This window comes from Pan paniscus, chromosome 12, assembly GCF_029289425.2.
Source record: "Pan paniscus chromosome 12, NHGRI_mPanPan1-v2.0_pri, whole genome shotgun sequence".
Lineage (NCBI taxonomy): Eukaryota > Metazoa > Chordata > Mammalia > Primates > Hominidae > Pan > Pan paniscus.
This window is the reverse complement of record NC_073261.2, coordinates 116,381,331-116,503,226: the sequence shown is the minus strand read 5'-3', so window position 1 is coordinate 116,503,226 and position 121,896 is coordinate 116,381,331. Positions and strand designations below refer to the sequence as shown.

General features: G+C 50.1%; 3 protein-coding genes, 1 long non-coding RNA gene and 1 pseudogene across 9 annotated transcripts; 2 read left to right on the top strand and 3 right to left on the bottom strand.

The window, feature by feature from the left end:
- The first annotated feature begins 13,879 nt into the window (after positions 1 to 13,879).
- Positions 13,880 to 38,234, top strand: KLF11 (KLF transcription factor 11). 6 transcript variants are annotated; one of them, XM_008952303.4, is made up of 4 exons: positions 13,880 to 14,074; positions 29,563 to 29,832; positions 31,063 to 32,008; positions 35,625 to 38,234. In XM_008952303.4, exons 1-4 carry the CDS (start codon positions 14,030 to 14,032, stop codon positions 35,903 to 35,905), a joined length of 1,542 nt encoding a protein of 513 aa, XP_008950551.2. In that variant the 5' UTR covers positions 13,880 to 14,029; the 3' UTR covers positions 35,906 to 38,234. The 6 variants fall into 6 exon arrangements, with proteins under 6 accessions (XP_008950551.2, XP_034808487.1, XP_054964230.1 ...); XM_034952596.4 differs by lacking the exon at positions 13,880 to 14,074 and adding an exon at positions 26,962 to 27,177; XM_055108255.3 differs by lacking the exon at positions 13,880 to 14,074 and adding an exon at positions 27,247 to 27,306.
- Positions 22,494 to 26,884, bottom strand: LOC134728626 (uncharacterized). The gene is made up of 2 exons (XR_010109230.1): positions 26,721 to 26,884; positions 22,494 to 26,398 (listed from the first exon to the last, which is right to left on the bottom strand). It is a non-coding gene; the product is annotated as an uncharacterized LOC134728626 (long non-coding RNA).
- Positions 38,235 to 40,561: 2,327 nt separating the features above from the next.
- Positions 40,562 to 67,212, bottom strand: CYS1 (cystin 1). The gene is made up of 3 exons (XM_034952597.4): positions 63,362 to 67,212; positions 49,266 to 49,318; positions 40,562 to 42,333 (listed from the first exon to the last, which is right to left on the bottom strand). Exons 1-3 carry the CDS (start codon positions 63,677 to 63,679, stop codon positions 42,228 to 42,230), a joined length of 477 nt encoding a protein of 158 aa, XP_034808488.1. The 5' UTR covers positions 63,680 to 67,212; the 3' UTR covers positions 40,562 to 42,227.
- A 6,446-nt stretch (positions 67,213 to 73,658) lies between these two features.
- LOC112438989 (small nucleolar RNA SNORA26) lies at positions 73,659 to 73,773 on the bottom strand (annotated as a pseudogene).
- A 32,512-nt stretch (positions 73,774 to 106,285) lies between these two features.
- Positions 106,286 to 115,103, top strand: RRM2 (ribonucleotide reductase regulatory subunit M2). Its single transcript, XM_003826953.5, has 10 exons — positions 106,286 to 106,616; positions 106,700 to 106,774; positions 107,104 to 107,247; positions 107,438 to 107,554; positions 108,419 to 108,552; positions 110,575 to 110,669; positions 110,787 to 110,920; positions 112,536 to 112,640; positions 112,729 to 112,842; positions 112,922 to 115,103. The coding sequence occupies exons 1-10, from the start codon at positions 106,338 to 106,340 to the stop codon at positions 113,072 to 113,074; spliced, it is 1,350 nt and encodes a 449-aa protein (XP_003827001.1). The 5' UTR covers positions 106,286 to 106,337; the 3' UTR covers positions 113,075 to 115,103.
- The last annotated feature ends 6,793 nt before the right edge of the window (positions 115,104 to 121,896 follow it).

Below are 121,896 nucleotides of genomic sequence, written 5' to 3'. Positions count from 1 at the left end.
GGAGGGTGGGTGTCAATGTTCTAGGAGTCAGGGGCGCACAGAGTCCAGAGCAGGCACTCCAAGCATGGGATGGCTACTCTGGGGATCGCTCGAGCCGCTTGAGCATAGAGCTTATGGAGATGAGGTGGGAGGAGTGAAACCAACTTTAAATTCCCACAGCTCTGCTGGGACTGCTGGGTCCGGCCATAAGACGGTGACAGATAGCAGACTTACCTTTCCCCCATAAACAACTAGAAAACTAGACAAATTATATGAAGCAACTGTTTTTAAGCATAGGTGCCATGGCAGGGCTGTGACCCTAGAGAAGGACACACATGAGGGAGTTCCAGCTTCACCCTGGCTCTCTGCCCGGAGGTGTTTGGGGCATTTTCTGAACACAGCACAGGGAAGTAGAGCTCAGAGAGTGGTGATGGCATGGGCCGGAGCAGGCAGAGACTGGAGTTCAGGACCACCGAGGGGACTGGAACTTGTGGGGTTCCAGAGAGGAGCGGGTTGAGCAGGGAAGGAGCTTCAGACATTTGCAGAGGAGCTCTCTTGAGTCTTTGAGTGAATACTAAACTGCACGCGCACAGGATGAGACGGCAAAGTCTGGCAGAGGAGAGCTGCTGGGAGCTGGGAGCAGAAGGGGGTGCCAGAGGATGCACGGGCACAGAGACCTTGGAGTTCTGGGCAGCCAGAGTGAAGAGACCACACCGAATATGCCAGACATTCAGCCAAGACCTCAGAAAAACCACCCTTTTTTAAAAAAGTTAGATTTATTCAGATATCATTTACATACAGTGAAATTCTCCATTTTTAGGTGTACAACTCTATGACACATGCATACAGTCATGTAATCACCACCACAATCAAGATAGAAAACATTTCTACTGCCCAGTGTTCCCTGTGCCCTTTGGTCATCCTTTCCTCCCTCCACTCCAGCCCCTGGTAACCACTGCCCTGATCTCTGTCCTTTTGAAAAGCACATGCCTCAGGTGTACTACACTAACCCTGGGGTAACGGCTGCTCTAGACCTGTCCCAACGAGCCCACAAACAAGCCTTGAGGAGCAAAACATCTACCAATAATTTAACTCGTTGCCAAAACAAAATTCACTAATCTTTGAAAGAAAACAACAAAATTCAGATTCCCAACAATGTTGTATCATAATGTCCAGCATCCAATCAAAAATTATTAGACATGTAATAAAGCAAGAAAATTTGAGTCGTAACTGGAGAAAAACTAGCCCATAAGAAACCCTGTTGAAGCCGGGCATGGTGGTTCACCCTTGTAATCCCAGCACTTTGGGAGACCGAGGTGGGTGGATCACCTGATGTTAGGAGTTCAAGAACAGCCTGGCCAACATTGTAATACCCCATCTCTACTAAAAATACAAAAATTACCCGGGCATGGTGGTGTGTGCCTATAATCCCAGCTACTCGGGAGGCTGAGGCATGAGAATCGCTTGAACCAGGGAGGCAGAGGTTGCAGTGAGCTGAGATTGCGCCACTGCACTCCAGCCTGGGTGACAGAGTGACTCTCCTTCTCAAAAAAAGAAGCCCTGTTGAATTCATGGGACAAAGACAAGGTGTCTTTTGTCATTGAGTATTTTCCACTGATAGGTGGTATAGCTACCACGAAAAAATATTAACATTAAAAGGAGTCTTCAAAAGCAAAAGAGAACCACGGGTATAGGAGCCAGCCAGAACCCAAGTGCACATCTAGATGGCCAACAGGTGCACAGTGTGGGCAGGCCTGGAATTAAACACTAGGACCCAGACATGTGCACAGCCATATCACTAAGGGGTTCAGCTGGGTGAAGACACAGACATATGAGCACAGCACAGAGGGTAGATGCCACAAGAGAGGCACAAATGTCCCAGGCATCAAAGAGTGACAGATCACTTCTGCCTAGAGGAACTGTAAAAGACTTCATGAAGGAAAAATTTTTTTGAGACAGTCTCACTCTGTCACTCAGGCTGGAGTGCAGTGGTGTGATCTTGGCTCACTGCAACCTCCACCTCCCGGGTTCAAGCAATTCTCCTGTTTATAAGTAACTTAACTGCACCCCAAAACAAACTAAGATTCATAGGAGTACGAAAGCCTCCCAAGTAGTTGGGACTAAAGACACGTGCCATCACACCTGACTAATTTTTGTATTTTTGGTAGAGACAGGGTTTTACCATGTTGGCCAGGCTGGTCTCAAACTCCTGACCTCAGATGATCTGCCCGCCTCGACCTCCCAAAGTGCTGGGATTACAGGCATGAGCCACTGCACCTGGCCAGCAAATTTCTTTGCACTGGGCTTTTAAAGATGATTGAGAAACAAAGAAAATAATTTAAAAATCACCTCTAAAGTCATTTATTACCCAAATGTGATCGCTGTTGGTATTCTGGTAAATTCCTTCTCTCTGAATTATCTTATTTTTTCCCAAGTGGAGCTCCATCTCCTCAATTCTGTTTTGCATTTTTCAGTTAATGTTATTTCAAAAACCATTTTATGAAAATTCTTTGTAGCAGCTATTTTTAACAGCTGTGAAATATTAACTGTCTGTGACATAATCCAATTAACTGATTCTCTGTTGTTGGGCATTTAGGTTATTTTCAAGTTCTAACTAATCCTGCAATAAGCATCTTGTTCTCCCTTGTTCTGGTTACTCTCTTAAGTTAGATTCCCAGAAATGGGATAATTGTTTCCAAAGATATTTGGGAACATCTGGGGAGTTCCTGATCTGTATTGCCAAATGACTTTTCTAGAAGGTTGTACAAATTTACATTCCCACTACACGTACTCTCTTATGTTGTAATACATGTTTACATGCCTTTTTCCCCACAAATTATGCCCTATCCACCTTCCTGTCCCCGGTGCCTGCACAGGCAGCTGCCCAGCAGCATCCCTTGCATCACACATGCCCATACTTGCACCATACGTGACCGTACTTTCACAGAGGAGAAGGAATATCCAGGGTCAGGGGGAACATCCCTGACAGACACTCCTGGAACCAAGACGTGGACAAGTGTGGATGGACACGTGGGTCTCTGAACTCTTTCTAGAACACCTGGCATGGAGATGAGATGGCCGTCAGAGACCTGTCAGTTCTGTTTTCTCGCTTGGCGGCAGGGAAGCTGAGATCTAGGTGGGGCAAGTGGGTTCCACACGGCACAGTTCGTCCATGTCAGTGCAGTGGCTGCTTCTCGGGGTACGGCCAAGCCGGGGTCTTGCAGCCTCAGCTCCCAGCAGGACCCGCCCAGCCAGGGTCCTCAACCCTAGGCTGACATCTTGGCCTCACTGGCGTCACAGCTCAGCCCTCACCCTGCGACTCTGTGCACGTGGGGAGTGGGAGATAAGAGCTGGAGGCAGACCTCCTAAGAGGAAGGAAAACAATGTGGACTTGGAGGAGGAAGGATCTGCCTTCCCTTTCTTCAGCGAGAGTTCCCTCTTCTCATAATACAGGGAGGACCTCAAGATGGCTGTCTCCCCCTTTAGAGACGCTGTGTCCCAGCAAAGGGGCACCTAGAACAGGAATTCTCAACCTCCCAGGACAACGGGTGGCCGCTGAGAAGCCAGGAGACCTGGGGCAAGCGTCTCGGGCTTTCCTCAGCTGCTCCACCTGGAAACCAGGACGGGCAGGACCGCCTCTCGAGGCTGCTGTGAGTGTCCAGTTAGACCACGTGGGTGGGCGAGGGGCTTGTGCCTTGCCCCAAGGGGGAGCTCAACACACACCTTTATATAGGACACATTCAAGGAGGCCAAGTTCACCAGGCCACACTGCGAGGCCTATTTTTTCGGGGGGCGGGGGTGTTGGGGGACAGGGTCTCACTCTGTCACTCAAGCTGGAGTGCAGCGGTGCAATCATAGCTCACTACAGCCCCAACCTCCTGGGCTCAAGCAATCCTCCCACCTCCCGAGTAGCTGGGACTGCAGGCATGCGCCACCATGCTTGGCTAATTTTTTAATTTTTTGTAGAGACAGGCTGTCATCGCTATGTTGCCAGGCTGGTCTCAAACTCCTGGCCTCGAGTGGTCCTCCAACCTTGGCCTCCTTAAATCCTGGGATTCCAGGGATGAGCCAGCCCACCCAGCTGGAAGACTGCTGCCTTGATGGGCCCCAGTGAATCCCCCGCTATTGATGATCTTCTGTAGTTCCCTCCCACACCAGATCTGGACAGGCCTTGAGACCCATTTGGCGGATAGAATGTGGGGGAGGCCTGGCAGCTTCCTGGTCTCTGGGAAGCTGCCACGCTGTGGAGAGGTCGGGCCATCCTACTGGAGGGAAAAGCCATGCACGCAGCTCAAGAGTGACCTTCCTCAATACCACATGCAGCAGCAGAACCACCCCAGTGACACGCACACTCGTGAGGAGGAATCAATCACCGTCATCTTAAGCCACTAAGTTTTTTTTTTTTTGAGACAGAGTCTCGCTCTGTCACCCAGGCTGGAGTGCAGTGGCGCGATCTCGGCTCACTGCAACCTCCGCCTCCTGGGTTCAAACCATTCTTCTGCCTCAGCCTCCCAGGTAGCTGGGATTACAGGCACCCACCACCACACACCTGGCTAATTTTTGTATTTTTGGTAGAGATGGAGTTTCACCATGTTGGCCAGGCTAGTCTCCAACTCCTGACCTCAGGCCATCCACCCGCCTCAGCTTCCCAAAGTGCTGGGATTATAGGTGTGAGCCACTGCACCCGGCTAAGCCACTAAGTTTTGAGGTGGGCTGTTACTTAGTAATGGATACCTGAACCTGGCTGGGTGCGGTGGCTCACACCTGTAATCCCAGCACTTTGGGAGGCCAAGGCAGGTGGATCATGAGGTCAGAAGATCAAGACCATCCTGGCTAACCCTGTCTCTACTAAAACGACAGAAAATTAGCTGGGCGTGGTGGCGGACGCCTGTAGTCCCAGCTACTTGTGAGGCTGAGGCAGGAGAATGGTGTGAACCCAGGAGGCAGAGCTTGTAGTGAGCCGAGATCGTGCCACTGCAGTCCAGCCTGGGGACAGAGCGAGACTCTGTCTCAAAAAAAAAAAAAAATAGATACCTGAACTTCCCTCCTCCCCATCCCAGCTTTATCCTCTGGGTCTTCTCCTGTGGTGTGCTGGTAAATGTTTAACAAGCAGCTCTCGCAGGGGATTGAGGGGAGCTCATGTGAAGTGTTTGTCAACATCTGTGGTGTAAATATTCTCATCATGGCTGATTTCAAGCTACCAACATGACATGGCTGAACACGAGATTGAGAAGAAATGTGCACCATCTGTCCAGGAGCGGGCGAGCTGGATCCAGCACACCTGGGTTCTCCTCCCCTGACACGTGACAACCCTGCAGACACTTGAGATCAGCAGCTCAGATTAGGTGATCAGAAGCATTTTGTCACAGAGACACAGAGTTCTGGGCTGGCTCTTATCTTCAGGGCATCTGGTAGGGTGGAAAGCACTTCAAGTCATGCGCCAAGCCCACGTCCTATTCCCTGGGCCCATTCCCTTCCATTGAAGTGCTGGAGGCAGAGCTCGCAGCTGAAGACCTGCAGGCGGCTCTCCCTCGTGTCTGGGCATGAGCGGTCTGTGGAGGCAGCAGCCAGGCTGTGTCCAGGTAGCCCTGACGGCCACTGCACAAGAGCAGTGTCGGGTAGAGTCCGAGCACCCATCAGCTCAGCCCCAGGCTCCATCAGAGGCGGTGGAACGGGCCCTGAGGATGCCTCAGTCCTGGGCCTTAGTGGGAGGCCTTCCAGGTGAAGCCCTGGGGACCAGGTAGCCCTGCTCAGCAAGCAGCCCTGGACCCTACCTCAGCAGCCCCGGACCCCACCTCGGCCGCCCCGGGAAGCCAAGGGGATGAGGGACCAACTCAGGAAATGGTGGGTGAGGCTGGTGGCTCCTGGAAACGCCGGTCACCAGGGCGGCAGCACCGGTCCTCACCCCTCCCTGCCAGGACTTCAGCAGCTCTCAGCCCCTAAGCATGATAGTTTCTTGGGTCAACCAAATAGTCATCTAGGGGTTGCTGTGAAGGTGTTCTGTAAGTATGTCACATCTGCAGTCAGCTGACTGGAGTGAAAGGCCATTACTCTCAATCATGTGGCGGGGGTAGGGGTGGGAAGCCTTGTGCAACCAGTGAAATGCCTTGAGAGCAGAGCTGGGGTTTCCCTGAGGACAGAGAGATTTTACCTGTGGACTATAGCATCGCCTACTGCCCGCGAGGCCCAGGTGCCGCCTGCCCTATGGATTTCCACCTTGCTCAGCCCCCACCTTGTCTGAGCCAATTGTTCACACTAAATCTCTCCCTCCCTCCCTTCCTTTCTCTATCTCATCCCCTCCATGTATATGTAATATCTCTTATGTGTCTCATAGAGAGATTTATTGCAAGGAATTGGCTATACAACACACGTACATGCATATCCACGTGTAAACATGTGCACACACACATACACACACACCACACACACCACACCCCTATCCTGCAGGTTCCTTTCTCTGCTGGGGCCCTGCTTGCTTCACCAGGGGTGCTGAGCCCCTGTGTCACCAGTGGAGGTCTCAGCAGCACAAGTCCCCAGGCACAGCCCCTCAGCGCCCTGCCCTCAGCCGTGGCTCCAGGGGTGAAGTAGGACCTCAGGGTGTAAAGGCCAGTGCCACGGTTGTTATGGGGTGTGCTGCGGGAACCCTTATCTTCACGAACATGTGAACTGTGCCCCCAGTCCTTTCTGTTTCCTTGAGGGAGGCCTTGGCTTCTGGAGCCCAGAGTTGGAAAGTGCCCGGACCTCCTGTGCAGGCTGCCCCACCTGGCTCTCCCTGGCTGTGGGTCCAGGACCTCCATCCTGAGTTGGGGCAGGGAGGCTTGAGACTTGGGGAGGAGAGGGGAGATGCTGGGAGCTGGAAGAGCGTGTGCCCCCAAAACCAGCTCCTGGGGCCTGTGGGCTGTGGCCCGGGAGGAAGGGCAGAGGGCTCGAGAAGGCTGGAGTGGTCCTGCAGCAGAGTTATGGGGACACCAACTGGCTGGTTTTGGGGCAGATAGATGGGACATAGGGGTGAAGTGGCAGCAAGGGGTACCTCTTTCCGTCCTGACATCTCGGCGGATGCTGAGAGGGTGTGGCTTTGAATTTCAAGAGCCCTGATGGTGAGACCCCAGCAAAGCTCTCATTGGGATCGGGGTTCTAAGGCTTAGACACTCGGGCTTCTACAGACTTTGTGACCTTGGTTGCCTGGTTCCAGGGTCCCCCACCATGAAAGGGAGGACTCTTCCAGGCCCAGCTCTGTCCCTGGGTATCGAGACACAGGGTCTGGGCGAGGACCTCAGAGCCAGGCACTCAGTGTAGTCACAGTGTGGGGCTGCTGCTGCTGTTGCTCTATTCTTAAACATATATTTTTATTGTAGTTCTGATCCCAGGGTGCTGTTGGGCAGTGAACAAACGGCACTGGATTCAGAGTCGGACAAACCTGGGTTCAAGTCCAATCTGCCTCTCAAGCTGTGTAGCCTTTAGCAAGTCACTTCTTCCCCTTGGGCCTCAGTTTCCTCATTTGCCATCTCACCCTTCACAGCACTGATGTTTGGATTAATGGGATGAGGCAGGTGAAAGCACTGTAAATGCCACCCAGGCACGGAGCTTTCATGGGACAGTTGAAACGCAGGTGAAATCAAAGTCAGTGTCCTGTTGTCCTCCGACCTTACATTATTAAAGAGAATTGGGCTGGATGCGGTGGCTCACAGCTATAATCCTAGCACTTTGGGAGGCCGAGGTGGGCAGATCACTTGAGGTCAGGAGTTCGAGACCAGTCTGGCCAATGTGGTGAAACCCTGTCTCTACTACAAATAAAAAATTAGTCGGACGTGATGGTGCATGGCTGTAATCTCAGCTATTCAGAGGCTGAGGCAGGAGAATCCCTTGAACCCGGGAGGCGGAGGTTGCAGTGAGCTGAGAATGAGCCACTGCACTCTAGACTGGGTGACAGAGCGAGACTCCATCTTCAAAAAAACAACAAAAAAAAGAGAATTGGTATGTGGGTGCATGCACGTGCGCTTGAGTGCACGCAAAAACATGACAGGGGTGTCATGGGAACACATATGGGCTGGCTTTGACGTTTGCCATTAAAAACATGATCCTGATGAACAACCCAACAAAAACAAATTGGCAAAAGAATCCATCAGACACTTCACAGAGGAAGATACTGCATACAGAAGGCCAAATCAGCATGCGAAAAGCATCACACTTCATTAGTCATCAGGGAAATACAAATGAAACCCACAATCATAAGCCACTTCGGCCCCCCTAGGACAGTGAAAATGACACCCTGGTGCAGCAACGTCATGTGCTGGGGAGGAGTGGGGCAGCCGAGGCTCTTGCACGCCGCCATCGGGAGTGCAAGATGGTGGAGCTGCTGTGAAACAACAGTGTGGTGGCTTCTTCTAAAATTAAGAATGGCCCAGCAATTCCACTCCTACGTTTTACCCAAGAGAAATGAAAGCACATGTCCACACAAAAACTTGAACGTGAATCTTCATGGCAGCTTTATTCCTAAACATCAAAAACTGGAAGCAACCCAAGTGTGCACAAACAGATGAATGGATAAACAAATGCAGCATCAGGCAGGTAACAATGAGGGTGGCTCATGGGCCCATGGGAGTGTTAGAGGAGCCCCTGCTTACCAGGCCCCTGGTTTAACAAAACAGCCCTAGAGTGAATGCATTGGGCACAGTGGGTGACGCCTGTAACCCCAGCACATTGGGAGGCCGAGGCAGGAGGATTGCTTGAGCCCAGGAGTTTGAGACCAGCCCTGACAACATAGTGAGACCCCATCTCTATGCACACACAAAAATTAGCCGGGCATGGTGGCGTGCACCTGTAGTCCCAGCTACTTGAGAGGCTGAGGTGGGAGGATCGCTTGAGCCTGGACGTTGTGTGCCACTGCAATCAAGCCTGGGTGACAGAGCAAGACCCTGATTCAAAAAAAACCCAAAAAACAAAAAAAAACTGTGGTACATCCCTACAGTACTATTCAGCAAAACCACATAAACATAAAACAAGAAAGACAGAATTACTGGTACATCCATCAACATGGATTCATCTCAAAAACATGATGCTGGGCAACGCCCCCCCCCAAAAAAAATAAACAGACACAGAAGAGTACAAATTGTATAATTCCATTTCTATGAGCTTCTATAATGACAAAAGAGCAGATCTGTGGTTGCCAGTAATTCCAGGGGAGAATTCACTGCAAAGGGGCACAAGAAACAGGATGAAAATGTTCTGGGCCACGTTGGGCGCCGTGGCTCACGCCTGTAATCCCAGCACTTTGGGAGGCCGAGTGGGCGGATCACAAGGTCAGGAGATCGAATCCATCCTGGCTAACACGGTGAAACCCCGTCTCTACTAAAAATACAAAAACAAAATTAGCCAGGCATGGTGGTGGGCGCCTGTAGTCCCAGCTACTCGGGAGGCTGAGGCAGGAGAATGGTGTGAACCCAGGAGGTGGAGCTTGCAGTGAGCCGAGATTGCACCACTGCACTCCAACCTGGGCAACAGAGCAAGACCCCGTCTCAAAAAAAAAAGAAAAAGGAAAGTGTTCTGGGCCATGAATATGGTGGCAGCGTCACAGGTGAGGACAGCTGTCAACACTCATTGAATTGTCCACTCTAATTGAATGTAGCCTCTTGAGCATAAGTTGTATCTTCGTAAAGCTGGTTTTCTAAGCATGATAGCTGAAAGGATGGTGCCAGCCTCCACTCCCTTTCCCAGTGGGAACCATAGCCTTTCCCAAGATGTGCTTATGGTTTCCCAGGGGGGTGCTCCTGTTGCTGGAAAAGAGGTTCCTGATCCAGACCCCAAGAGAGGATTCTTGGATCTTGCATAGGAAAGAATTCAAGGCAAATCACAGAGCACAGTGAAAGAAGCGAGTTTACTGGAGACGACTCTGTTACAGAGTGGGGCATCCTCGGGAAGAAGGAGGAGGAATGCACCGTCCTGTGTTAGTGTCGCTGCTTATAAGGAACTCTAAGGAGGCCGGGCACGGTGGCTCACGCCTGTAATCCCAACACTTTGGGAGGCTGAGGCGGGTGGATCACCTGAGGTCAGGAGTTGAAGACCAGCCTGACCAACACGGTGAAACCCTCTCTCTACTAAAAAAAAAAAAAAAAAAAATTAGCCGGGCATTGTGGTGTGTGCCTGTAATCCCAGCTACTCGTGAGGCTGAGGCGGGAGAATCACCTGAACCCAGGAGGTGGAGGTTGTGGTGAGCCAAGATTGCACCACTGCACTCCAGCCTGGGCGACAAGAGTGAAAATCTGTCTCAAAAAAAAAAAAAAAAAAAAAAGAAAGAAAGAAAAAGAAACTCTAAGGAGTGGTAATGAAACTTGGAATGTGCAGATGTGCTCACTAGAGGCGGGGCTATCGGTGTTATTGATGACCATTAATCCTTCAGCCTAAGCTTGCTCATCGATGTTATCTTGAAGTAAAGAGGGCTGTATTCTCCAGACATGTGGGCATTCTGCAGGCGTGGTGGCAGATGATATTTTGTTGTTTTAATTGGTGGTCGGCTTAGAATGTGGCTATTTTCAGACCTTGAATATTCTTGTGAGTGCCTAGCTACTCACCTCAAGATGGACTCACTCTAGTGATGTTTTATTAAACCAGGGGCCTGGTAAGCAGGGGTTCCTCTAACACCCCCATGAGCCCATGAGCCACCCTCATTGTCACCTACCTGATGCTGCCTTTGGGGAAGGCCACAGAGAAGCCTCCAAACCCAATGAGGGAGTCCGCTGCGGATTTCAGACCTGGCCATATCCAGGGGCTCAGGCGAGCCATTAGGTCACTGTCTCTGCTTCTCCGTGGTTTTGGCTTCAATCTCTCCTGCTGCTGAGAGACTCTGGCCATGTCTGCTAGACCTACAGCCCTGGCAGGCCCAGGAACATCTTGCAGCCAGGGAAGGAAGAGGCTGTGACTCCTGCCAGCCCTAGCAGCAGTCCTGGGAGAGTCCCTGTGGGTCTGGCTATATCCCATGCCCACCCTTCAGCCACACTGTGTCCTGAGGAATGCAGAATTAGGACTGACCCACTTGGGCCACTGGTGGGAGACAGGAGTGGTCAGAGCTCAGTCCCATTTTTCCTATGAGGCCTTTCAGCCCTCAGATGAATTCGTGGATAGAAACAGATACGTGAGGGGAAGAGCTCCGTGCAACTTCCCTGCAGCCTCCAAACCCCGAGGACCCGTGGGGAAGGGAGGAGAGCTCCAGACGCTTCCCAGCCAAGAGAGCCAGCCTTGTGTGTGGGTCTGTGTATAACGTCTTCTCAGGACTCCGTGGATATGAAGGGCTGTGTACACAAATAAACGGGAGGAGGCCCCTGTCGTAGGCAGAATTCCAAGATAATCTCATGATCTTGGACCCTGTGTAAGCCCCTCCACTTGAGCATGGGTGGGACTTGTGCCCTGCTTCTAGCCAACAAGATATGGCACAGGGATGTCACTCAGTGGCCACACTGCTTAGCTGGAGCGCGTCTCCTGTGGCCTGGAAGAAGTGAGCTGAGGTTGCACTGCCCACGGAGAGGGCCATGTGGCAGACCTAGGGGTGGCCTCCAGCCCACAGCCACAGGGAAAGGACAGGTTCCTCCCAGGGGAGCTTCCAGATGAGAACACAGGCAGCGAATGGATCCACAGCCGGCTATGAGGCTTCCAGCAGCAGGCTCTAGGCCAGGCCCAGGCTCCTGCCCCGCAGAAGCTGTGAGATCAGAAATGGGTGTTGTTTTAAGCCACAGAGTTTATGACTATTTGTTACACAGCACAGAAAACCAGTGTACCTCCACTTTTCCTTGTGGAATAGCTGCCATAGGCCCAAACTGGCCCCCAACCCCAGTGTGGTGCCTGCTCAGCCCCTCGCCATGGTCCACTTCAGAAGTAGTGTCCTAAAATGCAAAGGGATTGCCTCGTTCTCTAGCTAAAGCCCACGAGTGCCTCCTCTTGGTTCTCTGAATAAAATGCAAACTCTTTAGCAAGGCCATAGGAATGGGCCTTTGCCCTACTCGCTGTCTGTGTAGGGCTGGGGTGGGAGAGGTCAACTCCCCCCAGGCCCTCATGCTCCAGGCCCTCCTGATCCTTGCATTTTTCCTCTGGATCTCTGTTCCCTCCTCGCCTCCAACACACATGCAAACACACGCCTTCTCCCCTCCCTTTCCCCTCCCTCTTTAATGCTCAGCTCAAGTGTGGCCGGGAGGCAGGGTTCCGGCCCTAGGGGCTGGATGAGGTTCCGGCCAGGGCCTGGCCCCATTGCCTGGTCACATGACTGCCCACCCACGGATGGTATATTGGGGGTGGCAGCAAATCCTCAGCGTCTCCCAGGACCAGCTCGGCCCGGGGCCCTCAGTGAGGGTCTGTTGAAATGAAATCGTGAAAAGCGTAGGGGGTAGGGGTCATTTCACCCTTTCCTGTCCTCTGAATGAGGAGCAGGCGTGAAACATACGCAGGGCAGTCTTGGGAACAGATGCTCCCCAGCCCTCTGGTCTGGACCACCTGGGCACCTGGAACCCAGCTGCCATTTGCTGGAACCCAGGGAGGTGGGTTGATGCCTACATGGGCTGTTTTATCTGTGCTTGCCACCCCCTTGCCAGCATACTGACAACACCCTGTCATTCCAGAGAGGGAACCAAGGCTGGGGCCAACCCCCACACACACACTGGCTGCTGAGACAATCGGCCTGGGTGTGTCCCTCTGCAGGGGAAGTGGTGGCCTGGCCCACCCTGAGGGCCAGGGAGGGATTTTCCCCAGGGCGGGAGCTTCTTGCTCCCTGGATACTAGACAAAGCCCTCAGTGAGCCCCCGTGAAACAAGGGGCGTCCGGCAGTCCCTTTCCACCTGTCTCCACCCAGAGGAAAACGCAGGGACTGAGACACCCTCATCCCCTCCCTTCCTGCCCCGCCGCTGGACCTTTGTAAGCTGGAGCCAGGAAGCCGGAGTGTGGGGAACTTGAAAGGTCTGTAGCCCCCGCTGTGACACCGCTGAGCAGGAAACCGCGTGCGTCCACAAGCAGCCCCAAGGCCTTGTTGTAGGACAGTGGACAGTTTGCTCTCCCGGCTGAGGCTGCCCACCCCAGGGTTCCTGCAGTGCCTCACCTGCCCCCGGAGACGCCAGCCCCCGTCCCTGCCAAGCTTTCCAGGGTCCCCCCATGCTGGGGCGACAGAGGCAGTCCCCCAAGAATGAGGTACCCCAGCTGTCCCGTCCTCCTATAGGCATAAAACAACCCCCACTCCCGCCACACACACACACACAAGCTGTTTCTGCTTTTGGCCCAGTCAAGCCAAAAACTCCCCTGCTCTGGGTGGGGATTGTTGACTGACTGTAAGTGCCATGTTTGTGGAGCATAATCTCTAATTCTTGAAACAACTCAGCCTGGAGCATTTTATTATTATTATTCCCATTTTATCTTTTTTTTTTCAATTTCTCCTAGCCTTGTAATTATTACTCCCATTTTATAGTTGAGGAAACTGAGGCCTCACAATGTTGCGTGGCTCCTGGAGAGCTCATAAAGCCAATGAGCTAGGGCTGCAAGTGTGGGCTGGGCAATGACTCCCAGGACGCAAAAAGCCAGGCACAGTGGAATAGGTTGCCACGGAATACACTTGTGAGCAGAAAACATTCCAAACCCAAACCAAAGAGAGTGCGTGTGCATGTGTGTGTACTTTACACACCCAAGAAAGCCCAGCCCTGATTGCCTGCCTTAGGAGGTAGGAGGATGCGAGAGACTGAGTGTCCATGTCCCCCTAGACGCATATGTTGAAAACTTCATCCCAGTGTTATGGTATTAGGAGGTGGGGCCTTTGGGAGGTAATTAGGTTGTGCCGGGGGAGCCCTCATGATGGAATCAGTGCCCTTACCAGAGGCCAGAGGGCTGGTGCCTCCCTGCTGTCACGTGAGGACATGATGAGAAGGCAGCCATCTGCAAGCCGGAAGACGGCCCCTGCCTGAATCCGAACATGCTGGCACCTGATCTTGGATTTCCAGCCTCCGGAACCGGGAGAAATCAATGTCGGTTGTTGAGAAGCACCCAGTTTATGGTGTTTTGAGACAGCTGACTGGACTAAGGCAGAATGAAAGAGGGGAGGACTCACTTGTTTCTTCACAGGATTAAACAGGTGAGCAGATGGATGAAAAGAAGAAGGGGGAGGAGGGAAAAGGGGGAAGGGGAGACGGACAGGGCAAAGGAGAGGAGAAAAATGGACTTTCTTTTTACATACTTTTCTGTATTTCTGCTTTCTGTAATAAGGATGAGCTGCTTTTGCAATAATAATATTACAATTTATGTAAAGCACTACATAAAAATATTAAACAAATCTTCCACTGTGCTCGTCACAAAAGCATTAGTTAAAGATCTAACTAGGGAGGCCAGGCGCAGTGGCTCACGCCTGTAATCCCAGCACTTTGGGAGGCCAAGGTGTGTGGATCACCAGAGGTCAGGAGTTTGGGACCAGCCGGCCAACATCATGAAACCCCACCTCTACTAAAAATACAAAAACTACCCAGGCATGGTGGCACGTACCTGTAATCCCAGCTGCTCAGGAGGCTGAGGCAGGAGAATCGCTTGAATATGAGAGGCAGAGGTTGCAGTGAGCTGACACGGTGCCATTGTACTCCAGCCTGGGTGACAGTGAGACTCTGTCTCAAAAAAAAAGATCTAAATAGAGGATTCCCTCCTCCCCCCACCACAGTCCACCAACACACGACGATGCAGGCCACACACTCACTGGGAGGGCAAGGCTTGGGGCAGGGGCGGCAGGGACAGCGGGCAGAGAGGTCTTTAACTGGGCCAGCTGTGTGAGCAAGACTTGGGCAAGCCCTTTAGCCCCACCCCCCACACTCAACCCCCTCTGTAAAATAGGCTGAGAATACCTACAAGTCTGTGTGAAAATTAAATGAGAGACTGGGTACGTGTGTATGCAACAGCGTCTGGCACACCGTGTTTGATAAATAGCGGCTAACATGATTAACTGTGTGTTCACATTATGTGAATATTCTTAATATTGCTCCTGGTCCTAATACTAAGAATGATAAATTAGGAGCATTTTGTTAATCAAGCCCCAAGCTTTGTTAGCCTTCACAAGCAAATTGATCCTTTACACAGTTTTTTAAGCCCCAAATTTCCAAGTATTGTTTATCGTCTTGCTGCCCCTCCCTGCCAGCTCTTGTTTTTGGTTTTTTTTTGAGAAGGAGTCTCGCTCTATCGCCCAGGGTGGAGTGCAGTGGCACGATATTGGCTCACTGAAACCTCCACCTCCCAGGTTCAAGCGATTCTCCTGCCTCGGCTAGGATTATAGGTGCCCGCCACCATGCCAAGCTAATTTTTGTATTTTTAGTAGAGACGGGGTTTCACCATGTTGGCCAGGCTGGTCTTAAACTCCTGACCTCAAGTGATCTGCCTGCCTCAGCCTCCCAAAGTGCTGGGATTACAGCCGTGAGCCACCAAGCCCAGCTCCCCAACTCTTGTATTTTAATGAGCAGTTAGCAGGTGTTCCACCCAAGGGGGCCTCACCCAGGTGCCAGAGGGAGCACAAGGCCTAGGTTTGTGCAGGCACCGGCTGCAGACTGGCCACAGGGCTTTCCCATCCTAGGCCCCTCTGGGATATGCTGGGCACCCCCCGAAGGTTAGCCTGCCATGAATGGCCCAGTGAGCTGGGTTTTGGAGTTCATTTTTAAGGAGCTGTTTATACTCGGTGAGACAGGAGCAGCCTGACATGCGCCCAGAACCTCCTGCCCTTGGCCCCACACCGCCCTCCCCACTCTCTCTGCCCTCTCCACACTGTGCTGGTCCCGCTGCCCACTCTTCAGAGACTCACTCCCAGCTGTCTTTTTGTGTCTGGCCAGGTGCATTAGAGGTCCACCCTTCAGGATGCACCCCTCTACCCCCTACGCCATGTGCTGACCCCAAAATCCTGGGGTGCAGAGCCAGACAGTGGTGAAGACACGCTGGCAGCCCAGATGTATGCAGCCCCAGAGCTCTTCCCATCCCCCCGCATGCGCGTGGATAGCATGGCTGGGACAGATGCTGGCCTCCAGCCCCACGGTGTGAGGCTCTCTCAGAATACCTGGGTCCTGGGGAGGCCTCAGCCACCATTGCCTGTGGGACTGGCCAAGCCGCTCAGCCTCTCTTAAGCCTGCACTTACCTACAGATAATGATCCCTGCCGGGTGATCATGAGGGGATGGCAAAAGAGAAAGTGCCTGGTAAATGTGTGTGTAAAAGACTGGTATAGCAGCCCAGTGTGTGCCAGGCTCCTAACCCAGGCAGCCTTAGACAGGGGAGGCCAGGCTCTGAGAGCAGATGAAACTAGGGTTCAGAGATTCCACCTGGGAGCAGGGTCAAGCTGCCCTCTGGTGCCCCATGTTCGCTGCCCGGGTCAGAGACACCCCACCTTCCCCCTCGAAAGCGCTTTCTCCCGCAGGGCAAATGCTTCCGCAGCCCCAGTGGTCATGCTACCCTGCAGCCACTGCAGCCCCTCAGGCCTCCTCCTTTTTACTTTTTTAAAAAATTGTATGATTTTTAAATTTTTTGTAGAGACAGGGTCTTGTTATATTGTCCAGACTGCTCTTGAACTCCTGGGCTCAATTGATCCTTCAGCCTTGGCCTCCCAAAGTGCTGGGATTACAAGCGTTAAGTCACCACGCCCAGCCCCAGGCCTCCTCCTGAGCCAAGAGGCTGGGGCCTCCAGGTACCAGCAGGGCCGGAGGCCTCAGGAAGCCCCTGGTAAAGGAGCTCCCAGAGCAAACAAGGTGACCAGCGTGCAGCACACAGGTGGGGAGTGGGGCTGTGGGGCAGCCCCTGGGGAGGCTGCACAGAGGAGCTGTTTCCCGCTGCCCCTTCCCAATGCCAGAGCCCATCAGGGCCAACACTGCTGCTGCCTGTGGGCAGGACAAGGTGAGGGGCACTTCCTGAGGAAGAGGGGCTTAGAGGCCCTCTCCCCGGACCCTGGGCCAGCCTCTGGGGCTGCCATCTCACAGACCCTTGATGTGGGGGCATGAGCTTCAGCGTGACTCCCTGGCAGGCGCCACGTGCTCAATGAGCTGATCTACGTACTGAAAGGGAGATAGCAAGCCGGGCCTGAGCCCTAGCTTGAGGACTTCTGGGGCATGGCTTGGGGCAGATAACACAGGCAACTTTGGCAAGAAGTAAAGAGGGACTTCCTGGACATGGGGGCTGTTGCTCTGTACTAGAATGGGCTGCCAGGTGATGTGTTCCAGTCGGGTGGCACTGATTCTGAAGGAGAATCGCTTGAACCCAGGAGGTGGAGGCTGCAGTGAGCTGAGATTGCACTATTGCACTCTAGTCTGGGTGACAGAGTGAGACTGTGTCTCAAAAAACAAACAGGCCAGACTCGGCGTCTCATGCCTGTAATCCCAGCACTTTGGGAGGCTGAGGCGGGCGGATCACCTGAGGTTGGAAGTTCAAGACCAGCCTGACCAACAGGGTGAAACCCCGTCTCTACTAAAAATACAAAATTAGCTGGGCATGGTGGCACATGCCTGTAATCCCAGCTACTCGGGAGGCTGAGGCAGGAGAATCGCTTGAACCCGGGAGGCGGAGATTGTGGTGAGCCAAGATCGCGCCATTGCACTCCAGCCTGGGCAACAAAAGCAAAACTGCATCTCAAAAACAAACAAACAAAAATTGCAAAAATAGTACACAGCACCATGTACCCTCCACCCATTTCCCCCGAATGTTAACGTCTCGCGTACGTAACCGTGGTACATTTGTCAAAACTATGAGATTAACATTGATTCAATACTATCACCAACTGCAGACTTTCGTTGGATTTCACCAGTTTTCCGCTAATGCACTTTTACTATTTCCGGATCCAGTCCAGGGCGACCAGGGTGCATTTAGCCATCGTGCCTCCTCCGATGTGAGATGGTTTCTCAGTTCTTTCTCGGTTTTCATGACCTTGGCCCTTTTGAGAAGCAGTGACGAGGCATTTTGTGGGTGTTCCTCCATTTGGGTTTGTCAGATGTTTTTTTCATGATTAAACTGGAGTTCTGCGTTTTTGGAAAGAATAACATGGCGATGAAGGGCCCTTCCAATCATGTCATATCAGGAGTAGGTAATTTCAACACAATTTATCACTGGTGATATTAACCTTGTTTCTTGATTGAAATGATGACTGCAAGGTTTCTCCACCGCAAAGCTGCTATCTCCCTTTCCATACTTTATTTGTTAGAAATGTGTCACTAAGTCCAGCCCACACTCAAGGGGAGGAAAATTAAGCTCCATTTCCTGGAGGGGAGTTCTCTCCATATATTATTTGCAATTCTTCTGTACAGAACTGTACCTTTGCTTCCATTTGCTTATTTACAATGCATTTTCGTTATCTCCTGTCCCCTCCCTCTAAGCTGAGTGGCTAGGTGAGCCCCTCCCCTGGGGCATGTGCCAAGGGAGAGCTCCATCCCTGTGCTTTCTCCTTGCATTTCGTGAACTATACCATAATCATTACTTTCCTTGTGAGCTTCCTTACCAAGGGACAGTTTTTAAAAAGTCATTTATTTAGTAGTCATTGGCAGGCACCTTTGTCAAGTATTTTTCTGAGCATGATCTCATTTTACTCCCATGATGTCCTGTGGTTATAGTTTCCATCCCCATTTTACAGATGAGAAAACAGGCTCAGAGAGGTTAAGCTACTGGCCCAAGGTCACACAGGAACTGTGTCACACCCCTCTCTCCCCAGTGCCCAGCCCAGTGGCTGGCAGCATATCCGGCTTCAACAGGAACTTGCTTACTGAAGAGCAGCCCACACGTGAATGGGCATAAAAAAGCAAAACAGCGAACTCCCAGGTGGTTGTCCATCACTGCCTCTGGGAGTTGAGCCTATAGTCAGGGAGTTCAGTGAGTTCAGTCCAGGGTCTTGCCCCCTCCTGCCATGGCCCAACACCATCAAACAGTAAGAGGGGTCCTTCTTGTAGTAGAGCGACGGCTCCCACTTTTTCTTTTTCTTTTTTTCTTTTTTATTTTTTTTAAGATGGAGTCTCACTCTGTTGTCCAGGCTGGAGTGCGGTGGCACGATCTCGGCTCACTGCAGCCTCCACCTCCTGGGTTCAAGCGATTCTCCCACCTCAGCCTCCCAAGTAGCTAGGATTACAAGTGCACACTACCACGCCTGGCTAATTTTACCCACTTTTTCAAGTTCCCACACAGCAGTGGTAAACTGGGGAGAGGGCAGCTAGGGTTAGTGAAAGGAATGACGATTCCGTCCAAACTGTGAGTGCCAGATGATTGCAGACAGGCGGACTGTGCTTCTCTCAGCTCCCCATGCCATGCAGAGTGACCTAGAGTGACCCAAGGAGACCCAGCATGGATCTATGAGTGACACTGAGCCAGGAAGGTGTCCAGGGAGGGGCTGCAGACCAACCTGGGCACGAGGCCTCTTTCTAAGCCCACCCTGGTTAAGTGCTTTGCCAGTTTTTAGGTAAGGATCAGCCTCAGCCTGCACTGGGCCTACTCAGTAAAGGTTTCCACGGTCTTTGGATTTGGAGCCCCCAGTTTAGGGCAGAGACAAGTATAAACTGACCAAGCAATAGAAGAGATGCCCACATGAGGACTCCTGGGAGGGGCACTGACTGCAGCCTGGGTGGCGGCTCCTGGGCAGAGGGGGAGCTGCTGTGGCTACGGAACAGGCCAGCAGGAGGAGCCAGTGGTGATGAGTGCCCTGGTGCCAGGAAAGCCCCTGGCAGAGGGCCTGGCCTGTCTGGGGGATGCTGGTGACTCCTGGTTCCAATGTGCTCAGCTCTGAGCCAGAGGCTGGCCTGCCTCAGACGGGGCATTTCCTTCAAGTGGTTAAAATTCGTTTTTGTGCTGAGTCAGGAAGCTAGCCGGCTTGGGCCTCCCCACCTCCAACGCTGAGTGGCACACAGTACCAGTCATCAGCCTAAGCAGAGACCTGGGTAAGTGCCCCCTGGCTCTGCCCAGGGGACAGGAATGACAGCAGCGTCCCAACAGATTCCTGCTCAGGCCCCGCAGGGATCCACACCAAGTCACCCTGTGAGATGTTTCTCCACTGGTCACTCTGTCAGTGCCTTGAGCTCCTGGCCTGGCTGGCCCTGCTGCCCTGTCTGCACTGGTGCCGGCACTACGCTGGGTCACTGGGGAAGTCGGGCTGGCAACATACCCAGATGCAAGCAGTTGGCTGAGCAGATGGGCTGGGTAGCCACGAGGACCCTTGGAAGGCTGCCCTCCCAGGCCAGTCGGCGGTTTGTTCTGTTGCCCAGAGACATGCTGGCCTCCTGAGGCTTTCTTCTGGGGCTGCTCCTGGGGCACTCTGTCCAAGAGGTGGCAGGGTGGCACTGCAGTGTGGTTCGGGGCGGGACTCAGCGTGAGTCTGGAGGCAGGGCATCTAGTCATTCCTCTGCCCACACTTTCTGTAAGATGCAGAGATTGGACTAAATCAGTGGTTCTCACTGCCGCGATTCCTGGACCAGTGGTGTCAACAACATCTGGGAACTTATTAGACATGCATATTTGGCCAGGAGCAGTGGCTCACGCCTATAATTTCAGCACTTAGGGAAGCCGAGGCCAGCAGATCACCTGAGGTCGGGAGTTCGAGACCAGCCTGGCCAACATGGCGAAATCCCGTCTCTACTAAAAATACAAAAATTAGCCGGGCATGGTGGTGGGCATTTGTAATCTCAGCTACTCAGGAGGCTGAGGCGAGAAAATTGCTTGAGTCCAGGCGGTGGAGGTTGCAGTGAACTGAGATGATGGCAGTGAACTGAGATGATGCCATTGCATTCCAGCTTGGGTAACAGAGCAAGACTCCATCTCAAAAAAAAAAAAAAAAAAAAAGACATGCAGATTCACAGACCCCAGGGAGACCTGCTCAGTCAGCAGCCAGTGGGTAGGCCCGGCAATCTGTGTTTTAACGCGCCTTCTGGGCTCATGGTGGAGAACCACTGGCCTGGACAAAGGCCTAAGCTTCTTCCTAGGCTTATTTCAATTCACTGGGCACCCACCGCATAGGAGGGGCTTGTGCCAAGAGCTGGAGAATGCAAAGGCGGACGAGGTATGACGCTGGTACCAAAAGGGCACCTCTGTTTCCTGGGTGGCTACCTCCTATCTGTCCTTAGCACCCAGCTCAAATGATGTCTTCTTTGGGCACTGTCCCAGACCAGCCCTCCCACCAGTTCCTCAGACACGAGTAATCGGGTCCCACCTCTTCCCCCGACGCCTGTGCCAGCACGGCTCTTGGTATATAGGATGTACCATTGTTCGTGAGTCAGTTTCCTGCTGAACAGTAGGGATGGGAAGGACCGAGGGTGGTTCCTGTTCCTCCACGGTCCCACAGCCCTGAGCACCAAGGGGTCCCGTTCCCCAACACAGACTGTACTAGCCCAGCCTCTGCAAGGCCCCTGCCAAGTGCCCATGTCCTCAAAGAAGCTTTCAGGGCCCACTACACCCATAGCCCTATTCTGGGGCTTTCCTTTGGCAAAAGTTGCAGATTGGGCCATGTGGCCCCTCTACTCTGAGCCTAAAAGCCTAAGCCAACCTGGTTCTCCCTCTCGGGAGGTTTGAAGACGTATCGCACAGTGAGGTTGTAGCCCAGCCTAGAGAAACAGAAAGAAGGCCGAGTGCAGCCACTGAGGCAGCCAGAACCACGCAGCAGGAGGTGTGTCCAGTGTGGGGAGGGGTATGGCAGCCACAGCAGGAACAAACTGCACTGGCCTCCTCACCCTCCCTGGAGTGATGGGACTGAGCACCCCCTTTTGTGCCTGGTGGGAGCTGCCCACAGCCCCTGACTCTGGGCCAGCTTACAAGGACTCAGCACGTGCTCTTAGCAGCCCCTTTTCCAGGGGCAGGCAGTTGGGACAAAGCAGCACTGGACCCGAGCTGGAGGGATGGATCCTGGGCCCTCCACTCACTGGCCGACAATGACGGGCAAGTGGCTTCACCTCTCGTCCCTCAGTGACTTCATCTATAAATGGGGCTGAAATCAGGGGATCAAAAGGCATGAAGAGCTAGCCCCTAGCATGATACTTGGCCTACTTTTGGTATTTAATAAACGTCTTCTGACCTGGTCCTCCTTCGTACCTCAACCACATCAGACACAGCGTCATGATGATTTTTCCCCTGAGCAAAGTGGCTTTGTGTGAAGTTGCTAGGCCTGAGTTTCCCCATCTAAAATACACAGGTTGACCTGGATGATCTGGGCCTCAGCTACCCCTACAGACCTCTCTGCTCACCATCATGAGTGCCCCTAGCAAAGGGAGACAGGGGCCCTGGGGTGTTGGGAGGAATGGACACTCAATTTCCAGTCAGGCATTGAACAGGTCAGTGGATTAGTGGGTCTGTGATTCATTCATCCATCCATTTTGTCAACCATTTGTTAGGTCATTTGTCAACCAGCCACCCAGCCCAGTGGCTGGTCAGCTCACAGCATATTCTGGTCCTTGTACGGCTTCCAGCCCAGTAAGCTCAACCAAAGAGAAAGAGAACAGAAGAATGAGAATAAACAAACTCCAACTGCCCACAACACACGGAGTGAAAGAAGCCAGACCCCAAACTGAACATACTGTATGATTTTCTTTGTATTATAAAAGTGTCACACACACACAAAAAGTGTCAGTACATCCAAAACCAACCGACAGTGTCAGAAGCCATGATAAGGATTATCCTATGCAGGGGATCAGGGAAACGGTAAGTAGTGACTGGACGGCAGCTCAGGGGCTTTTGGGATTCTGGTAATATTCTGTTTCTAAATCTGGGTGCTGGTGACACAGTGTGTTTGCCTAGTGAAAATTCATTGAATTGTACATTTAAGTTTTTACACTTTCCTGTATCTACACTATGCTATAGTTCAATAAAAATTTACCCAAAAAATAATAAAAGAAAGAAAAGAAAAGCAAGAAAAAGCAAGGAAATGCACAGAGCAGTTAACTCAGCAATTCCAGTTCTAAGAGCTGCTTATCCTGTAGTTATCCTTCCAGGTGGGCAAATGATGGAGGGGCATGATGTTCCTGGAAAACTGGAAACCTAAACGTCTTGGTTATTCAACCAGAATGTTAAATAAACAACACATCCATATGATGGAATATTACTTAACCATTACAAAGTATGAGGTTGATCGTTATGTACCAATTGCAATAAGCCCTAAGACTGAAAAGTCAGTAAGTGAGCCCAGGAGGTATAGAGCGCTACCCTCTGTAGCAGCAAGCGTGCATAGCCACAGGCTCTCTCTGGAAGGACACAGGAGAAAGTGGTGGCATTCTGGCCTGCAGGCTCACGCTCTCCCCTTAGGGGATGTTATCTGTGGCCACATCCAGTCTGCCTGCCAGACCATGCTCTTCCCGAGGGTCTACGGAGCCTGGTGCCAGTGGTCTTAGTTCAGTCTCCAAGTGAATGATTCGCAATAGTCTGTAGCTTACAAATTGCCATCCCTCTGACTGCGGGCAGGGCCAGAATCAGGGGTTTGGCAACGACCACAGCCTGTCTGTCCATCTGGAAGATGGGCTAGATGTGCACAGAACAGGGGCTCATGGCTGAAGAGGGCACAGTTCCCACATGCGCCTGCTGTCCAAGGAGCAGAAACAGACCCTGGGGCAAGAGAAGCCAGAGTGCCAGTTCAGGGAGAGCTGCTGCCGCCTTCTGTCCTGCAGGAAAGAAGACTTGGCAAGGTCACACCGGCAAAACAAGGATTTGTATCCAGGTCTGACTCCAAAGCCCAGGCATGCTGCCTTCTTTAGAGGCCAATCAGGGAGGGCTTCACTGGGGAGTCATATGCAGTCTTTTTTTCTTTCTTTTTTTTTCTTTTTTGAGACGGAGTTTCACTCTTGTAGCCCAGGCTGGAGTGCAATGGCATGACCTCGGCTCACCGCAACCTCTGCTTCCTGGGTTCAAGCGATTCTCCTGCCTCAGCCTCCCGAGTAGCTAGGATTACTGGCTAATTTTTTGTATTTTTAGTAGAGACAGGGTTTCACCATGCTGGCCAGGCTGGCCTCAAACTCCTGACCTCAGGTGATCTGTCTGCCTCGGCCTCTTGAAGTGCTGGGATTATAGGCGTGAGCCACCGCGCCCAGCGGTCTCATGCAGTTTTGCAAAGTCAAAGCAGACGAGGGTTGGCATGTTCCACGCAGAAGGAATGCTGTCTAGAAACAGAAGAGAGTGGCGTGACCTTGAGAGTACAGGGTTCTGTATTGGGTCAGTGGGGGCAGGAAGGCAGCAGGGAAAGCAATTTGGGAAACTGGTCAGAAATGATGCAGGAAGTGCTGGCTGGAGCCTGGCTACAAAGACTCATGGGTTCCTGGCCATGGAGCCTGAAGTCAGTCCTATAACTGTTTGGATTCCAACTGACGGCTTGAATACAGGTTCAGCTCCACCTCTGCTTCCAGAAGATCATTCTGGCAGTGAGGTGAGGGCAGATTGTAGGGCGTCTGGCTGGAGGGAGGGAGACCTGTTGGGAGGCAGTGGCAACAATTCAGGCGAGCAGGTGGCGGCCAGGACAAGGGCTGGCGTGGGTGACATAAGAGTTTGAGAGGAACTGAGAAGGAAGAAGGGCATGTAATTGGCGGAAGACAGCAACTGTGCGAAAGGGAGGAGGTAAAGGTGACGCTCAGGTTTCTAGATCAAGGAACAGGGTCTCCAGTTGTACCCTTCACGGAGGTGAGAAATCCAGATTTGGCTGGAATCCGAGTTCAGTTTTTTGTTTGTTTTTTTGAGACTGAGTCTCTGACGCCCAGGCTGGAGTGCAGTGGTGCGATCTCGGCTCACTGCAATCTCTGCCTCCTGGGTTCAAGCGATTCTCCTGCCTTAGCCTCCTGAGTAGCTGGGATTACAGGCGCCTGCCACCGTGCCAGGCTAATTTTTGTATTTTTAGAAGAGACGGGGTTTCATCATGTTGGCCAGGCTGGTCTTCAACTCCTGACCTCAGGTGATCCGCCCGCCTCGGCCTCCCAAAGTGCTGGGATTACAGGCGTGAGCCACCGCGCCCGGCCCTGAGTTCAGTTTTTTTAAGGACACAATTAGAGGTGCTCACGGGATGTTCAAGCAGGGAGGCTGGTAGATACCTTCGATTCGCTCGTTCACCTACGTGTACGAATTAGACAGCCAGGCTCCCTGGCCTTGGGAGAGTCCTTCTGGTGGGGAGACAGATGATAAATAACTGAAGTAATGGAAAAGGGGCAGTTCAAGAAAAGTGTTGTGGAGGAAGAAAACAAGAAGGCCCGCCAGAAGGGGACTGGAGGTCGGCCCCGAGGGTGCGTCCGCTAGAGGGGGCCTCTCCAGGTGGACTGCGGGTGAGAGTAAAGGGGGCATGTGGGGGAAAAGCATTCTAGGGAACAGCAAGTGCGAGGACCTGGAGACGGCAGAGGGGCTGGTGGGACAGGCGCCCAAGAGGAGGCCCAGGCTGTCCCTCCGGGGCGTGGGGAGAGGCATGGGGCTGGGTCCCTGCAGGAGCTCACAAGCCACAGTGGGGAGCAGAAGCGTTACGCTGAGTACAGTGGGAGCCACTGAAAGGGTTAAAGACCCCTGGGGGTGCTGAGTGGGAAGGGGCTCTGGGAACTGGAGTGGACGCAGGGAGACCAGTTATAAGGCGAATGCAGGAGTCCAGGCAAAAGAGAATATTCCAGTGTGTATCTTAAGACTTAACTTTTTACACACAGAACACCCTGCGCCCCTCTCAGAGCCTCCGGGGTCTTCATGCGAGCAGTTTATCACGGTTCTTTCGTCTTAAACCCTCTTACTATTTCAGCAAACACCCTCTCCTCAGCCTGGTCAACCCCTCTGCCCAACCCGAGTGGGCCCCGAAGCAGCAAGTGGGGACCAGAGTCCTGCTCATGTGAGTGGTGGGGCCCGGCCTGTTCCCCTGAGACCAGGCTTCTCTCGCTCAGAGCAAAGCCCCGGGGTGCCGGGATTCTCTCTCTGCTCCCGCTCCCTGGATGGAGCTTTTAAAAAAGGAGGATTCCTCACTGCGGCCTCTGCCCCTTGCACTGAGCGCCAACCCGCATCACAGCTCAGCAAAGGCGCGCGCAGTGAACAGACGGAGGAGGGGTGGCTCCTCGCTGAGCTGAAGGCTGCGGCGACGCAAATAAACAGCATGGTTCCTGCTCTCCACGAACCTGGCGCTGCAGACGTGGGCAAACCACACCAAGAGACGCGAGCAACCGAAATATAGGGAGAAAAAAAAAGGTGCCCTGGACAGCGGGCTAGATGTCTCCTGCAGGCTCGAGGACTTCCCGGAGGGGGCGGCGTTTTCTCAGGGCCTGGGAAGAATGGGCGGGTTTCAGCGGGCGCCTTCTGGGTGACTGCCCGTTTCGGCTTCCCCTGACCCCGTAACAGAGCGGAAGAGGCCCAGAGACGCCAGAGGAGGGGCGTCAGCGGGACACTCAGGCCGAGAAGCTCTGACTCCCGCTGTCTGCAAAAATGACCGGATGCAGGAATGTCACCTAGAACCGGCCAGCTTTCCGACCTCTCCGGTCAAGGACGCATTCCTAAGAGACGAAGGGAGAATGACAGAAGTTAAAAACAACCAAACAAAAGCCGGGTTGAGACCCTCTACCGATGGATTCAGCTGATGGGGCTGCAGGAGGTTCCTATAAGCGTGGTCCCCTCTCCCCGCACCGTCTCCGGCCCCGGCCCTGGGATTTCCCCAGCCGCCGCCGCCCCGCCCCCTCCGCCCCGCCGCCCCGCCCCCTCCGCCCCGCCGCCCCCTCCGCCCCGCCGCCCCCTCCGCCCCGCCGCCCCCTCCGCCCCGCCGCCCCCTCCGCCCCGCCGCCCCCTCCGCCCCGCGCGCCGCTGCGACCTTTCCCTTACTTTCCGGGGCCTCAGGCCCCGCCCCTCGCTCCGACCAAAACACGTGCCGCGTCCCGCCCTGCCCGATCACGCCGCGGCCAGGCTCCGATCACGCGGCCCCCCGCGGCGCTCATTGGCCGGCCGGGCACGGGCCGGGCACGAATTGGCTGGTGGTGGCCGGCCCCGCCCCGGCAGGGGCGCGGTGTATTTTGGTTCGCCTCCGCGCCCCGCCCCGCCGGCCGCTCCCTCCGCGGCCGCCCCGCCCCTCCCGCGCCGCGAGGGCCGCGCCGGGGCAGAGCCGCGCGGGCGGGCGAGGCGCGTGCGGACCGCAGGAGCTCCGGGTAGCTGCCGCCGCCGCCCGCAGCCCACGTGCGGCCGCTGCTGCGCCCGAGCTCACGCCCCGCGGCCGCTTTGTTGCTCCCGGCCGGCCTGCACGATGCACACGCCGGACTTCGCGGGCCCAGACGACGCGCGCGCAGTGAGTGGTGGGGCTGCCGCGGCGGGACTACTCGTCTGAGCGAGGGGCCAGGCGGGGGAAGTGGTGCGGGACTCGCGCGCCTGTGAATGCGGGAGGTGGGGCGTGCGGGGCTTCGCTGCGGCCGCGCCGGTAGGGGCCTGGGCGGGCTCCGGAGCCAGGCGGGGCGGTGGCCGCGAGGGGCGCGCCCGGGTCGGCGGGGGCGAGGAGGGGGCGTGTTCCCCGCGCAGCTTTGTCTTGCGCTTCCTGGGCGGCCCCGCCCCGCTGGCCCCGCGGCTATTTCCAGCCATGACGTCACCCCGGTCCTGTGAGCCGGACGGCCGTTGGGCGGGGGAGCGGCTGGCGGGAACGCGGCACGCGGCCTTGGGGGCGGGGCAAGAGCTGCTGGCGGGAACGCGGCACGGTTTTGGGGGCGGGGCAAGGTTCGGGGGCGGGGCACGCGGCCGTGGGGCGGGGTAAGAGCGGCTAGCCGTAGTGCCGCTCGGCCCTGGGGGCGGGGCAAGGTCTGGGGGCCGGGGCAACGACGGGAGGCGGGGCAACGCTTGGAGGCGGGAACGCGGCACGCGAGCGTTGGGGGCCCTAAGCGTCGCGACCTGGGGGCTTCGGGGAGGTAGCCGTGGACGTGGGCAGAGCGCGGGCCTCGTGGTGTGCGGGCACTGTGGGCCGGGCGAGCCCCTTCCCGCCCGTGTGGTGAGCCGGCCTCGGCGCCCGGTTCTGTGACATCACAGGGGGTTTCGTGGCGCAGCCTGCGGTACAGAGGCCGGGGATTTGAGGTGGCCTCGTCTTGTTTGATCTCGGGGAACCTCGGCAGGCGGAAAACTTTGATGCTTTGGTGCATGGCAGATTGAGAGGAAACGTGTATCTTCGTACACTTAAAGTTTCCTTTCCTTTTTTTTTTTTTGATACGGAGTCTCGCTCTATCGCCCAGGCCGGAGTGCAGTGGGCGCGCGATCTCGGCCCACTGTAACCTCCCTGGGAGGGAGGGATATTACTCTTCTGAGAGTAATATCACCCTCTCGCCCCCGGATTAGTTTTCTTTTGGAAGAGATCAGCTCATTCCAGCCTCTTCCCTCCTCCCCTCCAGATTAAAGAGACGGTGAGGGTCGGGTGCGGTGGCTCACGTCTGTAATCCCAGCACTTTGGGAGACCGAGGTGGGCGGATCACCTGAGGCCGGGCGTTCGAGACCAGCTTGACCAACATGGGGAAAACCGCTCTCTACTGAAAATACAAAAATCAGCTGAGCGTGGTGGTGGGCGCCTGTAATCCCAGCTACTGGGGAGGCTGAGGCAGGAGAGTCGCTTGAACCTGGGAGGCAGAGGTTGTGGTGAGCCGAGATGGTGCCACTGCACTCCAGCCTGGGCAACAGAGCAAGACTCTGTCTCAAAAAAACAAGGCCGGGCGCCTGTAATCCCAGCACTTTGGGAGGTCAAGGCGGGTGGATCGCCTGAGGTCAGGAGTTGGAGACCAGCCTGGCCAACATGGTGAAACCCCGTCTCTACTAAAAATACGAAATTTTCTGGGCCTGGTGGCGGACGCCTCCCAGCTACTCTGGAGGCTGAGGCAGGAGAATCGCTTGAACCCGGGAGGTCAGGAGTTCAAGGCCAGCTTGACCAACATAGCAAAACTCTCTTTCTACTAAAAATACAAAAATTACCCAAGTGTGGTGGCGGGCACTGCAGTGAGCCGAGATTGTGCCACTGCACTCCAGCCTGGGCAACTGAGACTCCATCTCAGAAAGAAGAAAAAAACTGCAAAGAGATCCTCTCCGGGGTCGCGGCAGGTTGGCTTCTTGTCACCACCTGCTAGCCTTGGGACAGTAACAGATGACTTCCACTCCCGAATCTGTGGAGGGAACTGGTGGAATCGCCATGGGCCCTACCTGCGTGGAGTGCTGGAAGCCTAGGCGGAAGGCCCCAGAGTCCCTGAGAGCATCTGTAGGAACACTGCTTTGGCGGCTTTACCGCCTCAGAGAGCCATGGTCAGGTCGCCGCGGCCACTGGCAGACTGACTAGATGGCCTCAGTGTTGGCTCCTCCTCCCTGGGCAGCTGCTTTACCCCAGCCACTGTTTGGCTTGAACCTCAGGAGTTAATTTTATTAATCATTTACCCAAGAAAAATATGAACTTAGTAGCCCTTTTTAAGAGTCAGGATTTTTGGTGGCAACGCTTGCCAGCTTAGTTCTGTCTTTGAAATGTTGGCTTAAAAGCCGAATTGTCATGAGCATTCCTTGAATGTCTTTTACTACAGCTCGGTGTTTGTTGCTATAGACTATTGCATGTGCATTACATGCCTACTGTAGGCTTCTGATATGCATATCCACATGCCCATCATGGGTGGCCTCTGTATTTCCCCTGCACTGAGAAGCCGTTGTGTTCTGTCGCCTTTAGGTTGACATCATGGACATATGTGAGTCCATCCTGGAGAGGAAGCGGCATGACAGCGAAAGGTCTACTTGCAGCATCTTGGAGCAGACAGACATGGAAGCTGTCGAGGCTCTTGTTTGTATGAGCTCCTGGGGTCAAAGATCCCAGAAAGGTGACCTGTTGCGGATAAGACCCCTCACGCCTGTCTCTGACTCTGGGGATGTCACCACCACTGTGCACATGGATGCAGCCACACCTGAACTACCAAAAGACTTCCATTCTTTATCGACTCTGGTAAGAGGAGGTGGGAGGGAGGAGCATTTTTGTGAAATGACTAGAGTAGCTGAACTCAGTGTGTTGAAGAACTTGTGAGAAGATTCCCTGGGATGCTGGCAAATAAGTTGCATATCCTCTCTGTGTGGGTCTGAAGGAGTAGAAACTCTTCCTTTGGCCAGGCATGGTGGCTCAAGCCTGTAATCCCAGCACTTTGGGAGGGCCAGGCAGGCAGATCACGAGGTCAGGAGTTCGAGACCAGCCAGACCAACATGGTGAAACCTCATCTCTACTAAAAATACAAAATTTATCCGGGTGTGGTGGCGGGCGCCTGTAGTCCCAGCTATTCAGGAGTCTGAGGTAGGAGAATCGCTTGAACCTGGGAGGCGGAGGTTGCAGTGAGCCGAGATCGTGCCACTGCACTCCAGCCTGGGCAACAGAGCGCGAGACCCCATCTCAAAAAAAAATAAAAGAACGAAAAAAGAAACTTTTCTTTCATTTCTGAAAAATGTGCTCTTTCTATGGATGGATCATACCTTGCTAGCTACGTGGTTAATGTCCGTGGGATGAAACCTACAGATTAATGTGAGAAAGTGAAATTTACTTCCCCAGGGGAATCTCGGGGTGGAGCTTAGGTTCTCCAGCCTAGTGTCAGAATATATCGGTAGCAGCTGGAGAAAGCATGTACTTTGACATCAGATTGCCTTCGTTGGGTGGCACCTCTGCCCTCCCGTGGCAGCCGACTCCTTAATGTGAGTTCTATGAGTTGGGTGCAGTAAGTCACTCTTGCTTTTTGGTTTTTTAATTTGCTACATCTGTGAAAGTACTTGGAAAAATTGCATCTCAGCTTGGAGAAGCTGAGAACTGTAGGTTGCTAACCGAAGTGGAAATTGTGATTGTCCTGGGCTGGAAGCTTGCTCTGAAAGAAGAGTGTAGAAAGCAGATTTGGAGAGGGATGGGAAGGGCCTGTGGGTTGTCAGGAGGGTTGCAGAAGTGGTGGGCCTGGCGGTCAGGAGCTCCTCTCAGAGTTCCCTGCACTGGGCTCTTGTGTAGGTTTGGGAGAGGTAAGCACTGTGGGAATAAGCTGAGAAAGCAGAGTGCCCCATGCAGCCTTGAAACCCACTGGGATGTTGAAAACAGGGTTAACTGAGTGTCTAGATGATTCTGTGTAAAGGTATTGGGAGCATCGTGATGAATTAAATCCCTTTTAAAATTTAAAGCAACCTTTTCACATGGTACTTTTTTTTTTAGTGCATAACTCCTCCTCAGAGCCCTGATCTCGTGGAGCCATCGACAAGGACACCTGTTTCTCCCCAAGTAACAGATTCCAAAGCATGCACAGCCACGGATGTTCTCCAGTCCTCTGCCGTAGTGGCCAGAGCTCTGAGCGGGGGCGCGGAGAGGGGCTTGCTGGGTTTGGAGCCAGTGCCTAGCTCTCCCTGCAGGGCCAAGGGGACTAGTGTGATCCGACACACTGGGGAGAGCCCTGCTGCCTGCTTTCCCACCACCCAGACTCCAGATTGCCGGCTTTCTGACAGCAGAGGAGGAGAAGAGCAGCTTCTGGGACACTTTGAAACTTTGCAGGACACACACCTCACGGACAGTTTACTCAGCACTAACTTGGTGTCCTGTCAGCCCTGCTTGCACAAGTCTGGTGGCCTGCTGCTCACTGACAAAGGCCAGCAGGCAGGGTGGCCTGTTGCAGTTCAGACTTGCTCACCAAAGAATTATGAAAATGACCTGCCCAGGAAAACCACCCCTCTGATTTCTGTCTCTGTCCCTGCTCCCCCTGTCCTTTGCCAGATGATCCCTGTGACTGGACAAAGTAGCATGTTACCAGCTTTTTTGAAGCCCCCTCCCCAGTTGTCTGTGGGGACTGTGAGACCCATCCTAGCTCAGGCTGCTCCAGCGCCTCAACCTGTGTTCGTGGGACCTCCTGTGCCTCAGGGAGCTGTGATGTTGGTCCTGCCCCAGGGAGCCCTCCCTCCGCCTGCCCCCTGTGCAGCCAATGTCATGGCTGCCGGGAGTACCAAGTTGTTGCCCCTTGCCCCTGCTCCAGTGTTCATCGCCTCTAGCCAAAACTGTGTCCCTCAGGTAGACTTTTCCCGAAGGAGGAACTATGTTTGCAGCTTCCCAGGTTGCCGGAAGACCTACTTCAAAAGTTCCCACCTTAAGGCCCATCTTCGCACTCACACAGGTAAGCGCTGGGGCAGGTGGGGCATTGGGCACACCAGACCCTGTGGTTAGGAAGCACACCTTGAGCCGCCTTTGGCTGGGAGGGGATCATGAGAACCCCTGGCGAAGGTGGAAGTGTGGCTTTTTCTTTGGTTCTGAAAAGCCCGCACAACCTTGTAAGGGTGGGATTGTTTGCACAGCCATCAGGATTTTGCATACAGAGCGCTCGCCCTGGAAGATAAAATGTAGTATAGTTCTGTGATTGCGTCTTTTGGTAGCTTTTAGAGTGACTCACAGTGTCCCCTTCTGTTCACATTGCAGTAGACGTTTCATGCCCTTTTTTTTTTTTTTTTTAAAGAAAACATGCATTCATTCACATTTAGTAAATGTATCTTACCAGTGTGACTTATGTTTATGTGAGAAAAGGTCTGGCCAAACTATAGAAAAGTTCAAATTCTAAAATATTTTTTAAAAGAGTATAGTTTTCTTACCTCTGAGAGTAGTTTTTAATTTAAAGTAAGTCACACAAGAAACTATGCTGACCTAATGATCTCTCTGTTGTCTAACCAGTTCTGTCCAATATAATTTTTTGCAATGGTGGAAATGTTTGTTGTCTGTCCATTAGGGTAGCCACTGGCTGCTCACACTTGAAGTGTGTGGCTAGTGTGCCTGAGGAACTGAATTTTACATTTTTTAGTATTTGAAGTTTAAATAGCTCCATGGGACCTGTGGCTGCCCTGCTGCCCAGCAGTGGTCTGAGTGTTGCTGGATAGACAGTCGCTTCAGTAGGTGAGGGCACCGTTTCTCAGGTGTTCTGTGAGTTTGTGTTCTGTTGCTCTGATCGTGGTAGCCTCCACGTGTAGAATAAAGCGCAGTCTGCTGTTCAGACATTATAAGAGGAACTCTACTACTCCATTCTACTGAGTGGCTGCTTGCTTTGAGGATAAAGCCAAACTTGGCCCATGAGGTGCTCGCCTCTGCCCATTCAGAAACAGCCTCCCCAACATTCTATGTCTGGTTCCATATTTCCACCCTTCCCCCTTGGCCCTCTGCCCATCTCCACTTACTGAAACCCTCTGAGGGCCTTCCTAGGATTAGTTATTAGATTGTTTCTTTATCTTCCTTCTTTGACCCTAGTGGTTTATTGTAGGTCTTACTATAGTCTCCCTTTGTTTTTTAGTTAGTTGTATATCTCACCTGGATATATTCCTGGTGCTTGATAAAAGGGCCTGACACTAGTCAGTAAATGAGGGTTGGTCATTTGCATGGCAGATGGACGTGGGGCTGTGTCAGGGAACGGGTGTTTCTGAGGGGAATTGACCTGCCTGCCTCTTTTAACGGGCGTGTTGACTTGGTGAGCTCTGCATTTCACCGGGACTCTCCAGGGGAACTTTGCATTACACCAGAGCACAACTTCCAAATGTTGGAGGTGACTGAATGAAGTTTTACCGTTTATTTGGTTTACCTTGGTAGAAGTACTGACAGAATGACCTGCAGTGATTGAAACAAGTTGCTTCCATGTTTCCTAAAGTACTTCCAATTCAATAACAGGCCTTGTACAGGGGCTCATGCCTGTCATCCCAGCACTTTGGGAGGCCAAGGTGGGCAGATCACAAGGTCAGGAGTTTGAGACCAGCCTGGCCAACATGGTGAAACCCCGTTTCTACTAAAAATACAAAAATTAGCTGGGCCTGCTGGCGCATGCCTATAATCCTAGCTGCTCAGGAGGCTGAGGCAGGAGAATCACTTGAACCTGGGAGATGGAGGTTGCAGTGAATGGAGATTGCGCCATTACACTCCAACCTGGGCGACAGAGCGAGACTCTTATCTCAAAAAAAAAAAAAATTGGCCAGGCACTGTGGCTCATACCTGTATTCCCAGCACTTTCCGAGGCCAAGGCAGGCAGATCACGAGGGCAAGAAATTGAGACCATCCTGGCCAACATGGTGAAACCCCGTCTCTACTAAAAATACAAAAATAGTTGGGCTTGGTGGCACGCTCCTGTAGTCCCAGCTACTTGGGAGGCTGAGGCAGGAGAATCGCTTGAGCCTGGGAGGCGGAGGTTGCAGTGAGCCGAGATTACGCCACTGCACTCCAGCCTGGTGACAGAGTGAGACTCCGTCTCAAAAAATAAAAATAAATAACTGTAAGAGTTCTGAAGAATCCCCTTGTGCCATTTTGTAAACTTGGAGTTTTCATGAGAAGTAGAAACTGGGCAAGTTTACCTTGGATAAGATTGCTTTTTATATATATTTCTGCCAACCTGAAAAATATTTAAATTGGAGTAAGGTAGAGTGAATAGATGCTACCTTTTTTTTTTTTTTTTTTTTGAGATGGAGTCTTGCTCTGTCGCCCAGGCTGGAGTGCAGTGGCGCGATCTCGGCTCACTGCAAGCTCTGCCTCCCGGGTTCACGCCATTCTCCTCTCCTGCCTCAGCCTCCCGAGTACCTGGGATTACAGGTGCCAGCTACCATGCCTGGCTAATTTTTTTGGTATTTTTAGTAGAGACGGGGTTTCATCATGTTAGTCAGGATGGTCTCCATCTCCTGACCTCATGATCCGTCTGTCTCAGCCTCCCAAAGTGCTGGGATTACAGGTGTGAGCCACCATGCCCGGCCGGTGCTACTTTTTTTTTCTTTTTTGGACAGTCTCATTCTCACCCAGGCTGGAATGCAATGGCGCGATCTCCGCTCATTGCACCCTCCACCTCCCAGGTTCAAGCGATTGTCCTGCCTCAGTCTCCGGAATAGTTGAGATTACAGGCACCCACCACCACACCCAGCTAATTTGTGTATTTTTAGTAGAGACAGTTTTCGCCATGTTGGTCAGGCTGGTCTCGAACTTCTGACCTCAGGTGGTCTGCCCGCCTCGGCCTCCCAAAATGCTGGGATTACAGGCGTGAGCCACCGTGCCCAGCTGGATGCTACATTTTTTATTTTTATTTTTTTGAGATGGAGTCTCCCTGTGTCGCCCAGGCTGGAGTGCAGTGGCGCAATCTCGGCTCACTGCAAGCTCTGCCTCCCGGGTTCACACCATTCTCCTGCCTTAGCCTCCCAAGTAGCTGGGACTACAGGTGCCCGCCACCACACCCGGCTAATTTTTTGTATTTTTAGTAGAGATGGGGTTTCACTGTGTTAGCCAGGATGGTCTCGGTCTTCTGACTTTGTGATCCGCCTGCCTCGGCCTCCCAAAGTGCTTGGATTACAGGCATGAGCCACTGCGCCTGGCTGGATGCTACATTTTTAATTAATTTATTTTTGTTTTTTGGTAAAGATTGGGTTTTACTTTGTTGCCCAGGCTAGTCTGGAACTCCTGTGCTCTACTGATCGTCTCCAGGCTCCCAAAGTGCTGCGATTATAGGTTTGAGCTGCTGTACTTGTACTTCGCCTGATTTATTTTTAAATATATTTTGAAAGATTAGCTTGAAATCTTTGGGTGCTAACATACTGCATCTTAAGTGTGGGAGGAATAAATGCCTTTTGGAGGATTTCTTGACCCAAATCATCCAATTCCAGAGTAACAAGATACCACTTTCTTCTGAGTTTGATGAACACGATTTTAAAATGACATGAATTAACCCCTTGAATAAGGTGCTTAGCGTTTCCTTTCTCTTTAATATGTATTTTCTCACCTCACAGGGGAGAAGCCTTTCAACTGCAGCTGGGATGGCTGTGATAAAAAGTTTGCTCGTTCGGATGAGCTGTCACGCCACCGCAGAACTCACACAGGGGAGAAGAAGTTTGTGTGCCCGGTGTGTGACCGACGTTTCATGCGCAGTGACCACCTGACAAAGCATGCCCGGCGCCACATGACGACCAAGAAGATCCCAGGCTGGCAGGCAGAGGTTGGCAAGCTGAACAGAATCGCCTCTGCAGAGAGCCCGGGGAGCCCACTGGTGAGCATGCCAGCCTCTGCCTGAAAGGTCCATTAGGACATCACTCATGGGATTTTTAAAAAGTCTCTTTCCAGGAATGGAAGTGATGGATTCCTCTCCCACTGCCTCACCCAAAAAAAACGGTCTTGGCGGCCTAGGGGAAGATCGGGGAGCTGGTTTTGATGAAAGTATGTTAACTTTTCTTTTCCACTTGGGACCCTGTTCAGTATCTTTTGTAGTTTCAGAAGTTTTTTTGTTTTGGTTTTTTTTTTAAAGAAATGGTAGAAAATTTGATAATCTGAATCACCAGCATTCAAACAAATATTTCGGCAATAAAGTTTACAAAATCTGGATTTTTACAACCTTTTCTATTGATGTTTTGTAGAAATAAGACAGGGTACTAATTTTTATACTGGTTTTTAGAAAAATATTTATATTGTTGGTGCTCAAATCACCAATTTCTAGCTAGATCATTTTGCAGCCTTCTTTTCAGTGTTTAATAACAAAGTTTTTTCTAATGGCCCTTCTTTTAGTAAACTCGACATGTTATTCCACTACAAAAATCACAAGTTATCTGGCCTTTTAGATCTTTTTAGAATCGGACCTGGTTGAATAAGGACCTCTTAAAAGGGAAAAATAAATTTTGCCGTCAGCTTCTTGATAACGTTTTCAAGGAAATTCTAGGCAATCATTCCTGTCACCAAAGAACTAGAATTTTGGTTGACTGGAACTAGTGAGCTGTGTCCATGGTGTGTCATGAAGGATGTACCCCAGAGAGTAACATGAGCCACGGGGCAGATCCCAGGGACCAGTACTTGCTGCAGGATCTAGTCTGTAATAGTCTTGGCCATGGCTCTGCTGAAAGCAAGCCATTCAGTTTCTTGTTTGTACCTAAAACACCAAAAAAGAAACACTCAAATCCAGCTGCTTTGTCAATTGTCAGTTCTGACTCCTTTTGCTGTGGCCTTATCCGTACTATATTGTGGGTAGAGTAACTTCTCAGAAAAAAAGGAAATGTCTGTATTGGTTGGATGAAACTCCACCAGAGCACAGCTTAGCTGGGGCGAGATGCATGTGAAGGCAGGCAGTGCCAAGATTCCGCTTCCTTTGTTTGCCAAATACTAGAAACGCAAGGAAATGCAAGTTACGCTAAATGGCAGTAATACTACCCAACTGCCTTTCTGTTCATTTTGTTCGAAGGAAATTGTTTTGACCAAACAGAAAATTACTTGGAATGGTGTGTTTTACAGTCTACCTAGAAAATAGATGGACAATATTTTTCAACTGTGTGAGCACATAGATAACCGAGAGAATGTGGCCACCTGTGTTCAAGAAGCCACTGATACTGGTTTTTGTTAAACATTGGAAGTTCAGGCAATGGAATAAATGTAGGAACATACAGAATGTTGCACTAATTTGGTAGCCTGGGAATTTTTTTTATTGTGCAGTATGTATTTAAATTTTGTCTATGTTAATTATCAGCATTTACCTTTATTTAAATGATGGTAAGGTGGAATATTGAGTAAAATTAGGTTTTGTGTTTTGTTCTTTGTAGTCTGATAAAATCTCCACCTGGTCATTCATTGTGTGTGACTTGATACCCGTTAACTTGCCCCTTAGTATCAGCTGTTACTTGACACAAATGTGTGTGTTTTTCAGAGGTTTTCAGTCTGGACACTCCATAGGTGAGTGTCGTGTCGTTGTGAGACAGCACAGTTGTCTCATGTTGTGCATAGTTCGTGTTTCCTCACCACCCAGTCCTTTCTCCTGCTCATCAAAATCAGCATACACATTTTTGACTGTACACACTATAAATGGCATCAAATTTGGATATTTTTCTTAGTTATGACATGCAAAGTAATGTGAGTCCTGCCAGTATTCTGGTGGATAAGGTCTTTTGAGTATTTGGTTGCTTGTCACAGCATTCTCCAAGTAGTGATATTTCTAAAGAGGAGATACATGTTGAAAACGGTTTTAATTTACACTTCCATTTCCTGATTACATTTGGAAATACTTTGTGTAAACCATCCCCCTTCCACCTCCATTTGTCTGTTGAAAGATTTTAAGTTGGAAACAGTTCCTGTCTGAAAACTCTTCTGAGAACCACAAACCTTGTGTATGGATTTGGCGTGGAGCCCTCAGCTGGCGGCTCTGGGTGCTGACGGCCGCCGGAGAGGTGGGCTCCCCTCGTGCACTTTATTGCCTGGGCAGTTTTGCTTGATCTTTTGTGACTTTGAGCCTTTTAAGTAGTTTGAATGATAAGACTTAAAATGTTTCATAATTATGTTTTATGTAACAGACTTTGACATTATTTAAACGAGCATGTGTAATGTAACTTTTCTCTTTGAATCATATAAAACTTGATTTTAAATTGGATGTGTGTCCTGTGTCATTTAACTGTACCTGGTATACCTAGAGACTTTTTGGAAGAGTCTATAAAATTCATTGTGTATTGGCTCAAACTAAACTCTCCTCTTTGTTTTCTGGAGTTTTATTCTGTTTCTTTGGGTTCTTTGGAGGGTTCTTTCTGAAAAAAATGTGTGAAGCGAGCTGGGTATGGTGGCTCACACCTCTAATCCCAGCACTTTGGGGAGTTGAGGCAGGAGGATTCCTTGAGCCCAGGAATTCGAGGCGGCTGTGAGCTATGATCATACCACTGCACCTAGCCTGGGCAACAGAGCAAGACGCTGTCTCAAAAAGCCAACATGTGAAGTGGCCACACTGGCAGTGGGTCTGGTCCAGACAGACCCAGTAGTGTGCCGGGTGACCCTGTGGCCGTCAGTGCTCGTGCCCGTCCTGTGCCAGGGGGTGGCTGCAAAGAGGTAGAATTGAAAGTGGTTTTCCAGCTACTCTGGAAGAAGTGCTTGGAAGTCTCTTCCATTATTTCCTTCCACCCCCGGCCCAGGATTACAAAGTACATCATGGAGCCACAGGCTTCACTCTTCCTTCTTTTCCTTCCTAACTAAAGGCTGCCATATATCTTCAGAAAACACAGCCCCTGCCCCTGCCCACCTCAGAAAGTCCGATTTGTCCCCAGGGGGACACCTCACCACACAAAAGGTCTGATTACGGAGCCTCCTTCTAGAGGGAAGTATTAGAGCCGCAAGTGTGATTATCCCTCTCGTGGCAACTGACAAGACTTTTCTCCTGCCTCATTATTGCCAGAAAGGAAAAAAAAAAGCCACAGATTCTCTCTTCTGTGAGGTGCTTGGCTACGCTTCTTCGACAGCCTTACGCTCTCCTGTGTGCTCACACGTGCACGAGCGTGCCCCACTCCTGGGAACAGAATGCTCTCACGGATCCACCAATCAATGTCAGCAGCAGGTGTCCAGGCAACGTGTGTGAGTGGGGACAAGTGGCCCTAGGTCTTTGGAACAGCAGAGGAAAGTGTCTTAGAAAGGGCTGTCGGAGGCACAGGGAACCTGAGCCAACAGCAGCCGAGGGAGGAGGTCCCTGCCTGGGTGAGGCTAGGAGCCCACGGGCCGGCGAAGAGAGACTTGGGAACACACATGTCAGGAGGGGGCAACAGCAGGACTCTGCTCCTTCCCAAAGAAAACACACCCAGCATTTCTCAGAGCCAGGGGTGGACAGTGTTTCCTCAGTTCCTGCGGCTTTGTAGCATCTTTGAGGAACTCTCATACTACAGAAACCAGAGACACATGGCCGGGTGTGGTGTCTCACGCCTGTATTCCCAGCACTTTGGGAGGCAGAGGCGGGCGGATCACAAGGTCAGGAGTTCAAGACCAGCCTGGCCAATATGGTGAAACCCCCCCCGTCTCTACTAAAAATACAAAAAAATTAGCCAGGTGTGGTGGCGCATGCCTGTAATCCCAGCTACTCGGGAGGCTGAGGCAGGAGAATTGCTTGAACCTGGGAGGCGGAGGGTGCAGTGAGCCGAGATCGCGCCACTGCACTCCAGCTTGGGCAATAGAGTGAGACTCTGTCTCAAGAAAACAAAAAAAGAAACCGGGAGACACATTTGTGGTCACTTAAGATTTTTCCAGACAACAATGTGCTTCATTTTTGCCTTTGAGGTGTGTTTCTTTCTGCCTCCATTCCAGCCACAGTCCTATCCTGGCAGTGAGCAAATCCCACACGCAGTTCTGAGCAGGACGCTGAGGCTCAGCTGCAACATGGGGCAGCCAGGAAGATGCCTGAGGAGGTGCCAGGCACACAGGAGGCACTGGGACAGACTCGGGCCGGGCTGCAGGCTGCAGCAACGCCCACCCCTCTACTTCCAGGCAGAGCCCCTCCGTCTCACAGGACAGAGACAGGGCCGGCTCAGCGGCTGGTACACACTGCTTTATTTGTTCTTTTTATTATTATTTTTAAGTTCACCTACAGCTGCAGTACACACACACTGCTTTATTTGGCTAGCTGCTATTCAGAAGACACTTCCTGAATTCAGGAAGAATTTTTTTAAAAACCTGAGAACAATTCCTGTGACTTCTTAGCTTTGATGAAGTGCATTTACTTTGACATTGATATAGCTTGTAACTACTTTTGGAATTTTTTTCCCCTAACACTTTGATCTCATTAAGGGTATTACACCTTTTCCACCAGAAAATGCAGAGGTATCATCTTTCTTGGAAACCAATTGAAAGCGTCCCATTTTAACAAAATGACATAATAAAATTACAAACATTTACATGATTAAATTCAAAGCCTGATCCATCTGGTGGTAAGAAATAAAATGTTAACTTATTTTAAAAGATGTATTTGCATTATTAAAATATAGTAACGACTTCCATCTTTACATCAAAAGAAACGGGCTTGCATGAGCAATGGCTCCCAGCTCTGGGGAGGGTTTGAGCCACGCCCTTGCGGGGGCCGCTCCAAGCTCCCACTTCAAAAGTTGGAGTTTCCCAGCTGCGAACAGCTGGTCAAAGGCACTCTCAAAAGTTCAAGGAAATGTCCGTTTGCGGATGGCCGCAGCAGGCCTGTGGGTCTGGGGACAGCGCCAAGGAGCTGGCCGTTGGTTCCTGAGATGCTCCTGCTCTGCCGTGTTCTAAGGACATGCGAGCTGGAGCTCTTCTCGGGAAAAAGAAAACGCTGGGGAGGCCTCCGTGTGGGCGGGTCAAGCCAGATAACCAGGCTTGTACTGGCTTCAGCAGAAGCCGCGCTGTTTCCTCCTTCCCCCTCTATCTCCTTCTTTCCCTTCTGTCTCCTCCTTCCCCCTCTGTCCTGAGGCCCTGCAGGCTGCTGGGGAGGAGCCTGCCGCCTGCCTCCTGCCTCCCTAGACCGCTGTTCTCCCCACAGCTCTCCCCCGGAGCTGTCCCCCAGCAGGCCACACCTGGGCCCAGGCTCCAGACCTGCCCGCCCACACAGGAGTCCCCTCTAGCCGGAGCTCCGCCCCCTGTTCCCAGGGCGTCCTGGGCAGGTCAGTTTTCCCATCTGTCAACCAGGAACATTCCAAGGCTCTTCCTGCCTCACTGCTGTGGTTTCCCACCTTCCACCCAGGCAGGAAGAGAATCTAAAAGCCCCGCAGGCACTGGCCAGGCTGCCTGTGAGAGGGAGAACTGGAAAGCCAGTATCAGGCAGACCCTCTCCCGGTTGGACCTGGGCGCTGGTTCCCCGCAGGGAAGGCAGTGCTGTGCCTGGGGCAGGGGAACAGCAGTGGCAGCAGTTCCAGATTGTCAGAGCTGGGGAGGGCCTCCAAGAGCTGCCAGAGCTGATTTTCCAGAGAGGGAAACTGAGGCCCAGAGAGGCAGTGACGAGCTCTACCTCCCACTGCAAGGCAGATCAGAGCTGGGGTTCTCGCTCCTCAAAGTGCAGTTGGGGCTTCGGAGCTCGGGCCTGGGCTGGGAGCTGCTTAGACGTACAGAACCTCAGGCCCTGCAAGTCAACAGCACCCCCAGGCTGCTCATTAGGGAGTTAAAGTTGAGAAGCACTAAGCTGACCCGGCCACCCCTGGAGAGATGGGCCCGAGACTGAGGGAGCAGCGCGGGTGCACCTTCCACAGCAGAACCTTCCGGAAGTGTTGTGGCGCGGATGCCAGGAGGGGCTCGCTTGTGTCACCTAGTCCTCGTGAGCCCTCCCCACTGTGGAGAGCGGGCAACCAAGAGGGGCACGCATTTCAGGCCCCAGAAGAACAGGGCAGGCTCCCCGCGTTGGGGAGGAGGCGCCGGCGGCCCAGGCCCACGCACCTGTGGGTCTACACAGCTAATCGCCCCCACCAGCAACGATGACCGCCAGTGGCTGGCCCAGGTCAGCACGGTCTGAAAGTGGATTTGAAAGGGCAGCTTTGAATATCCGGGAGTGACTGCGTTTTGGAGGTGGTTCAGCTCCTGCTAGAGCTCTGGGCAAGCAGAGGGTGCCCCAGCCAGCAGGTGCCTCCGAGGCCTGGCGGGGGTGGAGCATGCTGTCCTCAGCGGCAGTACTCCCGCTCGATGCTCGCCATCAGCCCCTCTTCCGAGTGGTCGTAGGAGATGGCTGCCGGCCTCTCGGGCTTCTTGCGACCGCTGCCTGGGGCTCTGTGGGTCAGAAATGGGACAGGGCTGTCAGGAGGCAGGATGGTGCGTTCACACTCATTTCCCCTGGCCACCACAATGGCTCCTAGTGGGCCCATCCTGAAACCCAAACCGAAGTCTTTGCCCTGGGACACCCTGTGGCGCTCTCGCCCAGCACATATCCACCAGCAGGCTTCTACTGCGTCCGCTTCATCTCCCACAACGCTGAGCCCTCGCAGAGTGGAAGCCAGCACCTGCCCTGGTTGAGGGAGGACAGGCTCTGGGGTGGGAAGACCGAGCTTGAATCCCAGCTCTGCGGCTCATCCGCGCGCCTCAGGCAAGGCCAGTGCGTCTCCGAGCCTCGGTGTTTTTTCTCAAGCACATAACTTTATTCATGAGTCGTTCCGAGGCGTAAGATAATGCATGGGCAGCATGCGATGTGGAATCGAGCACACCACAGCCTTAATCAATGGGAATCACGGCCAGGCGCAGTGGCTCATGCCTGTAATCCTAGCACTTTGGGAGGCCCAGGTGGGCAGATCACTTGAGGTCAGGAATTCGAGACCAGCCTGGCCAACGTGGTGAAATCTCATCTCTACTAAAAATACAAAAATTATCCGGGTGGGGTGACGGGTGCCTATAATCCCAGCTACTCAGGAGGCTGAGGCAGAATGGCTTGAACCCAGGAAGTGGAGGTTGCAGTGAGCCGAGAATGAGCCTCTGCACTCCAGCCTGAGTGACAAAGTAAGACTCTGTCTCAAAAAAAAAAATAAAAAATAAAAGGGAATTACTGTCATGTTGGCTGCTTGCCGACATCGGTCCGTGCTTGTACCCTCTGGGGTCTCACAGGAGCTGCTCACTTTGGGGAACCACACGTTCAGGATCCCGCCAGTCCCTCAGCCCACCTGGCAGCCCAGCTGAGAGGGACCGAGACCAGAGCTCCTGCTCCTGCTGCCTGGGTTCCAGAAAGTGGCTGCGCCAGCCTGGACCCTGCTGGCTTGTCCTGCTCTCCCAGACCTTCTGGACTTTATGTGAACACCTGGGTGGTGCTGACTGCCCCCCGGACCTGCCACGGTTGTGTCGAAATGTGCAGACCTTTGCAGGAGGCAGTCCCGGGAGCCCAGGGCAGGGCCTGAAGCCTCGGTCAGGCTGGGTGCTGCCTCCTGGAGATGCTGCCTCGGAAGCAGGTGTGCAGGTCTGCAGCTGACAGGGTCCAGGAGAGGCAGGCCAGCTGCCCACGGCCAGGTGTTGGACGCTGCCCTCCCAGTGGCCAGCCAGGGACTCTGGGCAATGGGAACACCGCCAACTGCTTTGCCACTTGCCAGACATTAGGGCGAGCCGCCCCCCATTTCCCGGCCTGGTTCCCCCTCTGCGAGCTTGGGGGGCTGGGCTGGATGGACTTAAATGTCCCTCTGACTACTCCCACTGATGCTCAGAGCACAGGCTCCGGGTCCCCGTCTGGCTCTCTGGGAACTCAGGGCAAGAGCTGGGCTCCTGGCACAGCCACTTGACTTCATCCCCCAGGAAGGATCGGCATCTAGCAGAGGGCCTCCAGGCGTCCAGGGGACACACCCCTCCCATGTCCCGGAGACGTCATGCCCCTATTGACCAGCTGGCTCCAGGGACCGTACTTATTAGCACTGCCCGCGGCCAGTGCGCAGAAACAGCTGCGTGGTCACTGTTGACGCCTGCAGGGCTCTTGGCACACTGCCTGTCTGTGAAAGCACTGAAGGCAATATGTGTTCCTTGCAGCCCTGAGACACAGTGGAAATGCAGACGTTCTGGAGCCAGGCAGATCTCACCTGGCTCTGCCACGCAGTCGCTGTGTGGCTGTGGGCAAGGCACGTACCAGGCCTCACGCCCCTGTGGATAAAACCCAGCAGCTACTCCACGAGTCCAGCCTGAGGGCTGGACCAGGCGCCATCTGCGGTGTGTCTACCACAGAGCTGGGCACTAAGGAAGCACTCAACAGAAGTCGCTGCGATGCTGTTAGTTTCGCAGTGGCTCATGCCTGGCCCGGCGCAGTGGCTCATGCCTATAATCACCAGCACTTTGGGAGGCCGAGGCAGGTGGATTGCTTTGAGCTCAGGAGTTCGAGACCAGCCTGGCCAACATGGTGAAACCCCATCTCTACAAAGAGTACAAAAATTAGCCGGACATGGTGGCAGGCGCCTGTAGTCCCAGCTACTCAGTAGGCTGAGGCTGGAGAATCACTTGAGCCTGGGAAGTGGAGTTTGCAATGAGCTGAAATTGCGCCACTGCACTCCAGCCTGGACGACGGAACAAGACCCTATCTCAAAAAAGAAAAACCAAACAAACAAACAAAAAAGCAGAGTAAGGGACCAGCAAAGCACCCAGTACAGAGGAGAGACCCGGCCACTGCCCTTCCTGTTTCCCACCATCCTCCTGGGCTCACCTCCCCTGAGGATTGTTGGGAAGAAGAGGAATGGGCATGGGACGCCCAGACACCCTCAAGGGCAACAGGATCTCCTGGCCAACAGGAATCCCAAGCAGCACTTCTGGACCTGGGGACCCCCACAGGAATAAAAGCCCCTCTGGGCTCACCAGGCAGCCCCCTGCTTGCCTGTGGATGTGAAGCTGAGCCCTGGGGGAGGTGGCTGTCCAGATTCACACAGCCATTCTCCTCACTCGTCCTGTCTCACTCAGCACCCGACATGCCCCGTAGGTGGAATCTTGAGGAGAAAGGAGAGCAGGGACTGGCGCAAGGGAAGCTGACGGGCAGCCCTGGGGCTGGGGTGGGTAGGACGGTAGGCAGTCCTGGGCCTGTGAGCGGTCAGGCTCCACTGGGCTCCACAGCCACCCCTGCCCTGTCTGCCTGGCAACACTCCACCAACACCGTGGGGCAATTTGTGGGGCTTAGAGAGCCAGGTGGGGCCATAAGCTCTTTCTTTCCCCTGCTTGGGTGGGGGCACACAGATAAAAGGGAAAAATTGATCCTAAAGGGATTCTTGGGAAGTCTCACCACTCTTGAGGGAGTCAAGAAATGAATTTTCGTTTAAATTCTCATTTACTGTCAGGTTTTCCATCAGCAGGGACTCCTAAAGTCATGCTTTTTTTTTTTTTAGACAGGATCTTGCTTTGTCACCCAGGCTGAAATGCAGTGGCAGGATCACGGCTCACCATAGCCTCCACTTCTCAGGCTCGAGCCATCCTCCCACCTCAGTCTCCTGAGCAGCTGGGACCCCAGGCATGTGCCACCACGCCTGGCTAATTTTGGTACTTTCGTGGAGACGAGGTCTCCCTATGTTACCCAGGCTGAAAGTCACAAATTTCTTAAAAAGAAAAAGACCTTTCCAAGGAAAATCACTCCAAGAAAAGAAACCAATACGCTTCTCCAGAGAGAACAAATCCATTGTAATTGGGCCTCAGAAACCCACATGTTAAATGAGGCAAGAACATTTGTGTTATTCTACTGGGTCTAGAATTTTCTCTTTTTTTTCTTTTTTTTTTGAGATGGAGTTTTGCTCTGTCACCCAGGCTGGAGTGCAGTGGCGCACTCCGCGATCTCGGCTCATTGCAACCTCCCCATCATGGGTGCAAGGGATTCTCCTGTCTCAGCCTCCCAAGTACCTGGGAATACAGGCACGTGCCACCACTCCCGACTAATTTTTATGTATTTTTAGTAGAGATGGGGTTTCACCATGTTGGCCAGGCTGCTCTTGAACTCTTGACCTCAGGTGATCTGCCCACCTCAGCCTCCCAAAGTGCTGGGATTATAGGTATGAGCCACTGCGCCTGGCTGGGTCTAGAATTTTCTAGAATCTGCCGCCTCTCCAACCTGGGGAAATACTGCCTTGGATCTCAGTTTACTCACTAGGAAAATGGGGAGGAGTAACCTCTCTCACCAATACCGTAATGTGTCTGGCCCAAGGCCTGGCTTACAGTGGGTACTCAACAAGCATTTGCAGAATGAACAATAAGTGAATTTCAGCAGCAGCTGCAGACAGAAGTTTCTAGAACCCCTATGTTCCCCTCCATGAGCCCCTGGGCTTCCACTAGCCCTTCCTTACAGACTTCAGGTCAGGATGGCCCAGCCAAAAGCTCAGGGAAGCAGCGACTTCCTCCGGCACGGCTGCTTCCCTCTGCTGCTTCCGCAGGGCCCTCCCGGGGGAAGGACCTGGCGTTGTCAGGATGGTCAGGACTGGGGTCAAGGCCCACACGCCCCAGGCTGACATTAAACAATCCTGTCAATAAGCGTCTATGAAATGCTACCATGTGCCTGGAGCTATGAGGGCCCAGAGGCGAATCTGATTCCTTCTGTGATGAGGCCTGGAGAGAAGAGAGGGGACAGGGCAGGACCACATCACGTGGACCTACTACAGGAGAGGCCACATGTGGGAGGGGCTGGGAAGTTGCACCATGCGGGAGGAGGGACACTAGTTTCACCAGGAAGGGGATAGAGTATGAGGGGGAGATGTTTAAACTGTGCTTTGAAGGGTTTCTTCTTCGATATTTTATTATGAAAAATTTCAAACATACTGAAAAGTTAAAATTTGTAGATTCAACAATTAAGTTCAACTTTGCTATATTTACTTTATCACGTACTTATTTACTTCTTTGTCTGATTTTCTGATGCATCCCAGAGTCAGCTGCAGACATTAGCACCTCCACCCTGAAACACCGATGGAAGGACCCTGCCTGGGAGGGTGAGGGTGACACTGGAGGACATTGAAGGGCGGGACACTGTTGCAGCCACAGGGTGAGGCACTGGTACCCAAGAGCTGCATGCTGGGGGGCTGAGACTGGCCTGAGGGTCCACGGCTGCCACGGGAGTCAGGTGTGTGCCGTGGGCAGCGAGAAGCACAGTGGGTACAGGGCAGATGCTGCCAGCCCTGACCCTGGGGCAGGACTGCTGGGACCTGGGGCTTCCTTCCTGGTGGGAGCACGGTGCTGGAGGGGCTGACAGAGCCCTGGGCACTCCTACGCCTAGGGCAGCACTCAGGGAGGCTCCCATTAAAGTATACTGAATGAAAAGGCTGGGTGCAGTGGCTCACGCCCATAATCCCAGCACTTTGGGAGGCCAAGGTGGGTGGATCACCTGAGGCCAGGAGTTTGAGACCAGCCTGGCCAACTTGGCGAAACCCTGTCTCTACAAAAAATACAAAAATTAGCCGGGCAGGATGGCTCGTGCCTGTAATCCCAGCTACTTGGGAGGCTGAGGCAGGAGAATTGCTTGAACTCGGGTGGTGGAGACTGCAGTGAGCCGAGATCGTACCAGTGCACTCCAGCCTGGATGACAAGAGCAAAACTCTACCTCAAAAAAATAAAAAATAAAATAAAAATAAATAAATAAATAAGTATACTGAATGAGTGAAGTACCACTGGTGAGTGGTAGTAACGGAAATGTCAGGGGTGTCCTGGAATGTGCATGTGTAGAAGTCAGAAGAAGTAATAGCTAATTAGTTCATGGTAGGATTTCATCCTAAATTCCTTGGGCTGATGGAAACTCTAAAGTCCCTGCTGACAGTGCAGGGGCAGAGCTGCGTGGGCATCATCCTCACTCCTCACTACCTCCCCCTCTGCAGCGGCTTCTAACATTGCCCAGAGCCGGCCACAGCATTCTACTGGGAAGCAATGGCCAGCAGTTTCCACTCGGCATTCAAGGCCCTCCCAACACTTTAATCCTCCCTCCCCAATTCCCTCCTACCACCCCCACCTGTCCACACAGTGTCCCAGGAGGCTCTTTCCTTCCTCTCTCCTCGGCGAACTCCTGTACGTCCTTCAAGCCATATTATTTTTATATTTTTATTTATTTATTTATTTTTTTCTGAGACAGAGTCTCCCTCTGTCACCTAGGCTGGAGTGAAGTGGCGCGATCTTGGCTCACTGCAACCTCCACCTCCCGGGTTCAAGTGATTCTCCTGCCTTAGCCCCCGGAGTAGCTGGGATTACAGGTGCGCACCACCGTGCCTGGCTAATTTTTGTTTTTGGTTTTTTTTTTTGGTATTTTTTTAGTAGAGACAGGGTTTCACCATGTTGGCCAGGCTGCTCTTGAACTCCTGACCTCAAGTGATCCGTCTGCCTAGGCCTCCCAAATTGCTGGGATTATAGGCGTGAGCCACTGGGTCCGGCCCCTTCAAGCCATCTTAAACACCAGTTCTGACCTCCCCTGGAGCTCGCTGCTTGCATTTCCCGAGACCATGCCCCTCCCGGGAAGGGCCTCAGACCCAGCCCCTGCACTGCAGCCCTCAGCACCGCTGTGGGGCTCAGGGTAGGACCTCCCAGTGTCTGTTAAATAAGCGAGTTCAGCAGGGTTCCTGTCCTGAAATCATTTGTAATTAAGGACAATGGCTAACATTTCCAAACTTTTTCACTCCCACAATCTTACCTGACAATCACCCACTCCCAGTGACCCCTTACCACATTAGCTGGAGGTCAGCAAGCCAAGGTGGTGACCGGCCTGGGGTGGAAAGACATCCCTGGAGCAGACAGACAAGGCCTGGGCTCTGGGGTTGGGGGATTTTAAAGGAGGAAATGAGACCAGGCTCCTCGCCTGCTACCTTCAAGGGTGTTCAGCGTGGTTCCCTGGTAACATGCTGTGGAGCTGCAGGTGGGCCCGCTGCTGGCCCTGGGCTGCGAGTTCCTTAAGGGCTGTGTCTTGTTCCTAGATCTGGCCACAGCGCACAGCATGGCACCTGAATATTTTTGAATGAGTTACAGCACAAATAGGAAATGGGTTGGGCATGCCCTGGTCTGATCCAGGTCACGACCTTTTTTAGGAGGAAGAGCAAAGCTGCGGTGAGATGGTGAGCCTTCTGCAATCTCCTTGGCAGGACCTTCCCTTGAGGGCTAGGGCTTTGCATTTAGAGGGAGCTGCCTCTGGAAACCTCGTGAGGACCTGGAGGAAAGTGGGGGACAGGAGGGCTCTGAGGCTGGCTGGAGTCAACAAAAAGAACCCGTGGCTTCTGGGAGAGATGTGCCTCCCTGGTACTTACTCAGAGACATTGCCGCTCCCCGGGTGGCCCTCTGAGCTCTGCTCTGCGCACACCTTGAGAAAGATGAAATGAAGAGACATTCAAAGATTGTCAACAGTGCAGCCTGCCTAAGGCTTTGGCTTTGTGTGGACAGACGATGGCCACCACTTTCAACCCAGGATCCATAAGCCTCGGAGCGGAAAGGCTCTCGAGCTGTCAAGTTCCACCCACTCATTGCACAGGCAAGAAAACGGAGGCTGCAAAAAGAAAGCGACTTGGAAAGCTCACACACAGAGCAAGTGGCAGAGCCAGGGCCAGACTTGCTGCCTCCCAGACGGCCACCCATGTGAGGGTTGTCTCTCACCCCCAGGGGTCATGTGACCCACTGCCACCTAGCACGAGGACACCCCGTGTGTCACCTCCAGGGATCTTGGGACCCACCGCCACCTAGCACGAGGGCACCCCGTGTGTCACCCCCAGGGATCTTGGGACCCACCGCCACCTAGCACGAGGGCACCCCGTGTGTCACCTCCAGGGATCTTGGGACCCACCGCCACCTAGCACGAGGACACCCCGTGTGTCACCTCCAGGGATCTTGGGACCCACTGCCACCTAGCACGAGGACACCCCGTGTGTCACCTCCAGGAACCACGTGACCCCGACCCCACTCTAAACATTGCCCAGAACCCTCTCCCTCCCCCACTGAAGTGCTTTCTCTTCATAAGGCAAGGACGTGTCTACACAGCATGTGGCTGCCGTGGATTCTATGGTCCGACAGTCCACTTGCCTACCCGTGCAGTGCCAGAACCACCCTGTCTCATTCCTGGCATCAGGCAAGCCTGGCTGTCCGCTAAAGCATGTCTTCCCAGCTTCTTTCTTTTTCCAAGAGAGTCTTGGTGATTCTTGGCTATAGGCACTTCCACGTACAGGTGCTGCTCGGCTTACAATGGGGTTACGGCTCGAAGAAAACATTGCAAAGTGGAAAAATCCTATGTTGAATCATCAAAATCAGGGACCATCTATACATGTATTATAATCAGCTTGTCATATTTGGGGGAAAAAAACCTTGGGGATTTTTCTAGGGTTGTATTAAACTATAGATCATTTTAGGGGGACTTATAGCTTTACAATAATGAGTCTTCAAATTTATAAATAGGGAATATCTATTCATTTAGGACTCCTTTAGTGTCTTCTAAGAAGTTATCATTTTCCCTATAGAGATACCATGGATATCTCTTTTTATTTTATTTATTTATTTTTGAGACAGAGTTTTGCTCTTGTTGCCCAGGCTGGAGTGCAATGGTGCGATCTCAGCTCACTGCAACCTCTGCCTCCCGGATTCAAGTGATTCTCCTCCCTCAGCCTCCTGAGTAGCTGGGATTACAGGTGCCCGCCACCACACCCAGCTAATTTTTGTATTTTTAGTAGAGATGGGGTTTTCCCATGTTGGCCAGGCTGGTCTCGAACTCCTCACCTCTCAGGTGATCTGCCCACCTTGGCCTCCCAAAGTGCTGGGATTACAGGCGTGAGCCACCGTGCCCAGCCAGCAATGTTAACTTTTTAAAATAAAATTTTCTACCTGCTTGATGCTTCAGAAATGACTGAGATATATACATTTTTAAAAAATTCTTTTTTTTTTTTTTTTTTTTTTTGAGACAGGGTCTTGCTCTATTGCCCAGACTGGAGTGCAGTGGCCTGATCATAGTTCACTGCAGCCCCCACCTCCCAGGCTCAAGCAACCCTCCCATGTCAGCCTCTCGTGTAGCTGGGACTACAGGCTCGTGCCACCATGAAGAGCTAATTTTTCATTTTTTGTAGAGATGGGGTCTCACTGTGTTGCCCTGGCTGGTCTTAAACTCCTGGACTCAAACAATCCTCCCATCTCAGCTTCCCAAAGTGTAGGGATTACAGGTGTGAGCCACTGGGCCTGGTCAGAGATATATGCATTTATCTTGTGCTTAGTAGTCTTACTGAATTCTCTTATTAGTTCTAGTAATTTATGGCTTCCTTTGGATTTTCTTATTTCCCATTCACATGATCTGGGAATAATGGCCATTTGATTTTTCCCTTTCTGGTCCTTATACATTTTCCCCCTAACCTTTCTGCACTGGCTGGGACCTCCAGTAGTACAGTAAAAGGAAGTGATGATGACAGTCATCTCTATCTTAATCCTTTATTGAAAGAAAAAGTTTCTGTCACATCATGACTGAATATGATATTTGCTGTAGTTTCTTCTCTGGCTATCTTTTATCAGGTCCTTGTCTCTCTATGCTGTGTTCTGGGTCATTTCTATCTCCCTCTCTCCATCTCACTGATCCTCTCTTCATCTCTGTCTAATCTGTTAAACTTATACCATTGATATCTTTCATTTTGCTTATTATATTTTCCATTTCCAGATGTCCTATTTGGTTCTTTTTCACATCTTCTAGGTCACTTTCTATAGTCCTTGTCCTTTGCAGGTGTTTTCTTTAAACATAATAAACATAGCTGATTATAGTCTGTGTCTGGTGATCCTAGTAACTAAGATCTTCATTGGTATATTTTTGTTTCTTGTTTCTTCTAAGTCTTCACTTGGTTCTTTGGGGAGTTGATTATTTTTTGTCATTGGCAGCTTGTCATCATTGAAAAATTCCCTCTGGGTATTCTTTGAGGCCTAAGAGGCCTTCCTCCAGAGAGGGGATGCATTTGCTTTTGCCAGGCACATAGCAGGCATCCCTGGTCTGAAACCACTTCAAATTAAATCTATACTTTGAAGTATTTTGGACCACCAGGTGATGAGAATTTAGGCTGCAAACATAAGAGGTGCCTGGGTTGAGCTTACAACTTCCTAGAGCTTGCAAGATCTTTCTGTTCAAAGGAAAAAACTTTTGGGTAAATAGGTGTACACGACTACAAAGAAACCCACTCCAACTGCATGTGCTAGTCAACCAGTTTTTGGCTCATAAATATAAATGGTCATAAAACGACTCACAAACATTTAAAGGGGGAGGGCACATGAAAGAATAATCAAGATGAACCAGCTAGGCGTGGTGGCTACCAACACTTTGGGAGGCCGAGGCGGGTGGATCGCCTGAGGTCAGGAGTTCCAGACCAGCCTGGCCAATGTGGTGAAACCCCATCTCTACTAAAAACACAAAAACTAGCAGGGTGTGGTGGCGGCCACCTCTAATCCCAGCTACTGGGGAGGCTGAGGCAGGAGAATTGCTTGAACCCAGGAAGCAGAGGTTGCAGTGAGCTGAGACTGCACCACTGCACTCCAGCCTGGGTGACAGAGCGAGGCTCTGTCTCAGAAAAAAAAAAAAAATTAAATTTTAAAAAATTAAATAAATAAAAGTCTCCAGGAAGGGATGAGCAGGCGGAGACAGGCCACCTACACGAAACCAAGAGTCAGGTGGCCTCACCTGCTCATCAGTGACACTGGAAGCCACTGTTATAATGGCTGCAAAGGTATAAGGGAAAGCTATTTTGAACTCAGAATTTTAATTCCAAATAAACTATTAATCAGGTATTAAGAAAATGAAGATATTTTCAGACATACAAAGACTTAGAGTTTATCTCCTATTACCCTTTCTGGAGGAAAAAAAATTATTTTTATTTTTGTTGTTGTTGTTGTTATTTTTGTTGTTGTTGTTGTTGTTGTTTTTGTTTTTTGAGACGGAGTCTTGCTCTGTCACCAGGCTGGAGTGCAGTGGCACAATCTTGGCTGACTGCAACCTCAGCCTCCTGAGTTCAAGCGATTCTCCTGCCTCAGACTCCCGAGTAGCTGGGACCACAGGCGCGTGCCACCACGCCCAGCCAATTTTTGTATTTTTAGTAGAGACAGGGTTTCACCATGTTGGCCAGGATGGTCTCGATCTCTTGACCTCATGATCCACCTGCCTCAGCCTCCCAAAGTGCTGGGATAACAGGTGTGAGCCACTGCGCCTGGCCGAAAAAAATATTTTAAAAAATAATTTTTTTAAATCATAGAAGATAGAGGTTTCATGAGCCTAATGGAATTAACCCAGGAATGCAAGGCAGAGGAAACTTCGGATAATGTGTAATAAGGCCAGAAAGCAACCTGTCAATGTCCAAAGTTCCCATGACATAAACTGAGCGATCAGAGTAGCTGCTCCAAATATCTGAAGAGCTCATGTGGAAATAGGCCACACTTCTTCTGCCTGTCCCAGGGGCTCAGTGTGTCCCCACTAAAGGGAGGTGGGTTGTGTTCAACACAGAGGACTAAGTCAGAGCTGCCTGTGAGGGAGAGGCTGCCCCTGGAAGCAGTGAGATGCCTGTCACTGAAGCCAGACAGAGGCTGGGTGATCCAACAGCTCATGCCCCCTTCTTAGAATTCAAAATCAAGGCCAAACACACACCCTGAAGTCACGCACTTCTATTTCTAGGGTCACTATGAACGCTCAGCAGGTGAGGAGGGGGAGGGCAAGGGTAAGAAGGGATCGCAACAACAGCGTCTTCACGCTCCCGTCTCCTCACCTTCCGGGCCTTGGTGTACTTGGTTCAATGCCAAGGAGCTCCCCAGGGTTCTCCCAGCCCGGCCCAGTACCCTCTGACGGGTGTGGCTTTGCCTTGACCTCTATCGCTGCGGTCCCCGTGCTGAGATGGAGAACCTGTTTTATTTTTATTTTTTACTTTTTTTGAGATGGAGTCTTGCTCTGTCATCCAGGCTGGAGTGCAGTGGCGTGATCTCAGCTCACTACAACCTCTGCCTCCAGGGTTCAAGTGATTCTCCTGTCTCAGCCTCCAGAGTAGCTGGGATTACAGATGTATGCCACCACACCTGGCTAATTTTTGTATTTTTAGTAGAGGTGGGGTTTTGCCATGTTGGCCAGGCTGGTCTTGAACTCCTGACCTCAAGTGATCCACTTGCTTCAGCCTCCCAAAGTGCTGGGATTACAGGTGTGAGCCACTGCGCCTGGCATATTTATTTATTTATTAGAGACAGGGTCTTGTTCTGTTGCCCAGGCTGGAGTGCGGTGGCCTGATCATAGCTCGCTGCAGCCTCAACTCCTGGGCTCAAGCAACCGTCCCATCTCAGCCTCCTGAGTAACTCAAACTACAGGCACATGCCACCACACAAGGCTAATTCTTGTACTTTTTGTAGAGACGAAGTCTCCCTATGTTGCCCAGGCTGGTCTTGTACTCCTGAGCTCAAGCGATCCCCCCACCTCGGCCTCCTAAAAAGTGCTGGGATTACAGGCATGGTGAGCCACCACGCCCAGCCTGAGAACCCTTTTTGTTTGTTTGTTTGTTTTGTTTTGAGACGGAGTCTCGCTCTGTCATCCAGGCTGGAGTGCAGTGGCGTGATTCGGCTCACTGCAACCTCTGCCTCTCAGGTTCAAGCGATTCTCCTGCCTCAGCCTCCCGAGTAGCTGGGATTACAGGTGCCCGCCACCACGCCCAACTAATTTTTTGTATTTTTAGTAGATACGGGGTTTCACTATGTTGGCCACGCTAGTCTCGAACTTTTGACCTCAGGCCGTCCACCGGCCTCGGCCTCCCAAAGTGCTGGGATTACAGGCGTGAGCCACCGTGCCCGGCTCTGAGAACCTCTTAAAGCTAAGGCAGGACATCCAGCCAAGCCCAGGGCCTGTCAGGGTGGACACTGAGCTGCCTGCTGCTGCCCTTCTGAAAGGGCAGCGGGACCCTTGCAGCAGGGGCCTTGGAATGCCTGGCGTAGGGACCTGACTTTGCGCTGCTCACTAACATGAAGACACTGCAGCTTCAGGGCAGCCTTAAGGATGGAATGCCATCCAGTGCGTGAACGGCCCCCCAGAGCGGATGCAGGAGTAAGCAATTTCCCTGATGGCTCAGCCTTGCTGTTTCTGTTGTTTTCACCTGTGTTTTTCTCTGTGCCTGAGATTTTATTGCGTGGCCCTTTATCTGGCCAATTTGTTTAAGCCTTGAACTTACTTTGTCAGATGGAAAAAGCATGAGACTCCCAGAACACACAAGCTTGCTGAAGCAGCGAGGAGGAGCTGGTATGAAAAGCAAAGACACAGCAGCCCCAGATGGTGGCTCCAGCCTCCTGCAGACAGGGGCTCCTCCAGGGGGCTGCCTCCACCTGCAGATCACTGAGACACCTGGACGGACGTGGGGAACCGGCAGCGCCTGGGCTGGGGCCCTGGGAACTGAGCTGAGTTCAGGACCAGTGTGTGTGCGCGAACCTGTTTGTATGTGTATGTTTGTGTGCGTGCGAGGGGTGTGTGTCATCCCTTGAGATTCTAGGGGGGCTTTGGAAAGACCAAACCACAGCTAAACAAGAAGCAGAAAACATATGAGAATGAAGCGGATAAGATCATCTCTTAAAGTTTTTGACTCTTAAAACCAAAGTTTTTGTGAAAATTAAAGTTTCAAAGGTTACTTTTTTTTTTTTTGAGACAGAGTTTCGCTCTTGCCGCCCAGGCTGGAGTGCAATGGTGCGATCTCAGCTCACTGCAACCTCTGCTCCTGGGTTCAAGTGATTCTCCTGCCTCAGCCTCCTGAGTAGCTGGGATTACAGGCATCCGCCACCACACCTGGCTAATTTTTGAATTTTAGTAGAGCTGGGGTTTCACCATGTTGGCCAGGTTGGTCTCGAACTCCTGACCTCAGGTGATCCGCCTGCCTCAGCCTCCCAAAGTGCTGGGATTATAGGCGTGAGCCACCATGCCCGGCCCAAAGGTTACTTTTTAGAAAATCCACTGCATATTTACCAAAAATAAAATATACAGTGGATTTCTTCTCCTGAAAGAGTTCTTCCATTAACTCTTAATTTTTAGCAGCTTAATATGTATGTATATACACATACCAGTTATATGTGTAATTGGCAGAACAATTCCATTCCTTTTATTCCATCGTATGGATACACTTCCCCCTTCCTCTTTAAGAATTATCCTTCTTTGAAGCCCAGGTTTGGTTTGTTTGGCTTTTCGGTTTTCTTAAGGAAACTTGAACATGTACAGTAGAGAAACTCCTACAACGGCTCTCCTGGACCTGACCCAGCGTTCACAATTTTGCTAGTCTCGTTCCGTTGCTCACCACCAGAGGGCACTGTTCTCCCCACACAGAGGCCAAGATCCCAGTGCCCTGGGGAAGCTCCACTGTAGGGCTTTGCAGGCAGCAGAAGCTGAGCAGTGCAGGTGGAGGAGCGGTGGGGGAGCGGTGCAGGCAGGCTGTGAGTCGGAGAGTGGTGCGGGTGGGCTCTGCGTAGGGGGGGATGGCGCAGGTGGGGTCTGCGCGGGGGAGCAGTGCAGATGTGTGGGAGCAGAGCAGATGTGTGGGAGCAGTGCAGGTGGGCTCTGCATGCGGGGCGATGCAGGCTGGCTGTGTGGGAGTGGTGCAGGTGGGCTCTGGGGGGCAGTGGTGCAGGTGGGCTCTGCGATGAGACCTGTCTTGCATGGCTAACATGACAAGGACGTGACAAGGGGCTCTGGGAAAACACCCCCCCACCCCCAGCTGTGGGCTGCCAGTCCGGGGCCCGTCTCACTGGGAAGGCCTTGCCTTGAAGGAGGTGTTTCCAAAGCCACAGGGAAAAAGGCAAGGGAGACCCAGAGAGGCTGTCACTGGACTCAGGGTCTGAGAGACTTGTCCGTGCTAGCAGGGTGTGGACTGCGGTTGGCTTGACCTGCAAACAGGCACCCTCCCACTCCTTGCTGGGCCCCAAAGTCCTCCGATGTTAATAAGAAGGTGGGACTGAACCATCTGTGAGGTCCCTTAAGCTCAAGTCATCTCGGATTTCAGCAATAGAAAGAAATGACAGCAGTCTGGCCATTTACTATCAAGAAACAGAGCTTGGTGGGAATCGGAATGGGTGGCCTTGGGCAGGGGGCTGCTTTCCCTGCTGGGTAATGGGCTCACGGCATTTAGGGGCAGAAGGGCCTGTGTTGTGCACAAACCACTGCTCTGACCCTCCTTCCCAGAGTCTAGTTAGGGTCTGCCCCAGCCCTATGGGACTCAAAGCTCCAAGGTTAAGAGCTCTTGGTCAGCATCTCTCGAAGAGTGCATGAGCCAACATCCTCCTTTCCACGGCATTTCTACACCCTGCCATGCCCAGTACTCAGCAGCAGCCACCACGGCCTCTCAGCAGGGCAGGAAATGTGAGGCTGTACCCCTGACCGTGATGCAACCAGGCTTCTAATCACCTACAGCAGCCAGCAGCCAGGGACCATGAAGGGAGAGAGCCTCTGAGGCTGTCCGCTCCTCCCCCGGGTCGAGGCACTGGGCTTCTAACATCTTTTAATCCTACTCTTTTTATAGAATTCCAGAGAGGACAATTCTTCCTTCAGTTTTTGATGTTCATGTTCCAGGCTTGGCATCCTTCCCCACCCATCCACACGCTCTCCCTCAGCAACTGTACTCTGGTATGGCATCAGCCACTATCCAAATGCTGATGTCCACGAAATGACAGCTCCAGCTCCAACCACTTTTCGCAGTTGACAGGAATTTCGGACAGCCCACGGAAATTATCCACCTAGGACTCAAAACTCAACTTGTACAAAACTAGGCCCATCCCGTTAATAGCATTCTGAATCTTCTCAACTACCAAGCAGGGAATCTTGGAGTCTTTCTAGAAACTCGCTTTCCCTTGCTTGTCAAACTCAGTGGCTCACCTCACCTCCTCCTCCACCTCTCACCTGGATTCCTCCCTTACCTGGGCTCCTGCCCCCATGCAGTCTCCCCCAGTACAACCTCCCCCGCCACTGTGGATCCTTCTATTACACAGGCTGGGAAGACACACAAGAAACTGAGAAGCTGCTTGTCTCTGGAGAGGGGAGCTGGGGAAAGAGTTGGGAGGAAGGGAAATTTTCTTTGCAATGCATGTTTTCAATGTCCCCTCGTGTGCCTGTGTATTACCTCTTCTAATTTTTAAAATAAACATTTAAAAATAATGAAACACAGAAAACTTCGCCTAGCTCCCCACTGCCTACAGGACAGTTCAACCTCTTAGCCTGGAATCCTGTGAAAATGTGACCCAAACCCGTCTCGTTGGTTTCTGCTCTCCGACATCACCTGGCTGAATGGCACATAAACTCCAGGCTGTTCAAAAGCACTTCTGGGCCAGGTGCGGTCGCTCATGCCTGTAATCCCAGCACTTTGGGAGGCTGAGGCGGATGGATCACTTGAGGTCAGGAGTTTGAGACCAGCCTGGCCAACATGGCGAAACCCCGTCTCTACTAAAAATAAAAAAATTACCTGGGCATGGTGGCACATGCCTGTAGTCCCAGCTACTCAGGAGGCTGAGACAGGAGAATTGCTGGGACCCGGGAGGCGGAGGCTGCAGTGAGCCGAGAATGCGCCACTGCACTCCAGCCTGGGCAAGACAGAGTGAGACTCCATCTCAAAAAAAAAATCGCTTCTGGACCTCTGGAGTTTTCTACACATTGTTTCCTCTTTATGGAAAGCTCCACCCTTTGTCAACCGCTGGAACACATAGTGATCCTTTAGAACCAACTCAGACACCAGATCCACTGGAAGACTTCTGCCTCGGGTGGGATTCCCACGCCTCCGCGTGTGCAGACGCACTGGAACATGCCTTTACAACATGCTTCCACGGGAACTTGCAAACGTGCATTTACGCACCCCTTCCCAACACAGTTATGAGCTTTTTGGGGGTCCGCACCATCCTTTCTTCTTGTCCCCTGGATCAATTGAAATAACACTCATTGCCATTTAAATTTGTGTTTTTTGCTACAGACTTGAACGCAGGCAGATAGTCCCCGTCTTCAGGACAGTGACTTTGTTTTGCTGCAAGTCCATTAAGTTACCCATCACCTTGACGTCCTTCTGTGGAGGTGCTGTCCCGCCAGGCACTCACTGTGACTGCTCTCTTTACACCGTGAGTTCCATAGCAGCTGCATGCCAAGATTACTGTAAAGTCCTGGCTGGGGTAACAGGCAAGAAAGAATTATCCGGATGCTCCATGGCTACAGCAAATGGAACCTTTCCAAAAATGGTGGATGACAGAGTCCCTCAGCCTAAGGAGAGGACACTATTGCCCGAGACTTTCTTGCAAAACAGAAAAATTCTCAGATAACGTACTTCCCTTGACCTTGAGTGACCCAGGTTTATAGGCAGAGGGAGGAAAACAATCTGAATTACCACCTGCTAATAAAAATACTGAATCTGGCTAGGCACAGTGACTCACACCTGTAATCCCAGCACTTTGGGAGGCCAAGGCAGGGGGACCACCTGAGGTCAGGAGTTCAAGAACAGCCTGACCAATATAGTGAAACCCCATCTCTACTAAAAATACAAAAAAATTAGCCAGGCGTGGTGGCATGCTCCTGTAGTCCCAGCTACTCGGGATGCTGAGACAGGAGAATTGCTTGAATCCTGGAGGCAGAGGTTGCAGTGAGCCGATGCACTCCAGCCTGGGCGACAGAGCAAGATTCCATCTCAAAAATAAAATAAAATTAAATGAAAATTAAAATACTGAATCTAGGTCTACTTGATTAAACCAAAATTTCTTCTCCAAAGGTTCCTTCAAATTTCACGGGGGCATCTAATGCTCAAAACCTCCTCTTATCCAGCCCATTCTGGGACTAAGATTTTCTGGTGAATTCCATGTCCAGCAGCACCATCCTTACCGCCATCCACTACTGCTACGCTGTAAAAAGAGCCTTCCTACAAGAGCTGACTGCACCGCACTCCTTGTGTCCTATTCTCCGTGAACTCCAGCCCAAGGCACCTCCCACCACTCTCTGACCCATCTCTCACCAAGGACCTTGAGACCTCCGAGTGGCTCAATTCAACCACCAGCTCTCAGGCTTCCCGCATATATCCCACCAAGCAGCACTTCCAGCAGCTGAGCACGCCCTCCGTCCTAAGCACCTTCCTCCCTTGGCTCCCGGATGTTCTCTTGGTTTTCTCCCCTTTACTGGCTGTTCTTTAGGATGCCTCTATCTCCTCAACCTTCGAACAGCGTGCTCCACCCCTGGCCTCGCCCCACGTTAGTTCACATACACGAAGCTGCCAGGACAGAGCCCGGTGCCCATCCATGCTTCCTAAGCACACGCGGGCAGCATCGTCACTGGGGATCCCATCTAACCTCATGGGTTTAAATCCTCCCATGTTCTAATGGCTTCTAAACGAACTCCAAACCTGACCTCTCCCCTGAATGCCAAACTCTTACAAAGATCTACTCACTTGACATTTCTGTTTGGATGTCTGACAGGCATCTCAAATTTAACATACTGAAAACCAACTTCCTGGTTAATGACACCCCAAACCTGCCCCTTCCACATTTTCTGTGTCTGTTCACGGCAGCTACATCCCTCCAGCTGCTCTGGCCAAGAACTCCTGGTTCACCTTTGATTCCTTTCTTCCTCACACATCCCAGTCACCCCACTAGTGAGTCCATAAGCCAACCGCCCCTCACCACCGCCCGCCAACCTGGTCCAAATGACCCCACATCTCACTTGGATGACTGCAGAAGCTCCCCTCCCCCAGCACAACCCCAGCTTCTGTGCCTGCCACCTCACTCCCCCTTTCTTCACTCCAGCGAGACTCTGTCTCAAAAAACAAAAACAAAAACAAAACATAATATTCAGAATGATGATTCAGGGATAAACAGACCGTCTCTAAGACATTCCCAGTCAACAGTGGTCAAAATTTTTAAATGTGAGTGCTTAAAAGAATAACTTTCACTTGAGTTTGATGTTCTTTTATGAAGATTATGTCTCTCCTCCAAAATGCTAGACAGTTATGAAGCTATTAAAGGTTTCTTTTCCTCCTTTCTTCCTAAAGAAACTAAAAGTAGTGTTATTGGCCGGGTGCAGTGGCTCACACCAGTAATCCCAGCACTTTGGGAAGCCAAGGCGGGTGAATCACCTGAGGTCAGGAGTTCAAGACCAGCCTGGCCAACATGGTGAAACCCCGTTTCTGCTAAAAATACAAAAATTAGCTGGGCGTGGTGGCGCGCATCTGTGGTATGCAGGCGTTATCTGAAAATAATGAATTGGACCCAAGGGCTCCCTTCCGCCTCAAATAATCTGTGATTCTAGGATTCATTCATTTATTCAAGAAACATTTATGGTGCAGAAAATACATACAGTCAGCTGGGTGAGGTGGCTCATGCCTATAATCCCAGCACTTTCGGAGACCAAGGTGGGCGGGTCATCTGAGGTCAGGAGTTTGAAACCAGCCTGGCCATCATGGCAAAACCCCGTCTCTTCTAAAAATACAAAAATTGGGCGTGGTGGCGGGCGCCTGTAATCCCAGATACTCAGGAGGCTGAGGCAAGAGAATCGCTTGAACCTGGGAGGCACAGGTTGCAGTGAGCCGGGATCACACCACTGGACTCTAGCCTGGGCAACAGAGTGAAACTCCGTTTCAAAAAAAAAAAAAGAAAGAAAGAAAGAAAAAAGATACACACAGTTCACACCCAGAAGGGCAACTGCAGCTGGCTGACCTCCTCAACAATTCCTGAAACCATCTCCTCTGCAAGCCTCTCACCGCCACTGCCTCGGTTCAGGACTCGGCCACCTGGACCATTGCAGACTCCCCCACCCACTCACACAGGTGGTCATGTTATCCCTAGTCTGACTCTGTCCAGTTCATCCTCCCCACAGTTGTCGGTGTGACGTTCCTAAAACACAAACTGTCACAATCCTTACTTTTCAGATACCCAGAACTTTCATAGTAATCCAAACTCGCTAACGTGGAATACCCCTGGCATGGCGCACTGCAGCCTGGCATACTCTCCTAAGACCTCTCTGACCCATGCCCTGGGCACCAGCTGCCCCAGCCACCAGTGACATTAGGCATGAGGTTCTCTCTGCACAGAACTTGCTGCCTGGATCACGTCCACAGACCCTTCCAGATTCAGGACAACTTCCAAATTCATCCCTTCGGGAATGCCTACCTGCCTCCCTTGGGATTAGCCGCTTTCTCCTGTGGCCTTTTGATACGGATCTCTCATCGCCCTGCTTTCTACTTTCCCCCATCGAGCTGCAGACTTCTTTAGGGCAAGGGCTATGCCGTGTGGCCTCATCCCTAGCACCCACAGCGGGACCGGTGCTCAAAGGATAGCTGGAAAATGACTTAAAGAGCGAGCAGTCACCATGATGAATAATATCAGCAAATCAGAGGGCACAACATTCACTCTTGCTATTTGCCTCTCATTTTCACCTCCGAGTTTCCAAAGCACTTGAAAATGAACACTAAAATTAACTGCCTCCTTGCTATGTGTGAATTCCTCCCAAATTTCTCAGCTATTTGTCCAGGCAGTGTTATATAACTGCAGGCTGATGTGGTATTAAAGGAATCTTGTTATATAATTCAGCCCTACTCACTGCAGCTCGCTTTTCCTTTTTAAAGATCGTAAGTGAGAGTAGCAGGGAACCAGGGGCAGAGGGAGAGAGCTCTGTGCACTGTCGCCTGGGGCTGTCCCTCTCCCCCACCCTCCCTGGGGCCTTTTCAGGATTCCTTGGTGCGGTGGCCACCCAGGAAGGCATCTTCCTCGGCTCCCAGCGGCTGCTAAGCAAAGCCTCCGGGACCCCAGGGAGGAGGACGAGGCCCTTGGCATCCTCCCCGAGCCCGGGAGCGGATGTTGAAGATCTTGTTCATTCAGCTCTGCTGGAGCGAAGACGGTTGCCAAACCAGAGTGCTTGTTTTATTGTTTTTTTATAACAGCAGGACTGTTATTACGAGTATTCAGGGAGAGAGAATAGGAAGCGCAAAAGAGATTCCGCAGCATCTTAAAAATAGCAGTAACATGAGAATTGCCTGCCCAGCAAGGCAAGGATCTGGACCGGTGGGCGCGGCAGGGCGCTTCTGAGCCACCGTCTGGCTGCCGTGCCACCACCGCCGGCGCCCCGCTCCAGGGCGGCCCGGGAAGGACAGGCGGGGCCGCGGGCCCGAGGGGAGCCGGAAGCCCGGCGCGCTCCGCCTAGGGGTGTCCTTCCTCGGCCGCTCCCAGCGCGATCGCCCCCAGGCCTGGACACAGACCCGGAGACGGGGCAGAGAGGGAGGAAACCTGGGGGCCCAGGGGCGGGGAGGCCGGGGCAGCGGGGAGCACGCAGGTCGGAGGCTGGAAGGGGGCGCAGCGCGACCGGCGCCCAGGGCTGGGGCAGGGACGCGCGGCCGGTGAGTGGGGTCCCCGCCGTCCCCCGAGGCCCTGCGGCTCCCACACTCACCGCTCTCCCCGCGACCGCGGTGGGTCGGGGCCGGGCTGGGCGGCGCGGGGCGGGCTCCGGGGGGCCCCAGGCCGCCGACTCGTCCAGCAGCTCGTCCAGCAGGCGCAGCGTCTCGTCCCTGCCGTCGAGGGGCGCCACGGGGCTGGGGTCGCGGCCGGGCGCCTCCTCCGCGGCTGCCCCCGGGGCCTCGGCCGCCGCCACCGGCACCCGCCGGCGGGTCCCGCCCTCCAGGGCTGCCGCTCCGGGCCCCGCAGGGAGGCTCTCGGGGCTGCGCCGCCGCCTCAGAGTCCGGCTGCTCCGGCTGCTGCCGCTGCCCATGGCGCGCCCGCCGCCTCCCGGACCGCCGAGGGGGCCCCCGTGAGGGGGCGCGGCCGGGGGCGGGGACGCTAGGGGGTGCGGCCGGGGCGGGCTGCAGGGGGAGGCGCGGGGCGAGGCCCGGGAAGCGGCCGCGGCCAGGGGCTAGGGTTCCCGGGCGGGGGTCGCGGCCCGAGGACGGGGGTGCGAGCCGGAGCCTGGGGAGGGGCGGGCGAGGCAGGGGCTGCATGGGCGTGCCGAGGGGGCGCACACCGGCCCTAGGGAGGGGCGGGCCCGAGACCCCGGCGAGGAGCACCGGGTGCGGGCGCGGCCTCCCCTCCCGGGTCTCCCCCTACAGTCCCCCCACTCCCGCCCACGGGTCCCCTCGCTCCCCGCCGTCGGGTCAGCCCTGTCCGGACCTTCTGGAATTGCTGAACACGCGGGGGGCCCGGCTGGGTTTGTTCATTTATGGAAACGCTCCCCAGACGACGCTCGCCGGGCCCGTGGGAGGCGGCGGGAGCTTGGGGGGACTTCCCAGCGCCTGAGCCCCCTAGCGATGCGCGGGGTGGGCAGGGGAAGACCCTGAGGGCTGCGCGCGCTGCGTTCGCGAGGTCCGGCCGTCAGTGCGCCCCGACCTTTCAGTGTCCGCCAGGCCTAAGACGCCCCGGGAGGGAAGGGGCGATCCTCCGGGCACCAACAGCCCCCTCCGGCCTTCTCCTTCCCTCTGTTGCCCCAGCGGAAACTGGATGTGTGAAGGTTGAGCCTCATCAAAACCTCCAAATAGTCACCACTTTTGGGAAAGAAAAACTTTGAAAATGAAGGAGAAAGGCAAAGCAACCCCCACCCCGCCCTCCCCCCGCCACAGGAAAGAAGCAAAAGGAAATACCTAGGTGGTGGTCATAAGTCTAGCTTTTGGTCTCGGAATTTTTTTTTTTCCTTAACCGCTTTTCTTTTTAAGTGAACTAACCACAACCCAGAGTAGAAAACACTCCAAAGCTGCCGAATTCAAACCCAGCGAGCCTTCCTGTTGGTTGGTTCTGTGTTTTACTTAAATGTGATTACTTCCTTCCCTTGCCCACCTCCCGCAACTTTAAATTCCAGCCTTTCCAAGACAGGGCAATTCAGAAGTCCTGGGTTTAACTCACCTATCTTGACTTGACGTTAACTTTTATCCTGATTGATTGGATTCCAGAATAATTGTGAAAATGGAATTTCGGCTAAACTTTCCCAACCACAGACTTGAAATTTTACTATTTTATCACTTCAGGAGTAGACATTAAAAAACATATGCCTAAGAAAATGGAATAAAAATGGGACTCAGATTCACATCCATTTATTTTTATTATTAAGAGAGAACAAGAGGCCGGGCGCGGTGGCTCACGCCCGTAATCCCAGCACTTTGGGAAGCCGAGGCAGGTGGATCACGAGGTCAAGAGATCGAGACCATCCTGGCTAGCACGGTGAAACACCGTCTCTACTAAAAATACAAAAAATTAGCCGGGCGTGGTGGCGGGCGCCTGTAGTCCCAGCTACTCAGGATACTGAGGCAGGAGAATGGCGTGAACCCGGGAGGTGGAGGTTGCAGTGAGCCGAGATCGCGCCACTGCACTCCAGCCTGGGCGACAGAGTGAGGCTCGTCTCAAAAAAAAAAAAAAAAAAAGAACAAGAAAGTATTTATAATCTAGCTGGACGTGGTGGCTCATGCCTGTAATCCCAACACTTTCAGAGGTTGAGGCGAGCAGATCACTTTAGGTGAGGAGTTTGAGACCAGCCTGGCCAACATGGTGAAACTGTCTCTACTAAAAATACAAAAATTAGCTGGGCATGCTCACTTGAACCCAGGAGGTGGAGGTTGCAGTGAGCCGAGATCACGCCACTGCACTCCAGCCTGGGCAACAGAGCTGGACTCTGTCTCAAAAAAAAAAGAAAAGAAAAGAGAGAGAGAAGAGAGGAGAGACAGAGAGGGAAAAGAAAAAGAAGAGAAAAAAAATGAGGCTGTAATCCCAGCACTTTGGGAGGCTGACCCGAGTGGATCACTTCAGGTCAGGAGTTCGAGACCAGCCTGGCCAATATGATGAAACCCTGTCTCTACTACAAATACAAAAATTAGCCGGGCATGGTGAAGGGCACCTGTAGTCCTAGCTGCTCGGGAGCCTGAGGCAGGAGAGTCACTTGAACCCGGTAGGCGGAGGTTGCAGTGAGCCGAGATCGCACCACTGTACTCCAGCCTGGGCAACCAAAGAGACTCCGTCTCAAAAACAAAACAAAACAAACAAACAAACAAAAAAAAAATAAAGAAAAAGCAAAAAGAAAAGAAAAGAAAAGAAAAAAAATTTTTAAAAAGAAAGTATTTATGATCCCCCTGCCTTTTTTTTTTTTTGAGACGAAGTCTTGCTCTGTTGCACAGGCTGTAGTGCAGTGGCCGGATCTCTGCTCACTGCAACCTCCGCCTCCTGGGTTCAAGTGATTCTTCTGCTTCAGGCTCCTGAGCAGCTGGGATTACAGGCGCGCACCACCACATCCGGCTAATTTTTGTATTTTTAGTAGAGACAGGGTTTCACCATGTTCGCCAGGCTGGTTTTGAACTCCTGACCTCAGGTAATCCACCTGCCTTGGCCTCCCTAAGTGCTGGGATTACAGGCGTAAGCTACCGTGCCTGGCCTCTCCCCCCCTTTTTTTTGATGTGCCATCTTAACCATCCAGGTGTAGGATGTGGGGCCAAACACAGATGTCATTTGGGTGCGCTAAGTCCACAGATGTGTCTCGTTTGGAAGCTATTGATATAAGTTTTTAAGAAAACAAATCTCATCTTGAAACTCTTTAAACCCCAAAGAACAACAGCATTTAGAGGCAAACAAGATTTTTCTTGAGTTCACTCAGTTTAATCATTTAAAGGAAAACATGTTTTGCTTCTGCCGAAATAGAAGCTAGTCACGTGACTCACGTTTAAATATATCCACAGCTCCCTGCGTTCACCTCCCAGGGCAACCAATTTTTCTGGCCACTCTTGATTCCAACACTGTTTCCCAAAACTTGTCATTAGCTCCGCTTCAGCGGGAGGAATGCCAGAGCCAGCATTCTTTCCACTTTGAGAGAACATTTTAAAATCTGCTACATTTGTAGACCTGGCTTCCATCAAATATGCTGAAAACCCAGATTGATTTTATTAGAAGCTTCCCATAATAAGCAAACAACCTAAAAGCTTTCCGCATGACTAATGTCCCTAAGATCGTCTCTAAAAATAAATAAGAATTTTTGTCCGAAAGAGTTAGCAACGTCTCAGGAATATTGGAGAATTGAAATGGGGTGTAATCCTTCTTAAGAAAATATCTGGCAGTCACACCTGCAGCTGAAGGATTCTTTTATGCGGTGGTAGTGCTCGTGGGTGCTGGTGATGGTGGGTGGAAGGTGAAGCCCAGTTTGGGAACTCTCTGCTTAACTCTGGGAAAATAGAACTTCCTTTCCTTAAACAAATTAAACCCTGGAAGAGGACTACAGTTGGTGATACTTTTCGGAAGGACTCGGGCACCCGAACGATGTTTTCCTTGGTTTCAGGAGTAGCCAGGCATCTACTGCAGATGAAGCCAGTTCCTCCCACCACGACTCGTGGACCAGTCATTACAATAGCCTGCCAAACCAACCCACCTTTCAAAACCCCACTCCAGGGCCCCTGCTTCAGGACTCGCAGATCTACTCTCCCTGCTCAGATATCCTGCAGTTTCCCACCAATCATGGCACTCCCAAGCCGTTACGTAAGAAAGATGTGTTGTGCAGGTGCTGGTTCTTATGAATATGCAGACAGATAATATTTGCATTTGGGTGATAAATGAGACGGCATTTGAAACATAAGCAAGCCATGTTTCTATTGTTAATGCTTAATCGGTAACTTGAGAGAGCCACAGTGCTATTAACGAATGCTGATATGTTTGGACAGCAGCAGCCCACATAATTGCTATTGTCTTTTACCAAAGTGTCCAAGCTTTTGCATTTGGTTTCATGGTTTCAGCATCAAGAGGGGAAAACAAAATATAAGGGCGAATCACCATTATTCATTAAGGACAATTAATGAGTTACAGAACTCTTTTCAATATTTACTCAGAAATAAGATACGTGAGGTCCTCGGGGTTGGCAGGTCCAGGTCATGGCTGATTTGGCGCGTTCTATAACACTGTAAAAAATTCTGACAGTAAAATGACCATGACTTGTACCCCATCTAAACAAAAGGTTTAGCACTGGAATTTACGATGCATACTTTCCATGACTAGAGCAGTTCTCGTTTAGAGGCATCTCATGGCTTCTGGCTCAAAACAGCAGACCGGGTGCAGAGTTGCCTTCTCTTGGTACTTGCGACTTTGCTGGAATTAAGATAAAAGAAAAAGGGATAGAGGAGGAGTTGTAAGAAGGAGGGAAATCACAAAGGAGAGGTTTCAACGCATTTCTGAAAGATGGAAAACTGACAGTAGAGAGCTGCCAGATGACACAGGCTGAGCAATTGCAGTCTATGCCATGATGACAGACGCTGGAGAGGAAACAGGGTCAATGGACTGACAGATGAGACTCCGGGACACAGTCAGCGGGGATACAAGGAGATGGGAGTGAGAAGTGGGCATCGGACCTAAGGAGTGATTAAGATCTTTACATGGGACGAGGGCATCATCCCCCACTGACTCCTGCTTATATTTAAGAAAAAAAAATGACCAGGTAGCTGATGTGGTTTCACTCCGCTGCCATGTGTATAAGACTCTTTTCCCATTGGATTTTTACTCCGGCTAGGAATTTAGACCGGGGGGCGGGGGTTGGTGGGTTTGTGGGGTGGACAGGCTTCGATTAGCTGAGCAGGCAGGAAGCTGGCCGCCTTGAACTGGAGCTACTTGAGGTTCAGGTGCCCATCCCTGGCCCACTGAGTGAGATGATGTTTGTGTGGGACTGTCCTGTCTCCAGGGGCAATGCACACAGCAGCTGAGAAAGGTCCAGTACAGTGTCCACAGCCGCTGGCCTCAGTGAACGTTAAGCTTCCTTCTCCTTGCAAATCTGCTACACAAAGTGATCTGTGAGCTGACTCCCCTGTCCATGAACCCACAGTTTTGAGCGTGAGATTTGGAGGCCACTCAAAACATACTCGGACCCTAGGCTTTGGTGGGGTCATTTATCATCCTGAGGACAAGGTTTGAGGGGAGAGGGAGGGCAGTGCTGGGAAAGGGAATTGAGTCTGTGTAAATTTGACCATTAACATGTAATATTTATTACAGAGGTTAACCTTTAAATACTGTTGGCTAAAAAGAGTGTGCAACAAACATAAAATGTCCAACTTTAAGCTCAAACCCCCCACTGTGAATATCAACTTCTCTAATGTGGAAGCTGCCCGGTGGGGGTGGTCACCTCTGCACACGAACATCCCATGGTCCCAGACACCTGGGAAGATGCTTAAGTTCCTTCTTCTCATTAGAGAGCTGAGAACCAACCAGTCAATTAATCAGCTCAAAGGAATAGAGTGCTGTAGTCAAGGCCCAGGTTAAATATTAAAAGCGTCTCTTAGCTCTTTAATTTGTAGCTGTTTAACTTGGTAAGTGGAGTTGAAGTCCCAGCCTGCTCATGGCGATTACTGATTAATGCCTGTGCACATTTGTACAAGTCTCCCTGGCTGCACGATCCCTGTCCTCTGGAGTGCAACTTTCCTTCACCGCGCAGTCAACCTCCACCCAACGGGGACAGCTGACACTTCGAGAGGCCCTGCCCTGACCCTTTACCGACTGTGGCTCGTTAAATGAGCCTCACGGTAACCTTGTAAGATAGATATTTTCTGCCTCTATTTTACAGATGGCAAAACTGAGGCTCCGAAGAGTGGGGAGCTGGCCTAAGGTCTTGAAGCCAGTGACAGCCAGAGCTGGGACTCAAGCCACTCTCTCTCCAGACCCCATGGTTCTTTCATGATGCTATCTGTACCCAAATAAATGACAAACCTAGCAGAATAGACCAGCCGAGCTCTGAATATATGCAACTATTACCGTTACCCTGGGCCACCATGTAGGTGGGGTGACTGATATGGTTTGGATTTGTGTCCCTGCCCAAATCTCATGTTGAAGTGTATTCCCGGCAATGTTGGAGGAGAGACCTGGTGGGAGGTGACTGGATCATGGGGGTGGACATCCCCCTTGGTTTTCTCGTGATAGTGAGTGACTTCTCGTGAGATCTGGTTGTTTAAAGTGTGTCCCCCTGCCTACTTCTTCCTGCTCTAGCCATGTAGGATGTGCTGGCTTCTGCTTCGCCTTCTGCCATGGTTGTTTCCTGAGACCTCAGCAGCCATGCTTCCTGTACAGCCTGCAGGACCGTGAGCCAATTAAACCTCTTTTCTTTATAAATTACCCAGTCTCGGGTAGTTCTTTTTTTTTTTTTTTTTTTTTGAGATGGAGTCTCGCTCTGTCAACCAGGCTGGAGTGCAGTGGTGCGATCTCAGCTCACTGAAAGCTCCGCCCCCCAGGTTCACGCCATTCTCCTGCCTCAGCCTCCCGAGTAGCTGGGACTACAGGCACCCACCACCATGCCTGGCTAATTTTTTTGTATTTTTAGTAGAGATGGGGTTTCAGCATGTTAGCCAGGATGGTCTCGATCTCTTGACCTCATGATCTGCCTTCCTTGGCCTCCCAAAGTCAGGTAGTTCTTTATAGCAATGTGAGAACAGACTAATACAGTGACCACCTATTTCTGTTTCCCCAGAACTGAGAATATTCGCAGGTCATGGTGGTCAACCAGATTAGTTGGTCACCCTACACGTAGGGTTGTACAGGTTGTTCACTAAACAAGAGTGCCTGACCAAGAAGCAAATAGAGGCCGCAAGCCAGCCATGTTCCATTCACCAAGCTGTCCTCATGGAGCAGGGCTGTATCCCCCTAGAGGAAGGTACAATATGGGCTAGCTAAGGCCCTACTAGTCCCTCTGACACTATGAACCCGGAAGTTTGAGCAGCTCAGTGATTTGGGTAATGATCTCATTGTAAACCAACCTCTCTCTTGCCAGGGAATTTCTCCCTCTCCCCTAAATGCACGCACACATTCCTAATCACGTTCTTATAAACTGTTCAAGTCATGGGAAATGAGGCTGGAGAAATAGGAGAGATCCAAAATGCCATGTCTGATAGCCCTGAACGCTGTTCTCCAAACATCTCCTCCTGGATACACAGCAGGAAGGCACTCCCCGCCCCGTGTGATCAGGTGTCACTTCTGGCCTGGAGCATTCAATCCCGGTGAAAGATGCCATCCAAATTCTCCTTCTCTTGGCTGCAGCAACTGGTACCGCTCGCTATGGTGGCAGCTCCATCAACCGGGGTCCTGGAAGGGGAGTCGTGGAGCAGGTCCCCTGGCTGGCTGGTGATGGACGTGTAGCCTGGCTGACAGCCAAACCTTTGCTGTCAGAAGCCATTTCTGCTGGGGGCCGTTTCTTGCTGTGGCACAGCCCAGCTGTCCTCACTGAGACTTCAAAGTAAGAAAACGTGCACTTGATTCTATGAGCTGCACAGCTCCCCTGGAGAGTAATGGAGTCAGCTTTGCAGTTTTCTTCTTCTTTTAAAGAAACAGAGGCTCACTCTGTTGCGCAGGCTGGAGTGCAGTGGTACGATCACAGCTCACTGCAGCGTTGAACTCCTGGGCTCAAGTGATCCTCCTGCCTTAGCCTCCTGAATAGCTGGGACTACGGGTGCGAGGCACCACACCCAGCTATTGTTTTTCTTTTTTTGTAGGGTTAGGGGTCTCACTATGTTGCCCAGGCTGATCTTGAACTCCTAGCCCCAAGTGATCCTATTGCCTTGGCCTCCCAGAGTGCTGGGATTACAGTCCTAAGACCCTGTTTCCCGTACCTGGTCTAGGTTTGCACTTGTCAAAGCTCAACCTTCTGTATCTCTTCGGGGGTTTTAAACATGAGTAAGTTTGATAGTGGCTTAGTCTTAAATACATTCTTAGAAACTAAGATTTTAATCATTGTGATTATACTTTTTTTTGGTAAAAGTTACTTTAATGGTAGTCACATAAAATCTCTCTGGGTAATAAGCAAATTCTCATTCCTACATATTTTTAAAATTTGACATTTCTAGTTGGTTGTCTTGGGCTTTCTCTGTCACGGAGCCGGCCCATGCTTCTGTGTAGCTTTGCGGCCTTCCCAACTGTAAAGCAAATCCCCACATCTCAGCCCATTCCCTTCATGGCCCCTCAGAACTCAAAGTCAGTGGGCGCTGGGTAAAACAGGGTGTTAGTGAAAGCCAGATAGGCCATTGAAGGCGCCAGGGACAAAGAGAGGGGATGTCTACCCAGGTGGGAGGTGAGTCATCCTTTCTACCATCCAGACACACACATCTGACATCTTTTTTTTTTTTTTTTTTGAGATGGAGTTTCCCTCTTGTTGTCCAGGCTGGAGTGCAATGGCGTGATCTTGGCTCACTGCAACCTCCGCCCCCTGGGTTCAAGCGATTCTCCTGCCTCAGCCTCCCGAGTAGCTGGGACTGGAGGCGTGTACCACCATGCCTGACTAATTTTGTATTTGTAGTAGAGACGGGGTTTTGCCATGTTGGCCAGGTTGATCTCGAACTCCTGACCTCAGGTGACCTGCCCGCCTTGGCCTCCCAAAGTGCTGGGATTACAGGCATGAGCTAGTGCTCCCGGCCTCATCTGACATCTTTCCAGTCCTGAGAGGTGTGTTTTTTTCACTCATAACTTGGTCATGGCTGGGAGCTGTGGCTCGCACCTATAATCCCAGCACTTTGGGAGGCTGAGGCAAGCAGATCAGTTGAGGCCAGGAGTTTGAGACCAGCCTGGCCAACATGACGAAACCTCATCTCTACTAAAATACAAAAGTTACCTGGGCGTGGTGGCTCACACCCATAATCCCAGCTACTCTGGAGGGTGAGGCATGAGAATCGCTTGAACCCAGGAGGCAGAGATTGCAGTGAGCCAAGATTGCACCACTGCACTCCAGCCTGGGCAACACAGTGAGACTCTATCTCAAAACAAACAAACAAAAAATAATAATAATTTGGTCCCTGTGCCATATGGACCTTACAACTTTGGTGGACATCTCTTCCTTTTATATAAGCATGCTGTGTGTTACAGACCAAAGGTTTGTGTTCCTCCAAAATTCACAGGTTGAAATCCTAACCCCCAGTGTGTTGACATTAGGAGGTGGGGTCCTTGTGAAGTAATTAGGTCATGAGGTGGAGCCCAAGTGACTGGGATTAGTGTCCATATAAGAAGAGACCCGAGAGCTTGCCCCTTTCTTCTCTCTGCATCATGCGAGCACACAGCAAGAAGGCTGTCTGCAAACCAGGAAGACAGCCCTCGCAGGACACTGGATCTATTGGCACCTTGATCTTGGACTTCCCAGCCTCCAGAACTGTGAGAAAGAAACATTTATTCTTTCAGCCATCCAGTCTGTGGTATTCTGTTAGAGCATCCTGAGCTAGGATGGTGTGTTTAAGAGAATGGGAATACTTAGACCTGAAAATGGAGTGTTGCATTCAGGGGTCAGCAATCTGTAGCCACCAAGCCAAATTTAACTTCCAACTGTTGCTGTAAATAAAGTTTTATTGCAACACAGCTACCCGCCCGTTTGTTTGCATGTTTCTCTGGCTGATTTTGCATCACTATGGCTGAGAAATAGTCACCATCTGGCCCTTACAGAAAAAGTTTGCCAATCCCTGGTTTAGTTAATAGTTCTCTGTGTTTCACCCATTAATCCCAGGTGATATGGTTTATTCACGAAAAAGGCAGTTAATATTAACCACCTAAGATCTTTAGTTACTTATTTCTGCCTTCATAGCTAACTCACTGTTCTCACCTGGGGCCTCAGGGAAGATTGTTGAGTTATGAAACCCAAAGTAAAAAGGGGAAATAAATTAGTCTCCCTCATGTTTAAATTCCTCCTTTTGGAAGAACAAAAAACTAGATCTGAAAATCAGTTTTCCTTTTCTGCTTCTTCTAAATTTCTTTATTCCTACCAGATAAATGTGTTTTTGTTTTCCAGCTGTGACTCCAGACAGGATCCAGAGAGGGGTTCACAGTCTTCTCTGGGTTTTATGGAGACTTACTTTGCCCTTCTGTGTTAGCCTCTTAAGGCGCTGTGTTAACCTTAGGCACAGGAAGGCAGGAGAATCGCTTGAACCTGGGAGGCCAAGGTTGCAGTGATCCGAGATCACGCCATTGCACTCCAGCCTGGGTGACAAAGACTCCATCTCAAAAAAAAAAAAAAAAAAAAAAAAAAAAAAGGCACAGGAAAGGGGGCAGATAAAATGTTAAAAGCATTTTCACTCCCTTGTTCTTTTTCTTCTTCAGACTCTAATAAAAGGATAAAATCTTTTAGATTTCCAGTTTTGCAGCATCAGCACTAGAAATCAATTAAAATCTATTTTTAGTCCACTCAAGAATACTTATCCAAAAAAAAAGAATAGCTATCCAAATGTTTTGACTACTTAAACTGAAAGCAAACTTACACCAAAATAAAATTATCAGAAAAGAAGCTCAATCTGTTTGCACAAGTGTACACCTCACATGTTCCATTTGATTCAACTCTACAAATGTTTGTAGAGCACCTACCGTGTGATACATTTAGGGATATAGACATGAATAATCCATAATCCCTACCCTCAAGATGCGCAGGGGCCAGTGGAATAGTTAAAGTAACTGGAGAAACATGTAATAACAGGTACAAGATACAAAGGAAGGGCCGTGCACAGTGGCTCACGCCTGGAATCCCAGCACTTTGGGAGGCCAAGGCAGGCGGACTGCTTGAGCCCAGGAGTTCAAGACCAGCTTAAGCAACTTAGTAAGACTTTATCTTTACAAAAAATAAAAAAATAAAAAATTAGCCAGGCATGGTGGTACACACCTGTAGTCCCAGCTACTCAGGAGGCTGAGGTGGGAGGATCCCTTGAGCCCAGAGGGTGGAGGCTGCAGTGAACTGTGATCACACCACTGCACTCCGGTCTGCGCAACAGCGTGAGACCCTGTCTCAAAAAAAGAAAGAAGTAGGAGTTTCTCCAAGCAGAAGAAAAATGAGAAGGGAAGGTACTGAGGTAGTGAGAGGTGACAGCGTGCTGGCAGCCCTCGCAGCCCTCGCTCGCTCTCGGTGCCTCCTTGGCCTCAGAGCCCATTCTGGCCACGCTTGAGGAGTTCTTCAGCCCGCTGCTGCACTGTGGGAACCCTTTCCTGGGACAGCCGAGGCCGGAACCGGCTCCCTCAGCCTGTGGGAGGTGTGGAGGGAGAGGCACGGGCGGGAACCGGGGCTGTGCATGGTGCTTGCGGGCCAGCTAGAGTTCCGGGTCAGCTAGAGTTCCGGATGGGTGTGGGCTTCGCGGGCCCGCACTCGGAGCGGCCGGCCGGTCCATCGGCCCCAGGCAGTAAGGGGCTTAGCACCCAGGCCAGCAGCTGTGGAGGGTGCATCGGGTCCCCCAGCAGTGCCGGCCCACCGGCGCTGCGCTTGATTTCTTGCCGGGCCTTAGCTGCCTCGCCGCGGGGCAGGGCTCGGGACCTGCAGCCTGATATGCCTGAGTCTCCTCCACCCACCGTGGGCTCCTGCGCGAACTGAGCCTCCTGGACGAGTGTCGCCCCCTGCTCCAGGGTGCCCGGTCCCATCGACCGCCCAAGGGCTGAGAAGTGCGGGCGCACTGCACGGAACTGGCAGGCAGCTCCACCTGCAGCCCCGGTGCGAGATCCACTGGGTGAAGCCAGCTGGGCGCCTGAGTCTAGTGGGGACTTGGAGAAACTTTAGGTCTAGCTAGAGGATTGTAAACACACCAATCAGCACCCTGTGTCTAGCTCAGGGTTTGTGGATGCACCAATCAGCACTCTGTATCTAGCTCAAGGTTTGTAAATGCACCAATCAGCATTCTGTGTCTAGCTCAAGGTTTGTAAATGCACCAATCAGTATTCTGTGTCTAGCTCAAGGTTTGTAAATGCAGCAATCAGTGCTCTGTGTCTAGCTAATCTGGTGGGGACTTGGAGAATCTTTATGTCTAGCTAAGGGATTGTGAATGCACCAGTGGGCACTCTGTATCTAGCTCAAGGTTTGTGAATGCACCAATCAGCACTGTGTGTCTAGCTCAGGGTTTGTAAATACACCAATCAACACTCGGTATCTGGCTAATCTAGTGGGGACGTGGAGAACTTTTGCCTCTAGCTCAGGGATAAATGCACCAATCAGCACCCTGTCAAAATGGACCAATCGGCTCTCTGTAAAATGGACCAATCAGCAGGATGTGGGTGGGGCCAGATAAGAGAATAAAAGCAGGCTGACCTAGCTCGCAGTGGCAATCTGCTAGCATAGTTTTTCCAGGCTCTGGAGGGTTTGTTCTTTTGCTCTTTGCAATTAAATCTTGTAAGTGTTCACTGTTTGGATCCACCCTGCCTTTATGAGCTGTAACACTCACCACGAAGGTCTGCAGGTTCACTCCTGAAGCTGGCGAGACCACGAACCCCCACCGGGAGTGAACGTACAATTCCGGACGTGCTGCCTTAAGAGGTGTAACACCGTGAAGGTTTGCAGCTTCACTCCTGAGCCAGCAAGACCACGAACCCACCAGAAGGAAGAAACTCCGGACATGCTGCCTTTAAGAACTGTTAACACTCACCGCGAGGGTCCGTGGCTTCATTTTTGAAGTCAGTGAGACCAAGAACTCACCAATTCCGGACACAGTAGGACTACTAAGGAAATGAAAAGGGAAGTTGCTGAGGTAGGATTACTAAGGTCCAAAGGACACAGGACCTTCAAGGAGGTCAGTGTGCCAGGCAAAGACAGAACAGCAAGAGATGGTGCTAATTCCCACGTGGAGTAAGTTCACTGCTAGAGTGAGGAAAAGAGCAATCTGATTTTTTTTCTTTTTTTTTTGAAACGGAGTTTCGCTCTTGTTGCCCGTGCTGGAGTGCAGTGGTGCAATCTTGGCTCACCACAACCTCCGCCTCCCAGGTTCAAGTAATTCTCCTGCGTCAGCCTCCCAAGTAGCTGGGATTACAGGTGCTTGCCACCACGCCCGGCTAATTTTGTGTTTTTAGTAGAGATGGAGGTTTTGTCACGTTGGTCAGCCTGGTCTCGAACTTCTGACCTCAGGTGATCCACCCGCCTTGGCCTCCCAAAGTGGTGGGACTACAGGTGTGAGCCACCGCACATGGTGTTTTTTTATTTTTATTTTTTGAGACAGTCTTGCTGTGTCGTCCAGGCTGGAGTGCAATGGCAACCTCCACCTCCCGGGTTCAAGCCATTCTCCCTATTCAGCCTCAGAGTAGCTGGGATTACAGGCACCCGCCATCATGCCTGGATAACTTTTGTATTTTTGTAGAGACGAGGTTTCACCATGTTGGCCAGGCTGGTCTTGAACTCCTGACCTCAGGTGATCCACGTGCCTTGGCCTCCCAAAGTGCTGGGATTACAGGTGTGAGGCTGAGCAATCTGATTTCTTAAAAAACATCCTGCATTTTGAAGAAAGTGAAATCCAAAAGTGAAGAGAGGCTTCTCCTGCCCCCACGGTGGCATTAGGCATATGGCCTGTGCAGCACCACTCGGGTTCTGGATGAGCACACAGCAAACACGGAGTTTTGGAGTCTGCAGTGGAAGGAACCCTGGATAATAATCTGCGAACAGAACCCTGAAGAAGGTAGTGACTCCTCCAAAGCCACTCAGCACGTGCTCCAGAGCAATGCTTTGTTGAGGGCTGTGGTGTGCTAGGCACCCTGTGAGGCTCTGAAGTTCCCTCAGCAGGATAATGGGGTAGACTCTGTGAACGTCCACTTGATGGACAGGGCACGGAGTCTTGGGGAGCCCAAGATACTTGCCCACAGTCACACGGCTAATCCATGGGGGAGCCTCGGGGTCTCTCTCCAGGGACCATGCTCTCCTGACACCTTCCTTAACCTGAGGCCAGGATCCTGGCTCCCGGCCGTGCCCTCCATCACCAGCAAGCCACTGATACTAACAGACCAGCAGACAGTTGCACAAATGGCTTCAGTGGCATCTGTAAAGCATATGTACCTGTCCTTGAGGGAACTCTACCAGACTGGAGCCGGGTCGGCGTCTTCCACTCCTAAAATGATCACGGTCCATCTTCCAGTTCGTATAACTTGGCACCCCCGTGCCCGCCTCTAGTGGCCAAATGCGTGAGGTGATTATTTGGATTTGTGTGGCATCTGAACCATCATTACATTAGGCTCTCCACTGCATCTCTTAAGTCCAAATGAGATCTGAACACCAGCTGCCCTTAGAGCAAGCTCGGGTTGCCATGGTAACCGGGCCATCCTGCTCCTCTGGACTCCAGCAGTCCAAGTAACACCACTCGGGTCTTGGCTACAAAGCTCAGCTCGCAGCAGGCCCGTCTCTCACCTCTAGCTGCCTGTTTCAGAACACTGGGTGGGGAGCGGAGAGCTTAAGTAAGGTACTTTCCTTGATCTGATCTTCCTCTGATTAGCCTATCAGCTAGTTCACATGCATTGACTGCACACCAGCTGCATGTGAGGCCCCGTGCTGAGCGTGGGTATGAGGGTGCCTTTAGCATATGGAGATGGAATCTAAAGTCTAGGGAACATGTCGTCTGTAATTCTGCAAACACTTGTGGCCCTGCTAGTCTCAGGCATTGTGCTAAGCACTGTGGGGGGATGAGCTTGACATAGACCGACCCTGTCCTCAAAAAGCGTGTACCTTGACTGGGGAGATAAAAGGGTGAACAAATAACTGCAGTCCAGCGGGATAAATTGGATAGAGCTCGCACACAAAGTCATGGGGCAAGTACCTCTGCCTGGGGGCATCAGGGCAGACTTCCCAGCAGAGGCAGGTTTTGAACTGCTGCTTAAAAGATAGAGGTTGCTGGGCACGCTGGCTCACGCCTGTAATTCCAGCACTTTGGGAGGACAAGGTGGGTGGATCACTTGAGGTCAGGAGTTTTGAGACCAGCCTGGCCAACATGGCCCATCTCTACTAAAAATACAAAAATTAGCTGGGCGTGGTGGCACACGCCTATAATCCCAGCTACTCAGGAAGCTGAGACAGGAGAATGGCTTGAATCTGGAAAGTGGAAGTTGAAGTGAGCTGAGATCGTGCCACCGCACTCCAGCCTGGGCAACAGAGTGAGACTCTGTCTCAAAAGAAAGAAAAAAAGAAAAAAAGATAATTAGGCGTTCACTAGGCAGAGACAATGGAAAAGGGCTGTGTAGTCATGCAGCCAAGAGAGAAGAGCATCGGCAGCCCAGCGAGCCAGTCGGGATGGGAAAGCATGCGGGATGGGAGGGGAGGTGGGTGGGTCCAGATTAGAAGAAGCTTGACCGCTGCTGAGCAGGTTGGTTTTCATTCTGAGGGCTGTGGGGAGTTTATAGAGTGAGTTTCAGCTGCCCAGCACAGGAAATGGAATGGAGAGGACAAAACAAAAGGCCCAGAGCCCAGCTGGACGGCTGGGACAGTGGTCCGGATGAGCTGGGGTGAAGTGGGGTCTCTCCTTCCAAATGGCAGCATTCTTCCATCTCAGTAGCAAAACTGTGGAGCTGATACTTTGATCCTGAATGGGTTTGCGGGGCCAAACCCTTTCCTTCACCATTTGTGCTGTCAGGGGGAACAGGCATCTCAAGAGGGTTGTTTCCTGCCTTGCTAATTTTTTGTATTTTTAGTAGAGACGGGGTCTCCCCATGTTGGCCAGGCTGGTCTTGAACTCCTGACCTCAGGTGATCCGCCCGCCTTGGCCTCCCAAAGTGCTGAGATTACAGGTGTGTGCCACCGGGCCCGGCCAATCCAGATCCCTTTATTTTGCTTTATTTTCTTTCCATAACCCTTTGCCTTCTAAGGTACAATTCAATGTACTTATTGATTATCAATTGTTATACTTATTGGTTGCATTTACAGTGTCTGAACCTCAATAACTATTTGTTACCTTGCTGAATAGTGTGAGAGGAGGATGTATGACAGCCTCTCTCTTCTCCGGGACAAGCCTGGGCAAATAGTCCTCAGAACTGCTCCTCATAGGTTTTTGTTCTTCTAGGGCAGGGATATTTCTAGCCACATGCACATTGTCTGTCTGGAGCAGGAGTGGGGTCTGTTCCCAAGTGCCAGCTCTAGGGAGCAGTGGCGCTTGGGAAATTGAGGCACTCTGGATTCAGGGGGAGTCTTCTATCTGTGTGCTGTGGATAAACCACTTCATCTCACCGCGCCTTCAAGTGCGATGAATAATAAATGCCCACCTGGCTGTGTTGTTGTGAGAAGTGAATACAATTAAAAGTGATTATGCATGTTGAGCAATCAGTACAGCATGTAGAAGATAACGAGGCTCAAACAGTGAGCTATAAACGGTTTTGCAAAAGACAGCTACTTAAAATTCGAAATACATTTTCCCAGAAAGTCAGTGGAACGAACCTGTTCCCTGGAGTTCATGAGAAAAGTTTGGTAACTGAGTGGAGAATGTATCACCAGCTGAAGGCTGGTGTCAACTCAATGACCGTTTTTAAGGCCCTAGCCCCGGCCACCGTGTTCTGGTGATGGGTGGGGCCGCTTTAATCATAGCCTTATTTTACCTTTGGCTCTGGACATATGAATAGGATTGGAAATCAGAGCTCAAAGGACAGAGCCGGCGCAGCCTAAACGCCATCCTTCCAGGTGGGCAAGCAGAAGCCTGGGGAGGGGGAAGCAGCTCCCCTGGATCACAGGACAGAGGACCGGTGGGAGGACTGCGCAGGGTAGCAGGTGAAGGCCTCCCAGCGCAGCGGCTCCCAGAGGAGTGTGGAGCTGGCCCAGGCCCCAGCAGCCAGTGAGGAGAGAGGGGCTCCACAGGGGTCGGCCTGTCCTCCAAATCCATCCTTTTTTTTTTTTGAGACAGACTCTCGCTTTGTCACCCACCTAGAGCATAGTGGTGTGATCTCGGCTCACTGCAAACTCTGCCTCCTGGGTTCAAGTGATTCTCCCTCCTCAGCCTCCTGAGTAGCTAGGATTACAGGCACATGCCACCACACCCAGCTAATTTTTCTATTTTTAGTAGAGACAGGGTTTCACTATGTTGGCCAGGTTGGTCTCCAACTCCTGACCTCAAGTGAGGTCAAGCCTCTCTCAGCTTCCCAAAGTGCTGGGATTACAGGTGTGAGCCACCACACCCAGCCCCATTTGATGCTCAGCTGACTGTGTCAATACCTGTGTGCAGTGTGGAATAAAAACGTCTCTTCTGCAATAAGATGTCTCTTCTGCAATAAAAATGTCCCAGTGTCTTCTATATAATGAACAACTGCATCCTGCCCTCGCCTCCAAACAAGCCCCCACCCGGCCCCTGTTCCTTCAGGTTGTGTTTCAGGTCAGTTTCTCCCAGTTCCTCCCAGCAGGAGAGCCAGAGCTTTTCACTGCTTCTGCCTGGGGGAAAAGGCCCTGAGCCACCGCGAGGCTGGGGCTCCCCCAGCGGCCGCCAGCGGTACACATTTCCAGGCTAACTCCAGAGCTTCAGCTGGGTGGGGCTCCTGGAACTTCCACACGTGAGGACTGAGGGCAGCCTAGTCATCTGCCCCTCAGTGGAGGGGGTGAGAGTGGCTAAGGGGCTTGACAGATGCCAAGGGGGAAAGCGCACTATTGGATTAGGGTCCTCCATGTATTTGAGGAGGGAAGCACTTGGGAAACTGATGACCCTACCCCCTACCCTGCACCATCACTGGCTCTTAACAAAATTTATTATTTACGTGGTCCTGCCATGTGCAGGGCCCAGTGCTGGAGGAAATACGGAGATTAATAAGATCTTTATATCTGGCCCCAAACACAGCATGTCGTTCCATTCCACTTGTGGAGCACCTGTTATGTGCGAGGATTGCACTCTGCAATTGTTTAAAGGTAATCATCCTTAACAACTCCAAGGGCAAGATACTCCTTCGCAAATGTTGGCGCAGTGCGTGCTCAGGAAAAGGAAAAATGGACTCATTGAGGGTCTGAGTGGGAGATGGGGCTTCTGGTAGAATAAAGGACACACACACACACACCCGTACACCTGCTGCTTTGGTTCAAATGCATTTCTTCTCTCATAATAACACCTATGGTACTGGGAAAATGGCATGAATGGTTTTCCTCTTCTCCCTGAAAAGCCTGCAAGAGTGAGGCGGTGGGGGGTGGGGTCTTGGTGGAGGAGGCTGGGGAGGGAAAGTAGCGTTCCTTGGCCTTCTTTTCCACCCTCAGCTGCAGAGGAAGATCCAGAGGGTGACGTCCAGGTGGTGGGCCTGGGAACCCAGAAGAAGGGCCAAGGGACAGGCTACCTGCTTCAATTGTATCCTAAGTCCAGTGAAGTTACATAGGTTTCTTTCCTGCAAGAATTCTCAGGACCTTCACTCTGCGAATGAGAGCTCCAGGAGGGAGATGAGGTGAGTAGTTAACACTTCCCAGAGCTCTTTGTCAAGGAGCATCTCAGGGATGAGTGTTCAGAGGGGGAGGAAGAGAGTCCCATGGCCTTCTGGGGACCCTGAACCTGCAATCATCATGGCAGCATTTCTTGGTGCATCAGAAAATCAGCCTTGACCAAATGCAAGGCACTCCAAAGAGTGATTCTCCAAAAGGTTTCTGAGACTAAATCTATTTGTGGGTCTTTTTTTTTTGAGAGGGAGTCTCGCTCTGTCGCCCAGGCTAGAGTGCAGTGGCATGATCTCAGCTCACTGCAAACTCCACCTCCCAGGTTCAAGGAATTCTCCTGCCTCAGCCTCCCGAGTAGCTGGGACTACAGGCGTCTGCCACCACGCCTGGCTAATTTTTTATTTTTAGTAGAGACAGGGTTTCACCATCTTGGCCAGGCTGATCTCAAACTCCTGACCTTGTGATCCACCCGCCTCGGCCTCCCAAAGTGCTGGGATTACAGGTGTGAGCCACCTCGCCTGGCCTCATGGGTCTCCGCTTCCTGTGTTCAAGCGATTCTCCTGCCTCAGCCTCCCGAGTAGCTGGGATTACAGGTGCGTGCCACCACATCTGGCTAATTTTTGTATTTTTAGTAGAGACGAGTTTCACCATGTTGGCCAGGATGGTCTCGATCTCTTGACCTCGTGATCTGCCCGTCTCGGCCTCCCAAAGTAGTTTTTTTAAATATATTTTTTATTTTTTTGAGACAGGGTGACATTTGTCACCCAGGCTGGAGTGCAATCAGTGCTCACTGCAGCCTGGACCTCCTAGGCTTAAGCCCAGCTGGGCTTGAGTGATCCTCCCGCTTCAGTCTCCTGAGTCCTGAGTAGCTGGGACTACAGGCATGTACCACCATGCCTGGCTAATTTTTAATTTTAATTTTAATTTTTAGAGATAGGTCTTGTTTTGTTGCCCAGGCTAGTTTCAAACTACTGGCCTCAAGTGATTCTCCCACCTTCACCTTTCCAAAGTGCTAGGATTACAGGTGTGAGCCACCGTGCCCTCCTCAACTGATGTTAGTTCAGAATCTGTACCGGGCCTACTCTGAGAAAAGACTTTTTCTAATTCAGTCTTCTAAGATTATTGTAACCCTGGGAAGATACCTAGATAGGCATAGTTATTAGTAAAGAAAGGAATGAGAACCATGGAGTTATCCGTCAGGGTCCTGGCAGAAAACAGCTGGCACCCTCAAATGGGTTCACTTGAGAAGAGCTTAATAAAGGAACTCTCTGGGGAGCATATATTCAGGGCAACTCCAATCTATGTCTCCGAGGTTAAAAAATAAAACAAAACAAAACAAAACAAAATAAAATAATAAAGGAACTCTCTGCAGGTGAAGGAAACCCTAAGGGTGGTGCTGTACCCTGGGGCTAGGAACAGTGGGGTGGACAGCGAGCAGTTACCAGACGCAGAGAAGCAGGACTGTATGAGGACAGGAGTGGAGACCTCTGATCAAGGGATGCAGACAGCCTATGGTGACCCTCACGGAGTGAGCCAGAGAGAATCGCCCACCTCAACTCCTCCCTCTCAGTCTCCTAGGGACACTCCCTCCCATCGCCTGAACCTGCTGGAATGAGGCCATGGGGAAGCTCTTTGCTGCCTCCACCCAGGCCAGGGCATTCCCCTCCCTCCCTGCACAGAGTGGAGTGGGGCATGGGGATGCATCTGCAGGGGCTCCCAAAAATGCTCTTTGTGACTTTGTGAGCATTTTATTTATTTGCAATAGCAAAGTATTCAAGTGAATCGGTTATAATAATTTGTAAATATGACTTAAGTCACTTATGAGAATTGATATAAATTTGCAATAATTTAAAAAATATTTAATACCCCCCCAAACCCCCCCACATATATTTTTGAGATTGGGGTCTCACTATGTTGCCCAGGCTGGTCTCAAACTTCTGGCTTTAAGTCATGCTCCTGCCTCAGCCCCCCAAGTCACTGTGACTACAGGTGTGAGCCACTGTACACCCAGCATAACATAATGATTCTTAAGGTTTTGTTTTACATATAGTTGGTCTTGACTTAGGATGGCTCAACTACAATTGCTCAACATTACAATGCTGTGAAAGAGATACACATTCAGTAGAACCTGTACTTCAAATTTTGATCTTTTCCTGGTCTAGCAATATCGGTAGGGGACTGTTTGGCCATGATGGGCAGTCATAGCTCCCGTCAGCCTGGCGATCACGAGCAGTAAACAGCCAGCACTCCACAGTGCACTGTGTTGCCAGCGTTCTCTGGATACTGTATTTTGTGATTATACATCCCATAATGTCTACACAATGCCCATCTGCGTATGGAATCCAACCCTTTGTTATAAAATAGGCTCCTGCTGGACGACTTTGCCCAACTGTAGGTAATGTAAGTGCTCCAAGCACCTAAGGCAGGTGAGGCTGGGCTGTGATGTTCAGTAGGGTGGGTGTATTAGGTGCATGTTCCAATTATATGTTCAATTATGATGGCTTTATCAGGATGTAACCCATCATAAGTTGAGGACTGTCTCTCTATTCAAGTGTTGGTGTTTATTTATAGACTATTGTCTAAACATCAGGGAGATGTCTTTTGTCAGGCCCTAAATTAATCACTAGACTCTTTTTATGAGGAAGCAAGTAAAAGGTTCAGATTTTAAAGAACTAAGTATCAGCTGAAATAGTATTATTTTTCTACTCAAGCTAACATTAATATTTAGATATTTCCTGCACTGCTTTTGAGCTCTTTGCTTGATACATTCTTCTCCTTGAATTGTTTTCTAGGTCAAAGCAGAACTGGACACACACACACATGTGCACGCCGTCTTAGGAGGGGCAGGAAACCGGAGAAACGGGGGGCTGCCAAAGGTCAGATGATCAGCTGCTTAGGAATCAGGAGGCCATGGGGTGAGCACAGCCACACGGTGTAGTGCTGGGGATGCAGGTGGAGGCAGAACGGGATGGCCAACTTCTGGCTCTGTTTCGTGTTTAGGAGCAGTTACAGTGGAAGAGTCACTGTGGGCTTTGGGGGCACAGGAGCCAATAAACACTCCTTTGCCTGTCTGTTCTCATGAAGAGTCTCTTTCTGTCTCAGTTCTGCTTTCCTCTTTGTCGATTCCATTTTCTACCCTGTGCTCCTAAGAGCCCCCGCCTCAGTTCTCCAAGCTTCACATACAGCAGAAAGACGGTTTCTCTCTCCCTGCACAGGCAGCCGATGGCCTGAATCCAGCTTCCGTAGTAAAGCTTGTGTGGGTTGCCTGTTCCTAGTGGGTCAGGAGAATAGAAAATGTCCCTCCCCAGACCTTTGGGGTCAAGGAGGAGGGGGAGGGAGGGAGTTGGCTCCCTTAAATCTTGCAGACTGGGAATGGGGGAGGGTGGTCCCCAGTAAATGTGGAGAGTTGCTAACTACAGATGGGGGAAAGCGTAGGCAGGCAAGAACAAGAGCTGTCCATGACTAAGAGAAAATCTTAGTCTAAACTCCACTGGTGCCTATTTCTGGTTGATTAGAACAGGGATGATTTTATTCTGTCTATTTTTTCTTACTCTCTACAATGAAGGTGCACTCGTTTTTTTGTTTTATGGCTCTGTCATCCAGGCTGGAGTGCAGTGGCACAATCATGGCTCACTGTAGCCTCAATCTCCCAGGCTCAAGCAATCCTCTCGCCTCAGCCTCCTGAGTAGCTGAGACTACAGGTGTGCACCACCACACACAGATAATTTTTTCTTTTTTGTAGAGACAGGGTCTCACTATGTTGCCCAGCTGGTCTCGAACTCCTGGGCTCAAGTAATCCTCCCACCTGACCTCCCAAAGTGCTGAGATTACAAGTGTGAGGCACTGCAGCCAGCCTGCATTAGTTTTATCATGGGAAACATACAATAAATTTTAATTCAAAAATTGAGGAAGTCAGCTGGGCGTGGTGGCTCATGCCTGTAATCCCAGCACTTTGGGAGGCCGAGGCGGGCGGATCACCTGAGGTCAAGAGTTCAAGACCAGCCTGACCAACGTGGAGAAACCCCATCTCTACTAAAAATACAAAATTAACTGGGCGTGGTGGTGCATGCCTATAATCCCAGCTACTCGGGAGGCTGAGGCAGGAGAATCACGTGAACCCAGGAGGCAGAAGTTGCGGTGAGCTGAGATTGCACCATTGCACTCCAGCCGGGGCAACGAGTGGAAAGCTCCATCTCAAAAAAAAAAAAAAAAAAAATTGAATAAGTCTAAGCTTTGCTGTGGTACTAAATAATTGTTTTATATACATTTCTTTTGTCTTCCCAGATGACTGCAATCTCCTTGGAAACAAGAACTCTACCTCCCTCTGTTTCTGTGTTCCTCCGGTGAGTGTCCACTGTGTACCAGGTGTCATTCTAGATGCTGGGATGCAGCAGTGAGCAGGAGAGGTAAAAATGTCCATCCGACATTCTAGAGGGGATGAGGAAATGTGAGCAAGTGAAGAAGTCAGTATTATGGAGAAGGCAATTGGTGCAATGGAGAAAGATCAGGAGGGGCCAGAGAGTGGGGAGTGCAGGCTAAGTGTTTAGGGTTTTACTCGAGCCTAGTGATGACGGAGGCCTCGCAGTGAAGGTGACTTTGGGGAAAGCCTTGAAGGAGCTGCAAGGCCAGAGGATCCCCGAGGCAGCTGTTGTATCCTGTTTCCCAGGAACAGGAGGAGGTCATTGCAGCTGGAGGGGTGGGTGTGGGGAGGGCACAGGGAGAGGAGCTGGGAGAGGATCACGTGGCACCCTGGGGCCTTTGAGGATTGGGACTTCTGCCAAGTGGGATGAGACAGGGAAGCCAGAGCACCTCAGGACAGCTGAAGCCCAGCCTCTGTGTCTCCGGGCCCTGCTCTTCCCACGCCAACCTGTCCCTCCACTTCCTGGAACGTTGTCTTGCCACTTTGGTTTTGTCAACCCATCCTAAGTGTGATCCTTCAGGCTTCTAAACATGCGTACCCACTAGGGCCAATGTCTGACTTCACTGATCTCTCCAGGACTGCTATCCCCATGGGGCCACTTTGAGATAAGCCTCTCGGGCCTGCCTCTCAGGCTCCACCAGGGAAGAATGGTAACACCTCCTGGTGTCATCTTGGGGCTTTTGAGTGGTGGGTAAAGAGGGAGCCCTGGGCTGGGCGTGGTGGCTCACGCCTGTAATCCCAGCACTTTGGGAGGCTGAGATGGACGGATCACCTGAGGTCAGAAGTTCGAGATCAGCCTGGCCAATATGGCAAAATGCTGTCTCTATTAAAAATACAAAAATTAGCTGGGCATGGTGGTGATCATCTGTAATCCCAGCTACCACGGAGGCTGAGGCTGGAGAATCACTTGAACGTGGGAGGCGGAGGTTGCAGTGAGCTGAGATCGCACCATTGCACTCCAGCCTGGGCGACAAGAGCGAAACTCCATCTCAAAAAAAAAAAAAAAAAAAAAAAGAGGGGGCCCTGGAAAACCCCAGCAGAGCTCAGTCATTGCACCAGCTAGCATTCCCTGAGGATTCGATGTGCAGGCACTGTGCTGTTGCCCGCCGCAAGTTCACTCATGCAAGCCTCACAACACACTACTGAAGTATCAATAGCTCATTTTATAGATGGGGGGTAAAGCTCAGTGAGGCCAGGGAGCTTCCAGTTACACATTCTGAGTGCACAGAGGGGGAGTCAGCTGAGGTCTGTCTGACTCCAGAGGCACTAAAATTAAGGCCCCTCTGTCACCATGTCCCACCTCAACAAATCTCTAATCTTTTGTCCAACTTTTTCAACTTTTTCACTAGGCAGGGCTAAGTGATATGCAGCAGAGAACAGGATCATTTTTGTTCCAAACTCTACATTGTCACCCTGTTAAAATACCTCTAAAAAAGTTAATGTTGGACATGTAAATTAAAAAAATGGTTATAAAAACAAAACAAAGCAGAAAATAAGCATAGGTGAGGATGTGGAGGAACTGGAGCCCTTGTGCACTGCTGGTAGGAATGTAAAATGGTGCAGCTGCTGAAGTTGGAAGTGGAAGTTCCTGAGAAAATTAAACATAGAGTTATGTTTATGTACTAGTCTGTTCTTATATTGCTATAAAGAACTACCTGAGTCTGGGTAATTTATAAAGAAAAGAGGTTTAATTGGCTCACGGTTCCACGGGCTGTACAGGAAGCATGGCTAGGGAGGCCTCAGGAAACTTACAATCATGGCAGAAAGTGGAGGAGAAGCTGGCACATCCTGCCTGGCTGGAGCAGGCAGAAGAGGGAGAAGGGGGAGGTGCTACACTCTTTTAAACAACCAGATCTCATGAGAACTCACTCACTATCATGAGAACAGCAAGAGGGAAATCCACCCCCATGACCCAATAACCTCCCACCAGGCCCCTCCTCCAACACTGGGGATTACAATTTGACATGAGATTTGGGTGGGGACACAAATCCAAACCACATCATTCCACCCTTGGCCCTTTCCAAATCTCATATCATTCTCACATTGCAAAACACAATCCTCTCTTCTCAACAGTCTCCCAAATCTTAACTTATTCAGCATTAACTCAAAAGTCCATAGTCCAAAGTCTCATCTGAGACAAAGTAAGTCCCTTCCTCCTATGAGCTTGTAAAATCAAAAGCAAGTTAGTTACTTCCAAGATACAATGGGGGTACAGGCATTGGGTAAATACACCCATTTCAAGAGGGAAAAATCAGCCAAAACAAAGGGGCTACAGGCTCCATGCAAGTCCAAACCCCAGCAGGGCAGTCATTACATCTTAAAGCTCCAAAATAATCTCCTTTGACTCTATATTTCACATCTAGGCCACACTGATGCAATGGGTGGGCTCCCAAGGCCTTGGGCTTCTGCACCCCCGTGGCTCTGCAGGATACATCCCCCTTGGCTGCTTTCACAGGCTGGCATTGAGTGCCTGTGGCTTTTCCAGGTGCATGGTGCAAGCTGCTGGTGGATCTGCCATTCTGGGGTATGGAGGATGGTGGCCCCTTTTCTCAGCTCCACTAGGCAGTGCCCCAGTGGGGACTCTGTGTGGGGGCTTCAACCCCACATTTCCCCTCCACACTGCCCTAGTTGAGGTTCCCTTTGAGGGCTCTGTCCCTGCAGCAAACTTCTGTTTGGACATCCAGGTGTTTCCATACATCCTCTGAAATCTAGGTGGAGGCTGCCAAGCCTCAACTGTTGCCCTCTGTGCACCTGCAGGCTTAACATCACATGGAAGCCACTGAGGCTTATGTCTTGCACTCTCTGGATCAGCTGCCTGAGATTAATCTGGGGCACTTTTAGCCATGGCTGAGCTGGAGTGGCTGGGATGCAGGGAGCAGTGTACTGAGGTTGTGCAGGGCAGCAGGGCCCTGCCCATGAAACTGTTCTTCTCTCCTAGGCCTCTGGGCCTGTGATGAGAGGGCCTGCCTTCAAGGCATTTTTCCCATTATCTTGGCTGTTAATATTTAACTCCTTTTTACTTATGCAAATTTCTGCAGCCAGCTTGAATTCCTCCCCCAGAAAATGGGCTTTCTTTTCTACCATATGGTCAGGTTGCAAATTTTCTAAACTTTTATGCTCTGCTTTTTTTTTTTTTTTTTTTTTTTTTTTAGATGGAGTCTCACTCTAATTGCCTAGGCTAGAGTGCAATGGTGCGATCTCGGCTCATTGCAACCTCCGCCTTCTGGGTTCAAGTGATTCTCCTGCCTCAGCCTCCCAAGTAGATGGAATTACAGGCGCCCACCACCACACCTGAGTAATTTTTGTATTTTTAGTAGAGATGGGGTTTCACCATGTTGGCCAGGCCAGTCTTGAACTCCTGACCTCCAGTGATCCTCCCGCCTCGGCCTCCCAAAGTGCTGGAATTATAGGCATGAGCCACTGCGCCCAGCCGCTCTGCTTCCTTTCTAAATATAAGTTCCAGTTTCAGATCATCTCTGCTTTTTTTTGTTGTTGTTGTTTTGTATTGTTTTTTCAAGATGGAATCTTGCTCTGTTGCTCAGGCTGGAGTGCAGTGGCATGATCTTGGGCTCAAGGTAACCACCACTTCCCAGGTTCAAGCAATTCTCCTGCCTCGGCCTCCAGAGTAGCTGGGATTACAGGTGTGGATCACCATGCCTGGCTAATTTTTTTTTTGTATTTTTAGTAGAGATGGGGTTTCCCAATGTTGGCCAGGCCAGTCTTGAACTCCTGACTTCAGGTAATCCACCCACCTCGACCTCCCAAAGTGCTGAGATTACAGGGATGAGCCACCACACCCAGCCCTCAGATCATCAATTTGCTCACACCTCATGCATATAACCATACACTGTTAGAAGCAGCCAGGCCACATCTTGAACACTTTGCGGCTTAAAGATTTCTTCCACCAGATACCCTAAATCATCATTCTCAAGTTTAAAGTTCCACAGATCCCTAGAGCAGGGGCACAATGCCACCAGTCTTTTTGCTAAAGCATAGCAAGAATGACGTTTACTCCAATTCCCAGTAAGTTCCTCATCTCCACCTGGGACCACCTCGGCCTGGGCTTCATTGTCCATATCACTATCAACATTTTGGTCATGATAATTTAACAAGTCTCTAGGAAGCTCGAAATTTTCCCCCATCTTCCTGTCTTTTTCTTTACAGGAACATGTACACTTGCCCTTGTTCATAGCAGCACTCTTCATAATAACCAAATGGTAGAAACAACCCAAACATCCACAGTTGATTGGATAAACAAAATGCCGTCTATGCACACGATGGAATATTATTCAGCCTTAAAAAAGGGACATTATGACCCATCTTACAACATAAATGAACCTTGAGAATGTTATGCTAAGTGAAATAAGACAGTCACTAAAAGAACAAACAACATATGATTCTATTCATATGTGGTACTTAGAGTAGTCAAAATCATAGAGATAGAAAGTTGAATGGTGTTGTCAGGGGCTATAGGGAGGGGGAATGAGGAGGTTTTGTTTGTTTTTTGTTTGAGACAGGGTGATCTCTGTGGCCCAGGCTGGAGTGCAGTGGTGTGATCATGACTCACTGCAGCCTCGATCCTCCCAGGCTCAGGGGAGCCTACCACCTCAACCTCCCTGGTAGCTGGGACTACAGGCACATGCCACCACACCAGGCTAATTTTTATATTTAGTAGAGATGGGCTTTCACCATGTTGGCCAGGCCAGTCTTGAACTCCTGACCTCCAGTGATCCTCCCGCCTTGGCCTCCCAAAGTGCTGGAATTATAGGCATGAACCACTGCACCCAGCTGCTCTGCTTCCTTTCTAAATACAAGTTCCAGTTTCAGATCATCTCTGCTTTTTTTGTTGTTGTTGTTTTGTATTGTTTTATCAAGATGGAATCGTGCTCTGTCGCCCAGGCTGGAGTGCAGTGGCGTGATCTTGGGCTCACAGTAACCACCACTTCCCAGGTTCAAGCAATTCTCCTGCCTCAGCCTCCAGAGTAGCTGGGATTACAGGTGTGGATCACCATGCCTGGCTAATTTTTTTTTGTATTTTTAGTAGAGATGGGGTTTTTGCCATGTTGCCCAGGCTGGTCTCCAACTCCTGAACTCAAGCAATCTGCCCACCTTGGTCTCCCAAAGTGCTGGAATTACAGATGTGAGCCACCGCGTGTGGCCTGAGGAATTATTATTTAATGGGTCCAGAGTTTCAGTTTGGGAACATAAAAAAGTTCTGTGAATAGATGGTGGCAATAGTTGCACAACAATGAGAATATACTTAATGTCACTGAGCTTCACACTTAAAAATGGCTAAAATGGTAAGTTTTATGCTGTATGTATTTTACTACCAGTTTTAAAAATGATTTTTTAAAAGTTAATGATAAAAATCACAAAATTGGAATAAAAGTGATCTCCTTTCCCTTGTCTTATGATGATTCAGAGCAATTAAAAGGCCCAGAAGATGAGGTAGGTGTTCCCTCCTGTTATCTTTTTTTTTTTTTAGAGAGAAAGTCTCACTCTGTCACCCAGGCTGGAGTGCAGTGGCACCATCTCGGCTTACTGCAACGTATGCCTCCCAGGTTCAAGTGATTCTCATGACTCAGCCACCTGAGTAGCTGAGATTACAGGTGTGCGCCACCACGCCCAGCTAATTTGTTTGTTTTTGAGACAGTCTCGCTCTGTCGCCCAGGCTGGAGTGCAATGGTATGATCTCGGCTCACTGCAACCTCCACCTCCCAGGTTCATGCAGTTCTTCTGCCTCAGCCTCCCAGGTAGCTGGGACTACAAGCATGTGCCACGACGCTCGACTAATTTTTTTGGTATTTTTAGTAGAGATGGGGTTTCACCGTGTCGGTCAGGCTGGTCTTGAATTCCTGACCTCAAATGATCCACTCACCTCAGCCTCCCAAAGTGCTCGGATACTGGCATGAGCCACTGCGCCCAGCCTCCCCTGTTATCTTTGTGTTCCCTGTAGTGCCAGTTGGGGGTCTCATGCTATGCTAGGGTAGGTGTTCCTTCAAAGGGGCAGCCCAGGCAACTTTATACTAGACTCCATGAGGCTCCCCTGCCTGTTCTTCTATTGTGTGACTTTGGGAGATTCTCTTTATCTCTGGATGTAATTTTTTTTTTTTTTTTTTTGAGACAGGGTCTCACTCTGTCACCCAGGCTGGAGTGTGGTGGTGATACATCATGGCTCAATGTAGCCTTGACCTCTTGGACTCAAGTGATCCTCCAGCCTCAGCCTCTTGAGTAGTTGGGACCACAGGTGTGCAACAACATGCTCTGTGTCGCCCAAGCTGATCCTGAACTCCTGGGCTCAAGTGATCCTCCCACCTCAGCCTCCCAAAGTGGTGGGATTACAAGCGTGAGCCACTGCGCCTGGCATGGATCTAAATTTTTTTCTCCCATAAACCAAGAGGGGTAGGATCAAAGGCTTTTGGGATTCACTTCTAAAATCATGATTCATGATTCACTGGTTCAATAACTAGAATTTCACTTTCAGATGAATCTGGTAGCACCGTGCAAGGTGAATTAGAAAAAAGACAGAATGGTAGGAAAGAGATTGGAGCTAATGAATAATAACATGTTGAACAGTGAGAGAAATAGGTTTTTAAAAATATGAGAACAGTTAAAAGCCTGGGTATAGATTAAGTAGCCCCAACAAGCAGCAGTTAGGAACTTCAGAAAAAAAAAAAAAAAAGAAAAAAGGGGATAGCGGATGAGAAACATCAGAGGAAAAACTGGCTGATCATTTTTCAGAATTTAAGACATGAGATTTCACAATGAAATACAATCTGGGAACTAAGCAAGATAAAGAAAAGTAAGCATTCATGTAATCACATCAGAATAGAATTTCAGAATCCCAAAGAGGAAGAGAAAAATCTCACAACTTATGAAGAGAAACACAACTGCAGACTTCTCACAAGAAACAACTGACAGTGGACAATGGAGTAACAATGCCAGACGCCTGAAGGAAAATAACTCTGGCCCAGGGAATTCTACACTCAAACTACTGTTCAGTATAAATGTAACATATCAAAACCTTTGGAATGCAGCTAAAATCCTATTTGAAGGGAGATTTATATCATTTATTATAAAACAGAGATAGTGAAAATAAACTAAGTATTTAATTCAGGAAAGTAGAAAACATCCACAGAGTAAACAAAAAAAGCAGAAGAAACAAAAGAATAAAGAATGGAAATTGATTAAATATATACCCAATAAATATTTAAATGAACAAAACAGAAACAGCAAAACCAGGGCCGGGCATGATGGCTCACACCTGTAATCCCAGCACTTTGGGAGGCTGAGGTGGGTGGATCACAAGGTCAGGAGTTCAAGACCAGCCTGGCCAACATAGTGAAACCCCATCTCTACTAAAAATACAAAGAAAAAAAAAAAAGAAACAACAAAACCAAGTTTCTTTTTCCCTCTTAGATATATAAAATTGGCAAATTTCTACAAAGACTAATAAGGGAAAAACAGAGAAACCAAAACTAACCACTATTAGGAATTAAAATGGGTTCACAATACAAATGCTTTAGAAGCTCAAAAACTCCCTTTATTTCACAATAACGTTTTAAGTAATAAAACACGGCCGGGCGTAGTGGCTCACACCTGTAATTCCAGCACTTTGGGAGGCTGAGGTGGGTGGATTACCTGAGGTCAGGAGTTTGAGACTAGCCTGGCCAACATGGTGAACCCCCGTCTCTATAAAAATACAAAAATTAGCCGGGCATGGTGGTGGGCACCTGTAATCCCAGCTACTCAGGAGGCTGAGGCAGGAGAATCACTTGAACCCAGGAGATGGAGGTTGTAGTGAGCTGAGACTGCGCCATTGCACTCCAGTCTGGGTTGACAGAGTGAGACTCGGCCTTGAAAAAAAAAAAAAAAGGTGATAAAACAATGCTATGAAAACTTAAAATAAATGTGAAAACCTAAGATCAACAGGACAATTTTCTAAAATTATAAATATCCAAAAAAGAGTTAAGAAGGGATAGAAAATTAGGATAACCCATTGCCAAGAAAGAAACATATTTGGAAGTCTCAAACTTTCCCCCTGAAAAAGACACTAATCCTAGACAGTTTATAGGAGTTACTGACAAAAATTTAATGAACAGGCCGGGTGTGGTGGCTCACACCTGTAATCCCAGCACTTTGGGAGGCCGAGGCAGGAGGATCACGAGGTCAAGAGATCAAGACCATCCTGACCAACATGGTGAAACCCCATCTCTACTAAAAATACAAAAATTAGCTGGGTGTGGTGGTGTGCGCCTGTAGTTCCAGCTATTTGGGAGGCTGAGGCAGGAGAATCGCTTGAACCCAGGAGGCGGAGGTTGCAGTAAGCCGAGATCATGCCACTGCACTCCAGCCTGGCAACAGAACAAGAGTCCACCTCAAAAAAAAAAAAAAAAAAATTAAATGAACAAAAAAATCACCATACTATACAGTGTTTTAAACAACAGAATAAGAGTAAAAGTTGCAAAATTCATTTTATAAGAATAAACTTCATACATAACTAAATAGGAAAAAGAACAAGAAAATAAAATTATAGGGTAATTTCAATTAATAATACTGATTTAGGTGGGGTGCGGTGGCTCAGGCCTGTAATCTCAGCACTGTGGGAGGCCAAGGCAGGCAGTCAGTTGAGCTCAGGAATTCAAGACCAGCCTGGCCAACATGGTGAAACCCCATCTCTACTAAAAATACAAAAAAATGAGCCAGGTGTGGTGGCGGATGCCTGCAATCCTAGCTACTTGGGAGGCTGAGGCCAGAGAATCGCTTGAACCTGGGAGGCGGAGGTTGCAGTGAGATCTGGCCACTATACTCCAGCCTGGTCAACAGAGACTCCACTTCAAAAAAAAGAAAAGAAATTGATTTAAAAATTCTAAATAAAGCATAAACTATGTCAATTCATCATGGAAAATAATACATGCTTTTCTGTGGAGCATGTTTCAAAAAAAACAAAAATTTTTAAATTAAAAAAAAAAAAAATAGGCTGGGCATGGTGGCTCACGCCTGTAATCTCAATACTTTGGGAGGTTAAGGCTGGAGGATTGCTTGAGGCCAGGAGTTTGAGACCAGCCTGGGCAACACAGCGAGTCCTCGGGAGGCAGAGGTTACAGGTGAGCCGAGATCATGCCATTGTACTCAAGCCTGGGCGACAGAGTGAGTCTCCGTCTCAAAACAAAACAAAACAACATCAACAACAACAACAACAACAACAAAATTTCGCATAGGATATTAGCATTGGAAAGGAAGAGATAAAACTGCCATTTTTAAAAGATAGTCTCATTTCTTTTTTTTTTTTTGAGACAAAGTCTCGCTCTGTTGCCTAGGCTGGAGTGCAGTGGCGCAATCTTGGCTCACTGCAACCTCCGCCTTCTGGGTTCAAGTGATTCTCCTGTCTTAGCCTCCCGAGTAGCTGGGATTACAGGCACGCGCCACCACGTCTGGCTAATTTTTATATTTTTAGTAGAGATGGGGTTTCACCATATTGGTCAGGCTGGTCTTGAACTCCTGACCTCAGGTAATCCACCCACCTAGGCCTCCCAAAGTGCTGGGATTACAGGCATGAGCTACCGTGCTCGGCCTAGAATAAATAATTCCTAAATTCAAGACCAAATAAATTTTTTTTTTTTTGAGACAGAGTCTTGCTCTGTCACCCAGGCTGGAGTGCAGTGGTACCGTCTCAGCTCACTGCAACCTCCACCTCCCGGGTTCCAGTTCTCCTGCCCCAGCCTCCCAAGTAGCTGGGACTACAGGTGCATGCCACAACCCACAGCTAATTTTTGTTTTTTAGCAGAGACTGGGTTTCACCATGTTGGCCAGGCTGGTCTCGAACTCCTGACCTCATGTGATCCACCCGCCTTGGCCTCCCAAAGTGCTGGGATTACAGGCGTGAGCCACCATGCTTGGGCCAAATACCAAAATTTAGACACCAGTGATGATGATAAAAGCAATAGTAGAAGAAGGTGCAGTATAAAAATGGTTAAGAACAAATACAGCCAATAGAGCTGGGAACCACTGACAATTAAGAACTCACATAGAAATTAGTAGGAAGGGGCTGGGCATGGTGGCTCACGCTTGTAATCCCAGCACTTTGGGAGGCCGAGGCAGGAGGATTGCTTGACCTCAGGAGTTCAAGATCAGCCTGGGCAACTCTGTCTCTATTTTAAAAAAATTAATTGATTAAAAATTAGTAGGAAGAGATAGGGTGACATTAAGATTTAGAAATCAAGGCCGGGCGCGGTGGCTCATGCCCGTAATCCCAGCACTTTGGGAGGCCGAGGTGGGTGGATCATGAGGTCAGGAGATCGAGACCATCCTGGCTAACACTGTGAAACCCCGTCTCTACTAAAAATACAAAAAAATTAGCCTGGCGTGGTGGCAGGTGCCTGTAGTCCCAGCTACTCGGGAGGCTGAGGTAGGAGAATGGCGTGAACCTGGGAGGTGGAGCTTGCAGTGACCAGAGATTGCACCACTGTACTCCAGCCTGGGGGACAGAGTGAGACTCCGTCTCAAAAAAAAAAAAAAAAAAAGATTTAGAAATCATATGATAAAAACTATTACAGCCCTATTAGAGACCGCCTAGACCTTAAGATCTTTGTTTAAGGCTGGGTGCTGTGGCTCACGCCTGTAATCCCAGCACTTTGGGAGGCCGAGGCGGGCGGATCACGAGGTCAGGAGATTGAGACCATCCTGGCTAACACGGTGAAACCCCGTTTCTACTAAAAATACAAAAAAAAAAAAAATATATTAGCCAGGTGTGGTGGCGGGCGCCTGTAGTCCCAGTTACTGGGGAGGCTCAGGTAGGAGAATGGCGTGAACCCGGGAGGCGGAGCTTGCAGTGAGCCGAGATGGCGCCACTGCACTCCAGCCTGGGCAACAGAGTGAGACTCCGTCTCCAAAAAAAAAAAAAAAAAATAGATCTTTGTTTAAATCTTAAAAATGAAAAACAATTTTGTTAGTATTTTTCTTTTCTTTTTTTCTTTTTTTGAGATGGACTCTCCCTCTGTCACCCAGGCTGGAGTGCAGTGGCACCATCTCAGCTCACTGCAACCTCCACCTCCCGGGTTCAAGCAATTATCTTGCCTCAGCCTTCTGGGTAGCTGGGATTACAGGTGCGCACCACCACGCTTGGCCAATTTTTGTATTTTTAGTAGAGACGGGGTTTCACCATGTTGGTCAGGCTAGTCTCGAACTCCTGACCTTGTGATCCACCCGCCTTGGCCTCCCAAAGTACTGGGATTACAGGCATAAGCCACCGTGCCTGGCCTTAGTATTTTTCAAAGCTTTCAAAATGAGACGTCTGTTTTTTAGCTGCTTAAAACAACCACTATTTTATCTCATAATTTTGTGTATCAGGAATTTGGATGGGGCTAAGGTTGGCAATTTTTCTTCTCCACGTGATGTAAGCTGAAGTCACCAGGTAGAACTCATCTGGTGAGGCCTGGTGTAGCCGAATAGTAACTTTTTAATTCCAAAGAATATTTGAAAAGAGACAAAAACCGGGCGCAGTGACTCACATCTGTAATCCCAGCACTTTGGGAGGCCGAGGCAGACAGATCACTGAAGGTCAGGAGTTCGAGACCAGCCTGGCCAACATGGTGAAACCCTGTCTCTACTAAAAATACAAAAACTAGCCGGGCGTGGTGGCAGGCACCTGTAATCCCAGCTACTCAGGAGGCTGAGGCAGGAGAATTGCTTGAACCCGGGAGGCAGAGGTTGCAGTGAGCCGAGATCGCGTCACTGCACTCCAGCCTGGGTGACAGAGCAAGACTCCATCTCAAAAAGAAAAGAAAAGAGACAAAAGAACACAAAACAGGTGGGTAAGTAGAAAACAAGTACTAATATAGTAGATGTAAACCAAATATATAAGTAATTACATTTAATGTAGATGGTGGGATGGCTGGAGGATTGCTTGAGCCCAGGAGTTCGAGGCTGCAGTAAGCTACGATCGTGCCACTGCACTTCAGTCCAGGAGACAGAGTGAGATCCTGTCTCTAAATAATAATAATGATAATAAAGTAAAATAAAAATGAGCATAAAGATTGGATAGGAAGACGTAAAACTGTCATTCTTTACAGGCACCATGACTGTGAATGAAGAAAACATAAAGGAGTCCACAGATAAACCAAATTAATTACAAATTGATCAAGGTTGTAGGATTTAAGGTTAATAACATGAAAAACAATGTCTATATATATCAGTGCATAAATTTAGAAAATAAAAAAGTTAAATGATACTACTTATCATAGAATAAGAAATAATAAATATCCAGGAGAAAAAATTTTTAAATGTGCAAGACCGCTATATAGGAAGCTACAAAAAAATTACTGAAAAAAATTAAGGACAACATAAATAAATGGAGGGATATACCGTGGCCATGGATTAGAAGACTCAATATCATAAAGATGTCAGTTCTCCTAAAATTCATCTAATGATTCTAACAATGTAATCTGAATGAAAAGATATTCAAAATGAAAAAGCACATGGAGATGAAAAGTTTTAACATTCTAAATAAACCAGATCTAGGTAATAAAGGAAATCAAAACCCATGTCTCAGACTATTTAAAAAATGCAAAAGTGAGATCACTATCCATTAAAACCTGTGGGATTTGCCAAAGCCGTACTCAAAAGAAAATGTAACAGCAGCCGGGTGCAGTGGCTCTTGCCTGTAATCCCAGCACTTTGGGAAGCTGAGGCACGTGTATCACTGAAGGTCAGGAGTTTGAGACCAACCTGGCCAACATGGTGGAATTCCTTCTCAATTAAAAATACAAAAATTAGCTGGGTATGGTGGTGGGCACCTTTAATCCCAGCTACTCGGGAGGCTGAGGCAGGAGAATTGCTTGAACCCGGGAGGTGGAAGTTGCAGTGAGCCAAGATGGCACCACTACACTCCAGCCTGGGCGACAGAGAGACTCTGTCTCAAAAAAAAAAAAAAGAAAAAAAAAAGAAGTAAACCCAACCAATATTTGAGAGGGGATAAGCAAAGAAATTAATTAGTTAGAAAGCAAGATGTAAGCAAGGGCCTGGTGACATGCATCTGTGATCACAGCTACTTGGGAGGCTGAGGTGGGAGGATCACTTGAACCCACGAGTTCGAGTCCAGCCTGGGCAACGTAGTGAGATCCCAACTCAAAAAAAATAAATAAAACAAGAAAGCAAAATGCACAGATGTCCCACACCAGGTGAACAGCCATCCAAGGAAATGCACACTACTCAGCAATAAACAGGAAGAAACTGTTGATACATTCAACAACTTGGATGAATCTCAAGGGCATTATTTCTAGTTAAAAAAAGCCAGTTAATCTCAAAGGGTTCCACATTATATGATTCCATTTATAGAATATTCTCTAAGACAAATTACAGTGATAGAGACCAGATTAGTGGTTGCCAGGAGTTAAGGCTAGGGTGTTAACAATTAGGAGCAACACAGGGATCCTCTTTGTGGTGATGGAACAGTTCTGTATCCTGATTTGGTGATGGTTATTCAAATCTACACATGTGATAAAATTTCAAAGAACCATGTACACATACACCTATACATAACTGCATGTAGAAACCAGTGAAATCCAAACAAGGTTAGTAATTTAATTACTGTCAACTTCCTGATTTTGACAATGTACTATGGTTATGTAAGATATTGAGTAACCTGGATGAGTAACTTTACCATTTTTGCAACTTCTGTGTGTCTTAAACTACCTCAAAATAAAGCTTAATACTTTTTTTAAAAAGAAAAAAAAGACATAAATGGAATATTAGGAAACTAAAACTGCAACATATATAATAGAAAGAAATACTGTCCAAATCATATAAAGCCCCTATAAATCAATAAGAAAGTGATAAATGACCCAATCAATAAATGGACAAAGCCCAGGCACAGTGGCTTAGGCCTGTAATGTCAGCGTTTTGGGAGGCTGAGGCTATAGGATCACTTAAGGCCAAGAGTTCAAGACCAGCCTGGGACCCATAGTGAGACCCTGTCTCTATAATAAAAGAAAATGAGCCGGGCGTGGTGGTGTGCACCTGTAGTCCTAGCTACTTGGGAGGCTGAGGTGGGAGGATTGCTTAAATCCAGGAGTTGAAGGTTGTAGTGAGCCATTATTGCACCACTGCACTCCAGACTGGGTGACAGAGCAAGACCCTGTTTCTTTTTTTTTTTCAGATGGAGTTTTGCTCTTGTTGCCCAGGCTGGAGTGCAATGGCACGATCTTGGCTCACCGCAACTTCCGCCTCCCGGGTTCAAGCAATTCTCCTGCCTCAGCCTCCCAAGTAGCTAGGATTACAGGCATGTGCCACCACGCGTGGCTAATTTTGTAATTTCTTTAGTAGAGACGGGGTTTCTCCATGTTGGTCAGGCTGTTCTGGAACTCCTGACCTCAGGTGATCCACCCGTCTCGGCCTCCGAAAGTGTTGGGATTACAGGCGTGAGCCACTGTGCCTGGCCAAGACCCTGTTTCTTTAAAAAAAAAAAAAAAAAAAAAAGATGTGGCAGACACTAGGAATTTTTATTTTTTATTATTTATTTATTTATTTATTTTGAGACAGAGTCTCACTCTGTTGCCCAGGCTGGAGTGCAGTGGTGCAATCTTGGCAAGCTCCGCCTCCCGGATTCTCGCCATTATCCTGCCACAGCCTCCCGAGTAGCTGGGACCACAGGCGCCTGCTGCCACACCCGGCTAATTTTTTTGTATTTTTAGTAGAGACGGGGTTTCACCGTGTTAGCCAGGATGGTCTCAATCTCCTGACCTTGTGATCTGCCCACCTTGGCCTCCCAAAGTGCTGGGATTACAGGCGTGAGCCACTGCGCCTGGCCAGACTAGGAATTTTTAAATAAGCATAACAAACATACTGAAATCTGTGGATTCTAAATTCTAAGAGTTAAAAGCACATAGTTGTGGTTTTTATTTTTATTTATTTTGAGATAGCATCTTGCTCTGTTGCCCAGGTTGGAATGCAGTGGCGTGATCATGGCTCACTGCTGCTTCAACCTCCTGGGCTCAAACAATACTCCTGCCTCAGCCTCCTGAACAGCTGGGACCAGAGATGCGTGCCACCACAATCAGCTACTTTTTTATTTTTCACAGAGACAAGGTCTATGTTGCCTAGGCTGGTGTTGAACTTCTGGGCTCAAGCCATCCTCCCACCTCAGCCTCCCAAAGTGCTAGGATTACAGGTGTGAGCCACCATGCCGGCCAGTTGTCATTTTAAAGTGCTAATATTTGCAACATGATGGAGATTACATCTCCTGTAACTATTTAATTTATGACTAAAAGTTTAAATGTCAGTTTAATTCTTATTTATTTTAGTTTTAGAGACAGGGGTCTTGCTGTGTTGCCCAGGCTGGTTTCAAATACCTGGTCTCAAGCAATTCTCCTTCCTCAGCCTCTGAAGTAGCTGGGAGTATAAGGGTGTGCCACTGTGCCTGGCTAAATGTCATTTTAAAGCTGTATAAAGTGGCACATAACTGTTCAACATCATTTTAGAGGTTATCTGAGCACGAAGAAAATCATTAATCCCAAAGGCTCTGCACTGTGCTGGCTGCCTCATCCTCACCATCTCCTGAAAATGGCCTCTCAGTGGCTGAAGCTCTCCAATGCGAATGTTCTAGACACATATGATGTAGTGACACTCACATCAGCATCAAACAGCTCCATCTGGTTGTCCACCCTGCTTCCTGCTTAACCATTTCCTGCCGACTTCTGAGTGAGTGACACATAAACTAACTACAAAGTTGAACTGGGCTGCTCCTGAGACTTGTGGTTGTGGTGCTGCTGTGCTGTGCTACATTAAGAATGTTGGGCTGGGCGCAAGGGCTCATGCCTGTCATCCCAGCACTTTGGGAGGCCGAGGTAGAAGGATAGCTTGAGCCCAGGAGTTTGAGCCCAGCCTGGGCAATATCGTGAGACCTCATCTATATATATATATAAATATACGTAATTGGCAGTTCATATTAAAACAAAGTTTTTGAGAGTCTGGAATTCTGGAGTTAGTCAGACCTGGGTTCAAATCCTAGCTATATTATCACCTATGAAGTCTTCTTGCCAATAACTTTTAGCCTAAGGCAAATAACGACCCCCCGCCGGCATTTTTTTTTTTTTTTTTTGAGACGGAATTTCATTCTTGTTGCCCAGGTTGGAGTGCAATGGTGTGATCTCGGCTCACTGAAACCTCTGCCTCCTGGGTTCAAGTGATTCTCCTGCCTCAGCCTCCCAAGTAGCGGGAACCCAAGTAGTGGGAATTACAGGCGCCTGCTACCACGTCTGGCTAATTTTTGTATTTTTAGTAGAGATGGGGTTTCCCTATATTGGCCAGGCTGCTCTCAAACTCCTGACCTCAGGTCATCTGCCTGCCTCACCCTCCCAAAGTGCTGGGATTACAGGCGTGAACCTCCAAGCAGGGCCTAATAAAGCCTTTTGACCTAACTTCCAGTGTAGAGTACAGGGGTCAGGAAAACAAGTTCATTGACACTGTGAATAAACAATTAGGTAAATGTAGAATGTGGAACATTCTACAAGAAAACTGGCCTGTACTTCAAAGTCAGTGTCGTGGGGAAAAGAAGTGGAGGAGCTTTACTAAGAGTCTAAAGCAACATAAACGCAATGCATGTGATTGATTAGATACTGCACAAAAAAATAAATCCAAAAAACTATGAGACATTTTTGAAACAATTGGAAAAACAGGAATATGGACTGGATATTAGGTGATATTAGAGAATTATTGTTAGTTTTCCTAGGGATAAATGTGGTATTGTGGTGATATTAACAGAGTGTCCTAATTTTTAGGAGCTGAAACGTTTAGGGGTGATGGGTTATGATATCTATCACTCACTTTCAAATGATCCATAAAAAAGCATAAGCCTCATACACCCACAGAGGGGGTGTCTGCCACATTTGCCATGAAGCAAATATGGCAAAAAGGAAACAGCTGTTGAATCCTAGCTGGTGGGTGAACACTAGGAATCTTTCCATTATTCTGTATGTTGAAAACATTCATAGTAAAAAGCTAGGGTAAAAACGTTCTGCTGTGCAGTTGTGCTGTGCGACCTTGGGCAGTTTCCTCGCCTCCCAGGCCTTCATTTCATCACCTATGAAAAGGGTTAAAAATACCAACCCCAGTGGGGTGGTGGCTCACGCCTGTAATCTGAGCATTTTGGGAGGCCAAGGCGGGTGGATGGCTTGAGCCCAGGGGTTCAAGACCAGCCCGGGTAACATACCGAGAACCCATCTCTACAAAAAATTAAAAAATTAGCCTGGCGTAGTGGTGCCTGCCTTGAGTCCCAGCTACGCGGGAGGCTGAGGTGGGAGGATCGCTTGAGCTCGGAAAGTTGAGGCTGCAGTGAGCTATCATGGAGCCACCAGCCTGGGCAACAGAGCAAGAACCTGTCTCAAAACAAAAACCAAAAAACTCAAAAAAACAGCCTCACATGATCCAGGCGCCCAGAGGCTGTGGGTGCTGCAGCCTTAATTATTATTATGACCACCTTCGGCACGGCGTCTGGTACACAGTGAGTGCTGAGCTCCCCGAGCCGCGGTTTCTCCACCCTAATGGTGAACAGCCTTTTGGAAATCGCGCTAACCTTGGCCTGGGACCTGCAAACTTGCCCAGGCTGGGGCGTGTGAACCGGAGAGCGCGCAGCGGAAACGGGGCGGGGCACCTGAGGCTGGGAATGCAGATGAGCCTTCCGGGGGGCGGGGCGGGGCCTCCCGTGCAGACCAGTGGTAGAGTAGATTCAGATGTCAAAACGCGCGCTCAAGTGGCTTCCGCCAGGAATCCCGACGCTTAGGGAGGCGGAGGGAGGATCGCTAGAGACCAGCCTGGGCAAACCAGCGAGACCCTCGTCTGTTTACTTAAATAAAACCAAAAAAACGAGCACCGAGGGAAAAAGGAGTGAATCCCGGGGCTAGCAGCAGCCTGCGGCGGGCGCTCTCCCGGGAGTGGCTGCACCGCCCGACCCCCCGGAGGCGGAACCGCCCGCATTGCCGCGTGGCCCTGGGCGCCGCCACCTCCTCCGCAGCGGGGCAAAGTTGCCGGACCTGGGGGGAGGAGGGCCACGCCGAGATGACTCAGGTTTAGCGCGGGAGGGGGGGATGGCGACTTCACCCGGCCTCTAACAACACGTACGCATCTTTCGGCGTCTTCTACAATGGCTATGTTAATTACGTGGCCAGGAACTAAACTATCAATGAAGCCACCTCTGACTACTTCAGTTACAGTGAGTTTAACAGGAGCAAAAAAGCACGTGGCGCCCTAGGGCAACCGAAACGAGGGTTTTAGACGCTGATTATGGGAAATTGAAATCTGAGTTGAGTATGAGATGACACCAATAAATTATAATTTTGTTAGATAATAGCTTTATCAGCCATAAAGTAATCAATAAAAATACCAATTTCCTGGAGATGGATGCTTTAGTGTGTTTGGGCTGAAAATGGCAATGAATGGCTAGTTGCTTTAAACAAATCATGGTACACCAAAGTTTTAGTTGTGGCTTTGTGTAAGGAATGTGATGGGCACTTATTCCTGCAACACGAGAATACTTTGATTTACAAGTCCGTAGTACTTTTAAGAAATGAGAGAAACAGACCTAGGTGGGGAGGGTACCTGTCCCACCCCACCCTCTTTAAAGTATCTTATCTACAAAAGGCTTTGTGAAAAAAAAAAGTCCCGGGTCTCTCTCAATAACAGCCCTGAGCGCAGCTGTTGAAGCTTTCTCAGGTTAATGATTTCTTTCTTGGATCTTAAAGTTTCTTTCTCTTCCTTTATTTTTGGCATTTTGCCCGTTGCAGGGCCTGGCAAATCAGAAAGCCACATAGAAAATTAAATGAAAGCTATTGCTAAGTTCCAGTCTCTACACCAGTGGAGTTTTCAAACTCCTCTTCAGCATATTTGACGCCCAGTGAGTAGTACATTAATTCCTAGTCCTAAAATCATTCTGTGAACTTTCTCCCAGGAATTTTTGCTCAGTTTGCAATTAAAACAACTTTTTTTCTTCTCTTTTTAATGGCAGAGGCGGGGTCTCACTATGTTGCCCAGGCTGGTCTCCAGCTCCTGGCCTCAAACAATCCTCCTGCCTCGGCCTCCCAAAGTGCTGGGATTACAGGCGTGAGCTACCGCGCCCAGCCACAGTTTGCAATTCTTAAGGCAAGGGTGACAATAGGGGACAGGGGTCTGACAGGAGACAGGATTTCTGTGGAAAACTGCACCAAGGGCCTTCTCTCCATGTCCTGTAGTTTGAAAGTTTACAAAGGACTGCACATTTTACATGAGTCATCTCAAGGAACGCTCTCCTCACCGCATTAACAGCCCACGCGATTACGAGTCCCATTTTACTCACGGGGACACCGAATCTGTAAGAAGCCTGGTCGCTTGTCCCAGCAAAACGAGCCGCGGGGCTCAGCGGCCCTAACTTTTAGGCTGTAGGGTCCTCGCCGACCACCCCGCCAAAATGTCAGGCCTCGGGGCCCTTGCACCCCCACCCCAGGGACACGGATCGAAAGGGTCGCAGCAACGCCTCCCCCGCACCCAGGAGCGTTTTCCAGGCCTTTGCACCAACCTCGTTGGCTAAGCCCCCTGCCCGGCGGCGGCCCGGCTGGGAGGAGGTGCTTTCGGGAGGCGGGGCCGCGGCCCGGGGATCCTCTCGCGCCCGCGGGCTCCAATCGCTGCGCCTCACGCAATCCTAAACGGTTCCCGGGCGAACCGGGGCCCGCGCGCGCCAAGGCCGCCGAGACCCTCAGGGGCTGCGGCCCTGGTCCCGTGGGACCTGTGGGGGCCTGGGCGGCGGCGCCCTCGACCCAGCCAGCGGACGGGCCGGGGGGGGGGAACCGGGAGGTCCCGGGGGGCGTCCACGGGGGTGTACCCGGGGGTCTCCGGAAGGCGCCGGCGGAGGCTCCCGCGCTGCGCTTGAAAATCGCGCGCGGCCCCGCGGCCAGCCTGGGTAGGGGCAAGGCGCAGCCAATGGGAAGGGTCGGAGGCATGGCACAGCCAATGGGAAGGGCCGAGGCACCAAAGCCAATGGGAAGGGCCGGGAGCGTGCGGCGCGGGAGATTTAAAGGCTGCTGGAGTGAGGGGTCGCCCGTGCACCCAGCCCCAGCCGTCCTGTCCTGGCCGCTCGCTCTGCTTCGCTGCGCCGCCACTATGCTCTCCCTCCGTGTCCCGCTCGCGCCCATCACGGACCCGCAGCAGCTGCAGCTCTCGCCGCTGAAGGGGCTCAGCTTGGTCGACAAGGAGAACACGGTGAGCGCGCGGGGAGGGCGCTGCGGGCAGGGGAGGGAGGCAGGGAAAGCGAAGCCGCCCCTCACTCACGCGTCTCCCCGCAGCCGCCGGCCCTGAGCGGGACCCGCGTCCTGGCCAGCAAGACCGCGAGGAGGATCTTCCAGGAGCCCGCGGAGCCGGTGAGTGGCGGGCGTGGGGCAGAGGGGCCAGGGACGGCCTTGGGCGTCTTGGCGCCAAAGCCGCATTGTTTCCTCAGCTGTTCACACTCCCGCGCCGGCTCCTTTCCCGCCTAGGCGGCCCCTCCCCAGGGCGGCCTCCCGCGCCCCTCGGCCCATTTCCCGGTTCGGGCGTGCGCTCCTCTGCTGCGACCCACGGAGTGCGACGGGACAGCCACGTTTTCACATCGGGCCCCGTGAAATTGCCGCCAATGGAAAGGACTTGGTCCAGAAAAACGTTCGTTTCATATGGTTCGCCCGGTACTTAAATGTTTTATTTTCTCCCCCAACAGAAAACTAAAGCAGCTGCCCCCGGCGTGGAGGATGAGCCGCTGCTGAGAGAAAACCCCCGCCGCTTTGTCATCTTCCCCATCGAGTACCATGATATCTGGCAGATGTATAAGAAGGCAGAGGCTTCCTTCTGGACCGCCGAGGAGGTAATCGGAGGACCCCAGAAGACCCCTGCAGGGGTGACCGTGACGCCTCAGACATAAATGCACTTGGAGGTTCCCGTTGGCAAGGGGGGCTAACTGTGGGGCATAGTGAGTGGAGTCTGAGTGCTCAGTGTGAGTCCTGTAGGCTTTACTCTCTTCCTTTTGTGCTAAAATTGTGACTTCCGAACCTCAGGTGGACCTCTCCAAGGACATTCAGCACTGGGAATCCCTGAAGCCCGAGGAGAGATATTTTATATCCCATGTTCTGGCTTTCTTTGCAGCAAGCGATGGCATAGTAAATGAAAACTTGGTGAGTTTCCAAAACATCTTTCATTCATTTGACGTTGACGATCTGAGGTCGAACTAGTTCGCTTTCCTCGTCTTGTACGTTTTTCCATGCTGAGTGCATCTGTGTGTGTAAGCTGGGTTTTATATTACATGGCATTTCCTGTTTTGTAACACTTTGCAGGTCTTTCTTATGGTATTTTCCTGACTCTAGAGAAGCTGAGACAATATTAAGTGGTAGCAATGTGATGACTCCTTGTGGCCACCACATCTGCTCCCTCTTTTTTTTTTTTTTTGAGACAGAGTCTCACTCTGGCCCAGGCTGGAGTGCAGTGGCGTGATCTTGGCTCACTGCAACCTCCGCCTCCTGGGTTCAAGCGATTCCCCAACCTCAGCCTCATGAGTAGCTGGGATTACAGACGTGCGCCACCATGCCTAGCTAATTTCTGTATTTTTAGTAGAGACAGGGTTTTACCATGTTGGCCAGGCTGGTCTCGAACTGCTGACCTCAGGTGATCCACCCACCTTGGCCTCCCAAAGTGTTGGGATTACAGGCGTGAGCCACCACGCCCGGCTCTGTTCCCTCCTTTTTGTGGCTTTGCTGTTTTAATAATCATTTGGTTGTATCTCTTATTGCGAATGGATCTTTCTTGACATAAACTAATTAGGAAATCGAGCGCTCACAGAAATCCTATTTTATATGTATCTATTTCCTGATATGTAAGTTGAGCATATGACATAAAATATCAAAGAATTGTGACAAATTGGATGAAATATATATAGAAATAAACCTTATAATGGTACAAAGAGTGCGATGCTGCCAGTATCCGTTGACAGTTAGTGCTGTTGGTTTTTTCTCAAGCTTAACTTTGATGTGTTTTGCCACTAGGTGGAGCGATTTAGCCAAGAAGTTCAGATTACAGAAGCCCGCTGTTTCTATGGCTTCCAAATTGCCATGGAAAACATACATTCTGAAATGTATAGTCTTCTTATTGACACTTACATAAAAGATCCCAAAGAAAGGTGAGTATTCAAGTGGTATGCCAAGATTTTTAGGACTCACTAATTGTTGATTTATTACAAATTTTTAGTTCATCTAGGGATAAAAATGACTCCAGAATGACTAAGCAGACAGTCATAGGCATTCCCAGCACCCGTGGTCATGTCTGCTCTTAGCAAGGGGCCTAAATGCACTTTATTATTCACTTAGAGTTGTGAAGGTACTCCTTTTAAAGTTGGATGTCTACCAATCTAAAACCTTTTGAAAAAATTCCTAGATGTTGGGTAAGACAAACTAAAACCTATGTCTGACCATCTTTGCTCATTTGGTAAATTTGTTGAGAAGCTAGAATGTGGGGCTGCAGTGGGATGGACGGGGAGGACTTGCCTCCTAAGAAGCCTGCAGTACAGTATAGGCAAATAAGACTTAGTAGGAGTTACATAAGGCAGAGGCAGCAGTGAACCCTGTGACTGATTTAGGCATGCAGCAGTTTGGCTGAATAAAGGTAGCTTAAGGTCTGTTTTGTTTTGGAGATTGGAGGTGGGGGGATTAGAAATGGGCTGCTGGAGTAGTCTAGATACAAAGGTCAGCTTTAGGGTGGCGCGCGGTGGTTCTCGCCTGTAATCCCAGCACTTTGGGAGGCTGAAGCGGGCGGACAACGAGGTCAGGAGATCGAGACCATCCTGGCTAACACGGTGAAACCCCGTCTCTACTAAAAATAAAAAAAGTGGTGGCGGGCGCCTGTAGTCCCAGCTGCTTGGGAGGCTGAGGCAGGAGAATGGCGTGAACCCGGGAGGCGGAGCTTGCACTCCAGCCTGGGTGACAGAGCAAGACTCTGTCTCAAAAAGCAAAACAAAACAAAAAAAACAAAGGTCAGCTTTGGGGACCGGAACCTTGTATGGAGTGGAAGTGGTGAAGCTGCAATCTAAAGTAGCTGTTGTAGACTTTGAAGTACATGAAGAGGAAAAGTGGTAACTTGAAAGGACTGAGGAAACTTATTGGGAGTAAAGAGATTTGAACATGTTTATAGGTGGAAATTGAGAAAAGAAGGCAAAGATTAGGGGTACGATCGGGGGCAAATGCCCAGAAGGGGAACAGGAAGGTCTGCTGGGGAAGCCTCAAAATCAAGGGAGAGGCAGACCCAGGTCTCAGAGAGAGGGACAGTGAGATGGGAAGAATGAAAGACAGCTGGGCATGGTAGTCTGAGCTAGTAGTCCCAGCTACTTGGCAGGCTGAGGCAGAAGGATGGCTTGAGCCCTGGAGTTTGGTTTTACCGTGAGCTGTGATCATCTCGCTGCACCCTAGCCTGGGCAACAGAGTGAGACCCTCATCTATTTAAAAAAAAAAAAAAAAAAAAAAAAAAGCTGCCCAATGTCTGGTGTCCTTGGCTTCAGAACACAAAGTCATCTGGGTAGGAACAGTCTGGGAAATCAGTAGCCTCTCAAGGTGGGCACCAGAATAAAGGGAGGCAGAGGAGGGTGGTAAGGGAGACCCAGTTAACTGTAGTACCCATGGATTTGCTTTCCTGACCTGGGATCGACAGTGTAGCACAGAGTCCTAGTAGGAAGCAATCTTAGTTTATTGGTTTAATTATTTTATGATATAGATGTGGCAACTGAGGCCAAATAATGCACCTAATCATAGTCTGATAATAGCACAGCAGTTAGGATTTTATGGTTCTTCAAATTTAAATTCTATGATTCTTCAAATTGAACAATGATCTGGACTTGAAATAATTTTAAAGGCAACAAATGTCCCTGCTGTACTGGACTATGTTTTACTGTCTGTAGACCCTGAAGCTCAATATGAACTACAGAATACCCAAACTTGTATTAATGTAAATCAAGTGTTGAGGTTTTTAAAAGAACACTGGAGGGAAAAACTGACCAGTAAAGATAAAACATTTCGGTGTGAGTTCTTCCTTTAGGAAGAAGATTGGCAAATACTTGAATTTGGCCTTTGTCCCAGAGCTCTTATCTAGCAGTTGGTAATCGGAGGTCTTTTACTGTAATGCTTCAATTGCTGATACCGTATGTGCCTACTAGGGAATTTCTCTTCAATGCCATTGAAACGATGCCTTGTGTCAAGAAGAAGGCAGACTGGGCCTTGCGCTGGATTGGGGACAAAGAGGCTACCTATGGTAAGGAGACCCTTGCCCCTACTTAAACCTGAGCTTCATTTTCCAAGTAATGTTACTGGATTTTTGGCCCTTGAATACCAACTCACTAGAATCATGTTGGTGTTAACTCCTAAATAGGTGAACGTGTTGTAGCCTTTGCTGCAGTGGAAGGCATTTTCTTTTCCGGTTCTTTTGCGTCGATATTCTGGCTCAAGAAACGAGGACTGATGCCTGGCCTCACATTTTCTAATGAACTTATTAGCAGAGATGAGGTGAGTCTAAGTCAAATAATAGGGTGACCTAAACCCCAAACACAACTCGGGCATGCTCTTGTGTTCACTGACGGGGACCTGAGATACTAGATGGCATATATCCACATTTAATGTGTGAGTTCAACCATACACATACTTGACAAAAGAAGGAAATACTTTCATTTACTGAAACTGTTTTACTTGCATTCTCAATATATTGTAATACGTTTGTACATATGTATTCCCCTATAGGCTTTGAATGCATAAAACTACAAGTTCTTTGTTTTTTGAGGGGACGGAATCTTGCTCTGTCGCTCCAGGCTGGAGTGCAATGGCGTGATCTTGGCTCACTGCAACCTCTGCCTCCTAGGTTCAAGTGATTCTCCCGCCTCAGCCTCCCAAGTAGCTGGGATTGTAGGTGCCTGCCACCATGCCCAGCTAATTTTCATCTTTTTATACAGACGGGGTTTCACCATGTTTGCCAGACTGGGGTTGAACTCCTGACCTCAGGTGATCAGGTGATCCACCCGCCTCGGCCTCCCAGAGTGCTGGGATTATAGGCATGAGCCACCATGCCCAGCCAAAACTACAAGTTATTGATGGGATTGGGATTTTAAGGGATGTTTTATTATTTTTGCCTGGTATTAATATGTGATCCCTTTTTCCGTAAAAATGTTCATAGTAGAGCCAGGAGCGGTGGCTCATGCCTGTAATCCCAGCACTTTGGTAGGCCGAGGCGGGTGGATCACGAGGTCAGGAGATCGAGACCATCCTGGCTAACACGGTGAAACCCCATCTCAACTAAAAATACAAAAAATTAGCCGGGTATGGTGGACGTGCCTATTGTCCCAGCTACTTGAGAGGCTGAGGTAGGAGAATCGCCTGAACCTGGGAGGTGGAGGTTGCAGTGAGTCAAGATCGCACCACTGCACTCCAGCCTGGGTGACAGTCCCCTCGAAAAAGAATGTTCATAGTAGCCATTATGTTTCTCCTGTTTGATCTAGAAATTGCCCCTCTACTTCAATATTAATAAGCATTTCAGTGAAATGAGTATACATTTTGGTCTAGTGTATGTCTTTGATTAAGTCACATTTGAAAAGCCAGGAGCATGAACTCCATCTTACTTGGAGCCCAGTGGGCAAATCAAATATGGTTACCTTGTAGGAGGGCCTTCCTTACTGGATTGGGAGATAAGCTGTGAAGCTTGGTGTTTAATGCAGTAACTTGCAAACTTGATTTACTTGAAATTGCATACAAATTTCCTGAGCATCTAAAAACTAGCCTTATTACTGAGCTTTGCCTTTTCTGCTGGGAGTAGTGGCAAAATTAGCACTCATGGCTGTAGAAAGATCACTGAGTGAAGCTCTGACTCCTCCTTTGCCAACACACAGCAGAGCAAGAAATACACCTTGCCTGTCTTCATCTAGGTGGCCTTGAGTGGGACTGAGCTTGCCTTGGTGGTGACATCAGCAGAGAAGTCAGTAGTTGAAGTCATCTTCCCTTTGAGAGTTCAAGTGCTCTCAGTATGGCTGAGCATGTTGGATAAGGAGAATGCAGAAAAGGACAAAGTAATTTCATATTTCATGTTAATGACAGAAGTCTTCTGGCTTTAGTGATCTTGAACTTTTTTTTCTAGGGTTTACACTGTGATTTTGCTTGCCTGATGTTCAAACACCTGGTACACAAACCATCGGAGGAGAGAGTAAGAGAAATAATTATCAATGCTGTTCGGATAGAACAGGTAAAGTGGGTGATGAAATGGGTCACTCAAGCTTGCTAGAAAATGCCTGTGCTTTAGTTGTATTCAGAAGCTGTATTTTGGTTCCTAGGAGTTCCTCACTGAGGCCTTGCCTGTGAAGCTCATTGGGATGAATTGCACTCTAATGAAGCAATACATTGAGTTTGTGGCAGACAGACTTATGCTGGAACTGGGTTTTAGCAAGGTAAAGTATTGTTTACATAGCCTTCTGCTTGTTTTGAAACTGGTGCTCTGTATTTATATCTTGATGTGAACCTTTTCAGGTTTTCAGAGTAGAGAACCCATTTGACTTTATGGAGAATATTTCACTGGAAGGAAAGACTAACTTCTTTGAGAAGAGAGTAGGCGAGTATCAGAGGATGGGAGTGATGTCAAGTCCAACAGAGAATTCTTTTACCTTGGATGCTGACTTCTAAATGAACTGAAGATGTGCCCTTACTTGGCTGATTTTTTTTTTTTCCATCTCATAAGAAAAATCAGCTGAAGTGTTACCAACTAGCCACACCATGAATTGTCCGTAATGTTCATTAACAGCATCTTTAAAACTGTGTAGCTACCTCACAACCAGTCCTGTCTGTTTATAGTGCTGGTAGTATCACCTTTTGCCAGAAGGCCTGGCTGGCTGTGACTTACCATAGCAGTGACAATGGCAGTCTTGGCTTTAAAGTGAGGGGTGACCCTTTAGTGAGCTTAGCACAGCAGGATTAAACAGTCCTTTAACCAGCACAGCCAGTTAAAAGATGCAGCCTCACTGCTTCAACGCAGATTTTAATGTTTACTTAAATATAAACCTGGCACTTTACAAACAAATAAACATTGTTTGTACTCACAAGGCGATAATAGCTTGATTTATTTGGTTTCTACACCAAATACAAAGCATTCTCCTGACCACTAATGGGAGCCAATTCACAATTCACTAAGTGACTAAAGTAAGTTAAACTTGTGTAGACTAAGCATGTAATTTTTGTTTTAATGAATTAAAATATTTGTTAACCAACTTTAAAGTCAGTCCTGTGTATACCTAGATATTAGTCAGTTGGTGCCAGATAGAAGACAGGTTGTGTTTTTATCCTGTGGCTTGTGCAGTGTCCTGGGATTCTCTGCCCCCTCTGAGTAGAGTGTTGTGGGATAAAGGAATCTCTCAGGGCAAGGAGCTTCTTAAGTTAAATCACTAGAAATTTAGGGGTGATCTGGGCCTTCATATGTGTGAGAAGCCGTTTCATTTTATTTCTCACTGTATTTTCCTCAACGTCTGGTTGATAAGAAAAAATTCTTGAGTTTTCATATGTGGGAGCTAAGGTAGTATTGTAAAATTTCAAGTCATCCTTAAACAAAATGATCCACCTAAGATCTTGCCCCTGTTAAGTGGCGAAATCAACTAGAGGTGGTTCCTACAAGTTGTTGTTCATTCTAGTTTTGTTTGGTGTAAGTAGGTTGTGTGAGTTAATTCATTTATATTTACTATGTCTTTTAAATCAGAAATTTTTTATTATCTATGTTCTTCTAGATTTTACCTGTAGTTCATACTTCAGTCACCCAGTGTCTTATTCTGGCATTGTCTAAATCTGAGCATTGTCTAGGGGGATCTTAAACTTTAGTAGGAAACCATGAGCTGTTAATACAGTTTCCATTCAAATATTAATTTCAGAATGAAACATAATTTTTTTTTTTTTTTTTTGAGATGGAGTCTCGCTCTGTTGCCCAGGCTGGAGTGCAGTGGCGCGATTTTGGCTCACTGTAACCTCCGTCTCCTGGGTTCAAGCAATTCTCCTGTCTCAGCCTCCCTAGTAGCTGGGACTGCAGGTATGTGCTACCACACCTGGCTAATTTTTGTATTTTTAGTAGAGATGGAGTTTCACCATATTGGTCAGGCTGGTCTTGAACTCCTGACCTCAGGTGATCCACCCACCTCGGCCTCCCAAAGTGCTGGGATTGCAGGCGTGATAAACAAATATTCTTAATAGGGCTACTTTGAATTAATCTGCCTTTATGTTTGGGAGAAGAAAGCTGAGACATTGCATGAAAGATGATGAGAGATAAATGTTGATCTTTTGGCCCCATTTGTTAATTGTATTCACTATTTGAACGTCGTCCTGTTTATTGTTAGTTTTCTTCATCATTTATTGTATAGACAATTTTTAAATCTCTGTAATATGATACATTTTCCTATCTTTTAAGTTATTGTTACCTAAAGTTAATCCAGATTATATGGTCCTTATATGTGTACAACATTAAAATGAAAGGCTTTGTCTTGCATTGTGAGGTACAGGCGGAAGTTGGAATCAGGTTTTAGGATTCTGTCTCTCATTAGCTGAATAATGTGAGGATTAACTTCTGCCAGCTCAGACCATTTCCTAATCAGTTGAAAGGGAAACAAGTATTTCAGTCTCAAAATTGAATAATGCACAAGTCTTAAGTGATTAAAATAAAACTGTTCTTATGTCAGTTTCTTGATTGGTAAAATTTGCGTTTTAATTCAGGAAGAGAAATATTTTTTGGCCAGGCATGGCTGTAATCCCAGCACTTTGGGAGACCAAGGCAGGCAGATCACCTGAGGTCACGAGTTCGAGATCAGCCTGGCCAACATGGTGACACCCCATCTCTACTAAAAATACAAAAATTAGCCTGGCATGGTGGCACACACCTGTAATCCCAGCTACTCGGGAGGCTGAGGCAGGAGAATCACTTGAACCCAGGAGGCAGAGGTTGCAGTGAGCTGAGATCGCACCACTGCACTCCAGCCTGGGCAGCAGAGTGAGACTGTCTGAAAAAAAAAAGTGTTTTTTGTAAAGGCTAACGAATTCATTTGCTTTCCACTGGTTCTGGGCAAGAGACTTGCCTTGTGCCTATTGTGGCACAAGGTGTATAGGAGACAGGTACACCCGAAAGGTGGTGCCTAAAAATATTAACTGCCATACTGCATGTGGGGTTTGTGAAGCCGGGGCTGAGTTAACTTCTCAACTGTGGGGGAGCCACTCCTGGGGCTCTTTTCCCGTTTGCAAAACAGGTGGGGCTAGAGGTCTTCCCAGCTGGAGTTTTGCTTTGCTGTCCCTCATCTGACCTGTGTGGACTCCAGCACAGGTTTGGATTGGTCCCTGTGTCTATAAAGGCCCTTTCCTGACTCGGAATCCCACCCACTTTGATAAAGCCTTTTAGAATTCATGACACCCATCCCCAAACGAACCAATCATTCCTTGTACCTCACGCCACTGCCATTCAGTTCATTGAACAAACAGCAGCTCTCTTGTCAGGTGACGTTTTCTACCTGCATTTTAATTCAGGAAGATGGGGCGCTGAGCCAGAGGGGAGGCCCCTCCCTCTGGAGCTTGGGTTTACTCCTAGAGAGGAAAACTGATAGATGAGTAGATCTGAATTGTTGGGCAGTGGTGGGGGCAGCAGAGAATTCTAAGGTGGATGGGAGTGATTGGGAGAGGTCTCATGGGGGAGATGATCCTTAGTGGAGGGGACTGGGACTAGTGTCTGAGGTTGTGCTGCTTCCGACTCCTGTGTTCTCATGAAGATTCCTTCCCGTGCTGCTCTGTAAGAGAAAGTTGTCTTTGAGGGCACAGATTTGTATCTATCTTTATATTTATAAGCATAAGGCCTCCAAGGATCAGGTATTTAAGTGACTGGTACATGGGGAAATAAACTAATTGGAACTGAAGTATTTTGGGGTGGATGGTATCTTGGGTAAAAGTGTGATCTGTGTCCCAGAGGAACCTAGTAGAGAGCTTTGCCTTTACACCTAAAAGTGTTCAGTTAAGGTCATTTGATTTGTAATGTCAGGTTGGCGCTGGGCCTATTGCAGAAGTTCAGGGCAGCCAGGCTTCAAGAAGATGACCAACTACTAGGACAGCCTCCCTGTGGGTGGCCTGCAGTCTGTTCTGCTCCCCCCGGCCCCATGCCAGCTGCCATGCTCTATAGAACATGTCTCCCATGCTGCCCGAGGAGGGCCTGCAGAGAGTTGAGTGGTCAGGCAGCTGAGTCAATTGCCCTGGGTACTCATTAGATACATCCTCCCCGGCCTCACCCCCAGACCTACTGAATCAGTCTGGGGGTAAACCAGGGACCCTGTAATCTTAATGGGAGATCTCAGACACTTGAGATCGGGTGGGATAGACTCCTGACATAAAGTTCAAACCAGTGGACGTCAGTCCTGGGTGTGAATTATAATCACCTGGGGGCTTTTAAAAGCTACTAAAGTCTGGATCTCACTTGGGGAAAAGGCAGCCCTGCTGAGCTTCAGCATGTTCCAGATGTGTTTTCTGGTGTGTTCTAGACATGCTGTGTAAGAGTTACACTTCATTGCGTGTGCACATTCGGGGCCCTGCCCAGCTGCAGTGGCCAGGCCTGGCTGCTAAAAGCAGACCTACAAAAACCTCCCTTCACCTGGTACTGCTGTGGCCTCTGACCTGAGGACTTTGTCATGCAAAGGAGGAACCAGATGGGTGTTCTGTCACCTGGCCAGGGAGCTAACTGGCTGTATTTTGAGGATCAGTGGCCCTGCCAGTGTTGGTCTGGAGATCCTGATAATGGTTTAACTCCTCTTAGCAAGACAGGCACAGGCCCAGCCCCTCATCCGTGAGTGGCTGCAGTTGGACTGCGTGGCCTGGCCTCTTCCAGCAGTCCCTGAGTGTAGAGGGGCTACCCTCCTGGTGTCTGTCTGGACACAGAAGGGAACACATCAGTGGTGTCTCCCTGCCATTCCCTGGAGGGAATATGACATCAGGATTTTTTTTTTTTTTTAATGATGAGAAGAGCTGAACCCATTGCTGCTTAAGGTTCAGTAGTCATGTTCACCTTAGCCTTGGCTCTAGAGACTGGAGTGGCTCCAGCAAGGTGGTGGACTAAGGAACCGAACTCCTCTTGCTTCAAACACCTGCCCATGATAAATAGCACAGCAAAAAGTTAAATAGGTGGGCCGGGCATGGTGGCTCGCGCCTGTAATCCCAGCACTTTGGGAGGCTGAGGTGGGCGGATCACCTGAGGTCAGGAGTTTGAGACCAGCCTGGCCAACATGGTGAGACCCCATCTCTACTAAAAATACAAAATTTAGCTGGGTGTGGTGGCCCATGCCTGTAATCCCATTACTCCAGAGGGTGAGGCAGGAGAATCACTTGAACCTGGGAGGCAGAGGTTGCAGTGAGCTGAGATTGCACTCCAGCCTGGGCGACAAGAGTGAAACTCCATCTCAAAAAAAAAAAAAAAAAAAGTTAAATAGATGATCACCTCCTGGGAAAGGAGAATGACCTCTTTTGGGAACAAAGAAAGTGACCATGGAGGCCCTGGAACTTGTAGCAGCTCTCCGAGTGGTTGTTAGTCCCTTAGAGAAATTAAATGGGCAGGGGCTGACGTGCAATTGGATTTGGAGGGAGAGGTTAATCTAAACCACGGGAGGAGTTGGGACCAAAACCGTGGCATAAAGCTAGGGGCCCCAGTGACACGGGAACTAGACAAAAATCCCATTGGCACAGTGGGGAAGATAAGGGTTTTAATCCTTCTGGATTCTTAAAAACCTTCACATAAATTTGTGGTCTAGGAACTACTCAAAGATAAATTAATCCCCAGTATTGATCCCTAGCCTGGTTGCACAGGATTCCCACAGGTGGGGTTCACAATTCTTAATTAGAAACTCAGACAACACAACAGATAAAAGGAAAAAAGACGGTATGGTGAAGAAATAGGTTTTCGGAATCAGGTAGAATGGGATACAGCATGACTACTAGAGTTCAGGCTCTTAGAGCTATTTCAACACAGCTTAGTAAGATTAGACATAGCTGAAGAGTGGACTTGTGAGTTGGAAGGGATGTATCTAAGGGAATTATTCTAAAGAAGATGAAAGAAAGCATGGAGAGAGTGGACAGGCAGTGTTTGAGGAGGTAAAGACTGGTGACTTTCCAGAATGGACTCATCCTTGAGATCAGGAAGTCCCCAAGGAATCACACATGAGAAGCAAACATTCATTCCTAGTCTCATTTGAACGAAGCTGCAGAACATGAACAAAAAGAACAATCATTAAACGAATGTTTCAACGTAAGCCAAAAGATTATGAAATCATATCTTCAATGCTGAGGCAATCATTGGACGAAATTATTATTCAGAAAGAAGATACATTTTCATGCCAAGGTTTTACCATTCACATCCCCAAGCCAAAATAATTCCTAGCGAATTGAGCCAAAAGAGGATGGTGATGAGCAGAGAAGTTGGTTGGTCCACAGTGAATCAATAGAATCAAAAGGAAGCTGGGCATCATGGTGCATGCCTGTGATCCCAGCTACTCACGAGGCTGAGGTGGGAGGATCACTTGAGTCCAGCCTGAGCAACAGTGAGACCGAACTCAAACAACAAATGGAACTAGAATAATGGACGCTGCAGAGGGATAAAGAATACCAAGGTCTTTATACTGTTAGGCCTTGGAGGTATATGGTTTAAAGTTTAAGGATGACCACTGGAGGCATAGCACCAGAAGATTTAACTTCAACTTCCAAAGTGGGGGCCCTGGTGGGGGAGGGGAGGGGCATGCGTGCGGGTGTGGGATGTGTTGCAGAGGAGTTAAAGCTTGACGGGTTTAGAAGGTGGAAAGGGTCGGGATGCAGCAGAGAACAAGTCAATGGAAAGCACAAAATAGGATGGTAGAAATAAAAGCACAGTAGTTGTAAATAAACTAAGAGTTAAAACTCTTAAGGCTCAAATTCTAGCTATAAACGATTGCCAAACTAAACACTTAAGAGTGTAAACAATTACTATAGGAAAAAGACTTTAAAGCAAAAAGCCCATTAGAGATAGAATTTATTGGCCTAAAGAATGATTGTTCCTCTGGGAAAACACGATGGTGATAACTGCACCAAGCAACATGGTCTCTGCAGTGTTTGGGTGTGACTTCATCCCTGCCTCCCCAGGGACTGACGAGTCCTGGGCTCAGGCTCAGAGTGATGAAGCGGGTTATTGTCTTGGTGCTGCCATATTCTATTAGTCATGTGTTTTTTTTTTATTCATTGTCCTCTGGCCCTACGCACGGTCCCTAGGTTTACTTTTATGCCAATTGCAGAGAATCTCCATGGCTCTACTGGCAATTGCTTGAGAGCTCACATTCCTACCGGATGTGAGAAGATGTTCCATCTTCCTGTGTCCGGGCAGCACCACCAAAGTGCGGGGCTGGGGCAAGCCTGGATGGGGTAGGCTGTGGTCAAATGACTGCTCACAAGTGAATGGTTTGGACTATGCAACGTGGCCACACTGGAATCTCAATAAAGGGCAGAGGGGTTGAGGCCCAGATGATACCAGGTGAAAAGACAAGACAGGTTTGCAGCATGTGCTGCGATGGAGATGCTGGGGCCTCCTAGTCTGGGGCAGGCTGAGCCTTCCTGGGTGTGGGTGGGCCTCCACTGTGCAGGGTGCTGCCCTTCCAAGCTTTGGCAAGATGGAATCTGTGTTGGGTGTGGGTGTGGCCTTGAAAAGGCAGGCTGTCACCTAGAGGCCACTGCTTGACCCCCTGTTGCCCTTTATCAGAGGTGCGGGTGGCTAGTGCCTGTAATGTCAACACTGGGAGGCCAAGGGGGGAATCCCTGGCTTGAGGCCAGGATTTCAAGACCAGCCTAGGCAATATAAGGAGACCCTATCTCTATAGAAAAAATTTTAAAAATTAGCCATGTGTGGTGGCATGCATCTGTAGTCCCGGCTACTCAAGAGGCTGAGGCAGAAGGATCACTGGAACCCAGGAGATTGAGGCTGCAGTGAGCCATGCTTGCACCACTGCACTCTAGCCTGGGCAACAGAGCAAGACCCACTCTTAAAAACAAATACCCTGGCCATAGCCCCTGGGAGTCTAGTCTCCATGCAACCAGGACCCCATGAGCCACACTTTAAGGCTTTTACTTTGGGGGTGGGGGGTGGGTAGAAGGGAGGCCAAAGGTTGGGGCTGTTGAACACATGAGGGTAGACCTGTCCAAGAGTGAGGCCCTGACTGAGGAAAGGAGAGCTGATCTACAGAGAGGCTGAAGCCTCATCCCATTCATTTTCTGAGTCCAGTGAATTCTGAAGTCCACATCCCAGATGTTTCACAGAAGTAAATCAATACATTCCTGATAGGATAAGGTTGATTTTCCTGCCACATGCAGTCAGTTCCACCCCAACAGAATTCACTTGATCTGCACAGCCACCGTGGGGCAGAGATGATTGCCCCCATTTTACAGATATGGCCGGGAGGCTCAGGGAGGCCATGTGCCTCAGAGGACTGGTCTGCACAAAGACCAGTGGGTGACCAGAACTTGCACCTGTCTACATTCGTCCCCTCACTGCATGTGCCCCTCTTGATGGGAGAGCAGGCACCTGCCAGCCCCATGCTGGTCCGCCCAAGGAATGGCTCCTAAAACCACCAGCTGGCCAGTGAGTCATGTGGAAGGGTTTGGTCATGCCTACACTTGTCCTGCCCTTCCTCCCTGGTCATTACACTGTGGTAGTGGGGGGAGGGTGACCTCTGCTTTGCCCCTTGTCACCTGGGGCAAAGGGTGGGATCCTGTCCATATAGGACCAGGGGCTCTCTTACTGTCTGCACTTCACGAGTGGGGGCCACTTTCAGTTTGCTTCTACCTGGGACGCTCTGGGTACTATGCTAGAAAGGTAGCTTATGGCCACAAAGTCTAGGGACAGGTACTTACATGCCCAAATGGAGCCTCACGCTTAGGAATGGGGTGAGTGGGAAGCAGTAGCTTCCCTTGGAGGTGGAAAACGGGGAGGTTTCAGTTTCCAGAAAGCCCTGGGGCAGCAGCTGCCTGGGTGAGGTCTTCCCTGAGCCTCTGAGTCTTCCCTCTCCTCTACTTCAGGGGGGTCTAGCCTCTCCTCCAGAAGGGGTGCCAGGACGAGATGGGAAGGAATTTGCTTTGGAAGGCTGGGAACAGGTCCTGCAGCTGCTCTGGCCTTCCTCTGGACTGATGTGGGTCCCAATGTTACTGAAGGGCACTTCCAGGTCCTGTTAGTGCAGGGGCCGCTGCAGCAAAGGGCTGACTTTAGGCTCCCTCTTTGTTTTGTTTTGTTTTTGAGATGGAGTCTTGCTGCGACCCCCAGGCTGGAGTGCAGTGACATGATCTCGGCTCACTGCAACCTCTGCCTCCCAGGTTCAAGTGATTTTCATGCCTCAGCCTCCTGAGCAGCTGGAATTACAGGCTCCTGCCATCATGCCCGGCTAATTTTTTTTTTTTTTTGAGATGGAGTTTCTCCCTTGTTGCCCAGGTTGGAGTGC

What these genes read in the sequence shown, in the direction of transcription:
- KLF11 (XM_008952303.4), top strand. Translation starts at nt 14,030, where the DNA reads ATGAAAGAGGGGAGGACTCACTTGTTTCTTCACAGGATTAAACAG. An exon ending in TCCATTCTTTATCGACTCTG is followed by an intron (nt 29,833 to 31,062) that starts GTAAGAGGAGGT and finishes TTTTTTTTTTAG; the next exon opens with TGCATAACTCCTCCTCAGAG. An exon ending in CCATCTTCGCACTCACACAG is followed by an intron (nt 32,009 to 35,624) that starts GTAAGCGCTGGG and finishes CTCACCTCACAG; the next exon opens with GGGAGAAGCCTTTCAACTGC.
- CYS1 (XM_034952597.4), bottom strand. Translation starts at nt 63,679, where the DNA reads ATGGGCAGCGGCAGCAGCCGGAGCAGCCGGACTCTGAGGCGGCGGCGC. An exon ending in CCGCGGTCGCGGGGAGAGCG is followed by an intron (nt 49,319 to 63,361) that starts GTGAGTGTGGGA and finishes ATCTTTCTCAAG; the next exon opens with GTGTGCGCAGAGCAGAGCTC. An exon ending in GGGAGCGGCAATGTCTCTGA is followed by an intron (nt 42,334 to 49,265) that starts GTAAGTACCAGG and finishes TCTGACCCACAG; the next exon opens with AGCCCCAGGCAGCGGTCGCA.
- RRM2 (XM_003826953.5), top strand. Translation starts at nt 106,338, where the DNA reads ATGGGAAGGGTCGGAGGCATGGCACAGCCAATGGGAAGGGCCGAGGCA. An exon ending in TGGTCGACAAGGAGAACACG is followed by an intron (nt 106,617 to 106,699) that starts GTGAGCGCGCGG and finishes GTCTCCCCGCAG; the next exon opens with CCGCCGGCCCTGAGCGGGAC. An exon ending in CCTTCTGGACCGCCGAGGAG is followed by an intron (nt 107,248 to 107,437) that starts GTAATCGGAGGA and finishes TCCGAACCTCAG; the next exon opens with GTGGACCTCTCCAAGGACAT.